Consider the following 144,179-nt stretch of genomic DNA (forward strand, 5'->3'; position numbering starts at 1 on the left):
TCCCCCCCAAAAAATGGACACTGTGGAATATTATGCAGCCACTAAGATGACATTCTTCCTCATTTATTTGCATATTTGCAACATAGGAAGATGCTCAAATATATCAAATAGCTAAAAAAGTATGAAACAATATACATGGCATGGTTTAAATTTTCTTTAAAAGCAAAACAAAATGTATATGTACGTGCGGACAGAAAAGAAGTTTGAAAGGACACACACCCACACTGTGAGTGGCTGTAGTAGCAGTGATGGGGCTGGGACTTCTAGTTTCTTCTGTGTGCTTTTCTGTGTTGTTGAAATACCCTCTGGTGAACACCGTCCATTTCTAGAAAGCAACTAGAAAGCTATTTCTATTCTGGCAAAAAATGCCAGTGGGAATTGTAACTAATATTTAAATAACTTAGAAAATTGGATTCATTTCATCACAAACCCACCAGGATCCTTTTCACCATAAAAAGAGAAACACTCGTAAATGTAGTCCACCAATATACTGTGGGCTACAAACAATTAAAACACACTTTGCATAAAAAAAAACCACACTTTGCTGTATGAGATATTTATGAAAATTACTCTGCAAACTAAACTTTTTAAGAGAAATTATATTTGAGTTTGTAAATGAAATTTTAATTCAACTCCCTTTGGGTAAAATAATGTCTATTTCCTCAGTTGTGGAAATCCAGACTTTTTGCATAAGAAGACATTTATTTTACTTGCATTCATCCCTGAGAAAGGAATCCATCATGCGCTGATTTAAGTAACTAAATGCTCTGGAACCCCAGTCACTGAAGGTCAAGGACCACGAATCGGACGGCCAAGGCTTCACCTCTGCTTGCTGCAGCCGCTACAGGTGAAATGCGCGCAAGAATTCCAAAGAGGACAACACACGTCCTTTACATACTGACCAGCAGAGCCACTGTGGGTCGGAACAGCTTTATTTTTTTCCATTTAAGCATTACTGACTGGACTGTTCAAAAAAGCACATGAGAGCAAAAAAATAGAGCATGCAATGATAAACCTGTTTGGACTTACAAGTGTAAGTGTAAGTTACTGGTCTTCTCTTGAAAAAGAACACGTTTGAGCAACTTCTAATTTAAACATTTCTCAATTACATCCATTTAGTTCCCCCCTTTGCTTTCAGGTCAGCAACCAAGAGATTCATTTCAGGTAAATGGTCATCATACCCTTTCTCACCTTTATTCACACTCCATATAAAGCCTATAAAATCAAACTGTACATTGCTCAGAATTCTGAAAACGTTCATTTACATAAAAGATGCCAATATGTGAAGCAACCACACACAACTGATATTTTGCAAAATGGATAGAAAGTAAGATAAGCTGTTTGCAAGCAAACATAATTTTAACCAAATGAGTAATATATTTATCTGATAAAAGCTTCTACTTTTTACAAAATAGAAAGTGCACTTTTAAAAATAAGAGAACAAAAGTCTCTCAACAGAACTGAAATCATTTCAATAAAGATGGTAGCAGGAGGAATCTCTATCACATTTCTGCCCCGAGACAGGAAGGTAGGCCTGAGTTTATCTGAAATCAGGAAGGGACTACAGCACTAAGATTATAAACACAGAGCTTCCGGCTTTGCAAAGCTATCAGCTGTCCTTGAAAGGGTCTCGAGTCCATCTTCAGATGGCAGTTGTTAGCCCGCGGCCAGATGCCTCAGCGAGAGTGCCCGTCAGCTGCCCACACCAGCTCACTCCCCCCCGACTGTCCCCCTTCGGCCCACTATCAACACTCAGCTAGAACTGAGAAGAACTCGAGTCTTTTCAAGAAGTGTTGCTTATTAGGATCAATACAATATCTGTTCTCAAAAAATAAACAGAAACCAACATGTGAATATAGCAACCAAACAAGCAGAAGAATCACCATGCCCAGCTCTCCCTAGAACTTCACAGGAACCGACCAAATGCCACCTGCAGGGACAGCACCACGGTCCCCAGACAGGGGTGACCAGTCCTTCTCCCCTGAAGGAACCCCAGGGAGCATTCTGCAGGAAGGAACTAGCACTGCTTAAGACGCGAGCTGTCTCTTCACTGGCCATTCGAGAGCTGTGACCTCTGAACACCACCACTCCGCACATTGTCCACTCCGATGGAAGCGGCTGCGACACTGGCCTGGAACCACCCCCCACCCCCACACCACGGGCCCCACAGCGGGACCCTGTCTCACTGTGATGATGTTCATTCAGGTGGCTCACAACACTCCTGAAATCCTAGCTCGAACTTCTTCCCAAGTTCGGGTGTCCGTACCTTACTGTTGAGAAAAAACACAGCAGTGTTTTCTATCTGTAGTGATTCTCTCTATATTAAAATTATATATGTGTGTGTGTGTGTGTGTGTGTGTATACAATTCTCTGTACGGTAGGATTTCCGATTATTTTTACTTTCTTATTTATATTTTCTTAATATTTTAATTGCCTAAAGTACCATTTTTGTAATAAAAAAGTTAAGCTATTTTCATTTTAGAGGGAAAAAGAAAAACTTTTCCACAGATTCTAAAGGCAACTCCAAATAAGAGTCAACTGAATGCTCCTGGGAGACTACTTTGAAAAAGAAAATTCCAGAAGTAGTAAAATCCACACTATCAGAGAAAACGGCTTTGCTCACAGCTCTAGCCCCAGTCGGCTAAGTAGGTGCACGTGGCAGGTCTGAACGAATGGTTTATTTGGATGCTGGACTTCTAGACACTTGACTTTTAAAATCATGGTTTTATGAGCCTTCCTTTCCTTCCAGCTGGCTGCAATTATTTTATGTTTCATTCAGTGCATTTAGAAGGGCAGTTTTAAATCGACAGGGAGATTCAAACCACTAGGCTTTATGATATGGCTTCCAAGAGATCCATCCACAGACAATAGACAAATGGGCGAAATGGGTGAACCGGCCGCGCGGCCGGCCACGGCCTGGTGGGTGGGGACCCGCTGAGGAAGCACACCCAGGGAAGGAACACTCTGTCCACACCGCCTCCAAGCAGCCCACCGGGACTTCCTCCCGGCACGGTGCCTGCCGCCCGGACAGTGGCAGACAAGGGGCATCTGCTCCAGGGGCGCAGAGCCAAACAGAAGGAGGTACAAGGACAAGAGGGGCAGCCTCTGCTTCAAATGACCAGCGCCGCACCTCCTCCACGAGGCCCACATCGAAGGGCAAGCTAGGGAGCTCCACCCCTCCCCCGGAGCAGAGGCCAGAAGGGTCCCCCCTAACTAAATGTGACTTGTAGCACAGCTCTAACTGCACGCAGTCGGATCATTAACTAATTCTTAATCACCAAAGACAAGTGTCCTGAGTTCAAGAAAAGAGGCCCAGGGGCCAGCATTTTTCTTCATAAACCTCCCTTTCTTGAATTTTTTAAAATAGGGCAAACTCTGTAATATATAGTAACTTGGGCAAACATGTACTGTATCGTCCCAGTCGGGTGCTGTGAGAGCACGGGAACACCAGCGATCGTCCTCCCGGGAGAAAACCAGGCCGGCACGGCAGGCGTGAGCAGGGCTGTCCCAGGTGAGCGGACGGCCGGTGCCAGACACCGTCTTGTCCCGGGGCAGACCCTGCTTTTCCGAGCTCTCCGCTCAACCACCCGGCACTCCGCAGCGGCCGACTTCCACGCGTGCAGTGACAGCGGTCTCGTTCTCTCGAGAAGGCATTGTCTAAGCGATGAAACAGGCTTCGCCACTTTCTTCCCCACACTTAAGGGTTTTTTTTTTAAAGCATAAACCGATGTTGTAAATGGATCTGAGGAAACAGTCTGTTTTGGCTTCTAACAGAACAGAAAAGCACAACTGTAATCTAAGTTATTTGACTTTCCAAATAGACTTTCCAGATATTAGCAGTAAGAGCAGTTCACCATTCTCTGTTCATAAAACAAACTTCCAAAGCGGTAAGCCCCAATTCCGAGGCTAGGTCATATACATTTTTAAATATATTAACCATGAGATTCTCACAAATACATTGCCACAAACAGCTTAGAAAAGCCATGTAATAGTCAAAATAAGAAAGTCCGATCGGTGGGTGGACACGGGGCTTCCCCCGAGGGACGCACGGGGGCAGGAGGCGGGGCCCCCGGGCAGCGGGCGGGGTGCGGCGGGCAGGGGGCGGGCTCAGCTCCGGAACAGCAGCATCCGCTCGGAGCACGCCTGCCCCACCAGGCTCGCGTACTGCAGCACGTCGGCCTCCTCGCCGGCGTCTCTGCGCTGCTTCCGGTAGACGCCGTAAGGCAGGACGGCTCTCCGGTAGAACACCTGCACGCGGTCGGGCTCCGTGCTGCGACCCTCGTCCACTGCAACGACAGAGAAGAGCCGATGAAAGAAGTCACGTGCACAGCACTTTTGGTTCCCTGGTTTAAAAACACTTGAAAGATGAAAACCCAGTCCTGAGATGTCCTCCTTGAGCACAGGTTCGGACGGCGTGCAGCGTTCACAGCCAGACAACCTGAACGTGCTGGAAGGTCATGAATTAATGCCCGGGAGGACACAGAACTGCGCGCAATGAAAGAAACGGGCCCTCAGCACCGCTGTTCTTTCCTCACAGCAGTCAGGTTCACGGCTCTGGCGTCTGCCCTGCGTCCCCTCCAGCCAGCACTGTCGGAGGCTTTTACCTGAGCTGCGCTCCCTGCGGCCGTGGCGGCCTGGGCTGGCCCGAGCAGGCTGGCTGGGACAGGTGGGTGGGCAGATCCTCACCGCTTCCAGGGAGGGCATGGCCCAGACTGCCAGTGGCTGCCACTAACGTGGACCCCCCCACCCCCATATAAAAGAAAGTCTCGTTTTGAGCAGGGCCTCCCGGAGAAAGCCTGCTTCCCAAGCAGCTGCTGGGTGTGGCCCTGTGACCACGCTCTGGCCCAGAGAGCCCGAGCTGGAGTTCCGGTGGCACTGCCTCCCCTCTGTGGCGTGGTGCATGGGCGTCCTGGCAGGAGACCGAGCTGCGGTCTTGGAGCTTGAGGTGAGGAGCTCCCCACCCCCAACCCCCGATGATACTAACAGCGGCTGGACATTTTCCGGACAGACCTGGTCTAGTGTGTTCTTACAATGAACTGAGCTGGAGGAAGGGAAGCGTTATCAATAAGCCAGAGGACGAGGAGGCGCACCCACAGCGCCGAGCTGCCTCCGCACTGCGGGTCTGCATCGCCCGCTCACGGGGGCACCGCCAGCGCCCACACCCACACCCACACCGGCTCACAGAGTGCAAACGCTGTGGGTTTCGTGTCACTAGCACTAGACGTCAAAGAAGAGACAACGTGAAAAATTCATATTTTCAGGCAAGACAGTTCACGTATTGCTGACAAAAAAAAGCTGCAACTCGGCTCTTCTATGGTATCCTAGCCTATACACTGATGAACAAGTCATTATAAACTTTTTATGGCACACAGTACTACAGCGATATTCTTATATGATTCTACCAGAAACTTAAAACACTGAAAACAAATTACTTGTTACGGTTTACTTATTACTAAAGTTTAAAAAGCGCACCCCAAGTCCTCACAACAGCCTTTCGTGGCCGTCCTGCATGGCCCGCTCAACAAACGTCCTCGGGGCCGAGCGGCGGAACCGGCCCGGCTGAGCCCGCGCAGCGCAGCAGGCCCTGCCCGGGCGGAGCGCTGAGACAGCAGAAAACAAGCCGTTCGGGGATCGAAGGCCACGCGCCAGCCCATCGAAGGGAAACTGCCAGCGCACTGAGACGCCTGGGAGACGTTCCCCCGTCGTCCCTCTTTCTGACGGACCCCAGGGAACTCCACGAAGTGAAACTGAAGGCAACCCTGCCAAAGCTCTTCCGAGATGCGCATTGGATATGGACAGGCTGTCGACTCTATGACGTTTTAATCTTCGAGAAAAACCCTAGCGATCAACAACTGGTTGATTTCCCCTGAACTTTTTATTCCCAGGGCATGCGCTGTACACCACAGGTGCTTTCAAAGGAAAAGAATCTAGAGATTAAAGGTTTATGTCTCCTGCTTCTGGGAATTTAACTCATTCATTATTCTTACGGAGACTTGATAACTTCTAGGCTTTCCAGAAAATGATGAAGCAGTCTCTTTCCTTAACTTCATTATTTATTGCTGCCGCATGATTACAGAGCCATGAAAACCAGTCACATGCCAGTCGCAGAGCTTCTCACGAGCACAGCTGTAGAAATGGCAGCACAGTCATGTCAATGAAGCTACATGTGCTTGGGCAAAAGTGTGATATGACGCGAGAACATGAAATGTGGAAACAAATGCGTGGTCAGAACGAGACTTAGGAATCAAGCTCAGTTCTGGGGATCCAACGTCAAACAGGATTTAGAGTATCGTACAGACGGTGCTCACCCGTGTTTCCAACACGGCCTGCTATGAGGGCAGGAGTGGAGGCGGTGGGGAGAAAGGGAGCCCAGTGCGGGGCAGCGGAAGGCTGTGCGGAGCAAAAGGGCACGCACAGGAGTTACGACAAAAATACTCCAGCTCCATCAGCGATCTTGCAAGCCCGTTCACTCTGGGAATCCACCCGGGAGAATCACACATTCCCCCACTCTATAAAGAGCACTGTTGTCAGTCATCTCACACAGAGTATTTTTTGGTAAAAGTGAAAACTAAAAAAAAAAACCCCAAATCTAAATTTAGGTTATTTGTAAAATACCATTCAACAGCAGCTTTTTTGAGCTATAATTCTCACACCATACAGCTCAGCCTTTTAAAATACACAAATCAGTGTTTTTTTTTAGCATAGTCACCGTTGTTCAGCCATCATACCCACTTTAGAGCGTCTGCAGCACCCCACAAAGAAACCCCAGACCGACTTCTGTCACCCCGCCTCTCCCCCAACCTCCCGAGTCCTCGGCGGCGCCGGCCCACTGTCGGTGTCTGTGGAAGCGCACGGGTGTGACTGGTCTTCTTCACCTGCCACACTGTTTTCAGGGCTCATCCGCGTTGCAGCACACACATCAACGCTTCATCCTTTCAGTGGCCAAGTAATACCCCACTGTGTGACTCCGTCACTTCGATTTACCATTCAGCAGCTGACAGGTACTTGGGCTACTTACACTTTTCCGCTATTGCAAACCATGTTCCAAACACCTGTGTGCAAGGCTGTGTGTGTTTTCACGTCTCCTAGGAGTGGGGGTGCTGGGTCATATGATAACCCCACGTGGAACCTTCCGAAGAACCGCCTGTCTGTTTTCCACCGCGGTGCACGCACCATTTTACATCCCTTCCAGCAGCGTGACAAAAGCTTCGATTTCTTCACAGCCTCATCAACACTAGTTATTATCTGTCTCTTTTTTTAAGATTTTATTTATTTATTTTTAGAGAGGGAAGGGAGGGATATAGATAGAGAGAGAGAGAAGCATCAATGTGCGGTTGCTGGGGGTTATGGCCTGCAACCCAAGAATGTACCCTGGCTGGGAATCGAACCTGGGACACTTTGGTTCCCAGCCCGCGCTCAATCCACTGAGCTATGCCAGCCAGGGTTTATATGTCTTTTTTAAAAAAATATTTCGTTTATTTATTTTTGGAGAGAGGGGGAAGGGGAAGAGAGAGAGGGAGAAAAACATCAATGTGTGGTTGCCTCTTGCACACACCCCCTACTGGGGGATGGGGGGGGGGGTTCCCTGGCCTGGCCAGTAAGCCGGGCACATGTCCTGACTGGGAATTGAACCAGGGACCCTTTATTCATAGGCCAGCGCTCAATCCACTGAGCCACACAGGTCTATTACCTGTCTTTTTGATTCCAGGCACCCTAGTTAAACCACAAACTCATAGCTTGTGGTTTTGATTTGCATTTCCCTGACAGCTAATAGTATGAATTTCTCTTCATGTGTTTCTTAGCCATTCATGTATCTTTTGTGAGGAAATGTCTATTCAAATCATTTGCCTTTTTTTTTTTTTTTTAAACTGGGTTGGCTTTTCGGTGGGCTGTAAGAGTTCCTTAAACGTTCTGGACACTAGATCCTCACCAGACACTGTCTGTAAATTTTCTGGGGTGTGTTTTTACTTTGTTCATGGAGTGTCTGGAAGTATAAAAGTTTTTAACTTTGAGGAAGTATAATTTATTTCTTTTTGTTGCCATATCTAAGAACCCATTGCCTAATCCAGCATTTTCAACGGGTGTACCACAAGAATTTTTTTTTAATTTTTTAATTTTAAAGGAGTGACAAGAAGGAAAGGAGAAAGAGAAAGAGACTGACTGATTTGTTGTTCCACTTATTGATGCACGCACTGGTTGATTCTTGTATGTGCCCTGACTGGGGATTGAACCCACAGCTGGGACCACATCCTAACTAACTGAGCCATCTGGCCAGGGCCCCGTAAGAATTTTTAAAACATGTGCTTCCTAACTCTTTAAGTCAGGGGTACCAACTTCTTTTCCTTAGATCATCAAATTTAAAACAATAGCTGTTTGGTGTGAATGAATCAAAATTATACCTATTTTTCTGTGTGTGAGATCAGCAAAAAATATGGTATTTTTTGGTGTGCTGCAGAATTTTAGTAATTCATTTATGTGTGCCATGACATGACAAAGGTTGAAAACTGCTGGCCTAACCCAAGGTCATAAGGATTTGCTGCTGCATTTTTTTGGGGTAAGAGTTCTTTATGATTTGAATCCCTTACATTTAGTCCCAATCCATTTTTAATTAATTTTTGTATACAGTGCGAAATGGATAAACAATTTCAATTCCTTTGCATGTGGATATCCAGTTGACCCAGGACCATTTGTTGAAAAGATTATTCTCCCCACATTGAATTATCTCTCTATCATTTTTGAAAATCTATTGAACACAAATATTAGTTTATTTTTGGACTTTCAAGTCCAGTTTGTTATATGTATCTATCTATATGCGCTTCAACCACACCATCTTAACTTTATTATTCTTTTTCAAGATTATTTTGGCTATTCTGTTTCTTTTAATTTTGATGTACATTTTAGGATCAACTGTTAAATTTCTGCAAAGAAGTCAGCTGGTATTTTAATATGTCTTCCAACCCACGAATATGTAACATATTTCCATTTATTTAGGTCTTCTATAATTCCTTCCAACATTTTGTATTTTTCAAAACATAAGTTTTATACTGCTTTCAGATTTATTCCAAAAAAACATTGTTTTTATAATAAAATTATTCACTTAACTTTTTATTATAAGTGACAGTGTTTATTACTTAATTTGATTCTCTGATGGCTCATTGTAAGTACACAGAAATAAAACACATTTTTATGTGCTGACCTTTTACCCAGTAACCTTGATGAACTTGTTCATTAGTTCTGATAATTTTTTGGTACATTCTTTACTATTTTCTACATATGAAGTCATGTCATCTTAAAATAAATAGTTTTATTTCTTCCTTTTCAAATTGGATGTCTTTAATATCATTTTCTTGCCAAACAGTCCTGGCAAAAATATCATTTTTAAGGGAAAAAAACTATTTAATTTTGTTAAACTAGTGATAATGACGATGACCAAGAAGAAAAACTTCTTGGCTCCCAGAGACCATGTGACCGAATGTGAACCATAAATCACCGAGATAACCCTCACCAGAAAGAGCCCCAGACTAGTTGCGGCAGGGCGGGCGCCAGCATCGGAGTCCTGAGACGGGCGACAGGAGGAAAGCAGACCCACGCTAGAGCCCCGGCCAACCGCATGCAAAAACCACGCCCCATGCCTCCCGCCTCCACGCGCAGCCGCACTGTTGATCTATGTAAAACGCTATAAAGTCCCTTCTGATGAGGAAGAGGGCTGAATTCTCTCAAATTTCTACTCTAGGCGCTTTGACCCTCGAATACTCTCTTACATGCTTCTTACATCACCATTAAGGTTACGTTTGAACACTGACAACAATGCAGTGAGAGAAATGTAAATTCAGCATGCAAAACGCGCCCCTACAATCTCCCAAAGGCGAAGGGAAGTGGTTTGCACAGCTGCTGTGGGCCGGGACCGGGGGTGGGGCCAGGGCCAGGGCCGGGCCCAACGAGACAGCCCGTGGGCTCAGGCATCTGTGGCCTGTGTGGTCAAGAGATGAGCTACAGACAAGGGAACTGATCACATACATAAATACACTGGGAAAGATGAGAGTCAGATTTCTCTGTCATAGGAGGGAGGTCCAAGTATAAAAAAGGAGAAGACAAGAGAGCAAATTCTGTTGTGTGAGGTTAGCACTGGAGGTGCTGGTGAAAACGCATGGTTTTATGCGCTGCATAGACATGCAGATATGGAGGCAGGCATGAACGAGTGGTGGGTGAATGGATGTGTGTGTGTGTGTGTGTGTGTGTACAGTCATGTATTTCCTAGGTCTGTCCGCTGCAGGGCTTGGACGCGAGGTAGCCTCGGGGACAGCGAGCACACGTACTGCCCAGGCCTCACTTTCCAAATACTACCCTCTGCGGAAAGAAACTCGAGCTCCTGGGAGAAGTGCCTAATTGCGCAGCTGGGTCAGGGAAGGTACAGGGTGAGCCTGGAGTCGTTTGTGCCAGAAGGTAAGCAAATGCTCAAGGAATGATGGGACATGTCAAGAGAACACAGGAGTCACCTTGAAAAGGTTCCCGCTGGCCGAATCTGAGACAATCTGAGCTTTCAAAATAAATAATGCGAGTAACGGACTACAACGCATCGAATGGAGTAAGATTCCATGAGCCCACACTGACACGCACGAGCAGGAAGAAGGACCGCTCCCTCCTCCAGCAGAATGCCCGCGCGTGAACGCAGCGGGGATGACGGGACCAGCAAGTCCTTCTCTGGCAGCCACCTCAGCAGTAATGACTCAAGCAGCATTATCGACCGATGTAAAAAAAGTAGCATATGTTTGGTAAAAAAAGAATATCTACCTTGTCTCAAAGTACACCCCTACAAAATACTTACTGATTATTTATTAACAATTTCAAAATACTCATTGATTGTACACTTAGTACATATTACTTTATTTACCAAGGGAAACAAATTCAAGCCCCCGGCAGTGAGATGAATTGACAACATGTGTCTCCCCAGACGCCTCCTCAGAAACGCAGCGTTGGCAAGAATGCCCTAGGAGGGCACTTCTGTATTTGATTCATAACCTGAATCAAATGATAGAGAAACATTTATTTGCAAAGATACGCGCACTCCTAGGCTCACTGCAGCATTGTTCCCAGTGGCCAGGATGGAAATAACCCGAGTGTCCGTCCACGGGGGACAGGACGACGACGACGTGGCGCACACACACCACGGGACACCACCACTCAGCCAGACGAGAAGATGGGACGCTGCCATTTACAACGCAGACGGAGGCTGAGAACATCACGCTAAGTGAAGTAAGTCAGACGGAAAGAGCTAAGAACCGCATGATCTCCCTCACACGCGGGACATAAAACTGGAACTCACAGACACAGTCAACAGCGTGGAGGTCACCAGAGGGAAGGGCCGGAGGGGCAGCAAAGGGGGTCAAATGCATGGTGAGGGAAGAAGGTTTAACTCCGGATGGTGGGCATGCAATGCAGTACAGACATCACAAACCACAGAAATGTATTCTTGAAACCTATGTGATCTCATTACCCAATGCTGCCCCAATAAATTTAATTAATTAACTACTGTTTAAAAGTCCTAGGATTCTAAACAAATTATAGGGAACATTTCATGAAATGGGGAAATACTCTACAAGGTAACTGGACTGTGCTCTTTAAAATGTGACGGTCATGACACTAAGAGAAAGACAATTACAGGCCAATGTCCCTGATGAACACAGACGCCAAAACCCTCAACAGAGTATCAGCAAACCGAACACAGCAAGGCATCGAAAAGATCGTGCACCATGACCCAGTGGGGTTTACTCTAAGGACACAAGGTTGGTATAATATCCGCAAATCAATAAACATGATGCACCACATCAACAAAACAAAGGATAAAAACCACAGGATCATATCAATTGATGCAGGAAAGGCACTTGACAAAGTACAGCACCCATTTACGATAAGAACTCTCAGCAAAGTGGGAATAGAGGGAACACACCTCACACAATAAAGGTCACGTGTGACGATCCCACCGCCAGCATCGTACGCCATGGGTGAAAACTACAACTGTTTCCCTTAAGATCGGGAACAAGACAGGGGTGTCTGCTTTCACCACTTTCATTCAACATAGAACTGGAAGTCCTTGCCACAGCAATCAGACAAGAAGAAGAAACAAAAGGCATCTGATTGGAAAGGAAGACGTAAAACTGCCGTTATTTGCAGATGACATGATATTTTTTTGGTGGAACCCTAAGACACTGAAGGAAGAAATTGAAAAAGACACAAATAAGTGGAAGCATATACTGTGTCCATGCATATGAAAAATTAACAGCATTAAGATGTCCATACTACCCAAGGCAATCTACAGATTCAACACAATTCCTATCAAGATACTGTAACAGGGTGTAGCCAAGAGGTGAGCCCCAAACAGGGATTTGTAATAGGGTCCAGAAGAGCTTGCAGATAATTGGCCCCACACCACAGGGCACACCTGCCCAGAATGAGGACAGCTGTGGCCAATTGTGGGAGGAGCCGGAAATGGGGCTGCAGAGGAAGACAGGCGCTGGGATTTAAACGGAGGCACAGCAGCCATTGGGCGTCTCTCTTTTTGGGACCACGTGTCTGTTTAGGACCACGCGGCTTTGGTGTCTTGGTTGGGACGATGAGGCTTGGGTGAGAGTCAGGACCACGAGGCTTTGGAAGTGCTCCCTTTTGCCACGTGGAGGGTGCTGGGAGGACTGTGTGCATCTGTGGGGAACTGTAGTTTGTGTTATTTCAAATGAATAATCAATTCCTTTCCTTTTCATGAATCTGGGGCATTGAGAGATGTCTTTCCTTTGGCTGCGGACATAACGAACCTGGGGGGTTCCTTTCGGGTAACAGTATATTGCCTCGGCTGCCCTTGGCCCCCCCTTTTGTATTGTAACAATACCAATGGTATATTTCACAGAACTAGAAAAAAATATTCCAACAATTTATATGGAATAACAAAAGATCCTGAATACCAACAGCAATCTTGAAAAAAAAAGAACAAAGTTGGAGAAATCATGCTACCTGGTAACAAATTATACTACAAAGCCATAATGATCAAAATAGCATGGTAGTGGCATAAAAAGACATTTAGGTCAGTGGAACAGAATAGAGAGGCCAGAAATAAATGCACACCTTTATAGTCAATTAATATTTGATAAAGGGGGCAGAAACGTACAATGAAGTAAAGATAGTCTATTCAGTAAATGGTGTTGGGAATGTTGAACAGATATGTGCAAAAAAATGAAACCAGACCACCTTCTTACACCACACACAAGAATAAACTCAAAAAGAGATTAAACTCTTAAATGTTAGATTTGTAACTATAAAAATCCTAAAGGAAAAGATAAACAGTAAAATCTAGTACATTTCTCATAGCAATGTTTTTTCTGATATGTCTCCTTGGGCAAGGCAAACAAAAAAAAAATAAACAAATGAGACTGCATCAAACTAAAAAGTTTTTGTACAGCAAAGGAAACCATCAACAAAATGCAAAGACAACCCACTGAATTGGAGAAGATATTCACTTATACATCTGATAAGAGGTTAATATCCCAAATATATAAAGAACTTATAAAACTCAACACCAAAAAAACAAACAATTCAATTAAAAAAAAATGAGCAAAGGACCAGAATAGACACTGCTCCAAAGAGGACACACAGATGGCCAACAGACATATGAAGAGATGCCTGACATCACTAAACATCAGAGAGATACAAATTAAAGCCACAATGAGATATCATCTCACACCTGTCAGAATGACTGTCATCAATAAATCAATAATAACAAGTGTTGGTGAGGATGCAGGAAAAAAGAGGACCCTGGTGAACTGTAGGGAATGCAGATTGGTGCAGCCAGTGTGGAAAGCAGTATGGAGTGATTTCCTTTTTTTGATTATTTTTGTCCACTTAATTATGTATTTTTTTAATTTTATTTTTTATTGTTGTTCAGTTACAGTTGTTTCCATTTTCTCCCCTATTATTCTGACTAAGAGGGAGAAAATGGTAAAGCAAATGTGGTTAACACGTTATCACATGGGTAAAGGGTATGAAGGAGGTCTTTGTATTATTCTTACAATTTTTCTGTAAACTTGGAACTACTTCAAAATAAAAAATTAACAAACGATAAACTGTATTCTTCAGACTCCCATTGCATTCCCTCATGTTTGTGTGTGGTTTTGTAGTCCAAGCATTATTCACACTCCAGACTTTGTTAAATTTTGTCCTGGCAGACTTCTCATCACTCCAGCCTGCTGAGGTATTTTCACGCTGTTTGTCTCTTCTGCTGTGTTAGAGACCCTTACCAGCTTCACAGTCTGCAGAAATTTAGTGATCAAAATAACTACGGGCCTAGGAAAAAGTAACACTATATTTAATATAACTTAATACATGGGCAGCCGATGGTTTTATTTAGAATCAAACGCACCACATCAGTTCATCGTAGGATCTGCGATGCCAGCTGATTCCACAAATTAGGTTCTTTCAATCAGTAGCTTTAAATCTCTGCATATGTGACTGCTCAGAAAACCTAGTAACACGTGGGAACAGGTGATCTCATTGGTAACCTCCCTGGAAATCGCACTCCCGACAAAAGCCGGGCACAATACTAATTTCCAAAGAGTGAATTCGGCATTGGGATGACGGATTCCTTACAAGGGAACCAGACTAGAGAAATCTCCAAGTACCTTTAAGCAGTATAGCCTCTGAGAGTTTCCTGGGAAACTACGGTGTTCACCTCAGGGGCAAATACAAACGGACTTGTCTTTGCCGAGGGTCTCTCAGTCCAGAAGTCCATTCTCCTCCCCGTCCTCGGTCTCACCGCAGTTTGCATGTAATCTCTGTAGGTGACAGTTACCTCCTGTACCCGGTTTTTCCCTTGCATGGTTCCTGTGCACTAACTTCACAAAAGCCTAAGACGGCCATCTGGCAGAACCACACACCACTCCCTGTGACCTCCCCCTTACCCTCCCATTACAGCCTACTGCACTTTCTCTCCTTGAGAGAGTGTTCACTTAATGGCCTTTATTGGCCAGTCCCTCGCCTCCCACTCACTCCAGAACTGACTGCAATGTGTGTCTTGGCTCTGTCGCCTTCCCTGTATCCACCAAGGTGGAAGGGTCTCCTCCTTTAACACAATGACACGTTTCATCACCCTCAGCAAAGTGTAAACTCGGAGGACCGCTCCCTCCTCCCTGAAGTCCACTCCACCGTGGGCTTTCCTGGCCACTCGCCCTGGTCATTCTCTCTCCGCCAGGGCTGTTCTTCCCGTGACCGGTCACCGGTGGAGCCGCACTGTGTCCTCTTCTAGGTCGTCCTCTCCTCTCGCTCCGTACTTTCTCCTGAGGAAATTTCACTCATGTCTGTGGATTTGTATCTTTTATTTTTACAGGTTTTCTTTACTTATCTTAGACAGAAGGGAAGAAAGGGAGAAAGAAGAGGGAGAGAAACATCTATCTGCAAGAGAGACATAGACTGGCTGCCTCCTGCACATCCCCAACCGGAGACCTGGCCCGCAACCCAGGCACGTGTCCTGACCGGGAATTGAACCAGTGAGCTCTTGGTTCACAGGCCAGCACTCAGTCCACTGAGACACACCAGCCAGGGCCATGTCTCCGGGTTTTTAAAGTCGGACCTATAGATTACAGTCTTTAAATCTGATCCATGAATCCTCAGGTGCAGCCTAAATCTTTGTGCTGAGCCTAGGGAGACTTGGTAATACTATGTGCTGCTGGGGGTAGTACGCTAGGGCTAATTCACATTATCTCAGAGTAATCTTACTTTTAGGAATGTGTCCTATAGGGACTGTATGCATGCAAAAGGATGTGGTATATTTAAAAGCACGTTGTAGTATTATTTGTAATAACAAAAATAAAACTTCAATGTCCATCAGTGGGGGCAGTTATTACCGATAATACATACTGCAAAATGCAACCATTAGAACAGAACAGGTACACACAAACTCAGCCATGATTCAGTAATTGCGCTTCTTTGTATTTACCCTAAGAAGCTGAAAACATATCTACACAAAAACCTGCAAACAAACGTTTATAGCAGCTTTATTTTATAACTGTCAAAGTATGGAAGCACCCGAGATGTCCTTCAATAATAGGTGAATGAATAAACAAACTGTGGTACACCCGGACAACGAACTATTATTCAGTGATGCAAAGAAATGAATTACCAAGCTATGAAAAGACACGCAGGAACCTTAAATGTACATCACCAAGTGAGAGAAGCCAGTCTGAAAAGGCTACACACTCCTTGATCCCAACTGCTCGTGCCTAAGTACGTTTTGGTCAACAAAAATCCACATGTATGTCGTTGGTCCCCTAAAATTATACTGGAACTGAAAAAGTCCTGCCACCCAGCGACCCTGCAGCCACCCCAGCGTCGCGGCACCACGCACCCCTCACGTGTCCGTGGCGATGCCAGCGCCCCCAAACCTGCTGTGCCGCCGGCCGTACAGAGAACAGCACATGTGATTAGGGACAACGTGTACCTGATCACGATGACCAGTCTCACTTATTCTAGAATGAGTGCGCCCTGCCCGCTTACAAAGGAGGCGGGCTGCAGAACAGTCCGCCGTGTTACGCTGGCAGCAGCCTCCCGTGTCTCGTGTTCACTGCACCTCTGACTGCACCATGCTACCGTGTGCTTGATTTGAGCTCGTGTCGTCCACACAGGAACACACTGTACAGGCCTGCGGCCCAGCAGCGGCGAGGCAGACCACGCAGTCCAGGCATGCGGCAGGCCGACCCATTACCGTCTGTGTAAGGGCACGACCACATCGCCCCGGGACACGCTTCTCAGAATGTGTTCCTCGTTAAGTGGCACATGACCATATACAACATTCTGAATGATGCAAAACCGGAGGCGGTGAAAAGATCAGTGGTCGCCAGGAAATTGGAAAGAAAGGAAGGGATAAACAGGTGGACCACAGGGAATTCTCAGGGCAATACAATTACTCTGTGTGGTGTTACAGTGACAGATACCTGTCACTATACGCTTGTCAAAACCCATGGAATGTACAACGTAAAGAGTGGATCCTAATGTAAACTCCTGACTTCAGTCCATAATAATATATCAATACTGACTTATCAATGGAGCAAATATGTCTCACTAATGCGAGACGTCAGTCACAGGGAAAACGGGGGCTGGGGGCCTGTGAGAATGCTCTGCCCGTGCCACTCGGCTCCTCTGGAGACCCACCACTGGGAGAAACAGTCTGTTAGTAGGAGACAGAATGAGAAGTAGAAACCCCAGGGGAGCAACTGGGTGTGGGGTATGTTAAAGTGCTCTACTACGTCATCTCTGCAATTTTTCTGTCCATCTTCAACCATTCTAAAATAGAGTTTATTTTTAAAAGAGTGAAGAAGTTTATTATGTAATGATAAAGGTTTTCAAGATATCATAATTTAATGTAAACAAGCTACAGAATGTTTATTTAGAATTTTATTTATATGTAAAATTGTTTAAATACGTGGTATGATTAAAAACTGCGTATTATCAAGTTAACTCACAGGAAACTAAAACACACGTGACACGCACAGAAAGGGCCCGACAGCCTTCCGGCCGCACCTCCTCGGCGCACGCCTCCCCAGGGCCAGGGCTGTGAGCGCGCTTGCGGGCTCTGGGACGTGCGAGCGATTTGCACTTCCCACGTCAGTGTTAGCAACAGGCACACGATCCATCACGTCTCTAGCAGGAAAGTTCTTACACAGGAAGCAGCCATCTAGGGAGTTACCGTGCCAGTGAACAAGTGTCCAAGGAGCCCCATTACGTATGGGCAGCTGCATCGCCGCCGACCGCAGCCCAGGCAGTGCTGCCGTTTCAGCGCAGTGAGGAGCTCCCCCTTCCGCCGTGAGCCCAACCCCACGGAAAGACAGCGCCGGAGTTCCTGCGGCCTTCACGGGTAGCCGCAGCGGGCCGGCGCTGGGCGGAGCAAACGGAGCAGCCCCTGTTGGGCCCTGCCTCTGCGGTGTCCTGGGCTCATCCCCTGCTTGGGGAGAGAGAGGAGGGAGCTGCTGGGCCTGCTCACCACGCCGGGCCCCCCAGGCGGTGCCAGTGGCCGGCCGGGGCCTGCACCTGCTTCTGGGGGTGAAGTCACCTCCGCAGGCCTGTCTGAGCACTGGCACCACGGGCCTGGGAGGCAGCTGCAGCGAGCTGTGCCGGGTCCTCAGAGAGGACGGTGCTGAACACGGCCGGGCTCCAGCACCGTGGGTCTCGACCTCCGTGGGTCTCGACCTGGGGGCGCACTAGTGTCGCGTGGGAAGCTGTAAGAAACTCTGGTGCACAGGCTGCACAGTGGGGCCATCCGTCCCTGGGAGGGGGGCCCACCGACGATGACGTAGAAATAGACACCCCTCATCACGCAGACAGACAGGCACACGTATGTAAGGGGCGTTAACAATTCCTTGCCATTTTGGCCATAAAACAGTGCCTCAGGACTGAGAATGATGAAAACCAACAGCAACACACAGGAAGATGTGGCACAAAAACTCCCGTACTGCCAGGCGCGCACGTGGCTACTGTTCACGCCGGCTCCCCCTGGGCTTCATGGCGGAGGGCGGCCCCGGCAGGGCCGTCACCGCGGAGCAGGTGAGAACATGCAAAACGGCCTCGCCTCGCATCTCAGCACAGCCCTCCGCGCTGACCTGTACAGAGGCGCTCAGTGCAAGCTTCTGCTCCCCATCACGGGTTTTACTTTAGAACTTAGCAGACTTCCACTTCACTTGACTTGTAATTCGATAAAGCGAACCTGTGGAGAATAAACAGCCTGGTATATTAACCGTAGATGACACAGAAAAAGAAAAGGGAGCGAGAGATTGATGGTCCCTTAAAAATCAATTTGAGAACATCAAACCCTCAGGAGGAAGGGACTGTCAGAGTGGTATCATCTATTACAACTGTGCTCTGTTACTGTCACAGCTTTACCCCTCGAAAACCTGGCTGTCTTTTCTGGAGTTTCAAACTGCAAACTGGTTGCTGGGAGCCTCTGGAACAGTGCAGACAGTAAGTAACATCAGGGTGACACGAAGAAGCCCTTCATAAAACCTGAATCAGCTTCTGTCACATTGGATTTTGACCAGGCAGTAAACTAACTTTGGAGTTTCTCAACTACCCATTTACTATAGATTAACCACCTATGACATCAATAGTTCCTTCGCAATATAGTCAGAAATGCACAGCGAAACAAGAGAGGTAGTTTACATACTCCTCACTAGTAAACAACAGTTCTTTGAGGTTTCTGTTGTTGTTTTTCCATGAAAGACAGGGCTTCCGGGAAGATGAGAAAGGCCTACTTTCCCCTACCGTCCCGCCACCCACACCGACAGCCCCGGACGCTTTGGACACTTCGGACACTTCGTGTTGCGACCTGAGACGCTGAAAGGGAGCCGAGAGGGCAGCCCCGGGCACTCTGAGCCTGGAGGCAGCACACAGTGGGGCGTTTCCTGGTTCCTCCTTCCAGCCACCCTGCGGAGCCAACACACACGCACCGAAAAAGAGAGCTGCGAAAAGCCTTCTTCTAATCAAAGCATCAGGGAAGAAGCCTCTCAAGAAAGAAAATGCTGTGGCAATAACCTTGAATAACACACACTGCCACAACTCACCCAATATGAAACAGATAATGTAAACAGCCCTACAACTACTGAAGACATTAAACTCGCAATTAATTTCCAGACAAGATATCTCCAGGCCCCAGTGGTTTCACTGGAGACTTCTACGGAACATTTAAAGAAGAGTCAACCCCAATTCTACACAATCTCTTTCGGAGAATGAAGGGGGGAACACACACCAGACAGGGAGAGTACTAAAGAAGAAAACCACAAACCAGTCTCCCTTATAAACGGGGATGCAAACACCCTTTACAAATTATTAGCGGAGTTCAGCAGCTGCATTTATTCCAGAGATACAAGAGTGATTCGGTATTTGAAAACCAATCAGTGTAGTCCACATATTAACAGTATTTATTTGAGAGAGAGAGAAATGTAAGAAACATTGACCGGTTGCCTCCTGTACCTGCCTGACCAGGGCTCAAACCCGCAACCTATGCACGTGCCCTGACCAGGAGTCGAGCCTGCAACCTGCTGGCTGGAGCACAGGACGATACTCCAACCCACTGAGCCACACCGGCCAGGGCTCAGGTGTTAACAGTTTAGGGAAGAAAACTCACATGATCACATCAATTGATGCACAAAGTACAAGTGACAAATTCAAGAACCATGTAGGATAAAAACTCTCAGAAAACGAGGAATGGAGGAAATCTACCCCAGACTTGATAAAAAAATAAATGCTCCTCTCCCTTTAATACCAGAAACAGGCAAAGATGTCTGCTCTCACCATTTTTATCCAAACGCTGGAAGTGCTGGTCAGTGCCATGTAGCAAGGAAAGAAGCTAAAAAAAAAAAAAGGTACACATACTGGAAAACAGTGAAACTGCTCCCATCACCAGGCAACATGACAGTCTCTGCAGAGGAGCTCAAGGACTGCACAAAACAAGTCCTCCCGGGTAACACATGAGTTCAGCAGAATCCCAGGATTCAAGGTCAACATACAAAATGGACCATATTACAAATCACGTATCTTATAGGGATTCATGTCCAGAATATAGGAGGAACTCCTAAACTCAACCACAAAAACACCAAACAAGTTGATTAGAAAACAGGCAAAAGACCTGAAGAAACTGTATTCTCCCAAGATATACAAACGGCCAATAAGCACATGGAAGGATGCTTAACGTCACCAACCACCAGGGAAATGAAAACTGAAACCACGATGAGATACCACCGCATACCCACTAACATGGCTACTTGCAAAAAAGCGAGTGTTGGCAAGGCTGGGGGAAACGGGAGTCCCTGCCAACACTGGCCACTTCCTGTTGTTTCGATGTCGGCCGTCCTGTGCGGGGTGACGTTCACAGCTCCCAGTGGCCTGGACACGCACCCTGATGCTGGTTAGCGATGCCGGCATCTCTCAGGTACCTGTTAGCCTGCTGCACGTTTTCTTTGGAAAACACCCGCTCACATCTTCTACTCTGTTCAAACTGGATTGTTTGGTTTTTGCTGTCAGGTTGTACGAGTTCTTTACATGCTTTGGGAATTCGCCCGTAATGGATGTATCACTGGCAAGTGTTTCCCACCCGACAGCAAACCGCCTGAGGCCGATCTTCCGCTGCTTTGTACTCGCAGGGCCCAGGCACCGCATCCTCGGACAAGACGGGCAGCGCAGCGCTGGGTAGGCGTCCGGTGAGGGGCGGTGGTTCGTGGTGCCGGCCTCACTCTCAGACTCTTGGGAGATGGGCATTAGAAGGCGTATCTTCAGAGCTTTTATCGGCTTGCTTGTTAATTAGTTCCAAATGTTTGTCACTCAGTGTCTGAATTCTCAATTCACATCATTCTTGGATTATTTTCCTCCATTTCTGAATGTGATACAAATGTTGGAATTAATCAGGTCATAAATAGCTTTAAGCTGTGCCGTGTTGATCCATCTTTAGAGCAGGGATGGCACCTAAAATCTTCACAAACTCCGGTTAACTAACCACAGTGAGACGTAAGGAAACGATACCAATGCACACAACCCACCGCAACACCCCGGGCGCATCTGGGACGGAAGGCTCTGCATGTCTCAGGCCTCACGTCCCACACCGGTCTATGTCTGCTTCTCCAGAAAGGTCGGGAATTCCAAAGTCAAAGACATGGCGTGGAGAACACCCACGCTCCGGGTCTTCCAGTAACTGGCAAAGCTCAACCACTGGTTTGTCTGAAGAGGAGAATCCGAGCCCAAACCCGACAGTGATCACAGCCAGTGTCACCTGCGTGAGCTGAATTCACAGACGGTTTTCGGAGAGCCGCGAGCCACAAACCGCCTTGCGACTGCTCCGAAGCCTGGTGGTCACCGGTCCCCACCTCCACGCACGCAATCGCCCGAGTGCTTTGATCCTGTCATCTTCAGATACTCCTTCCGCAGAGCAAACCCCCCTTCGGAGATGATGCACAGACGTGCTGAGTAAGCCCTGCCATGCTCCTCCTGCTGCATCGTCCTCTTGCTTAGAGGAAAAAATGCTTTCTTTTAACCTCTTACAGCCGTAAGAGGATCTGACATTTCCGCTTTAATCTTGATTCGATGCTCCCATCCCTTTCCTGTACCCCAGTCTGGTGGAATGTTCCATGTGGTTCCAGAGCTGCTGCTGTGCTTTCCTTAGCTCACGCTGGCTCATGATGGAACCCGCCTGTGACCTGCTGACTCAGATCGCCCCAGATGGCATCATGCTTTTGGTTTTTGTTTCCGTTTCATTACACGGCACTGAAAATGTCTACTCGGAAGCACACTGTTTCAGGAACGAGGAGGTGCAGGGGACGCTATCATGAGAACGCTGAAACCCCTTCTCATCATTAAACAGGCAGGCTAACCGGGAGCCAGGTGGGCTGAGACGGAATCTTACCACGGATACGCCGACCCTCTGGAGAGCAGCAGCAGTCGGAGCAACTGCTTTGTTCCTGGCCGTTCCCAGGACTCTCCGCTGCGGCCCCATCAGCACTGATTCCGACACAGAAATCAAGTCCTTCTCATGGTGCTCAGCCAGTGATTCCTTCTCAAGTCCCTCGATGAGACTTTCTAAATTACAGTTCTTTAAAGTTTAAAATAAATCTTTAAGAACTCTTCTTATATCCCAAGTATTTCTTCATCATCTTGTTAACACGGTAGGTCTGGCTAAATCGCTGGGAGCAGGGAAGACCCCAGTGCGAGGGACCCCAATCCTGCCAGAGAGGCCCCCCTGCACCCCCAGGGGGAAGAGACGGGAGGAGGGAAGCCCCAAGGTGGCGGGTTGTAACAGCAGCCCGGGAAAAGCCTGTTTCCCCCGGAGGAAACGGAAGGGTCGCAGAGGAGGCTGCTGCCTCGAACAACTGCGAACAACGCATCGCCTCTCAGGAGGACAAACCCAATGTCATGGGACCACAGTTCCAGTTGTATCTGTGCACACAGACGCTTGTCCCTAGAAGCGTTCCCTGTCCTCTCGCACCCCATTTACGTCTGGTGTAGGACCCCTCTAGGTGGGCTTAACTGCATCTTCTATTTCCCCCACGATGCCACTTGCCCCACCCGACTACAATTCCTTGGTAATTGTCTGTGTCCTCCGCTAAGTCCCCTGAGGGCTGGGGTGAGTAATCTGCAACCCCGTCTTAAGGCATAATACCTGGCTTTATAAATACTTGCTGGGCGAGTGATTTTACGAATTCTTCCAATTCATGCTTCTAATTCTTGGTTGCTCCTCGGACTGTATCAAATGAGCCAGCTGGGTCCACTGCGTTTTCACGTCTGGAGCCCTTCCTCTCTCTGCCCCAGTGCAAGGGACGTGGTCAGCTGACGTCAGGGACACGCTGCCTCATTCCATTCCTTTCCTACATGAGACACCTCACCCCCTTGGCTCCACTGCCGACGTGTGACACGGCCATGGTGCAGGGTCCTGCGAAGGCCAGACAAGACGAGGTGCGGCAGCTGCTGTGCCTGGAGGAGTCTGCTCCGCATTTGCACCTGCACGAATTCAAAGTGCAGAGGCCCGAACACCTGAGGAGACACCCATCAGCTAGGGGAACACAGAAACCGGTGAACACGTGCTTCTTCCTTTGTCCCCAAGGCAGCCTTTTCTGAGTCCTACGTTCCTAAGTTTCTAAACAGGCCTGAAGTCCAGCCCGCAATGTGGTGGGACGCCCCAACAGCACATCCTTATACTGTCTTCTCCTCCCTCCTTCTCCCCAGCCCCCCGCCCCCGACTCCTGTTCCCCAAGACCCTCTCCCAAGCAAACTGCCTGAATGAAGGCAAACCCATATTTTGGGATCCGCTTCTGGAAAGAAATCAGGCTAAGACAGTCTCTTAGCGTGACAACTGCTCCGATTCTTACTCTTGTTTTCTTACTTTGACAGGGGTCAGTAAAGGAGGTAACTTTAACTCTTTCCCCATTGTCAGCACGTCCTTCCTATTTTTAGACAAATTCAATGTTCTTATCAGGGAAGATGCCACAGGAGCATGGACAAGTCAGTCTCCCCTAAACCATGTCCGCTTCAAATGAACGGCAGCTAGGAAAATATGTTTCTTACCAGAACGGGAATTCTACCCCCCGTTTCCATGCTGATATTAAAAACATTTTGCTAACATCTAACATCACATAAAAGAACACTCACAACATAAACCGACCTTCTCATACCTTCATATTCTATCACATGCTTGTTTTTCTGCAGAGAGACTGAATATTAACATCCCTGGAAGACCACCTAAACAGTTCAATAATGCCTTGCAGAGAAACGCAGGGACTCCGTTCTTGCACTGAAGTTGGGTGTGGCTGGCTTAAGAGACCGCGAGACTGGTGAGTCTGTCTCTGGTTGGTTGCTCAGTGGTTGGCAGACATTGTCTTGAGTATCAGACAACATGAGTTCCAAAATATATGAGTAAGTCCGGGGATTACTCCATTTTTGAGTCCGAGCTTCCTGCACGGTAAAATGGGCGCAACACTCTCTCCAGTAATCCCCAAAGTTAAATAACACAGTAACTGGTACAGAACCACCCTGGACGTTCTGGCAATGACCAGCAGCTGTTACCGGTCTGAGATACCAAAGCGAGCAGCCTCAGCCCGGAGGCTGGGTGAGGTCTTCCTGAAGTTCCCAAAGCAGTACTCCATGCAGGGCTCCGGGGTGACCAAAAAATAAATAAATAAGACCAACAAGATGTCCCAGTGCCACAAAGCCCGGCAGGGACAGCAGCCAGAGCGAAGAACCTGCGTCCGTCACTAGAGCCCTGGCTGGGCCCACCTGCCGCCCTCCCTCCCACCCAGCGAGCCGCCAGGAGCACGGACGGCCCACGTAAAGCACGGCGTTGGCGGTCTGGCTGGAGTCTCGGTCAAGGTCCTACTCCGCAGCCTGTGCTGAGGGCCGTCTCAGGGGGCAAGGCCTCCTTCTGCAGCCACGCTCTTCCCCTCTGCAGGAGCTGAGGGGTCCCCGCAGCCAGGTCTTCAAGAGCAAGCAGACGGTCTCGGCTGCGGGTGTGAACCACAGTGACAGGAGAGATGCCACTCGTGGGCGTCACAGCACTGAACCTGTCTCACCACAGACACGTCGCGTCCCCCCAGTGAGGACGGGAAGACTGGGGGTGGGAACACACTCCTGTTGTTGGTTTTAAATGAAGGCACCGAAATCCTGTTTGGCGGGGTCTTGGGGCATTCTGGTATCAATTTTTTAATTTTTATTTTCCCCTTTAAGTACGTTTCTCAGTTGAGCTAATGATTCATGTCCTATTACTACACAGCCATTGTTGTTAAAACAACAATGTTCACCGACAATCCGCATGCTCGGCCAATCACAGACCACGTCACGGCTGACGACAAGCATGCCGACATCCGGGGGCACCGTCTTCGGCCCCTCCTCTATTTATTTAATCTCTAATCATTCCAGCCACTGGCAGAAACCACGAATTTATTGGCCAGGCAAAGATTTTATAAATTCTCTACTTTTATCGCTGCCTTCCAACATCAGAGAAAGTTTTCAAATTTTTAAAATTTGTTTAAAACCAGAATGCATAGATACCATCAATGCTTAAAGAACTTTAATGCTTTGGGGGATAGCAACAGATTTTTACTTGCATTACAACAAAATATCCTTGTAAAGTAGTTACGTGTCTCAAAAACTGTTTATACCTAGGTCAGAGTACTGAAAGAACTCTGATCACCATCAATCAATGACAATAATCTTATTTTCATACAAGCATACAAGCACCTGCAATCAATGCTTCCCAACTGATGCATAAGCACAAGCTCCATCTACGATATGTTTGGTGACGAGAATCAAGATGCCAAAAAGCTCCCTCACACAAAAACCAGTCTCGTGAGCACTCCCAGCTTTGCCAGAAGAGGTGCACAGACTGACCCACGTTTCGCCTGTGTTAGGACCCACGTTTCACACACCTTCACGTTTCTGAGACCCAGATGCACCTTACAGCCGGCACAGGCGCAGTGTAACTGGCAACGTGTTTTTCTTTCTTAGTGGCACATAAAATACAGGACTTAAAATTGACAATGTATCACGTTCAATAAACTATTAGATTTCAGCCAGCGCTTAAACAGTAGGTAGGGGCTTTATTTTGATTCCTTAACTGATAGTTTGGGCAACCCTCTCATTATATTTAAAAAAAGATCAGTTTTTTGTGAAAATAAAGCAGCACTGTAAGATGGCACACGTGAGAATGAGGCCAGACGGCATTCACAGACGTGTTCTGGGGCATCATGATACTTCTGAGTCTGCTGGAATGGGTTTTATTATGTATATTACAGGATTAATTAAATTTAAAACCGAGTGACTGTAGAAGGAATTGTTTATTCAAAAATTTTTACCTACTCCAATAAAGAGAGAAAGAGATCAGAGAAATGTCTCTTTAACTGCTAAATAAAAACCCTAAGTCTGCTTTCAAACCCCTTCGGAGGCAGTCTGGCCCGCTCCCCGCCAGGGCTCTGAAGCTTGTGGTCGCTGGCTCACTGCTCACGCCCGGCTCCCTGGGCAGAGACCGGGCAGTAAAAATTTGTGAGACAGCATTTTAAAAATGTCTCTGCAAGACTGGCTTTAAAACATTCTTCAAAAACGAGAATAGTTGTTGCTAACTATTAATGTTTGGCTTAATACTTTTTAGTTTCACATTTTTAACAGAAAATTCAAATAACAAAATGTCATAAGACTTCAGTCTTATGCACAAATATTGTCGGAAAGACTGAGCGTCCTCATTAAATACCATGCAAACCAGGGGAATCTAGTTTCTCGTTTTCAAAGCACAAGTCGTATTAGTGCTGCACTAACACACCTGAGTAAGAAAGCACGCATCTGAAAAGGAGCTAAGTGGGGAAAGACGGTAACAATACTACAAAGTGATATTTTTTAAGTAGGTAGGAAGCAAACTGAACCGAAGGTTACAGGAGACTGTAACTTTCTACATTTTCCGTATCAAAACATTCGTCATGTTCGCCGACTACACGAGCCAAATTTCCAGCAATCTTCCTGTTCTGATGCCTGCGTCCCCCATGCCACGCAGTAGGCTACAAACGGTTCTATCTCCAGCTGGCTACTGGGAGCAAAAATGTGTGTTTATTAAATATTCAACGATCAAAATCATTTCTTTTGCAGCATCAAGTGGGTAGGTCAACCTCCAACTAGATTTTACCCAAAAGTTTTACCCAAACCGCAGCGCATTTTCAGGGGCCCCAGGAAGCTCTCGTACATTTCCTTCCCCGATTCCCGGTGACTGATGTGACGTTGTGGCTGGGGTGCGCCCTTTTGAGGGAGCGTAAACACGACACACGGGAAGCAATTCCAGGCTCGGAAAAACCAGACGAGCGAACACAGGACGGGGCTCCTACGAACCGAGTTACTACGCACAACGGCGCGGGCAGCGTGGGACTCGCTGCTTCCACGGCACACGCGACAGGAACTGCAGAAGGAGGGGAAAATGCCAGGGAGCCACGACAGGAGGAAAACAGAAAAGAACGGGCCAGAGAGAGAGGAGAGAGACACACGAAACAAGGCGACACAAACCGACCCCAGGGGTTCGTTCACAGGGTCGAACTAGGGAAAAGCTGGTCACGTTAGTTTAGACTTTCAGCACCTACTGTGTCCTGGAGACTCTCCAACGTGGGCAAACGCACAGAGCACCAGGCCAGAACTAGGTGCTGTTATTTCTGTGATAAACTTAAATTCAATATCCTTACCAACAATTTTCAACTTAGGTACATTAGAGACAAATTAGGAAATTTCTTCAAACATTTCCAAGTATATATAAAACAGAGTGAAATCTAGACTAATCTGTGGTCAAATGTACATACATATTAAAGATTATTCTAATTAGCTCCTTTGTAATCAATACTAAGTACTATAGAACAACGAGTTAAAATTATCTTAAATCTCTGATTAAAAACAAATATTGGCTGCCATTTTTGCAATACATAATAGCTGAAGGATCAACGATGAAACATTCAATTGTGTTCTGAGGATAAACTGAGGTAGCACAGGGAAAATGCGAAACGGTGCTTGGGAAATAGCATATGCTCAATCAAGTTTTGTTTTTGTACATCTGGGACCAAGAGGCTTTACTAACAACAATAAGCACAGTATTTGTCCAACACTGAGAGTCACACCAAATCACAGTTCATCGTGGCTCTGACACCAGCTCTGAACGTCTGGTTTGCTCCTTTGATGACACCTGTGAAATACTGACAGCAGCCCCTGCCTGTCACGTACGTTGTGCCATTGGTTTGCTGAATTATTCGCAACCAAAGTTTTTCACCTTATTAAAAGAAAGAAGCAACACAAAGTATTAAGTACAAACAACAAAAGCACGAAGCATGACTCCTGTGTTGTTGTTGTTTTTTTTAAGATTTATTTTTTAGAAAGAGGGGAAGGGAGGGAGAAAGAGAGAAAGAAACATCAGTGTATGGTTGCCTCTCATGCGCTCCCCACCAGGGCCCACAACCCAGGCACGTGTCCTGACTGGGAATCGAACCAGTGACCCTTTGCTTCACAGTCCAGCGCTCAATCCACTGAGCCACACCAGCCAGGGCCTGTGTCATTTTTAAAAAACAATGCACAGAGTCCTGGCCAGGTGGTCCAGTTGGTTGTATTGTCACCCAGTGCACCAAAAGGCTGCAGCTCGATTCCCAGTCAGGGCACATACTCAGGTTGCAGGTTCAACCCCTCCCTGGTCAGGGTGCCTACGGGATGAAACTGATCGATGCTTCTCTCTCACAGCCACGTTTCTCTCTCTCTCTCTACCCCCTCCCTCTCTCTCTCAAATCAATAAAAATATCAAGTGAGGATTTAAAAAAAATTACACAGATCTATGTACAAGAAAAAATATCAGACAGAGCGAGCATAAAAATATTAACAGTGATCAGTTTTACACAAAGAAACTAGGGGTCATTTAAATCTTCTTAGTAGTGTTTTTTATGCATTTGGACAAATTTTCTACTAGTGTTCCCAGTAAATATCTTTAAAAATAATTTTTTAAAAAAGGTAAGATGTAACTGTGATGCAGAAACTTTAAAATATGCCCATATCCAACTATGAATTTAAAAGCAGTCTAAAAGACTTTTATTAAAAATTACTGAGAAACTTTTGAAATCCGTCCTTTAGAGTAAGCAGAGGTCTTGAATGGAAAAACAAAAGGCCTATTTATGAATAAAATGATTTCTTTAGACTTTTCCAAGCTACTTCAGTTTGCCAGCCCCTTCCTTGTAGTGCCTTAAAAGCAGTAACACAATAGGTTTTGGTCGTTACTCAGACTTCCTAGTTGAGAAATAAAAATAACCACAGAATCCAAACCTGCAAAGCGTGCGTGTGTGGAGGGGAGGGGAGGGAAGAACAGGATTCCCAGAGGCTCACAGCAACCTGGGGGCAGGGGCGGGACTGCACGTCTCCTTACAAGCGGCTGCCAGGGCACCTTACAGCCAGACGCGGTGTGGCGGAGACCCCCGGCGGTCAGCTGTGCCTTTCGCACGGTAACTCAGCTACGGAGACCGGGTGGAAAAGCACCATGCCGACTGACACCGTGGCCCACAGGAAGCTCTGTGTTTTCTTGGAGTCAGAGTCTGGTCAAGGAAAAGCAAAACCGGCCCCAGAGAAGAGGGCCATCTCTCACTTACTGCCATTTAAATCTCAAATGACCACGTTTCCCAGCATGCCCAGTACACTCCAGCACGGAACTGCATTTAATTTCCTAGAGCCACAGGATGTAAGTCTGATTTCAAACAGTGTCTGGACTGCGGTATGCGATGCCGATGAAACTGCATGGTGTGCTCTTGGACGTGCCAAAGATGCAGCACACAGAAACGGACCTTCGTTTTCTTCTGATAAAAACGAGACCACGGGCCACAAATGGAGTCACGTGTGCTAAGCCCCGTGTCAGCAAACGGAGACTGAAGCCCTAACTTAATTGGCCTCAGCTTCCCCAGAACAAAATCTTAAACCAGTCCGTCTGGAATGACCTGGTCAGCACCACCAAGGTAAACGGCCTCACGTCCCCTAAGGGCGGTGGCCTTGCCACAAGCTGCCGGCTCTGGGCCGGCGTGCCTCCCTGTTGAGCCCCCACCCCCAACCTATGAGAGTCCCCCGCTTCGGAACAGCACTCAGGGCTCCTCTCCGCCGGCTCGATGGAACGCTGCCTGATTCACTAATTGAGGAATAAAGTTGGTAAGGGCTTTAAAACTTACTATTGAATCTGTTTAATACAGCACTATTTTTAATGAAATTTACTCCTCTGATTTTTGTAAATGCATTCTAAACAATGCATAGTAAGAGCTAAAGCTAATGCCATAGCAAGGCAACACGGCGGGTCACGGGAAGGAGGGAGCTTACTGGGGACAGTACACAGCTGACAGAAACCGGTCCACATGAAACCTGTCTTTGCCAGGAAGTGCTCATCGGTGCGTACTTTGGAAAATGCATGAAAAACCTGTTGGCATGAATGAATCTTTACTTGAATGTCCATTCAGTGCATGGAAATTACTCAGACACCTTTTCAACTTTATAAACCGAGGAGCCTGTGATTGCTTGAGTCTCCAGGTACGACACTGAGAAGAGAAGCAACTGTTAAAACAGATCAAGGGGGAGAAACAAAATGTGAAATTGTGTCATAAGTTTGGGAGTCAGAACGCAATTTAACATCCTATCATTTATTTAGTTGGGAGGAACTTACAAGGACAATTTTTCATATGTAAATGTGAAAATGATACAAAAGATACTCAACAATTTTCTCCATAAGGGACTGGTTCTGACTTGACCTTGAGAAAAGCCGAGAGAAAATACATTTCTTTTTGGGAGGAGAGAACAGGTAGGTATGCGCTTTCCTCTAAAACACCTTTGCCTTTGGCTTTGAATCCCAACATACCCATTTGTTTGATCAGCTTAACATTACTTAGAACAAAGTGGTAAGGTTCTAATTAATGATTTAAGGTGCAGGAACCATAAAGCCCTGGTTGTTCTATAAAACCTCAACATCTAGGAAACCTGGGCTAGCCCCGGGTACCCGGTCTATGAGTCGGGTGGGTCCCTATGGCCACCATCCGTCAGATTCTGAGGTATCATCACGGGTAAGAAGTGCACACGCTTGATTTCATAACAGCTGAAGATAACAAAATGCAATGGTCCATGAACCAATTTTTTATAAGAAAAAAACCTAATTTGTGTGAAAAAAATGCACCTCTTAGAAGAGAAGAAATTATTATATTTTTTGCCCCCTTTGTCTTCCTCTTTGAATTTTCCATTTATGCCCTCCCCTCTCCTGGCCTTCCCGGCTCTCTCCTTCTCTCTCCCCAAACCCGGGTCACAGGTGGCTAGCAGAACAAGGTCTGCTTTCCTGAAGAGTGCGCACCAAGCACCTGGCGGGTGGGGAGGACTCAAGGGAAAGGAGGCGCACTGGGATGCCCGGGACAGACATCACTCTGGGAGGACACACCAGTCACCGTGAGGGGACCAGCACAGGAGCCCGGAGGGCGGCAGGGCGGGGCCAGGTTAACCAAGCCACGGTGCCCAGGGGTGGGGGGCAGAGGGGGGGGCAGGCCATGAGGAGGACTGCTGCACCCCAGGAGAGGAATCGGGCACACAGAAGGGACCAGGCCTGTGCACTTGTTCAGAGAGCAGGGTCGGCACCCATAAAGACAAACGCCAAGGAGAGCCTGTGGCACGGGGGGGAAGCAGCACCCGAAGGTGCCTAACCAGCGCCAACTCAACAGTAATGGGGGGCTGCTGTCGGCGTGCTCATCTTAATGTAATCCTCGCTACAGCTCAGTAGGGCAGGTCCTGCTCTGACCTCACGTTTGAAGGCCAGGAGTCTGAGGCGCGGCCCGCGGTCTGGAGCCGGGATCTGCCTGCAGGAGTCCGACCCCAGGCTGTGCTGGCAGTGTCCGGACACTCCACCAGTGCCGAGCACCCCAAGGCGGATGAGGAGAGGGGAGGCGGCTGGGACTGTTCTGGGCAGGAGGTGGAAGAAGGGACAGAAAAGGAAAGCACCAGAGATCTGAGAAGAGTCAAAATATTATCACAAAACCCAAACCCATCACAGCCTGCTGCCCAGCTCCGCCCCTGCAAAACCAGTCCACAACTTTATTTGGTCCAGCTGTTCAGTATTTGTATCTTATTGGCTAAATGATCTACAGAACGATTTTTATGCACTGGGATAGTTGTACAAGTAGCAGATAACGAAGTCAGCCCTCAAAACATGATGTAAAAACTAATGCGTGAAGCTTGGCATGCTGAGCAGCACAAGCACATGAGGTTTCTGCACTTACCTGCAAAGCTGTGATGCTGTTTGTGTGCACCTGGCCCCTCTATCTTACACACACACACAGGTGAGCACAGAAAGCTACCTAGACGCTGTGACAAAGAGCCACAGACAGAGGCACGTGAACTCTGAAAACAAAGCCAGCGACGTCCAGCCGAGCTCTGTTCCGAACGTACCTGCCCCGGGGTCCTGGTTGAAGCGGCAGTACTTGGAGCTCTCCAGCGCGGGCAGGCACTGCTCGATGGGCACCCACACGTATGTCTCAGGACACAGCAGATCAGACGGCCTGTAATGACCCTAAAGAGACGTGGGGAGAACGGGCACAGGCATTACTACCGTAGTCACTTCCGGTCACGAGGCTGCAGAGTTCCAGGAAAGGTTCCAATCACAAGTCTAGTAAGTCAGTCCACCAGAAACGGCTTGACTATAAACACCAAGTGACACTATCAGTAATTGCATTCCTATCTCAAGAATGCACAGTTTATTCAAAGGCTCTTTAAAAGTAACACATGACCGTTTGGGAATGCTCGTGCGGATTTGGAAGATCTGAGTTTCTGCTATCTTTTGGGAGAAATAATAACATATGATTCTTGCTGAGCTGATAGCTCAGAATTCCTAGTTTCAAAGTCAAGTTGTTTTTTAAATGCTGGTTAATAACAGCAAAATTTCTTTTCATATATAAGAGCATTATAATTTATACATGAAGTAAACTTACTGTCCTAAATAAAATTTCATTATCCTAAGTCACAAATTTTTGAATTTGTAGACTCAGCTGATAATATTCATTTCATTCCAATATATCAAAAAGTGCTGTCTTGTGCCCTGGCCAGGTAGCTCAGCCGGTTATAGCATCATCCCAATATGCCAACGTTGTGGGTTCGATCCCTAGTCCGGGCACATACTAGAATCAACCAATGAATGCCCAGACAGGTCGAACAGCAATCAATGTTTCTTTCTCTCCCTCCCTTCCTCTCTCTCTCTAAAATCAATAAACTTTTTTTAAAAGTACTGTCTTGTCAACTACTTCCACAAGCAATCTAAACTAATAAATGTAAATACAGAGAAGTCTAAAAAAATTACAGAAATTTCAGAGAAACGTCTGTGACAATAAACCTCTGAAGTTTCTTCAAATACTTTTTCTATTTTGGAAAAAATGATTTATATTTATAAGCCAATTATGTACCCCAAATCTAAAACAAATACCATACAACAGATGCTAAAGAAAATTATTCACCTAAGGGTAATTTGGTAGACAACATTTAGTGAAAAATTTCAGGAATAATTCATTATAGAGGTTAAAGTCTAGACAGCGTTTTTCAAATTTTTTATTATTATAACCTAGGTAAACACACATACAAGTATAAAGCCAGAAACAAACCTTCTGCTATAGAATGCTCTTTTCCTATATAGAATGCTTACCCATGTCACGTAATCCTTTCTTCCCTATTCTACTATTTCATTTTTTAAAAAACCACTGCAAAGAACACCGCTGCCTGAGGGCTCGCACTGTGACACACGATGGCTTTACGTCGGAAAGGGCTCGATGCTGGCCTGCCGCGCGCACAGACAGCCACACGGAGCACCACTCAGACACAGACAGCGAGCGCGTGTGCTCTCAGAGCCCAAAGCACTCAGAGGTCTGTAATCTAATGGAGAGACTACGTAAAATGTGCTCCCACGGATTCCTGCTTGAGAGGCTGGGAGAGAGCTCAAGGGGAGTGCGGAGTTTCACTGGGAACTCAGCGGACGGCTGGACTAGGCCTAGGGCGGGACGGAAAGGAAGGAGAGCACTCCAGATGGAGGCTGCGGCACGAACAGAGCCGCGGAGCGGGGCCTAGCACAACGCCGGGAAGCAGGACACGGCAGGGCTCTGCAGAAACGAAAAGGGAGCTCAGGACCGAGTCTGTGGAGCCTCCAGCACCACGTTTGAGGCTTCATTCTAGATGAAACGGAACGCCTGCTGGCTGAGAGCGCCAGTGTGCAAGGATGCCGGCGGGAACTCGGGTCTCTGATGGATTCCCCGAGTATCTGCCGAACTGCTGATGCCTCACCGCCCCGCACAGGGCAGCTCCAAGGGGTCCACATGCTCGCCTATCACACAGTTCGCACCAGGGGAGTATGTCCATTGGCGGTTTACTTAGGGAGTGAGATACAGCCGGATGTTCCATTGATACCATCTCCACTAAAGCAATGTCGTTCTCTCCATCAATTCAGAAACTGTTTTACTGGGGGAAGGGACAGAATTGTGTAAATCTATTCATATTATTAACAAATCTGCAAAACTACACAGCAGTCAAATCAGTGGTTGTCAATCTTTTTTTCTTCCCCTTTTTGGTTATAAACCATTCTGAAGATCTAATAGAGGTTGTTAATAAAGCTATAAAAGCTAAAGATATAAAACTTCTGGGGTGGGGTGGGGAAAGGAGTACATTTTCTTGAAGTATACAAAAATTTCTTACTACTCAAAAAAGAACCATAGAAAAAAAATGATGAGTTAGAGTTCATCAAAATTACACAGTGCCTTCAAAACATTATTAACAAGCCCTGGCTGGCATAGCTCAGTGGATTGAGCGCGGGCTGGGAACCAAAGTGTCCCAGGTTCGATTCCCAGCCAGGGTACATTCCTGGGTTGCAGGCCATAACTCCCAGCAACCGCACATTGATGTTTCTCTCTCTCTCTATCTCCCTCCCTTCCCTCTCTGAAAATAAATAAATAAAATATTAAAAAAAAAAAAACATTATTAACAAAAAATAAAGCCAAAGACTGGGAGACTATTAACAAAAAATATATCAGACAACAGATGTATATCAAAAACATGTAATTTAACCCAATAAAAAGAACAATGCAATTTTTTAAAAAAGGCAAGAGACAAACCTTTTGTCTAATATGCATATGAAAAGATGTCCAATATCAGTTACCAGAAATGCAAACAAAACCTTAAGATACCACTGAAAACTCTCTAGAATGGCCAAGATAAAAACAGACTGAAAACCCAGTTTGGGCAAGGATTTGGGCTACCCAGAACTTGGAAGCTGCTGGTTTAAAATGGTACAGCCATCTGGGAAAAAACAAATATTCTTGTATACGTCTACCATTTGTGCGTGTGCCTAGGATAAATCCCCTGAACGGGAACGGCTGGGTGCAAGGGTGTTAGGTTTCGCAGCACAAAACCACTTCCCACGGAAGCTGTGCCCCTCCGCGGCCCAGCAGCAGCGGTGCGGCACGCGCGAGTGCTCACCCCCACGCTCACCCACTCAGGACACCGCCGAGGCTTCTGACCCCCCGCCAGCGTGGGGAATGGCAGTCCGCCCTGGCCGTGACCTGTATCACCACATCTTCCCACGTGTTTGAAGAACTTCGTTCTTCCTCTTCTATGAAGCTGGCCCATTGTGTTGCTAGGTTTCTGGTCTTTGCTTACTAAGAGCTCTTCACCCACGGAGGAGGCCGGCCCCCAGTCTGTGACATGCGCTGGGTCTCCCCAGTCTCCGTGTCCTCTGACTCCGTGTGCCCTGCTCTCTGTCACGCCGCAATCTAGTTCGGGGGTAAAGTGTATCATTTTTAAAAAATGGTGTCTGCCTTTTCCAATATAATTAAAAAGGCCACTATCACTCAACTATTACAAAAACATTTTCAAGTTTTTTTCTAGTACTTTCATGGTTTCATAATTTTACACTCACGCTCCATCTGGAATCTATTTTGGTGTACGGTAGAAGAAAAGGGTCCAACCTAATTCCTCTCAGATGTTCACCAATGGCCTCAGCATCATTCTCTGAGCAATCGTCATTTCTCCCGCTGATTTAAAATACCTTTTTGATAACTTACTACACTCCCACATACATTTATATCTCCTTCTGGACTTTCTATTTATTCGGTTATACTGATCTGTCCGTCTACTTGTGTGCCTGTGCCACACAGTTTTAACTATTAAAGCTTTACATTATATTTTAGTGCTGGTAGACCCCACCCATTGCTATTTGCTGAATTTTCTGGCTCTTCTTGCTTAATTTTTCTAGGATTCTGTATTTAGTATATAAAAATATTACTGATATGAACAAGAAAATAGTAATAAAAATGGAATGATCTGTTTTCTCTATTGTGATGGCAAAACATAAGAGAACTCAAAGAATGTCTAATAAAAAGAAAATACAAGTATCATGTTAAGTTTAAAAGAATCCCAAACATAAATGACGCCACTTGCTAATCTAAGGTGGAACTGAGCGCTGACTGGCTAAGATGCACAGATCAAGTATTGAGGGGGCTGAGAGGGAGCAGGCTTCAACTTTGAGACTTTACGGTTAAAATGGACACATTTCACGTGGATATGCAGACTCACCAACAGCTAACTGCGCCCAGTGTCTGGATTCAACAATGACATTGGCAAAAACACCCAGCCGATGACCACTGTCTGAACCTTCGCCATGTCACAGGTGCTGCGAACGGATGAACCGGTGCCCGTCTCCAGGGAATCCGTCCCCCGGGAGTGACGGACCTGGATGAAGTCCACACGAGAACACCCCCCAGGTGGTCGTGCAAACTGTCCGGGGCTCCTAAAGTTGCACGATGTTCTATTTAAGGCAACACTTGCTCATAGCAATGGGTCAGATATTTTATTTTTAAAATATAGTTTATGTCACTGAAAAACCATAAATGTACTCATTTTAACTCCCGCTCATCAGCAAATATGATTTATAGATTAGGTTAAAATGTTTTTCCCCCGTAAGTGTAGGCTTATTACAGCGCCACAAGCATTCTCTCAAGCTGTCAAAGAATTCAAAGAATTTTATGTGAAATAAAGCACTTTGGAATGTCATGCTCTAAACTTGGCTGGGTGAGAGTTAAGTGACCACAGCACTTAAAGTCGCCATCGCACAAACGGAAACGCAGGCCTGAAAGCCACACGGCCTTTTCGGCTGGGGTGAGAAAATGAGAAACGCCTGTGTTAAGAACGTAATTACTTAAGGATTTGGACATACTTTCCCGTGTTCAGAGGGAAAAAATACTTAATCAACCTCTAAGTACGTTCCTTCACACTGGAACAATGAGGTAAAAGAATGAGATTAATTCTTTCCTAGGGTGCTCAACTTTTGGTAAGTAAGAAGAAATCTGAGTTACCGCAAATTTTTAAAGGACTCTAAATTTGGAAGTGGTCTGACAGGGCTAAGCACAGTTTTCAGAGCGCTCTTTCAGTGTCATCTACAGCTGTAGGTGATGGCGCGCTCTAGACGGCACCCCACCCCATCTCAGAAACACACCCACCAAGGACCGCCGGGCACAACCGCACCCCGCGGGCACTCGGCCGAGGAGGGGGGGGGGGCTGCAGCGGAGGAGGAGGGTGTGGTTCAAGGTGAGGTGCCTAGAAAAGGTAAAAGCTGTCCTCTAAGAAGCCTAGACACAGAGAAGGGAATGCATATTTTTCAGTACTAAATGACTTTCTGGTGAGGAAGAACGACTCCATGCCCAGCCCTCGAAGGGAGGTAAGTTCAGCAAACCGTGCTCTACAATAGTCGCCAACTGTCGTAACTTCCATGGCTGCTCACAGGCTGCTCTAGAACCGAAAACAAGCCCTTTTGTTTGTTTGTACAAACAAAGCGCCTCTGTACTCTGAGCTGCCACAGAAGAGGGAACGTTTTGCTCAGAATATGATCGCAGTAGTCACTGGTTTTATTTTCTTTAAAGAAAACCACTTAGACAATCTATAAAATCCAAATTATACTACACTTCTCCCCACTAGAGAAAGAAAATTAAAATATGATAATATTTCAATCAACTTTACTAGGTTGTCATGGAATGAAATTCAAGGAAATGCCAAAGTTAAATCTAAAACACCAGGGAAAAGAAATCTAGCTAACTACATTTCTTGCTCTATTTCTATTAAAAATAACTGCCTCTTCTGGAAGAGATCACACAATTTTTGCTTTTAGCCAATGGAATGAACAGGCATTCTTTTCCCTTGCATGCTTTGACCACAATTTGAAGAGCATTATCATACTGATCAAATTTTCTACCCTACAAAAGAAGGAGACTATCCTGTTTTAACAAACGTGTATTAGTCATCATTCAGACTAAAAATTATATTCACTTCGGTAGCCAGAAGTTAAAAATATCTCACCACCATCTCTTAATGTGCATAGTGAACACAGGTCTCTACAGTGCATATGAAAGGGATGGGCATCCGGAAATTCATTTCAGAATCGATGATGTTAGCAAGTTCTAATGAGAACACAACCAGTAACACTAAGAGACGTCCCCACAGCTCAGGTGTAACGAGTCAGCAACCCGGATTTTCAAAAGCAAAAGTTACATTAAGTAGATGGAGAAGGGGCAAAAAATGGTTCCAGCTAACCCTGGTAATCAATTTCTTTCCGTATTTTTTAAAGACGTAATTCACATAACATAAAATTCACTCTCTGATAGTATGAAATTCGATTGTGTTCAGTGTATGTGCAAGGCCGTGCAAATCAACACTACTACGTAATTCCGTAGCATTTTCATCGTTCTGAAAAGAAACCCTGTACCCGTCCGTTAGCGGTCACTCCCCACCCTTTGCTCCCCAAGGCCCTGGAACCACTCATCCCCGGCAGCCCATTTTTAAGCAGAATGCCTGTGGACATGGCCACACGTCCTGCCTGAGGCAGTGCAGAGGCTGAGGCCCAGACACGGCCTCCCAGGCCCTGAGCGAGGGGCCCATGCCCCCTTTCCGGCCCGTCCTGCACTCATTTCCTTCCCCCCCGCCTCCTCCCGCCCTGGCCGCATAGGCTCCCTGGCCGCTCCTGGGACACGTCGGGCCCGCTCCCACATCCAGGCTCCTGACTGCTGTCTCCCGGCCCACGGCCCCCAGACATCCCACGGCTAAGCCTGTGGTCCACTGGAGGTTTCTGCTCCGATGTCGCTGACGCGGTGAAGCTCTGCTACGTTTTTCTCTTCCTGAAGCTCACCTACAAGTTCTCTTCCACGGACTCCCTCTGTGCAACGCTCCTGTTAACTCACACCCATCGGTTGTGCCTGTCGGGCACTCCCTGCTGGAACGTGGAGGCCGGGGCGGGTTTGGTCTGCTTCGCTCGCTGACATACCCCCACCTGCTCAGTGAACAACTGCGGGGTGAATGCACGATGATTCCGGCACAGCTCCCCACCCATCTTCCACTTCCTCCTCCAAGGGCAACGGATGTCATCTCGGTGCGCTGCCTTGCACACGGACACGCTCACGCGAACCACTCACTATCTGCTGACCTGTATTCACAATGCAGCCCCACCATGTTTTTGCTGTGTAAGAATAGTTCCCAACCTTTAGGAATTCAAGGAATCATCGAATACTGAAAGTATAAAGGCATCATCATGAGAGGGTCTGTAAGAGTTACTGAAATGGAAAAGGGGTTCGCGTACTCAAGAGGGTTAGAAACTACTAATTTACGTCAATTTAGGTTTTGTTCCTCAAAACGGAAAACACTTTTTTTTTTTATTTCACTGATACGCACTTTCTCAGTTTTTCACATGGTTTCGTCTTTTAAAAAGGAGGGGGCGATGGGACTTGAGGAAGCGCCCCTTCACCTGCCCGGGGGTGAGCGGTGACAGTGACGATGACAGGGAGGAGCCCCCCCCACCGTGTTTGCTGAGAACGCCGTCCCCAGGACAACCCTGCGCACCTCCGTGAAGCCTCGTCACCTTCAGGGAGCCACGGGACCAGACACGCCCACTGCACAGACGGAGTGAGCGCACGCGATCGTGGTGAGGAACTCAGGACTAGACTCCCAATTCCCCTTCTCTTTCTAGTCCTAAATTTTAAAATATCCACAATTCTTTTTTTTTAAACTCTTTAAATTTTTAAAATATTTTATTTATTTTTAGAGAGGGAAGGGAGGGAGAAAGAGAGAGAGAGAGAGACATCAATGTGAGGTTGCTGGGGGTTATGGCCTGCAACCCAGCCTGTGCTCAATCCACTGAGCAACACCAGCCAGGGATTATAATTCTTTAAAGTATTTTCAAAGTAAGTCATCTCAAAATCTTGGAAATCATAACTCAGTTCCATCTGCACAGGGACCTCGCCCAGCATCAGGGTGGGAAGATGCGATGAGCCCGTGAGGCGGCCGTGCGCCAGCGACTCCGGGGCCCGTGCGGGTGCAGGCTCCGGGCGCGAGGGTGAAGGACACACAGAGGGGCCGCCACGGAAGACGGCCCACGGCACGGGCCACGGCCCCGAGCGGGCACGGGGACCACACGCACATGGGGGCGCAACACGGAGGGGAGACGACCAGCATGCCCACAAGAGCCCCGGCAGAGGGGCCTTTGCGGCGCGGCACCGCTGCTGGGAAACACCGGACAGGCACCCGAGCGAGCACGGACGCACGACTGCAAGGCCGTCCCCCTCCCGAGCCCCCAAGTGCACGCCCATCCGTCAGAAGGCCGCTGCGCAGGGGAAGAAATGAGAAACAACTGTTTCAACTCCGCACACCGGTATGTGGTCCCGCCTCTCCGGTTGTGGGAGCTTCGAAACTGAATGCATCTTTAACTTCACATTCAAAATGTTAGGGTTAGGTTACTCATAAAGAGCGACTCCATCTTTTCTTTGAACAAATGCCAGTTCCCATAAATTCAAATTTATTACCAGTAGGTAGCTTTCTTCTTAACACAGGATGATGTATGGGAAGCAACTTCCAAGTTCATGAATGGATCCCATTGTAACCTGGTATTATCTGGAGAAACGCTATGAAACCCGTGGTTTCAAAATTACATTCTTGTTCCTTTTACCTTGCTGCATCTTCCTAGAGTCCTATAGAAATTCTTCTTACAACTGAACGTAAAACTGACCAAAAATGAAAGAAAAGCTTATTACTATTTACACTATAATAAAAGATTTCCTATAACCCTGAAGAAAGCACCGAAATAACCCATCCTTTTAAAACCAATTCTTAGTGTTAAAAGGGCTACTCTTTAATTATAGTAAATCCAAATATATTATTTTAATTTCAAAAAGGCTTTACCATCTTTAAAAATCTTTTTTGTCCTTTATAAGACAGTTGTGAACCCCTATGTATTCAGGATTATATATTTGCAAATCTGACATGAAAGAATTCTCCTTGAATATTACAATTTCTTCGTATAAGTTTAAACAATATGCAAATGAGAAGTTATTTCTTTAATTAAAGAACGAGACTGTTATTTTTCTCAGAAAAAAAAAAGAAAATCAGAGAAAAGAAAAGAAATGCTTTCACATGATATTCGCCCAAGTGAGCATTCTTGGCTGTTAATTGGAAACAGCTGGGGATGGGCTCGACCGATCGCAATAAAACTGAGGTTACCAATTCACACCCTGCCATTTTGAGGGTATTTTGTTTTTACAGTTTTCAAATTAAAACCAAACCGACTTTCCTTTGAACTCCGGTCCTGAAGCAAAGATCTTTATGAGATTTCACTCTCAAGAACACTTTATAAATATTTTGAAAAATATGCAGGATTTCATGAGTATTTGAGAAAAGGATAAGCCAGCAGTTTGTTTTGGAAGTTGAAAGTTCAAGTTAAATTAAAATGTAAGAACGTTCAGAGACAATATCATTTAAATACAGAGAGAGAGACAGGACCAGTAGCACTGAACAAAAAGGAAGATTAAAGCCTTTTACAGTTAAAGCCGATGTAGGTGTCCCATTTTTTTTGCACTAAACCTGCTGATTTCACTAAAACCAATCACTTAAGAGAAGCTCCACCACTACATAAACAAAACCAGTTCAAAACAACCCGCCGGAGCGAGCTGCGTCTCAGAGAAAGCGGGAGAGAACAAGGGCTTACTACGACACCCAGCCCCCCCTGAAAGACAACACCCACAGAGTCCCGGCCCCGAAGCACTACAGCAGACCCCTGCCCCCGGAGTTCATTACATAAACAGAGACTGACTTATCAGTCCCCAGGGGAGTGCTGGGGAAGTAACTCGAGCTGCTCTGTCTTCAGAAACTGTGTGGACTGTGCCACGCTCAGCTGCCAGGCGAGCGAGACCGGGAAGACAAAGGGCCTAAACATCTGAACCCATCTGTGCTCCCAAGCCCTGCAAGCCCGCAGATGCGCTCCATGTGCTGCCGGGCGAGGCTTTGAAAACGCGCAGATACATATTTTCCCCACTGACACACAGAAGTGGCGGTTCTCTGTGTTTCTTTAATTAAAATCCAAGGGTTCGCAAAGGCTGCGGGACTTACTCTAAAGCTTCCTTAAGACTGGGCTATTTATTTTACTATTAGAGAATAATAAAGATTCTAATTCAGTTTTAATCACAATCTTTGCTTTTATTTTGGCAACCCTGGGTTAATCTTCTCTTCTAGAAAACACAAAGAAAGCTTGTGAAGAAAAGATTCAGGGAGTCAACTTACAGCCCAAATTTAATTTCAAACTGAAAGGGTCATAAGTTGAAAAGGATGAAGAGAAAGAGAGAAAAAAAAAAGAAAAAAGAAATAGAATGAAAGATTAAGCCAAAGAAAATAATAAAAGAAAAAAATGAAAAGCAAAATCCAAGGCTTCTTTAATTTTTGTTAAAGATTAAATATGTAAATGAGTACTTGTGCATGTGCGTGCTTGCATGTATATTACACTCGGCCTTTGCCGCACGGATAAAACAATCGGTTGAGGTGTCTGCTTTTTTAGGCGGCTGCTGGGAAGGCGGCACTGAGAATCAGTGGTCCTGCCACTGCGGTGCAGCGACGCCACCCTCACCTGCGCAGCAGCGAGAGGGGCTGGCCCCCAGCTCTCCCTCTCAAATCCACCTCCCTGCTGCCACCAGAGAGAAGGACTGTGCAGGTCCTCTATTCGCCCTTCCCGGCTCTCTAATATCTAGAATAAAGTAGGATGACTCCTTTCTAAAAAAAAAAAAATTCTAGATTCCAGAGGCCTGTGATTTTAGTTACAGCTGACGGGAAATCCCACACGACAAAAAGCCACCACGAGTTGATCAACGCTCTGAAATGAGCTTCGAGGTTGCTCAGCACGAGACACCTGTCTGTAACACCTGCACAGCAACAGCACCGTCCTCCCGCGTCTGTGAGTCTGCACCCACGGTGCGCACACGCAGCCCCGCCCTCTGCCCCTGGTTTGGAGACACCGCGTGCATGGGGCATGGGGCGCACAGCTGCGCCCGTTCCCCAGCAGCCCCCAGGGCACACCCATCTCAGCACCGGCCGTGGGGCCCTCGGGGGCTCCTCCTCACCTGCTCTCAGCGCCTGCTGCACGTTTGATACCGATTTCCTTGGACCTGGCTTCTCCTCCCCACCAGCTACCCCTTCCCCTCCCCAGGCAGAACCTCTCTGCCCCCACCAGCGCCCCCTCACTCCCGCAAGTCAGCAGGTAATTTACTGAATGCCTACCACCTGCCAGGCTCCATGCTGACGTCACGGGCACGCCGTGGTGAGCACCGCCACTGCAATCCCAGTTCTCAGGGACCTCTGTGGAAACGCATCATTACTAAGTACTAAGGCAAACGCGTGAAGAAGAGTATCATGCGACAGAGAAGCCTACTTTCGACTGGGCTGGGTGGCGGAGTGAGCGGACACCTCCGCTCGGGGAGCCGCAGCAACCTGCTTGGGAGCGCAGTGCCACCTGCTGCGCCGTCTGTGCCCAGGCCGCGCTTCTCCCACTCGGTGCCGCCGCCTCCCCGCCCCTCTCCACGGCCCCAGCCTAACGCGGCCCAGGAGCCGGAAAGGGCAGTTTCTTTGCCTTCCTCAGGCCTGGGCAGAAGTCCCTGCAGGAACTGAGTTCTCAACACACACTTACTGAGTACTCGTCAAATTAATCCAAATTGTGTCATGCTTTATCCCTTAAAAATAGAAAATCAGACAATTTTAAAACTAGAAGAGCCTCAGACCTGCCTCGGTAGTACTCAATCTCATCTTCATATTTCAACAAGGGGTGGGGAAGAGAGAAAAGTTAACCTGAGGGCCAGCTGGTTAAGTGACTTACGGGCAAAGCTATGATGAGAGGTTTGATCTCAATATTTCCTTTCTGTTAAAATTCCCGAGCTAAAGCCAGACATTAAGACTGAACATCTAAGGTGTATCAGCAACAGTCCTGTTTGTGAAGATTTGACTAATCTGAGTCATTTAGGAAACACATCAGGGCCTTTATGTTTCAACATCCATTTTTCAGTTGGTGTGCCTTGAGTCACACAAATGCCAGAAACAGTTCATGAAAAACATGCGGCTTAAAAAAAGTCGGGGGCTGTCTCTGATGGATCATGTCTCTAACTAAAGCTATTATATTTTTCCAGTAAACATTTTTCAATGCCTGAAACCCTTAATCGTAAAAGTCTGCTTAATTACACCCATGAGGGAAATAAGAAGTTAGCTGTAACCTCATATTTATCCCAGGGGTGTGATTCTTGGTAATCGTTCCTTTTTTTCTGCCTGATGGAAAATTCATCACAAATGATTTAAATGCCTCAAGTTCAAGGATAACCTTTCCCCCCTGCAACCGTGCAGCCGCAGGAGTCCTGGGAGAACTCACACCCTATGGCCCTGAATGCCATCCCCGGCGACGAAGGGCCCAGCCGAAGGCTAACGAAGCGGCTCCCAGGGGCAGCCTCACGGCGATGCCGTGAGCTCAGAAGAAGACCAGGAGACCCTCCCCTCCCGTTCTCAGTGGTCATTTGTGTTAGAAGAAACACGGCCACTTTTAACTTAAACACAGTTATTCACCGAGTGGGAAAACCAAGTCCATTCACTGAATTTCAGAACAGTTATTTAGTGAAGAATTTATCATGTTACCAACACCAAATCATCTTGGATGACACTTGAGAAAAGCTTACTTATTCATTGCACCTAAGACATCCAGCCTGAAATATCGTATTGGTCCAAACTCAATTAACCATGTCGTTAGAACAGAATTTAGAGTTAAAGACCCTCCGGATGGCAGTAATTATTATGTCTCTGTAAATGTTACACTACTCATTGTTAGCCCATTCTAAAACTATACACGCACCAAACAGAGAAAATCTTCACGATGTAACGATTTTTAATATTTTATGTGTGGCTTGCAAAGGGCTTGATTTTAAAATACATATATATCCCTGGCTGGTGTGGCTCAGTGGACTGAGTGCCAGCCAGTGAACCAAAGGGTTGCCAGTTTGATTCCCAGTTGGGGCACATGCCTGGGTTGTAGCTGAGGTCCCCAGTGGGGGAATGCATGAGAGGCAATCACACATTGATATTTCCCTCTCTTTCTCTCTCCCTTCCCCTCTGTCTAAAAATAAATAAAAAAATATTTTTGAAAATAAAACAAAATACATATATAAAGGGAAAGTTATCAACAGGTAAACCATTAAGTTTCTCCTATGATGGTGGCTATGTGACTATACAACAAAAATGCATTATCTTAAAATTTAAGGATTCAGTCATCACCTTTACATCCAGTAACAGTCTGGAGGAATCAAAGCAGCCTAATTATCATGTCAGAACTCTCTGGAAATAATATAAATAAAATCGAAGCTGAAATCTACAACTTCCAGATGTGGGCAAGTATAATTTGGCGAGTTACTATCATGCAGAGCCTGAAATCACGGCACATGTACGGTTTTGGAGCGCTGAGAACGTCTGGAACCAGCGACCCACAGCCCGTCTACGAGCTCCCAGGGACGCCGCACCTGAGCAGCCCCGCGTGGTGCAGAGCCCGAGCCCGAGTCTACAGGCAGGCAGAGAGAACCAGGAGGGACCAGGGACCCCTGAAGACCAAGTAAAGGAATCTGGATTGAACAGAACTGTGTTAGAAACCACAGATTTTCCAGCAAAACAATCCTCCCACATTGTAAACCCCCTTGCACAGTTCTGCGGTGGAGGCTGGACCCGGGATAGAGGGGGAGCCGCGAAGACGCCTGGGAAGGCCCTCCCAAGGGAGGTGGACGCCAGGCGGTCTCTGCGTCTCGGGCGTTGTCATTTCCGACCGACTGCGGCCTTTCCGCGGTAAGTCTGCCACTCAAGGCGGCTTCCCTCGGGCTAATGCCGCAAACACAGACAATGAGGTTCTGAGGTGTCAGTTATAAAACCCTACAGCTGCCTGCCTGGGTTTCACAGAGTGAAGACGTAGGCAGCAGGAGAGCAGGGACAGGCACACGAAGAGAAGGAGGCCTGAGCCTCGGTGGTGGGCCCTGGGCGAGGGACGGCTGGGAGCCGGCCTCACTCTGACCGCACCGCACCGCACGGCAGGACGGCAGGTGAGGGAGACGGCGAACGCGTGTGCACGCGTGCTTCCCTGAAACAGCTCAGTGCCCACTACGAGCCTGGGGTGGGCCACACACCTCTGTCCCCGCAAAGCTGAGAGTGAGAGTAACCCCCCACCCTAATACCTGTAAGCCAACAGCGTGCCCTCTGAACTACAAAAGACGAACTGAACCCAGCTGCTAGGGCAAGAGCAATTCAATTCACTTGGTTATTAGGAAGCTTGCACTTTCTCTTTACTTCTACAAAGCAAGGAAAACAGAATGACTTACAAATACTAAAAGCAGACTCTACCACGCACGTCAGAACTAGAAACACAAACACCGCACTGTGGAAATGTTAACCGTACTTGCTGGGGCTGCTCCTCCAAGGGGCCTCGAGATTTTCGCTGGCTAGATCTCATCGTACAAAACCCTAAATTACCTTTAAGTTGACATGAAGGCCACACATAAGTCTCCCCAAGAAAATTTAAGACAGTCCTGGGGTCATCAAAGAGCCTCTGGCTGCACAGGGTCATGAATTAGCATGAGCAGGTCCTCTCCGGTGTGTCATGCAGGGTACTGTATTTCAACACTGTTACGGGGAGCCTGACATTAATCTTTCTGACTATTCCTCTCTGACAGCAGCCGTCACGTTACCCCAGTAGCTTGGCCACTGTGGGGCCCTGCAGGCTTCAACGGCCAGCTTCCGCAAGGTTCCCCAAACCTCGGCACCGCTGACACTTGGAGTCAGAGAATTCTTTGCTGTCGATTCATTTTCTGGGCGCTGGGGACAGTGACAGGTAAGAAGACAAGGTCTGCTCAAGGAGCTGATGAGCACGGACCACGTCTGACCCTGTTCCTCCTGCCGTGGTGTCTGGCGTGCGTTTCGTGCTGAGTGGGCCCCCGCCCCCCAAGCACGGACTGGCCCTGTGCACCTACACACAACCAGAGCTCGAGGGCAGCGGCAGAGACTGCACTTAGAGATGACGAGAGTTTGCCGAAACAGAGAGCCCCCCTCCGGCTCCGGCTCCCAGGGGGTGGGGCGGGTGGGGGCCCCAGGGAGTGGAGGCAGAAAGGGGCTTCCCTGAAGACCTGGCGCAGGGCTCGGTCTGGAAGGGAGGCTGCGAGCTGCACCTGCACAGGTGAGGGAGCGAGCGTTCGGATGTGAGAGGCAGCGTGCAGAAAGGCAGGTTCAAGGGCATATACACACGTGCCCACAGCCAGAGGACACAGAGGAAAGCAGGCCAGCTTCCTCCGCAGGTCAGGACGGAGCTCGACCGCTAGTGTTTTTCAAAAGCTCCAAAGAGGTTAGGAATCGTGGACTCCGCCGAGGCCTCTGTTTCATTGCGGGAAAAGAAACGGGCAGAACGGGGAAAATAAGGAGCAGAACTACATATGCTTCTAATCCCCGGGTAATACGTCCCTTTAATTAATATGCAAACATTTTAGGATTCTCCAACATTAGAAGTTCTATATACCTCATCATAAATCTGATAAACAGAGCCAGTCATATGCATTTCAATTCTTCAAACTCCCATTCGTGTTGCTAAAAATAAAATGTGAGTTCATGGAAACTCGGGGCAAACTGACCACACTGAACTTCAATTTTCTGATCGGTGAAGAGAAGCTCAGAGCACAAGACTGAAAGGAACTGCTTTTGACTCTGATGTGGCAAAATCTGACATGTGACAATTTTAAAAACAAGAATTTGTGATGAGCACTGAAGTTTTTTTCCCTCCCACTGCCAGCAGGAGGCCTCAAAAATCCCTTACTAAAATCATTCTGTGGTCACTTTTCTCCTGACTCTGTCTAACGCTGGACATTTACCACCGGGAAAAATACCTGCTGCAGTGTTCTGCCCTGTGCTGTGGGTGACTGATGAGATCATCTGTATTTCCTGCAGACCAGCAGTAGCAAACTCACTACCACGTGGACCCGAATGCATCACCCTGGGCTGCAAGACTGCAGTAAAACGACGTTTGCTAATTTGGTCAGAAAACCGAAAAGCTTGGGAGCTTGGGGAGCACAGAAGCACGTGACTGTGCAGAGGCGGCTCTGTGAAGTCCAGTTTTTGTAGGCGCCTTATAACAGCAATGCCGAGTACCTCCTTTTAGGCAAACGCCCGCAGAATTCCAGGGCTGCTGCTAGACCACAATGAGGCCGAGGCACCGAGTTTAAGAATGATCAACCACAGATGAATTGGCCTTCTGTTTCTTTTCCAACGTCGCTGAACCCCTTCTGCAGTTTCAACTACCTGACGTCTGGCCATGTCGTGACGCCGAAGCCGGCAGCCTGAAGTCATGTTTACTCTGGCCTACGGACCCGTCTGCAGAAAGGGGTCAGTCGGAACACCTCCTCAGACCGCAGGGGGCCTTGCGGAGGCACTCTGAGGCATCGTGCAGAAGAAATCCTGAAAAAACTGTACCCAACACCATTTCTGTATATGCCAATTTTCCTCTCAAAGGAAACCGAGTATCTTTGAAATGTATGGGAAGGGGTCAAGATAGAGAATATAAATTAAGCGTTACATGCAAATATTAAACATTTTAAAAACATAAACTTAATTTTAAAAAGGCTTAGAAAACAAACTAAATATATTTACAACAAAAGCTCAATTTAAAAAGTATGTATAACCATGATGTATAAGTCCACACCAACAGCTCGGTTTAAAAGCACTGGTTGCTAGGCAGAGTGAGAGAGAACAAAAACCTGGTCAGGCGCGCACCCCCTGCAGTGCCACGCACTCCGGGAAGCGCCTCTCCCCCCGCAAACCGCAGCTGCCCTGGGACCGTTCCATCCCCTCGAGAGTGCTATCTGAGGCCCAGACAAGAGGCACAACTCTGACAAATGAAATGAGTGACGTGGGCTAGGAGGCCTCTTGGTAAGGCTTTCCCTGATCTTCCAAAGGGATGCAGACCACTTCACACACACACTGGAAGGGCCACTGTCAAAACTTCAAACAAAGCCAGAAAACACCGAGTGCTGGTGAGGATGTGGGGAAATCAGAACCCGTGTGCACCGCTGGCAGGAGTGCAAAACAGGAGGCGCTACAGAAAACAGTATGGCGGTTCCTCAAAAATGTAAACATAAAATTACCATGTGATCCAGCAGTTGCATTTTGGGGTACAGATGCAAAAGAATAGGAACTTGAACAGATATTTGTACACATTCACAACAGCCAAAGGTGGAAGCAATTCAAATGTCCATCAACAGATGAATGCATAAACGGAATGTGGCATGTCCATATAGAAGAATTATTATTCAGCCTTAAGAAAGAAAGTTCTGACATCTGCTCCAACGTGGATGGGCCTTGAGGACAGTACGCTCAGTGAAACAAGCAAACCAGTCACAGGGAGATGGACACCACACGCTTCCTCTTGTGTGAGGTCCCAGAGCAGGCAACGGCGCGGACAGACAGTGGAGTGGCGGCTGCCGGGGCGGGGAGAAGGAGGGGCGCTTATTCAATGGGTATCGAGTTCCAGTTCTGCATGGTACAGAGAGTCCCAGAAATGGATTAACTAACACCTGTGAACTGCATCATTAAAATAGTTACAATGGCAACTTTTATGTGTCATGGGCCACAAGTAAAATAACTGTATAAACAAGAGACAGAGGAGAGCACGTTATTTCCCGAGTTCAGCCACGACGGCCAGCCCACGGTGCCCGACAGCCACCTTGGAACTGCGCGAGGAGCGCACGGGAGGGCGGGCCTCCCTGAGGACGGCAGTCAGACCGCTGGACACTCCCTCCCGCTCCGGCAGGATAGCTTCTCCAAGAAAAAACTCTTCTGAGTTGAAAGTATACCTTCCGTTCATTTCAGCAATTCCTGAGTCCCACGCCGATACCAGCTGACGCTAAAACAGTAGCACCAAGTCCCACTGCAGTGGCCACTGCTGTACCAGTTAACGTGAGCAAGGACAACGGCAGAGCGAGACAACTTCCTTCCAGTAGTGACCGTCTGCTAGCTCTCATCACACTCCTTTGTAACCACGCTGTGCCTTACATCTGAGACTATGGCCGCAGGTAAAACGTGTCTACGTAACGTGTGTGTAAACCAGTCTTCAACACAACAACACAGACACGCACACAACAGGAAAACCAAAAGAAGCAGGGAACGTGGTGCTCAAGGCCATAACATAACTGCTATACACTGCAGCCACAGGCACCCTGAGGGGAGCTGAGCGCGACACTACGAGGGGGACCACGTGAGGCTTCCACCTCGAGGTGCTCGCCATCAGCAAGAGAAACAAAATGAAACTCTGTCATCATGTTAAGGAATGTCTTGCAGGCTCAAGTCAGGGTGTAAAACAAAATGCCTCACAAAGATGAACTGTCATAAGCCCAAACGGCACATCTCAAGGTACGACTGACTGACTGCACAGCGAACTTCAGTGACTTTGCAAAATTCTCTCGACGGAGTCCCTGGAAGCTTCTCTGATCAGCTCAGCTCAATTCAGGACATGAGTCTGCACAGCTCAACACAAAATGATTCCCATCTACAGGGAAATTCCACATCTAGTGATTCCTATCCGACCCCACGTGTTTTAGTCATCCACTGCTGAGTAACTAACCACCCCAAAACCTAGTGGCTTAAAACAATAATAGCTGAAAATTCCTCATGATTCTGGGAGTTGGCTACAGCTCAGCCGGGGGTTCTGCTGCTCTCTCTCGGGCCCCATCATGCAGCTGCATCCAGCCAGGGGCCTGGCTGGCGCCTAAACACCCGAGACAGCTCCAGGCCTCCCAGGTGGCCTTCCTCTCCTGCAGGGGAACTGGGCCTTTTACATGATGGCTGGCTCCCAAGACAAGAGGAGAGAGGGTCCAGCCCTCTTAAGTCACAGAGAGCTACGTCCACGGAATCCATTAGTCAGTGCGAGTCCCGAGGCCAGCCCGGCCCAGGGAGACGGAAACAATCTACCTCCGGCGGACGAAGAGCGTGCACACTCAGAGCAAGGGGAAGTGCGGAGGGCACCCCCAGACATTGTCTATCAAGCCGCAGTCCTCCCTACACACGATGACGGACTCGTCATGTCAGCGTGCCTTCGCAACAGCTCATCACTCAGCAGAGCATGGTGGGTACGATCTGCTCTCGTGTCTCTCAGACCTGCTGTTAAATACCTTAGTTTGCTCTAAGTATGTTTTACTGTGCGGATCATGCCTTAACATGTCTAAACCTACACAAGAAAATCCAGATGAAATACCTCTCGAGTTTCAGGCACAGGTGCGTGTCTCTAGGTGCCACTGCATGCACCTGTGTTACAACTACCTGCGTGCCTCCAGCTGCGGCCTCCACTCGGGCGGAGCCTACACCCTTGCTGCCTGCAATGGCATTCCCGGGGCCTCACGTGTGCTGGGCTGTTAAAGGACTGTTCCTCCTTAGTTACTGAAAATTACTGCTATTTAAAAACATGTTCCTTCTTTAACACCAGATAGAAAAACTCTTGTAGATTTTTCCATGTATATTTTACAATGACACAGAAAGCATGTCATTCATTATCAATGCCTGAATAGTTAGGCTCTAAGAAAGATAAAATTTTAACTACTATTATAGTTTTATGCTAAATTTACCCTCACTCAAACTTGAAAATGAGAGGTTTTACAATAGTGTATGATTCATTTTCTGGGAATTACCTTTCATTGGTCTCTAGTTCTAGACCTTCAACTTGTAGCGAGAAATGTTCGTGCCTGCACCAACATCTCTCTTACAGTTGTGAGCAGCACGTTGTCTGATTGAAAATCCCATTGCTCTAGGCAGTTGTGCTATTCCTTCATAACTGAGGGTTCTCATTTCCTCAAAATATAAGAAAATAACATTAACTGAAACAAAAATATACTGACTCCTCAGTTACCTAAAATGACTTATGTTCAACCATAATGCAGAAATAAATTTCTTAAACTAATAATATAAAAATTAAAGTCACTATGTTCTTAAAGACCCAAAAGTGTTCAAACAACTGTGCCAGGAAAATGCTGGCTTTATAAAATTAATTTAGTATTCACATATATTATTATCACCTCACAAATATCTACAAAGTCACCCCCAAGAAGAACCATCTCTCCCAAGAAGACATACTATAAATACAATGATTGAGTCCCCTTCCTTTCCACTCGGGGCTATAATCTAATTTTAAAGGTTGTAACAGTGTATCCAAATTCCCAACAGAGATCAATTTTGGGGACTTGAAAGTGAGAAATTATGAATCCTGAATTCTAAGTTATTCTCAAAATAGTTCTACTATTCATATTTTTACTCATTAATATGAGTATCTTAAAAATTAGTTAATAAGAAAAATCAAGTTTAGCAGCATTAAAAAAGAACTAGCCTACAGAGATTATTAAAACACTGGAAAATGCCAGCAAAATTACTAGGTACTATTTCCAATAACATAACATTTGAATTTCTTAGCCTGTCAGTAGCAACAGGAAATCACAAGTTGAAATTAACAATTTATAAACTTATTTTGCTTCTGAAACTTATTTCTTGGAACACCACTCATATACTCTGCACATACACGGATGATACTAAGTTATTTACACTGCTGTTTACATTGTTAGGAGCAGACAGGGACACACGCCCGTCACGTGGCCACAGCTGCGAAGAAGGCTGACTGACTAGCCTGTGACCCTGCACTCCTGTCCTCCTCCTAGAAGTGTCAGCGCTCCCTCGTTTTAGACTTTAGGGAGGTGGGTCCCTTCAAACCAGTAACGCTGCTATGGTGATGGCTCAGCTAATTCCTGTGGCAGAATTATGATCCTTTCCCTCAACTTCCTGAATTCTGAACTGATTTTCCTTAGGATTCATCTGAAAAATTATGTGAATTATTTTACCCAGAATAGCTAGAATTTCTACATGTTCAGTTAATTACTGCAGATTATCCTATATCAACAAGCAGTAAGTGCCTATGCGTCAGCACATTTCAAAGCAGTAAATAAGATTCTAGGAAAAGTTTAAAACATTTAAAAATAATTCATGATTTACATTAGAAACATACAAGCAAGTTAAACCATTATGATGAGAAACTACAAAAGTACTAATTTTCGTAACCTGAATCTACAGCAGACTCATGTGAAACCAATTTTACCTTATATCTCATCTTGGGACACGAGTGAATGTAGAAACCCATATAATAATAGCTGAGTTGAGGTGTTTTTTCATGAAGCTGCTTGGTGAAAGCAATTTCTCTGCCAAAAGAACAAAGATGAAGGTACAGTTAAATCTAGTTCCAACATTCAAAGTACTACGTAATCTGATGACAAATATTTGATAAAATTTTATAGTAAGCTATAAAAAAATCCAAGTATTGAAAGACAAACTATTTTAAAAACACTATAAGATTATTTTCACTAAAAAGACACCAAAAAAACTCTAAATTATTTTGAGCAATTGCATCTAAGTTTAGGTTTTATGCTTTCTTGGGCATAGTTAGTAGTTAACCTGAAATCTAAATAGCATAAAATCAAAGAGACCTATTTAATATGGCTCATTTTTATTCATTGAGCAGACAGGGAACCTCACCAAATGCTTCTCCCATGCCCTGGGTTGGGATTACACTTACACAAAGTCCAGCCTCCCTGCGGGGACCACAAGTCCTGCTCCCTCTGCCTCCCAGCGATGCCGCCTGTCCTCCACCCTCCTTGCACAGCACCGTCCATCCAACCCGCACCCTAACCCCTGAGACCTCCCCTCTCTGTACTCCCACCACCTCGGGGCGCACGGGCCGCTGCCCCTTTACCCAGACTCCTCCCCTCAGGTTTCTTGCACTGCTGGCTCCTTTTCTGCTTTCTTTGGATCCTCAAATGCCCCCTGGTCAGAGAGGTCTTTCCTAACCCCCTGTGCAGAAACAGACTCAGACCCACCACGACTGCACTTCTGCCGCAGCCCCAGAGTACCCACACCTCTGTTCTGGGTTTCCTGACTTGCTGCTCTGACAGCCCCGAAAACCATGTCTGATGTATTAACTCCACGAACGCTGTCCAGGCACAGAAGTAGGACTCGAGCCAACTGCTGCTGAACAACCTACTCACATTTCTACACTTCATCTCTCAAAAAAGCAAAGGCCATGATCAAGATCTCCAGTACGTGGTACATTTACACAATGGGATTCTATGCAGCAGAAAGAAAGAAAGAAGGAGCTCCTACCCTTTGCGACAGCTTGGATGGAGCTGGAGAGCATTATGCTAAGGGAAACAAGCCAGGCGGTGAGAGACAAATACCATATGATCTCACCTTTAACAGGATCCTAAACAACAAAACAAGGAAACAAGCAAAATATAACCAAAGACACTGAAATAGGGGGCAGACCGACAGTGACCAGAGGGGAGAGAAGAGGGAATTTCAGGGGGGAATGGGTAGGGTTTACAGGAACAAATTTGGAGGACACATGGACAAAAACTAGGGGTGGGGGGTAATGGGGGGGAAGAGGGGAGGGTTGGGTGGGTGGGCTGGAATGGGAGTAAGTGGGAGAAAACTGTACTTGAACAATGATTAAAAAAAAAAGAAAAAGTTAACATTTTAAAAAAAAAGAATGGCCATCATAAACAAAGCAACAAACAACAAGTGTTGGAGAGGTTGTGGAGAAAAGGGGACCCTAGTGCACTGCTGGTGGGACTGCAGACTGGTACAACCACTAGGGAAAACAGTATGGAACTTCCTCAGAAAACTAAAAATGAATCTGCCTTTTGACCCTGCGATTCCACTGCTGGGACTCTATCCTAAGAACCCTGAAACACCAATCCAAAAGAACCTATGCTTCCCAATGTTCATAGCAGCACAATTTATAATAGCTCAATGCTGGAAGCAACCAAGATGCCCATCAGTAAATGAATGGATCAAAAAACTATGGTACATTTACACAATGGAATTCTATGCAGCAGAAAGAAAGAAGGAGCTCCTACCCTTTGCAACAGCTTGGATGGAGCTGGAGAGCATTATGCTAAGAGAAACAAGCCAGGTGGTGAAAGACAAATACCATATGATCTCACCTTTAACAGGAACCTAAACAACAGAACAAAGAAACAAGCAAAATATAACCAAAGACACTGAAATAGAGGACAGGCTGACACTGACCACAGAGGAGAGTAGAGGGAATTTCAGGGGAGAATGGGAAGGGTTTACAGGAACAAATATAAAGGACACATGGACAAAAACTAGGGCTGAGTGGAAATGGGAGGGAGGTGGGGAGGGCTGGGTGGGTGGGCTGGAATGGAGTAAAACATAAAAAATTGTATTTGAACAATAATTAACATAAAATTAAAAAAAAAAGAAAAAATGATCTCCAATTCGAACATTTTTTTAAATCTGCAGACTAGATTACATAAAAATCTATACTGATTACAGACTAAAATACACAAATCTACATTTCTTAAGTGACCGCTCAAGAAACTGAAGAAACAGAAAAGTGCCTCACCAGGGTTCACCGAACTGCATTAAAATCAGTAATGGCATTGGCAACGTGCAACCTACTTTGCTCTGAGATGTCGATCCCCTCGCTCTTTCCCCCTCTCTAGCCTCAGCAACGCGGGGCCTGTGAGCATGGCTGGGCGGGGCCGGCTGCAGCCTCGTGACAAGCGTCCGCTGTGTTTGGTGCTCAGGCCCCGCTACTGCCCCAAAGCTCTCTAGCTCTAGAACTTTCAAGAGCGATGGCAAACAGTAAACCGAACTCTTTCCAATTTTGCTGGGAATTAATTATTTATCTCAAATGCAGTATGATTTCTACATGTCTTCATTATTGAGACATGAAATAACATTTCATAAACGGGATGGGATGTATTATGTAGAAATCAATATAACTCCTAATATTTATCTGCAAAGTCTACATAAATCCATAGCTATACACTCTAAAGTGACAGATACAAAAATGACACAAAAATGGCAGTAATTTCAAAGTATTAACTGATTTTTGGTACAAAAAAAAGTATCTTCTGAAATAAGCAGAATACACTTGTAAAGTACAAAATGTGACTGCTTCAAATTATCAGTTCCAAGTTCAGTTATATCGCCAAGAGTCATGAGTATTTTTAGTTTATATAAAATGCAATTAACTGCATGAGAAAAATAAGAGAGTATTGCAGAGATCAGTTGTAGACACTGCACAACGTAAATTTGCTCTAACTTGGCAGGAAGAGCCGGGCTGGGTTGAAAGCACCAAGATGGAGAACTTCTTTATATTGTGGGTTATTGAAACACCCCCCCCCCCCAAAATCAATCATGGACCACATTTTTTAAAAAAAATCAAATAGTGATTAAAGAAAAATGTCAAATCTTCTATTTTTATAATTCAAAAAAGCACACACACATAACTAAAATAATCTCAGAGTATATTTTACCATGATGTAAAAATGTGACCATTAGACAGAAAGACTAGGAAAAGCAAAGAGAAAAAGGTGACACAGTGACCAAGAGGGAGAAAAAGAAAGACTGGAGCCCCCAGCGGAAAACCTGTTCTTGATTCTCCTCCCCCTCCCCCACCACAAACCCGCACAAGCAGGCAAGAGTGAATGCAGAGACGAGTGTTTCCACCGGGAAGACCCCGACCTCTTCACTACTCGGACAGCGGAGGTGTGCTGCGGCGCACGCAGTGCAGCCACGGACACACACGGGAAATCGCCGTCTGGTGAAGGTCACACAGTCACGCACAGGCAGCGACTGCCCAGTCCTGCTCTACCACTTTATACAGCTACATATTTCTTCCAACGAACACACACCGCTTCAATTCATTTGCACCAGACCCGTTCAACCCTACTAAGAAATATACAACAGTGATGACGAGAAAAACGTGACACTCGGGGAACGCCAAGTGGTTCTGCAGGGAGCTCACACGAACGCACAAGCGAGACAACAGCAGCCCCACAAGGACAACGACCCCTCACACACTGGGCTGCACGGCCCTCAGAAAGCTGGGAGCTACCACGAGATGCTGGCCTCAGTTCTGAAAGTGGTATTTCCAAAGGCCACCACGTAAGAGCCCACCACAGCAATAAGCTACTACACACGATCACGGGAGGGCTTCTACTGTTACACGATGAAATGCAATCAAAACGGGGGCTTTTGACCCAGCACAGCCGTGAAAGCAACCTTACCGTAGTGCGGAGTAGACCCCCAAGGAGAGAAACGAATAATCGGGGTCGTAGTACAGATACACGGAGGACACACAGTAGGGAAGGATGTCAATCACCCCCACGGCAATGATCTTGCCGTCAAGCCAATACTGCTGGTGAAATGAGCCATAACCACAGTCTGGTCCGTTCGGGGGGTTCTCTGCCTGTGGAAGAGCAGACACGCAAACGTGAGCAGCTTGTCATAAAACACGTATCTGATAAACTACTGTGGTACTCAAAAATACAAGACTTTTACATTCAACAATAAGCAAATAACCCATTTGACAAACAGGCAAAGTACCTGAGCAGACGCCTCACAAAAGAATATGTACAGCTGGCAAATGAGCATATGAAAAGATGCTCAACATCATTTGCTGTCAGGGAACTGGAATTTAAAAAACAACGGGAAAGCACCACACAACTGTTACAAAGGCTGGAGACCTGAATGCTGACGGCCGAGGAGGGCGCGGCGCCGCTGGAGCTCCCACCCACCGGTGGTGGGGGCGTGAACCGGTGGTGGGGGTGTGGACTGGCAGCCCCACGTCGGAGGACGGCTTGGGAGAGTCTCACAAATCCAAACAGTCTTACCGTACAAAACAGCAACTGGGCTCCTAATTATTTATCCAATTAGTCTGAAAAGTTGGGTCACACAAAAACCCAAAGGCCTGCCCCGCTGGTGTGGCTCAGGGGATTGAGCACCAGCCTGCAAGCCACAATTCCCGCTCTGGCCTGGGTGGTGGGCCAGGTCCCCAGCGGGCAGGGGCAACTGACTGATGTTACTCTCACACACAGATGTTTCTCTCCCTCTCCTCCTCCTGTCCTACCCCCTTCTCTAGAAACAAATAAATATGCTCTTAAAAACAAAAACCCCCAAGGCCTACACACAAATGTTTATCACAGTTTTATTCATAATCTACAAAAACTGGAAGCAACCAAGATATTTTTCAGTAGGTGATCAGCTGTGGCACATCCATTCCCTGGAATATTATTCATCAATAACTATCGATACATACCGTATGACTCCAATTACATTCTGTGAAAGACAAAACTAGAGAGACAGTAAGAAGATGAGCGGTTGCCAAGAACCCGGGGGGATGACAGGAGGGATGGGTGGAACCCGGCGCTTGGCACAGCACTGCCCAGGGGAGTTTGCAGCTGAAACTGCTCTGTGTGCTACTGGAGAAGCAGACACACCACGCAATGCGTTTGTCCAAACTCACAGGACTTCACACCGCCAAGAATGAAACTTAATGTGTGCAAATTAAAAGAAAATCATTTAGGAGGTTACAGGATCCCAGGAAGGACTGAGGAGAGAATCTGTGTGAAGCGACCTTTGAAAGAGGTCGGAGAGGGGAAGGGTGCTCACCTATGTAACTTTTGGGGTCTGCTAGAGTGAGGGCAACAGGAAGTCCACACACAAGCATCGTCACCTCCCTGACCAAGGTTTTCCCCGGGAGCACTGCAGGTTAGCAATCCCGATGCTGAGGCACAGCCACGCTGGAACTGAACAATTAAGCAAACGGGTGGAGGATGGCAGAAGCCAGGTCACTCGCTGTTTGTGAGTGGGAGTTCACAGATCGGAAGGGGGAAGAGGCTAGGGTGATCCATGCGGTCATGACTAGAATTAGAGACGTGAGTAAGAACGCACGTTTAGCTCAATACAGACACAGACGGTTACATACAGAAATACTTGTAGGTGTGTATCTCTCATAGACATGTTCACACTAAGGTTAGTATACACACACATCTGTTTATTCGTTCTGTCAGATGATAAGGCCTAAAACACCGACACCCAGTAGCAGCAAGCACACCGAACACCCCATTTTGGTGCCCTGACTCTGCAATAAAAGAAACAAGAAAAAGGAACAATTTCTCTTTGGAGAAATGGCTGATTCCAGGACTGGGACAGGAAATACACACGATGAGCCTAGAGTATCTTGTAGCGCCCAAGAGGAAGGAAATACTCAAAAAAAAAGAAAAACAAACCCCCAGGGATGGAGGTGTATCAAAGGGACAAGGGGGTCAAGTGAAAGAGCTCCCAATGGTCTAAATCGAAATAATTCGGACAACATAATAAAGTAGTATTGGATTATAACCCTAAGTATAAAACAAAAATCAATGAGTGCACACTGATATATATGATTGAACAGATTAACAAATGAGGAAGAAAGACAAATCACCCAGGAACCCCAAAAGTTTATGCAGATACTCATTCAAGCCCTAAAGGGAGGCAGCATGGCCCCCTACTGCCTCCGTGCGGGCTGCACACAGGGACCTCCTTCCGAGCGGGGTGGTTTGGGAGGCGGAAAGTACCTGCACAGGCGGTCAAGGTCAACGACAACAAGTTAATGAGGGTGTACTGAGGTGCTACCAGTATCAGTAATTTCTGTAACTTCCACTGCTGTAGACAAAGTGTTGTTTGGGCAATAACAACATCTTTACACTTTCGAGAGCTTCCACCAACTATAATAATAAATTATGTCAAACCCAGATTTCAGCACTCACTTCCCACACAGCTTCACCCTTTTAAAAAGTCGCGATTATTTCCCCAGAAACAGACAGTTTCAAGAGAACAGGTAAACAAACAGAAGCACTAACCGAAAGGAAACAGGTAAGCGCACTAACCTGTCACACCTACAAAACCTGGCCTGACCCCCACAGCTAACAGACTGGGAGCCTAGTGACCGGGGCCAGAGGCTGGGAGGCTCCACCCACACAGTCAGAAGTAAACGAGTTCCTCCGTGCTGTGGAACTGTATAAAATCCACCCCCCAGGGGGCAGCCCGAGGTTCACAGGAACACCGCCCCTGTCTTCAGAATCAATGGAGCAGGAGGGCAGCCCCGGCTGGGACTTGCAGGCGGAGAGCAGCTGTCGGTTCACGAAATGTAAGGCGGGAGCTGTCAACTGTCAGAAACCTCCATGTCAAAAGCTAATCAAACGACTTGGAAATGAATCTAAATTCATCCATGACCTCAGTTACTGCCTCATTCTAGGTCGCTAATCTCTTTGTGGATTCATTCATTAAGAAAATGTACTTATAGAGGACATAAGAATGGACCTAATAAGCATATTCTCCATAAATAAATAACCCCTGTATTCTTTTAAGCCTAGATAGAAATCGGTTCTACCTGTTGCACCAGCTTGAAATATTCTTTAAAACTGCAATTACCTTCTCGGTTTCCAATACCCATCTACCTGTTTCGTTCCCCGGACCTCCCATTTAATGACCTGCCCCACGGACTTCACTGGTTTGAAGGGGCGGTTCTTCTCCCGTAGGCATCATTCCCTTCTCTCAGTTCCCCTGGAAGTCAGGGGTCTTCCCCATCTGCAAACACTTGATAGACACGGGCTGCCTTACGATTACTTACTCAGGAAAAAAGTAAGCCTCGTACCTACCTATTCTGACTCCCACCCCATCACAGACGAGGAGACCTAAGAGCCAGGAGTCAACGAAGCAATACAATCGTGAAACCACGGAGTTATTAACACACTGACTCAGAGTGATTTAACTTTATTTTTAAGTGTATTTCTGCATTTCTGAAAGAGAAATGATACTACTCCTCATCCTCAAGGGTGGCTGGAAGAAAATGACCACGTGCACATAAGAGCATCCTGCAGACTGTGAGCAAATTCGGGCCAGTCGCAGCTTCTGGCTTCAGGGGTCTGAATGGCGCACACCAGGAGATTGTGTCTGTGAAATTACCACAGCAGCTCACTCACTCAAAATAAGTCAAGTCACGCAACAGCAGTTGGCTTAAATGTCCTCATAAATAAGTTGGCGATGTGATTAGCAATATTTAATAGTTTATCTCTCTCATGCCTCTAGTTCATACAGTTGGGATTTGTGAAAGGACAATAAGCAAAGTTATTTCTCAGAAGTTACTCAGTTTCAAGGGTTTAGCTGACAACAGGAAAAACACAATGAAGCGCAGCACGAGCTACACAAAAGGAAACCCGCCTTCCACCCGGGGCAAGCACGGCACGGCTCCGTGATTAACGAGCTGTGCAGCGCAGCACCAGCGGCACTGTGCAGCAACGCCATCCGTATTGATAGCGCAGTTCAGGCTTCTGGTCAACCGCTCCCACCGTGAGCGTGTATTTACTCTGAAGAAGTGCGCCCGTCTCCTGACCCATCGGCCTCCACGTACCTAAGTGAGGCTTAACACAAACACTGCTGAGCCACAGAGGAACAGGCAAAGGGCAGCACCGGGGGCTTAACCAGGGGTGCAGAGACGGGACTGAGAAGGTATTCAGGGTCTTTGAGAGAGCAGGGCTTGTGTTCTTCCCCCTAAGGCATCCAGAAGTACCTCCCCCCAAAGACCACTGCTCACACACGAATCTATGATTAGCTAATCGGTGTCCTAAATAGTGTATTTATTTTTAGAGAGAGGGGAAGGGAGGGAAAGAGACATCAGTGTGCAAGAGATACATGGATCGGTTACCTCTCACTTGCCCCCAACTGGGGACCTGGCCCGCAACCCAGGCGTGGGTCCTGACTGGGAATCCAACAGGCGACCTCTTAGTTCACAGGCTGGTGGTGCTCAATCCACTGAGCCACACCAGCCAAGGCCTGAACCTTTTTTAAACAATAGTTCATGGAGGTCCCTAAAGGTAATCTATTTAAGCACCTGATTAAAAGTCTGCACTGGTTCACAATAACTTATTTCTTGTTTTGCCTTTTGTTAATAGTTTCATGAAACATTGTTATTAAACATTGGATTCATTTTTTTAAAAAACCCCAAAGGTGTGTTAAACCACTATGACATCAAAATCTACATTATCTCTTAAAAAAAAGAAACAACTAAATTTTGAAATAAATTTTTTAAAAAGATGTCTAAATTTTAAAAAAACCAAATTTGAAAGTGTCTCTAATAAGAAATAAAATTTAATTTGCAAACTGCAAATAGCAGCACTCGTGATTAACATACCACATGCTTTTGTACACGTGATTTAAAAATCAAATGCAACCAATTCCTAATTTTCTGGCAGACAATCAGTACACTAAAGAACCAAATTAAGCAAAATCATAAAATAAAGTAAGCTAATTACAGTACATTCACATGAGTAACTGTCATGTAGTAATTAAAAACTATTTTTATCAAGCCTCTTTAACAACACTGTAAAAATATAACCCTGTACAATGGGAGACACAATCCCAATCACATGAAAAACTAGTGGGTGTCGTTCAGTGCGCCTCTGGGCTGGATTTCCTGTTGACCAGGTTATTTCATCATGTGGCTGGGGCACAGGTTAACTTACAGAGCTGTGTCCAGTGGCACAAATCGCCCGGAAAACCACAGTTTCACACCCTGTGATAGAATAACCAGTTGTCCCCACCTAACAGCCACCATCTCAACCCCTTATTAAATTGCTTGTATATTTTTTTCTCAAATGCCTCTTGTACCAATTGTAATACCTTCTGACCAATCCTAAGATTAATTAATTGAGTCAAATGGAATCTGACATGTGGTCATGCTCCATTTGCATAAAGGTCATAATGTTAACTTTTTGAAAATTATGGTTGGACAGTGTGGAGGGCATCCGAGGAGAAGCCTGAGCGAGCTCGCTAGATGGAGCTGGCTAACCCAGAAGCACCCTCACGGTCTGTGCCACCGCCCCCACCGCGTTTTTTCCTGCCCGTCTGTTCCCGACTCTCACAGAAACAGACGCGCAGCTCTGACTTTGCTCTGCGTCCTTTCCGTCCTCTCCACAGGTCTGCAGTTTTGTTTTCGTTTTTGTTTCTGGTTCTCGTACAACCCATGAGTTATCCCCATTAACGGTGGGAACAGCTGGATTCCATTCATGGTCTCTGCTGACAAACGACAGAGACCTACTCTCTGTTGCATGAAAAAAGATAAAGAATCTGGTTTCTTCATTTTTTTGTCTGTTTGCATATTTAGGAGTTCAATCAATTAAGGAGAACAGCTCTTTGAGAACGAAATCAATGAATTCTGTGTCTACTACTGAGCTACAGCTAAAGTCACAGAACTGAAGCTGGGAGCTCTCTAGCATGTTTGTTCATCTGTAATTCGGGAAAGTTTTTACTTCTTGTATGTGAAACATTTTCCACCTCCAGAGGGTATTAATAAATCACACAGTTTCATCTCTTCATTAGAGGAGCTCTGTAAAATGGATCTTTAGAGATAAGTAAGCATTTACATAAATCCAATACTCTCCAAATTCACAGAAAATAAACTAAATAAACTCCTTACAGATATTGCTAATTAGAAACATTTTTGAGGTAAATCAAACTGGTTTAATCATTTTGGTTTAAGAAAGAAAAAAAGTTGGCCTTGGCCGGGTGGCCCTGTAAGTTGGAGCATCACCTCGTTCATACACCCAAAGGTTGTGGGTTCAATCCCCAGTTACAGTGCATACGGGCGGCAACTGATCCATGTTTCTCTTTCACGTGGATGTTTCTCTCTCTTCCTTCCTCTCTCTCTAAAACCAATATGCATATCCCGGGGTGAGGATTAAAATAAAAAAGAAAGAGCAGTCCCCAACCTTTCTTTGGCACCAGAAAATGTGGAAGACAATTTTTCCATGGGCTGGAGTGGGTGGGGGGACAGGAGGCAGAGCTCAGGCAGTAATGCAGTGGCGTCCACGGACTTAGATCAGGGGTCCCCAACGGCTCTGGCACCTGGGACCAGTATGGTAGAAGAAGGATGGGGCGGGAGAGGGGCGGGGACAGGAGGCGGAGCTCAGGCGGTAATGAGAGTGGAGCTGGGCTCCCACACCCGCGGCTCACCTCCTGCTGTGTGGCCCCGGTTGGAACAGACCACAGACCAGTACCCATCGGCAAACCAGGGGCTGGGGACCCTGATTTAGATGACTGTGTGACTACGCCACTGTTTCTAAACAGGTGCTCCTAATTTCTTTAAATGAAGAGATAGTGACTGAAACTGAACCCCCCATACTGTATTTCAATACAATATTCCCCAATCAAAAAAAAAAGATAGAAAAAAAGTTATGTCTTTTCTTGGATTTATTGGTATTAAATACAATTGGTGAGTGAATTTTAAAAATAATATATGACTTGTTTTCCAATGAATAGTTTAAACTGCCGAAACTACTCATTGGCTTACTAATTTAAAAAGTTAACAATATTCTTACATAATGCTTATGATTTTGAAAAATGTAAATCTGTGTTCCACTGAACTGAATTATAATTCTGACTTACAAAAAATTTAACTGTGGTAAAATCCATAATGTAAAACTAACGGTTTGAGCCATTTCTGAGGGTAGTCAGTGGCCTCAGGCAGATGGACACTGCCTAGTGGCCATCACCGCCACCTTGCAGAGCTTGTCCATCACCCCTAACAGAAGCTCCGCCCCCAGGAACAATGCCCCGCCCCTTTTCTCCCCAGCTCCCCCTAGCACTCACCACCCTACTTTTTTTTAATTAAGTTTATTGGGGTAACTTGGCCTTTTACTTTTAAACTAGCCGTGTCTTCACAGTTAAGGTGGATTTTGCGTTTTCCCTTCCATCTAGTCTTGTAATTGGAGTTTTCAGACCTGTATTGTTCACCAGGATGGCTACTGGCCATGTAGGTTAACTAAAGTTTAAGAAAATTGAAAATTCAGTTCCTAACGAGCTCAGGAGCTACGTGTGACCACGGGCTCCACACACGTTTTAGGTGCCACAGACACGGAGCATTCCCACGGAGCAGAGCTCCGGTTCAGGCCGTTTACACTTAATGTGATGATCTGTACAGTGGGGTTTAAGTGGCCCATCTTGCTGCTTGCCTTCTATTTGTCTCACTCGTTCTCTGTTCACCCTTCCTTCTCTTCCTGCCTTTAGGAGACCGAAAATGTGTCACTGTTGCTATTATCTTCACTACTGGCTTATTACTACATCTCTTTGGGGGTTTTTAGGGCTGCTCTAGGGCAGGGGTTTTCAATAGGTAATGAAGAGTGAATGAAATTTCAACAAGAAGTTTCAAGCCAATTTCCCCCCTACTTCCCCCAATTTGGCAAAGTCGGGAGCTATTCTGTTTCAGCTCAGAGGGAGGATGCTACCGGCCTCGACGGAGCAGAAGACAGAAATGTCGCCGAGCATCACACAACACCTGGAAGAGCACCCACGCCCAGAGGTAACAGGCCTGTGTCAACCGTGCCCGGGATGAGAAACCCTGCTCTGGCATTTACAAAACACATCTCAAATGTACTTTGATAATACTGTATCACTCCGTGTAGCCTAAGGATCCTTCCATTTATTCCTTCCTATCTTGTCCCTGTTGCCTCATGTGACTAGCTAGCTGCGATACTGGGCGTAACTAATCCACCTCTCTGGGCCCAGTTTTCTCCTTTAGAAAGTTGAGAATGTCACCTCACAGGCCCTCTGCGAGAATCAAAACAAGTGAGCAGAGAGCTTAGCACAGCGCCCATGCACGTCAGCTGGTAACTTCTCAATGAGCGTAGCGACTGTCAATCAAGAGACGTGAACGGGTCTGAAACGAAGGGAGGGAGGACGTTTCTGCAGAGAAATCTAAGTGACCTACAGTCAGTCACCCACGGTTCAGCGTTTCTCACAAATGCCCCCGCCCGTAGCTGTCCACCTCCAGCATGACGACGAGGCTGCACCCTGCTGGACTGGCTGGCCGTCTGACTCGGGAGAGAATTTCAAGAATCTTTTAGCCTCTGATATATAATCCCTTTTATTTACCTACGTTTAATTGAAGACATGTGGAGGTGGTGCCACACAAAATGTAACTCAGACCTAGAAATGTCAATAAAAGCGTCTGTGCGGGAGGGGCCGGTGGAGAGCCGGCGGGGAGCGCCCGTCGGCAGCCGCGGCGCTGCACACAATTAGGACCCGGATGGAAACACGCTGCCCGGCTTGACGAGGTGATAAAAGCTCCTTCCCCGTAAAGCGTAATGAGCTCTATTAGTCTTCGGCTCGCAGGAATGTAAAAGGGTCAGCCCCACAGAGGGAAGTAACTGACTCCCCACACATGGCCCCGTTCAGATGACAGCGGATCACGTTACTGATGTGACTGCTATAACTTGACAATTTCGTTAGATTCACGTGGCAGTTAACTGCTCAGGACTCACAACAAAGGGACGTGGTTCGTTCACAGCAGCTTGTGTGGACGCGGTGAAATTTAGAGTCTCCTTCCCGTTCAACTCAAGTCCCATGGACTTGATTGTCCCTCCCAGAAGTATATTTTTGTATTCAAAATTAGCAAAGGTGTTTGGGTATTCACCATATTTGTTATTTTTCTTCTCCAACTGAAACGTAAGTCTGGTGGCGACATTAAACATTTAGGGGCCCCCGCCACTCGCCTGCCTGGGCTTCGCCCCGGCTCTCGGGCCCTGCGGGGGCGAAGGCGCAGAGCCCTGAGTGCCCGCTGCCGGGGCTGGGGGGTAGCAGCCAGTAACTACGTCGTCGGGCGGCTCCCGGGAAGCTCCAGGCTAGAAGAATACCCACAGAGAGCTCTCAAGTAGTTCCCAAATACCTCAAGAGAAGCAAAGCCAAGTGGTCACCTTTAATTTTGACTTTTTCCCCTCTGCCCATGTCCATTAAGCCCCATAAGAAACAAATCAATTTGGCCACGGGAAAGTAAATACAGCTCCAAGTCCCTAAGTGGAAAGAGCGGACCGGACGGAAAATGACAGAAACTATCTCGAAGCTTCCATCCTGATGCTTTCCCTTCTGATTTCACCCAAGATGAATGCTTGTGCACATAAGGTCCCAGTATTTAACCAGAGGAGCAAGACGCGATGTAAAAACATGTATGTGCACGGTACAGCTCTGGAAGTACATGGTGGACACGCTCCGAGCTTCATCCTCAAGGTGAAGAGCACGAAGGTGTTAGGTAGCTACAATCAGCTGGGAAGACAGAGCATTAACCATACTAAATACAAACATTAGGCCTGTTGTGCTTTCAGCTGCCAAAAGACGGGTAAAAGCCTGTTACACTCAGCCTCAGGCACCCTAGCTTAGTCATTCATTCATTCATTCGACAGCTATTCACTCAGGGCCTCCTACGCACTACACTGAGAGTGGAGCAAGGGAGCAGGAAAACAGGTCTCCCTGACCTTCCATTTGAGAGAAGCCTGTTAGTGAGGTCTGCTGAACAGCATCTTCAAACCGCTCCTTGCCCTGCTGATGTGGACGTCAGCTCCAGCACCCTGACCCGCTCCCTCTGGGGTGAGTCCACTCGGCCTAACTGTCTTCCGTTCACAGCCCGCACTCTGGCTACCCCTCTAAGTTCTTGCTGCAGTGAGAGCCCAGCCTTGAACACGGCGTCTCCAGCCCAAGCTCCTGCCAGTCCCCTTCTTCCCAAGACTGGACCCGACATCGGTCGTTTCCACACCAGTCAGAGACGCCCCTGATTACCCAGCACTCACACACGGACTCCAAGAGTCCACGGCACTCACATCATCACAAACCTGCCCGGTGCCCCTCGCCCCCAGAGCGGCTCCTTCATGGAGGAGCAAAGGGTAGAACAACGTAACATTCTGCAGTGGGTGTTAGCATTCTGTGCATCTCCTTCCTAGTTTCTGTACGCTTAAGTTGTTTTTAAATTTAGATCCGTGTGTACAGATTTGCATCCCGTTTTTATCTTGATACAGCAAGTATTTTACACTGTTATTGCTTATCAGTATGCACTCATGCACGTTTATGTGCAGTCCTCACTTTATTTTTGTTAAAGATTTTATTTATTTTTAGAGAGGGGGGGAGGGAGGGAGGAGGAGAGGGAGAGACACATGGATGTGTGAGAGACAGCGACTGGCTGCCTCTCACACGCCGCGTACTGGGGACCTGGCCCGCAACCCAGCCCTCATTTTAGGGGCTCTAGTGTGTTCTGTCATGTGGCCGCCTGTACCGTGACTTATTCTACCTTTTCCTACCGCCGGACACTCACGTTGTTTATAAATGTTTGCCATTATAGATAATGCTGTGATAAACATGTAAGTTTTATCCCCATCTTTGACAATTTCTCAGGCAGTAATTGTTAGACTAGAATTGCTCAACTACAAGGTTGAATTTATACAAGGTCTTTAATGTACATGACTAAACAGAGTCCTACTGTAAAGAATGAAGTTTAAAAACACACCACATCTTCCCATTCATTAAAAAAAAAAAAAAGCTAGCTTCATAGGTAAAAAAAAAAACAAAACTACACATCACTGGTTTTTTAACCTGCATTTCATTGATTGCTTATAAGGACTTTTTTTAAAGATTTTATTTATTTATTTTTAGAGAGGGAAGGGAGGGAGAAAGAGAGAGAGAAACATCAATGTGCGGTTGCTGGGGGCCATGGCCTGCAACCTAGGCATGTGCCCCAACTGGGAATTGAACCTGCGATGCCTGGTTTGCAGCCCACACTCAATCCACTGAGCTATGCCAGCCAGGGCTTGCTTATAAGGACTTTTAAGACATTTATTACCATTTGTATTTCATCTCATCAACTAACTGATAAAATCCAACCAAATATTATGTAGAAGGAAACAGGACATTTTAAAATGAATTCTAAGAGGTCACTATAGTAAGTATAATAACATTTTTATCATACTTCCCCAAACTGCCTTTAACTGTACATGATTTTATGAACAAAATTATGAATTTTTTCATAGAATCAGAATCAAACCTAATGTTTCCATCCTTTCCTTTGATACTTCCCTTTCTTCTATGCTTAGAAAGTGCTTACTCAACTAACAAGCACATTACATATAATTTATATTGTCTCATGATGTGGTTTCTGTTTTTATTGTTTTCACACTAAACTTTACCTAAAACCGCGAGCGACAGGCCTTGTGCCCCGTGCCTGCCGCACGTCACCTCGCTCTATTTCAATAACCTGCCAGTCTGCCTCGTCTCCATTTTTACGTTTCTCAAACAATGAAATGACTTGTTCACGGGACTCCCTCTCGCTCTCACTCCAAAGCCCGGACTCTCCCCACCGTACAGACGGCAGGACGCTGCACCCCGACTCCTCCTGAGGAGGGTCTGACTTCGGCACGCTGGGAGTGGGGGAAGGGAACACGAGGTGACAAGGGCAGCAGAGGCAAAACGGAGGGCAAGCAAAAGGCAGGGAACAGAGTCGCACTGTGGGGACCGCTGCGCGGCCTAGGAGGAGGTACCAAATATCGCTAAGGTGCGAGCAGCAGTTTATAAACTGCTCCCCGTCCACTGCTTCATCTGGAGGTGGGAAGGGTTATACCCACTTTACAGGGAAGAAGACTGAGGTTCGGAGAAGTTGGGATCTGCCCGTGTGGCCCATAGGGGAAAATGTGCTCTTAAGCCCAGGCTGGCTCTGAATGCGGTCACCGCTCCACTGACTCCGCCGCCTCCCGCTCCCGCTCCCACTCCTTTCTCCGAGTCCTCGCACCTCCACAGGTCGCTCCTCATCACCTGTAGCTCACGCGGACTCCTGCCTCTCTGAACATCTCCTCACAACTCTATCACTGGATTCCCAGGTGTGAACTGCAGACCCACTACGGGCACGGAATGAGAAAGTGAGCCAAGCGCCCAGGACAGTGCCTAGGCCACAGGAATGGCTCGGGAAAAGTAAGTCCTTTTCTCATCCCTGATCCACTCGCAGACTTTCACAAACTCTTTCGAACCAGGTGGATCTTCCTGGGTGTTAGCTTCTGCCCACGGCTTCTCCAGCTCTCTCTAACCCCGGGGGCAGTTAAGAGAGAATAAGGCCGATGATAAACAGTTGTAACAGTAGGAGATACAATAGTGCTCTTCAGTCTACTTGTTAAAAAAGGAAATGTACTTAAAAAGAAGCAATGACCCATTATGAAAGTGAACAGCTCTGGAACTTAGAGAAATTCTTATTTTAAAAAATCTGTATTTATCTCATTACTATTACTGAAGAATGAATGTGCCACAATAAAGTGATCACTCCTGAATTATCAAGTAAGTGCCCAACAAAAGGTATCGATAATCACGTTCAGTTAGAGACCCTAGTATTCAGGTGAGTACACTCTTACCTCCAAAGGTGAGCTGCAAAGGAACCTTGTGAACTGCAGGATCGTGTTTGAACAGAAGCAGTTTCGTCAGGTAAGTGGGCAGCAAAAGGGAACAAAAAAGGAAAAAAATTATTACACAATGTTCCAATAAGAGCATCTAAAGTAAACTTAAAAATCAATGTAAAATCAATGCTCTCATACACTGTATATCTCATCCAAAGCCTATGGAAGTTCAATTTAGCCCACAGTAGGTATTCTAGTTACTTGAATTGAGTAAGCATTTTTCAATATCTGTATAAAAACAAATAAAACGAGTAAGTCCTAAAACATTTCATTTCTTAAAGGTTCATCTCCCAACGCCAGTACAACACAGCATCCTCTTCAAAGGGAGAAACCAGCCATTGATCTGACCGTGAATGTCACGGGCCCCATTGAGTAAGTGCCAAGAAAAAGAAATCGAAGGAGGGCCCAAGCAAAGGCACGACCCAAAGCCAGAGCGAACGAAAGGGGAGGTCCCTGCTCTACAATCTGGGGCCTGGCGACGTTCACCCCGTTCGGCCTGTTCTGTGTTTCTCGGCCCCACGTGCTCACCTTCCCTCTGTCCTTTCTCGGACGCACAAGGGGGCCTACAGCACTTCGTCGGAAACCGAGCGTGCTGTCCCGCAGCCCTGAGGACAGATACATAAACTGTGGAGGCAGGGAGCCACTGCAAATGACAAAGCACACTGCAGGCTAGCTCTGAACCAAGGACTGTCACACACGTTCATACATATTCATGATGGCAATTCACAATGTTTTCTTAGATGTTATTTACAAAATCAACATTTCAAACCCTTTGAGGTTTACTGCAATAATGAAATGCCCAAGTAGTATAAACTCTCAATCTTTTTAAATGCAAATTAACTACCGAAACTGATGGCAGGCCTATTTCAGGAAGTGTCCGTCTTCCCCTCCACAACAAAGCTGGCGAGCACTCACAGGGAATACAAATAATTTTATTTTCTTTTAGAGACACACACAGAAATATTTCGCAATGAGATTACATGACGTCTGGGATTTCCTTCCAAGTCACGGCGGGGTCAGGAGGAAGTGATGGGGGAAGGGTGCAGGCGAAACACGGCCGGCCATCACATTCGACTAGTGAGGACAGACGGTGACTACCTGAGAGTTCATGACACGATTCTCTCTGCTGCGTGAATGTTTGAAGTTTCCATAATAAAGCTTAAAAAATACATCAGACACTTCCTCCCCTAAATACTAAAGCAAAGATATTCCTGAAATATTACCAGTCACCATATTACCAGTCACATGGCCAAAGCCATGTAATTAATTAGTATCACATAAGCTCTAGATGACAGGGTATACTAAAATCAGAAAACTGTAAGAATTTTTCCTTAATGATATCAATATGCAATTTGATATTAACTGTTAAGAGAACTTTCTGAAAGTGCAAGATATTATAAAATTTTAAATTTTCATAATGTAAATTTAAAACAAATAAACAAATTGAAATTGAAATTGAAATTGAAACTGAAATTGAAAGTGCAACCTCTGTGGTCTTGGGATTCTTTTCACAGTAGCCCAATCTAACACAACCCCGCCCCTCCCTCCCCAGAGGAGAAGGTGAGAGCTGAAAGACAAGCCAGTTCTACTGGTGGAGAAAGAAGAGGCGTGGCGAAACTTTCGTTTCGCAAGGAGAAAGCTGACACTGGAGGGTCTCTATGTCTCCTCTGGCGCGTGCACGTTACCTGTATCACGGGCGCTGAACTTGGGAGTTTGGGGATGGTTCTAGTTCAGCAGGAACTGATGCACCGTCAGGAAGGAAGTCACTTAAGTAACACTGAGGGTACACAAACACTCTCCGAGAAAACGGACGTCTCCCTGAAGCTCCGGGAATGTACACACACATCTCTGTCCGGTGCGGACGTAACGGTCTTGTCACAGCTTTTTCGAAACAGACCTACAAATTCTTATCCCATTTGAAGCTGCCCAAAACATGAAATACGTCAAGGTTCTCAGTCCCCGAAATAGTAAAAACAGAAAAATCAATCATAAGACACGCATTCATTCTCCTAGTTGTGGGACACGGAAAAAGTCCAAAAATGCTACTTCTCAATTAGTGTTCCCAGGAAAACCCACTGCTATTTCCCTTTGGCTAATTGCTTAAGTCCTTTCCTAATGAAACTGCACACGTATTCAGTACCAACGGAATACTTCGAAAAACCAACAGTTATAAAAGGGCAAGTAGAATCACAAAATACGTTTTGTATACAGTGAAACTGACAGTAGAAATACACGCCTTTTAACAAATACCACCATCATGGTATGTTAACAAATGCCACCTGACCAGTATAAAAAAATGAGTCAATTTTGCTGTGAATCTAAAAGTTCTCTAAAAAGCACAGTCAGTTACAACGACAACAACAACAAAGACTACGGCTGCAGCCAGGAGCCCGCAGTAACGCCGCTCTTCTAATGGAGCCATTTTCACACGGCTGCTCAAAAGGCACTGTGCCATGCACGGGCATACTCGGTTAATAGGCTTAACAGATTTAAGAGAAAGATCCTATCCTACTTATTTAGGCAAAATGTTGAGAAAAACATGTTTTATAAAATACCTTACTGACTGTACTGACAGGAACATACACCGTCACTCCGGAAACCACGGCAGGTGAGCACAGCCGCACTTCTTACCTCCCTGGGACCCACTCTGAAGAGTCCTTCCAGGGAACTCACCTGGACTTCCTGCGGCTGAAAATCCACGGCCACCTGACATGTGGATTTCAGTCCCAAAGAGGTAAGTTGCTTGTCGATAACGGTATTAATAATGCTAATTTGATTCACTTGATAAATTTATAAAAATTTTAATTGTCAGTTATTCCGTCTACTCTTGAATGTTTTAAAACAACATAAAGATTACATCTATATTTAGAATCCAGGCATAAAGGGTATCAGCACCTTTTTTAAATCTTTCTGGTCTCTAAAGAGAGGAAAGCAACCCAGAGAGATCAGGGCTCGTGCTCCACGGCCAAGCTGCCCCTGCGTCTCCTAAAACGCTCGCGCCCCCATCCCAGTGCCACCACCCTGCAGGCCCCCATCCCAGTGCCGTCACCCTGCTGGTCCCTGGCACCTGTTTCCTAACCGTCCTCACCACTTCCGGAGAGGCCTTCCAACAAGCTTAACAACATTTTCTACCCAGTTTTCCAAGCACACACAAGTTATGATTACTAAACTCTTCCCTTTTTTCCCTAAGACTTGTTACTAACCATGCCATTCACTTGGGGTGGGGTAAAGGATAGAAAGTTAGAGAAGAACACATGGCTAGCTTTGTCAAAATATTCCAGTAAAACTGTAATCAGCCATTTATCTTTATAATACAAGATATTCAAACACATAATTATGTTCCTGAAATGCCTTTTCTATTTAATAAGAAACCATTTTAAATTCCTTCACTTTAAAGAAAAAGAAACACTGAACAGCAACTTTTTTTTTAATATTTTATTTATTTATTTTTAGAGAGGGAAGGGAGGGAGATAGAGAGAGAGAGAGAGAAACATCAATGTACGGCCACCGGGGGCCATGGCCTGCAACCCAGGAATGTACCCTAGCTGGGAATCGAACCCGAGACACTTTGGTTCCCAGCCCGTGCTCAATCCACTGAGCTCCGCCAGCCAGGGCTCTGAACAGCAACTTCTAAAAAATAAGCCACATCCTCTCCCTAAACCGAGGAACACGAGCGAGGCGCGCCCACTGGTCGAAGTGGAACCTCAGGACTGTAACCGCTCACCCAGGTCGCCCGGAGTGCCCCTGCGTTCACAGAACACCACGGGTCCCATTCCCTCGGCCTTTCGCCCCAGCACGTGGTACTTGCTGTCTTACCGAGAGGGGTCAAAACTGACTATTTTATGCTATAATTCAATAAAGTCTTTGTTTAAAATTTTGTAACTAATTGATCTAAATCATACCTTCAGCCCCGACTGGTGTGGCTCAGTGGATTGAGCACAGGCTGCAAACCAAATGGCCGCCGGTTCAATTTCCAGTCAGGGGACATGCCTGGGTTGTGGGCCAGGTCCCCAGCAGGGGGCACACAAGAGGCAACCACACATTGATATTTCTCTCCTCTTTCTTCCTCCCTTCCCCTCTCTCTAAAAATAAATAAATAAAATCTTTTAAAAAATAAATAAATCATACCTTGAAGAGTCTAAATTTTGTTTAGTTACACAGTGTTTTAGACTCCCATCCCCCTACCTCCGAGAATTTCCACTCCACATATATCCTATTTTAAATGAACTGTTTTTGAGGCAATGTGGAAACTAAGTCTTATGTTAAGGATGTGTCTCCCATAAACCTACAATTCTTAGAGGTTAATTTGATTACACAAGAAATGAAGTTCCATTATTTCCTATTTCACTAAAAAAAAAGGAAAAGAGCCCTGGCTGGCGTAGCTCAGTGGATTGAGCGCGGGCTGGGAACCATAGTGTCCCAGGTTCGATTCCCAGCCAGGGTACATGCCTGGGTTGCAGGCCATGACCCCCAGCAACTGCACGTTGATGTTTCTCTCTCTCTCTCTCTCTTCCTCCCTTCCCTCTCTAAAAATAAATAAATAAAGTCTTTAAAAAAAAAAGGAAAAGAAAACTAAGATCCTGTTTATTCTAGTTTTAGTGGGAAGTAAACGGAGTGGATTCAGGTAATCCCTTCCGTCCATTCGCACAGCTATTCTCTATTCCATTTGTTAGCGATGTGGTCGACAGCTAGCCCCGCCCCTTTCCGTTAGAACTAGATGTTAGGCTTAGACCAGACATTAAGCTTCGGTAAATTTTAAAAGGTGAAGACAAAAATCTTACTTACATGTTAACATTTAAAACCTTGTCTTCTGGGCCATAAAATCTTTTTTGCCAATGGACAGAGCAGTGATCTAAGTGTCACGCCGCAGTCTGTAATCTCACTAGCTATAGTTACCCGAGTAACAAATTATTTGGGCCTCCATTTTTCATCCGTGAAATGATGGCCACCGAACCACTTGCACCGGCTGGTGTCCTGTGGCATGCCAAGTTCCCAGGATACCCTCGGAAAAATGATTCCATGGCCAAGCAAGCCCAGATAAATTTGGGAAAGGCCGCATGCGTACCACTGGCGTCTCCCCTCCCCTTCCTCCTCCCGGGAACACATGGTGCAGTGATAAAGGAAAGGCTTCGAGAATTCCCGCAGTCAAAAACAAAAAACCCCCGAAGGTGAGTAAGTCCTAGAAATCTAAAGCACAGCATCACGATCATAGACGACTCTGCAGTCTACACCTGAAAACTATAGACTGCTGAGAGTAGATCTTACATATTCTCCCCATAAAAGGGAAACAGCAACTGTGTGAAGGAGGCGTTAGCTCACAGCACGGTGGGAGTCACACTGCAGTGCGTGTGTGTACACCCTGCAGGTACACAACGGCGTGTCGATGTTAGCTCAATAAAGTTAGAAGGACAGAAACAAAACACCCTTCACCTTCATTCAGTCTGGTGTTTTCCAGAGTTACATGACCAGAGGCAGCTTGTCTTCGGGCGTGTTTTTATTTCGTGTAACAGTTATTACCATCCCACAGCACTAATATGCCACGAGACCCGCTCTAGGAAACGCTGGTCCCTGCCAGCTCCGACTCACGTTCCCCAACCTGCACGGAACAGAAACACTCGCCGCAAGCGCTCAGGACGGCCGTTCACAGTGCAGGAAGCTCTAGCGTGAACTGTCAACAAATCATGGGCCCTGTTCTTATTTTCCCTTTAAGAGTTATGGCTCCTACCCAATAATTCATTCAAGGGGACCCTTGTACGATTTAGCACTTTAGGTTGGTGAATGGGCTAATGTTCAAGCCAACAATAGGGAAGGAACCATAACAAAATGCCTCTTGTGAGATTCTACTATCTGCCCAGAATCACGAAAGCCTGCAACACTAATACTGAGAATGAGCTGTAACTGATTTGCTCTCAGTGCTGATTCCAGTTTGCTTACACACAAATCCTTATTGCTGAGCCTTCTCAATGCATCTTTCTTTACTACTTGTAACTCTCTCTCTAATCTCCAAAAGCAATGGGGATGGGGGCTATAATTAAGTCATTCACTAGCACCTACCTCATGTGGTCACTATAGTAACTGTATGCTTTATAAATAGTGGCTTTATATCTGTTAACACAAATAGCATACATTTAAATTTTTTAAATATATTTTATTGATTACATTATTATAGTCGTCCCATTTTTTTCTCTTTATCCCCTCTGCCCAGTACCTCCATTCCCCCCTGCTCAGTTCGTGACCGTACAGTTCTTTGGCTTCTCCATTTCCCACACTATTCTTAACCTCCCCCTGTCTGTTTTGTACCTTCCATTTATGTTCCCTATTCCCTGCACTCTTCCCCCATTCTCCCCTGTCCCACTCCCCAGACAACCCTCCATGTGATCTCTATTTCTGTGAATCTGTCCTACCCTAGTTGATTGCTTAGTTCATTTTTAGTTTTGTTCTTTTCAGGTTCGGTTGTTGATAGCTATGAGTTTGTTGTCATTTTACTGTTCATATTTTTTATCTTCTTTTTCTTAGATAAGTCCCTTTAACATTTCATATGATAAGGGCTTGGTGAAGATGAACTCCTTTAACTTGACCTTATCTGGGAAGCACTTTATCTGCCCTTCCATTCTAAACAGTAACTTTGTTAGACAGAGTAATCTCGGGTGTAGGTCCTTGCCTTTCATGATTTCCGATACTTCTTTCCAGCCCCTTCCCGCCTGCAAGTTTTCTTTTGAGAAATCAGCTGATAGTCTTACGGGAACTCCTTCATAGGTAACTGTCTCCCCCCCAACTTTGGTGTTTCTATTCCTAAAATTAAAAGGTTAAGTTGACCATATGAATCTATAAATACAGATAAGAATAATTCTGTAAGTTGAAGAGCTATACTCAAAGAGAGTGGATTCTGAAAGAATTCTATTGCTCTCCAACAGCACCGGCAGCAAACAAGACCACCGCAAACGGAGGTTACATCAGAGTGCAAGGGAAGGAGCACCCACTGAAGACACTCGAGTGCCGTGTCCTTGTGTGCTGGCCCAGGGCCATCTGCTTCTCTGCTGGGAGTCATGTCGCCACAGGACCCTAATGACCTGCAGATCTGCTTGTTGACAACATTAAATCAGTTGAGGGCTTGCATAAAATAGTAATACATCTCATAAAAAGTATAAAACTAATTTTAAAAGTGTGTTTAAGAGAAAGAGTACCTTAAGATTTTTTTAAAGGTCAACATCAGAACCAAAATTTTATACAGCAAGAGAAATATTTAAATCTGTTGCTTCCTTAATCTATAAACTAAGTTCTAAGGAATGCATTAAAACTGAAAGGTTTAGGCCCTGGCTGGTGTAGCTCAGTGGATTGAGCACGGGTTGCAAACCAAAGGGTTGAAGGTTCAATTCCCAGTCAGGGCATATGCCTGGGTTGTGGGCCAGGTCCCCAGTGGGGGCCATGTGAGAGGCAACCACACATTGATGTTTCCCTCTCTTTCTTCCTCCCTTCCCCCCTCTCTAAAAAATAAATAAAATCTTAAAAAAAAACGGAAAAGTTTAAAAAATGGTATGCTTCTGAAAATAATACTTTACTATCAGGTATACCAAGAAACACCTGTATCAAGTATAGGTACTCCCAGACTGGGAGAAGATACACAGAACACACATGTATGTGCGAGGACTCATGCCCAGTGAACACAGAGAACTCTCACAATCAGTAAGGGGAAAGACGTGAGAACCCCGTTTGTTAAAGGGCGGGGGTGCGCACTCGGCTTTCTGCCCCTCCTGCTGGGCGGGCAGCCGCGTCTGCCTGCACGGCGCCAGGCAAAAGCAGCCGCAGCACTTTATCAGTATCTCAACATCTTAAACCTTAATGCAAACCTATTAAGAGAAGTTTTTAAAAGTACTTCGGGTTTTATTTGTTAGCTAAAACGTGCAAAGGACCACGACTTACTCATCTACACGTCCCCACAACCTCCTACTGGAACGTTAATTCCCAACATGACTGGAACACGTTAGGGATTACATGTTTAGACAACCGGATGAACAGAAGAATCACCCTCCACAGCCAAGGAGAAGAAACTGGGAGCCATTCTAAGCATGAAATTTTGAACTCATTCTAAAATGACCATCACAGAAAACTTTTACATACGTGTGTGTGTGTATTTGTATATATAAACATACATCATATTTAGAGAGCTACACAAATACACTCCCTATTTTAACACATTTTTAAAAGAAGAATTCTGCTCTGGGTAAATAATCATGTATGAATATACATACTTTACGTTTATACTATTAACTAGAAGAAAATCAACTGCTTTCTAGTCGTGCGAGCAGTTTCCTAGCGTTGCCTGGCACGCTAAGTGAACCGCCACAGCAAAGACTCCGGCTCCCCTCGGCCAGACCCGTCACCAACAGGCAGCGCTGCTCACCCGTCAGGCCATGACGCGGGGCCGTGAAGCCTGAGGCCCCCAGGGCTGATGGGGAAGCAGGCTGCAGACACAGCCACGGAAGACAGACGGCGCCGGGGACACGAGCGTCCCCGCCGCAGGCGCTCTGCCCCCACCGAGACGTGCTTAACTCGTTGCGGGCAAATGTCTCACCGCTCTCCGGAAACTGAAAGCATATTTGCTTATGGAAAAGCAACGGTCAGGAGCCTCTGACACCATCGGAGTTTTCCTCTCGCTCCCCGTCACGAGTTCCAAGAACACTGTTTTCCCTCTGAGCAGTCTGCCGTCTGGCAGCGCGCTCCCTCTCCGGCGGCCTCTTAGGGCCGGTGCGCCCGGCTGCACGCGCGCTCGGTGCGTGTTCGCCGGCCTCGGTCCCCGGCACGCCGCTGGGCGGTGGGTACTTTCATAAGCTGGGTAGCTGCACAAAGCACGTTACAGACCACGGGAGTCTGACACAGCTGATTTCTCAAAAGCAGCCTCTAAGAACAGGCAAGAACCTCGACCACCAGGGTGAACATTCAGAACATCCACAGTGCCTTTGTCCTCAGTCCCAGTGCAGCAGTTAAGAAACACACATATAAATCTTCCCCAAATAATACCTCCGGAGGGCTTATGCGGTATAAAAGTAATTCAAAGACTAAAATTTCATGCTGATGAACCAAACTGAATGGTTTTCAGTATTACTTTTTTCCTGTGAAAGGACTCATTCGAATTTAATATTAAAATTTAAAACATATGCAATCGTTTAATTTAAACAAATAGCTGAATTAAAATGGAAAAACAAAACAACAAAGGAAAATATAATTTCAGCTCCTGGATGGCCAGAAGTACCACGTGCCTGCCCTGGACCTCCTTACTCCAGGTGATGCCTAACGGCGTCTCATTCCCCTGCACCGGGCACCTCGGGTTCAGTCGGTGACCACCTAGCCACGCCCTGCCCGTTATTTAACACTCACAACAGGCCCACTGCACTGCCCCCCCCCCTCAGTTTACAATGAGGAGCCCCACAGGACGACAGCTGAGGAGACAGGAACCTACTCAGAGCCACACAGGTGATGAGCGGGAAGGCTGAGGTCTAAGGCAGGGGTGTCTGATTGGAGTTCGCTGTCGCCCTTGACACTGCTCAGCTTCACGGCATCGACAGTCCCACCCACAAGGGAGGAGACTATGAAGGTCAGGAGCACTGCGTGACAGTACTGGTACCATCTTCATGCCACTCTGTAATGATTTACCGCTGGGCACGTTTGTCCACACGCAGGTGGTTCGTCAAGAAGCAACATCCCTTTCCTGCCAAACATCCCATTTCTCTCTCTCGTTACTCAGCTTTTGAAACACAACGAAAGTGCGTGCGTGTTAACTGGAGCAGTTATTGTTATATTAAGTTATACCTTAATCAGAGGTCAATTATCAAGTTATTCTAGAATTCCAGACATTCGAAGCAAAGATAAACCCCAAAAGAAAGCAATAAAAGTTAATACAAAGTTAATTCAAAGCATTTCCTGGTGCTTACGCCCCCAACTCACAGAAGAATCCCTCAACCTCCTTCTGCCACTTCCTCTGGTTACTTTACTAACAACCAGCGGGGAGTCTAGTTTCTGAGACATTCACTAACCCTGCCGCCCCTCCCCTACCCCCACTCCGCTTTTCCCCAACACCATCCCCTGCTCACCACACTGCCACTGACTGTTCATTATGCTGACCATTTGATGACCGTCGCTGACCCCTCCCTCTGGCCCCAGGAAGCGAGCTCCACAAGAGCAGGGGATCTTCACCAGACTTACATGCTAATTATCAAACGCCTCTGGAACAGGGCCTGGCACATGCTATGTGCTCGATAAATATATTTTTTAAAGATTTTACCTATTTTTAGAGAGAAGGGAGGGAGAAAGAAAGAGGGGGAGAGAAACATGGACTGGCTGGCTCTCGCATGCACCCCCAACTGGGGACCTGGCGCACAACCCAGGCGTGTGCCCTGACCAGGATGCAAATCCACGACCTCTAGGTCTGCAGGACACCCAACCCACTGAGCCACACCAGTCAGGGCACTCAACAAACATTTTAACAAACACATTAAGCAACCACAAATTCAAAAGGTAAAGTGCTGAAACTGGGCGAACAGGCACAGCAAAAATGGATGGCAGAAGGAGAAAGATTGCAAGGGTCGTTTCAGAGGAAACAGCAGCAGGCGGGGGGCGTGTGGCTCAGGGACACGCGAGAGCAGGGCAGGGCCCGCCCCGCACTCTGCCTCAGAGGGCAGGGAAGAACACAACCCATTCGAGAAAGACTCACTCTCTGGGATCTGCGTACATAAAACTTTAGCAATAAAGACGTTTCCGTTATCTGGAAAATTTGCTTATGCTGACCATTTCATTCATGGATGTCAGTTATTCGACATAAATTATTTAGGCCCACCGTAACTTTTCATACGGTAAGATGTGCCACAGTGTAAAAAGCACTTAAATTTGTAGACGTTACTCCCACTGGTCACCCACGTGATCTTGGACAAACCACTTTAATTCTCCAAATAAGGGAAGTCAACCCACACAGTCACTAGGGCCCTTTGTCTGATGCATGACGCTCTGACGTTTTGATCTGAGACGGGTTTCTGGAGATTATCGACCAAGGCAGACGTTAAGGGAACAGGTCCCCAGGGCCAGCTTTAACTTGACCCCTTTGCATCGCCCCCCAAACCGGCATTACGCGCAGAAGACCGCAGCGCCTCCGCTCTGACTTACCCACGTGCCTCAAAAGCTCTGATGACCTGACTGCTGTCAGCACAGTCTCACGACGCCCTAGGACAGAGCACAACCTGAAGTGCCCTGACTTAGGCCATGCTCATAAAAAGTGGCTTTTCTGTTTGAATCACACTAATAACTGCCTACGCCCTCTATTTTATTCAAATAAGTTAGCCCTGGCCTTAAAAATACATTAAAAATAGTTCAAAATGCTCAGAGCTTGCCTTCCTTCAAATTCAGTTAATTATACGATGGAGTTAGATATTTATAAAATAGTTCATGCCTATATGTGACTGTCTGTTTGCGTAACAAAGGAAGCGTCAGTCTGATACAGTGAATACTTTCCTAAACATAACTTATTATTTTCATAGAGTAAAACTATTAAAAAGGGAAAAGGAAGCTAAAATCTTCTGTTAAGTTCCAGAAAACACTTAAGTCTTTAACAAGCCAAAATCATTTGCAATCACCATATCCAATGCCTCGATGCAAGTCACCCCTAACAAACGGCAGAAGGAAAGCAACTGCCCACACTCCACAGGCTGGGAAACTCCACGCTCACACCCCACACAGGGACGGTCCCCGCCAGGACCCAGGCGCAAGCCTCTTCTGGATCTCGGGCGCCACCTGGTGGCTGGAGTCGCAACACTCCAGAGCTTATTATCTCCTTGTGTATCTCCGGTGGGTCCCAAAGGACCCACTGGGACTTTCTCCCCCATTTAAGACCACATTTACTGTCTAACCATATATGCGTAACTATAAAATAACGTTCCCCAAAATAAGTATCCATCAGAAGCGCAGGTCTCCTTACATCTGGGTCTCTCACGGGAAGTTCTCTGAACTAATTTAGGAAACAGTTTCCACGGAAGCACAGTACCTGCACCAAGTTCGGGGACTTGTTCTCAGACCTCCGAACAGACAGGAGGTCGGCAGGGACAAGGCCAAGGGCTGGCAGCGCAGAGCTGGGCACAGGAGACACTCGCTACACTGTTTACTACCTCCGGGGAGGCTTAAAACTTTCAATCTTGCCGTCTCTTTTAAATTACAGTGCCATCAGACCGTTCAGGCTTACTTACTAACCGTAGGACTGTGTCTTTCAAATATGTGAACCGAACTTTCAAAAAAAAACCTTTTAACCTAAAACTTCTCTTTAAAAAGTTTACTAATTTTTTAAAGCCTTTCAAAGATCTCTTCTAAAAACGAATGGTCACACTGCAGACATCACGCGTCCACAAACAAGCAGAGAAGAGCTGTCCCGACGTCATCCGCCTGGCTGTGTGGACACCAGCTCCGTGAGCTGCCCCGCGGGCTCAGAGTGCTGCCTTCCACACTCCGACCTGAGCAAAGACGGGGCGCTCTGCAGCCCTGGGCGGGGGCGGGGGAGCGGGAGGGGAAGGGGGAGGAGGAGCGGCTCCAGTGCTGACAAAGACGCCTGCCCCTCGGGGCGCACCCCTCTCCCCCTCCACAACGCTGCCTTGTTTCTAACGTGCGGATGTGCAGTGGCGGACGAAGAATGAAAACAGGGAACAGGGGTGACCGTGATCCCAAGAACCTTCACCTGCCCGACTAGACTGGGAACGGCTTTCTCACGAAGGGAGTCCTTCTGCAGTGAAGATCTCGTTTAAACCACGTTTTATTGATGATGCTATTACAGTTGTCCCAATTGTTCCCCTCTGCCCCCCTCCACCCAGCACCCCCCTCCCTCAGGCAATCCCCACACCACGGTCCATATCCGTGGGTCACACATGTAAGCTGCTCCATTTCCTGCACTGTACTTTACACCCCAGGGCTATTCCGTAACTGCCTGTCTGTACTTCTTAATCCCCTCGCCTGGTCACCCGTCCCCCGATCTTTAGCAGGGACTCACTGAGAGCAGGCAGGTGTCCCCTGCAGATAACAAAGCCACGGGACAAACAGTTCCAGAAGTCTACACCGTGGAGGAAGAATGAAGTCAGGGGGTCGCAATCCAAGGGCGGTGGCTGTCCAACACCTCACCCCAGGCCCAGGGTCACAGGCGATGAAGAGGGGCACACCACAATGCCACCAGAGTCCTCCTACTTGACACTGGATACACCCCGGTACACGGCCACACAGTGACTTACAAGCAAATCACTCAAACCAGGCTTATTTCCTGTCCTCCCTCCCTACACTTCAGGTAAGAGTCAACTTCACAAAAAAAGGTACATTCCCCCTAAAATTTAAATCAACGTTCCTTCCATTCTGTTACGAGGGGACCATGATATCGTACACACACTCACACGTACAAGACACATCACATGCCCACCCTACAGAGGGCAATCGGGCGCACCGCAGCCTTCCTCCGCCGTGCAAACAAAACACACTCGTGCACCAGGCGGACGGACGCGGTCCCGTTCCTTGCTGCTGAAGTATTTTACTAAGACAATCACCTGGATTCGGTCACTCGATTTCACAGGGCAGGTTCACGTTCTCACTGAGAAAACCGTTGAGCCATCAGAGATGCCATCGGGTACCTCTCACCCCCACAACCTGCACTGTTCATCGTGTCCCCTGCTGTGAGGGGTGCGACAGCCCTGTCATCTGCGCCCCCCCTCAGACCGCTATTGCTCACTCCCTCTCACGTCACTGACGCCACCAGCATCAGCCACTCACATGCCATAAAAGTGCACGAAATAGAAACGCACAACAAAGTTCGTTCTGAACACTGGAGCCCACAGTCACAGCGGTTATCCAAAACAAGACGCTTCTTCCTAACATCTTTTCACCAACTTAAAAATTAATCGGGGATGTTTCTCACGCGCTGTCAAAAGCCAAGTGCGATGCTGCACTGCCAGAGTGCCTGGGGAAAGGCGCTTGCATAGTGCCCTGGGGTCTAAAGGGTGTGTCTCGTGTGACTAGGAAGTTAAACACAAACTGTGAGGTCACAGAACTTGTTAATTTTTTAGGAATGGTGAATACTGTGGTTACGTAGAAGAATACACTGTTTCTTAGGAGAAGCACACAGAGTATTTACAGGTGAAGTGTTATCTACAACTTACTAGTTTGGCCAAAAAGTCAGTTTAGCACTTTTTTTCCCGTAAAATAAAAGACACATTTTTCATTTTCACCAAGAACTTTATTGACTTGGATATTCTGAGTGTGTAGTCCATCTCCTGCATGGCAGAGCATTGACTGTTCTCAACTAATGTCTCGATTTGGATCGCTATCAACTCCAGCTGGTCTACCCGACCATGGAGCACCGTCCAGTGAGAAATCTCCAGCACGAAACTTACAAACCACTTTGGACACATCTGATTAGTCATGGCACCTTCTCCACACACTGCACAGATCTTTTTTTGTGTTTCAGCTGTGTTTTTACCTTCCTTGAAATAATAAAGCATAACATGCCGAAAATGTTACAAATTTTCTTGCATTTTCAATATTAAAATGGCTACACAAAAATTCATGGATTTTGATGTTTTTCTACATGCACACTGCCATGACAGATGTCCCAATACAATCTAACAAAATTATGTCAAATGAAGTTGGACAACCAAGTGCTACTACAGCCATCTTACAAAAAAAAAACTAAATGAACATTTTGGCCATCCCAATACCTCCAAGTGATTCCACTTAAAAAAGAGAGAGTGAGAGAAAGACAAAGCAAATCTGACAAAGTTAACCACTTTGTGTTTAACTTTGAAACACAACTTTGAAAGAAAGTTGTTTTCTTTCAACTTTTCTGCCCATAAATTTCTAAAGTTTCAAAGTAAAAACCTGAGGGAAAGGAGTCACTACCACTAAAAGCATTTAAAGGATACAAGTCACTGTCCTACTGCTCCGCCCACTTCCCTTCGTGTCTGAGAGCCCGCCCCAGATCTGAGAAACCACCACCACCAGCCGAGGCCTGAGAAGTGCCACGAGACCCCTGGGGCTGCGACGAGACCCCTGGGGCTGCAACTACGGCCGTTTCCAAGCGGCTTCAAAAAGCTGAGACCGATTTTTATTATTCTAAGGAGCCAATGGCACTGAACAGATATTATTAGGTGATGTTATTTACGTTCGATAACAGAACAAGTAAAATTTCATCTAAAAAATCCCCAAGCTGGTTTTATATTATACTATACAAAAAGTGGGTCACAAATTATTCCCACTTTATTTTATTGACATTGTATTATTTTTTGAAGATCTGGTATCTACCTGCATGATTGAAAACAGTCATGGAAACAAACATAATGAAGTAATTTACAAAGTCCTATACAATCTCGCTATCTTCAGTTATGCGCAACTCTTCTAATGATGTTACCAGAAAGGACTGAGATGCTATTTTGGATATCAAAGCAATCTATATTTACTTACCTTTTCATCAAATCTCTCAAGAAATAACCTACTTTACAGACTGTTATTTCACGGTTACTGACCGAGTTAGAATGGATTTCATGCACTGATATGGCCACTCCAAGTCCCAACCTAGTGTGCTGGCTGTTAGTTAAATGTTTTACAAGAGCAAAACCCATATTTTCTTGAAGGTGATTTAGTTCTGCTCCTTGTACTAACACAACCACACCACAGCGCGCCACCGGATGGAGCTCTGTGTCTGAAGCAAGCACTCCCAAGGGCGCCCCGACAACACGGCGAGTCTTGTTGATGAACAGGACAAGACACTGAACCTCAGGCCGGTGGGTGAACTGGAGAGGAGTGGGAACAGAGATAGCTCAGAAGAGCCCTCTTGTGGTAAGAACACACCTCAAAGACTGACCTTCAAACAGGCCAAAATTTAATCAGATCGGATGATCTCTACATTCTTGATTTGTGCCCGAGGGCACTGTTGGAGGCGACAGAGCCAGCAGCCAGCAACCAGAGGCGCCTCGGCGCTGGGTGTGACACCCACAGAGGCAAACTTCTTGACGAAGAGAACAGAGATCGGGGAAAGAGACAAGGAGAACAGGACCGAGGCCAAGGCATTCCAGGGAGACTCTGCAGTGTCCAGGACGGAACCCCAGGGCGTGGTGTCCTGCGTATAAATGCGGACTCTCCTCTCTCCCCTGACCCGATTCTAAAAGCGAGTGCATAAAACAGTATGTATATAACTGTATGGCTGGGACTGTAACACATACAGAAATAATATAAACATTTGACCGTGACATCATACAGGAGGTGGATGATGTGGATAAAAAGGGGTGCCCCAAGAAACCACAAACCCCTAGCTAGGCAGGTCATGGTGGGGAGTCCAGCCGCCACCCCCACCCAGCCTGTGACTTCACTGGGGAAAGGTTTTCAGGCCAGCCCTGTTCTGTTCATTGTTTCTCTGCATCCAAGTTAACATACCTTTGAAAGGCCCCCTTCCGGGCCCCCCCTTCTAGAGCGTGACCACCCCTGAGACTGCACATCATCCCACCTACCCTGGACTCCGAGCCCAGCCGGGCCTCCCCCACCTCCACTCACCCCGTCCGTAACCTCACACGCGGGAGGGACCTGCAAAGACGACTCTCCGAAGCACCTGCAGCCCTGCTCCCCGGCACCTGTCAGCAGTCTCGGCCCAAACGAACTGTCACAGAACAAACACAGTCCACCCAGTTCTCCCGGCAGCACCCCACGCCCACGGGGAACCACCCACCTGTTCCCCATACAAAGCAGCTTGATGTATATTTCTTAGATGTCACATATACGAGAGATCCTACAGTACTTTTGTTTCTCTGACTTACTTAACACCCTTCAGGTCCATCCATGTTGTTACAAACACCAAGATTTCTTCCTTTTTCATGGGTGGAATATCTACACATCTACATATATACATAAATGTATATGTACCTGTATATATATATCGCTCAATATATATACCACATCTTTTCCCACTCTTCCTTCAGTGACCTCTCAGGTTGCTCCCACATCCCTGCTACCGGAAGTAACGCTACAGTGAACGTGAGGGCGCACCCACCTTTCAGGTGCACCCACCTTTCAGGTGCACCCACCTTTCAGGCAGTGTTTTCATGTCCTTCAGATCAATGCTCAGCACTGGAACTGCCAGAGCCCATGGCAGTTCTATTTTTAATTTTTGAAGAAACCGCCACACTGCCGTGGATAAAAAGGGGGTGCTGTAATCAATCTAGGTGAAAGCAGCCTCCCAGGGTGATCTGGTCATAAATCACTAGCTGGGCAGGCCGTGGCAGGGGTCTATAGCTTCACTGGCAGCATAAAAGGTTTATCTTTGCCTTAAGCCAGCCCCGTCCTGTTGTTCTGGTTTCTAGGTTAACACACCTGTAAAGTGTCTCTTTTTCAGACCCCTCAGGACTTGCTGCACTAGCAACAGCACAGAATCTTGTTAACTATCCTGTAATCCAATCCCCACCTTCCTTTCTCCCATGCTCACGTAATCGTCCTTCTGTTCCCTGCTCAATTCCAAACGCATAAAAGAAACTCCAAACTGTCGTTCTGGGAAGAATTCTCCTCACTCTGTTGAGATCTTGCTTCTAGGTGTATCCTCTGTTTAGCTCAAACAGACTCTGATGAACTTCTTTGAAAGTTTCTCTGCAGGTCTGAGCATTCTTACATCGATAGTGCTAATGCAGTGGTACCTCGGGACTAGTCGCTAATTCGTTCTAGAACTTGGGCCAAATGATGAAGTGTTTTCTCTTGCTCGACCAAGCGTGATAAGACCCGGGCAAGTGCCGAGCGCTGCAACATTTCTGTCTCGTCAAAACGCAACAGGTACAGGGTTTGACTCATTCTGAAGCTGGCGAGTACCGAGATGTGACTATATTAGACGAAATAGGTTTTTAAACAAAAAACCTACCATGGCCGGGTAGCTCAGTTGGTTGAAGCATCATCCCAATATGCCAAGGTTGCCGGTTCCATCCCCAGTCAGGGCACATACGAGGACCAACCAATGAACGTATCAATAAGAGGGATGCCTCCCTCCCTCTCTTCCTTCTTCCCTTCCCCTCTCTCTAAAATCAACAAAAAAAATAAAACAAAAAACCCTACTAAAGATAAATATAACCCACAGAATGAAAAAATATTTGTAATCATATACGATAAGGAACTTGTATTTAGAATACATGTAAAGATCCCTACAACTCAATAATATAAAAACAAATAACCCGATTAAAAATGGACAAAGGACCTGAAGAGATACATCTCCAAAGATATACAAATGGCCAAAAACCACGTGAAAAGACGGTCAACATCATGCAAATCGAAAGCAGGAAGAGATCACACCCACTAGGATGGCTAAAACTAAAACTGGAAAATGGAAAAAAAGCAAGTGTTTGTGAGCACGTGGGGAGAGTGGAATCTCGAGTATTTCTGGTGAGAATGTAGAATGGTTCAGCGTCGCTTTGAAAACCCGTCTGGCCACTCCTTGAAAGGTCAAAACAGTGACCCAGCAACGCCACTCCGAGGGCTACACCCAAGAGAAAGGAAAACTATGTCTAACATAAAAACCTGCACACAGATGTACGCAGCACAATTTTCCATAAAAGCCCAAGAACGGAAACCCAGATGTCCAGGAACAGGTAAGTGGAGAAACAAAATGTGGTGCGTTGTCTATTCACACCATGAAACATGATTCAGCGTAAAAAGAGTGACACATTCACACACACTACACCACGGGTGAACCTTGAAGACCTCAATGCTGCGTGAAAGACGCCAGTCAACAACAGACCACACACTCTATGATTCCATTTACATGAAACGTCCAGATCAGGTAAATCCAGGGACAGGAAGCAGGGCAGTGGCTGCCCAGAGCTGGGGGCGCTGGGGAAGTGAGGAGTGACTGCTAGTGGGGACGGCGGTGAGAATACTCTGCAGTTACAACAATACAACATTTATTATTACACATTACGTAATAACCCCCCAATACAGTCGCACAACCCTGTGGACAAACGGAGAAACCACTGAACCGTTCAGCTGGAAGGGATGAACTGTACAGCATGTGAATTATATCTCAATAAAGCTGTACTAAAGAGAAAACAGCAGAGAGTCTTGACTTGCAAAGCATTGCTTCATGCTGTTTCTTTGAGACTATATTCAGTGAGATGACGAATCAGCCCACATGAAAAACAACAGGCTTCGTAAGTCTTTGAAGACTCCATGTCAATTCAGTTAGCTGTCAGGCACATAAATGCATGACTGATCCGGAAGTCACAGGGGTTATCAAAGCCAAATACACCACCTTGTACGAAATCAAAGTGGTCTACTGTCAAAATGTTTCCATCGGTACACATTTTTTGTACGCCATCTGACCATATAAAACGGATCATTATGGTAAAATTATTGGGTCACATTAATGTAATTTGGTCACAATAGAAATTATTTGGTCACATTAAATCCATTATATATTTCCATTTAAAAACAAGCTCAAATCACATACCCAAGTTCAGTACTACTGACGGGAGTAAATGTAAGTTAAAATGTACAGTAACTGCATTCAAAGGGAAATAGAAATCTGAATGGCTCACAATAAAATTTACCAGCACGGGCTTTTCATTAAATGCTATCTTCATCTTTCTTAAAAAAAAAAAACACCACTTTTAGAGTAGAGATTACTGCCCTGTAACATGCATTGTTTACATCACACATCAGAGTTGTACTGTAAGACAAGTTTGAGAAAACGTGACCCAGCAGGACACCAGGAGATAAAGCCTGTCTCCGAGCCTTGCGGGACCTCGGAGCCTCCGGTGCTGACCGCCGGGCGCTGCTGTCCGGCCACGCCGTCACACGCCCAGCTGTCCCTCAAGCTCTCACCCTCGGCCTGCCCGGCACAGAGCGCATTTCCTGTCCCCGAGTGCACACTTTCTTCTCCCTCTTGCACTTCTCACCCAGATAACGTCACCACAATCTACCTGGTCACCCAAGCCAGAAATTCGAAAAACAGACCTGGGCCCTTCGCGCTCCTCCCTTCCCAACTGCCCAGACGTCCCTCAGGTCCAATACCGAATCCTCGTCCAGTCTACCTGCCCGGTGTCTGCCGTTGCCTCTTCCGACACTGCCAGTCCCGTCAGCCCTCATCACCTGGGCTCCGCCCGAGTCCCCCCTCCCTGGACAGAAACCTCCAAGCACCCCTGCCACCAGGGCACCGCTCGGCAGCAGGCAGGGGGCCCAGGGGGCCGGAACGCCCAACAGCGTGGTGGGAAGCCCTCCCCCCGCCCGTTGAACACGTGCGGTTGAGCTCAGGACCCTCTCCACCTGGGCTCTCGGGGCGGGCACGCAATCACATGGCCACCACGAGGAGCGGGCCTTCTCACAGCTGCTGGCTACGAACGGGGACGACCCTGGGCAGAAACCCCTCTGGAGAGAAATTCACCCTGACCCAGCAATCTGGAACCCTGTAACCATCAGGCACTGAAGAAAGCACAGGAAATTCTACGCACAAGGGTCCTGCTCACTGCACCACTGCACGGGGTAAGGGCTGGAAAGACACAAACCGACAGCAATGGAAGCCGACTGGGGAACCACAGCATCTCTACAGAGAGAGCACCGTGACCCAGGGAACGGCAGGATGACAGTCTCCGCGTGCATGGTCCCGCAGCGGCCCCGAGACGTGAATGAGTCTGACACACTGCCTCTGTGTCAGGAAGAGGGGAACGTGTGCACGTGTGAGTAGGTGTGTGTGTGGGAACAACGGTGTGTACTATAAACCCTATGTCAGAGACAGAGAAACATATACGTGTACACATACATATAAAAGCAGACAATGAGAGAAACATCTGTCACACACACAGATACCACACATATACTCACTTATACAGTAGTTTCAAAATAAATCAAAAGAAACAAAACTAATTCCAAAATAGATCATGCAGTTTCTTTAAAAAGTGCTATCAAAAGCATAAAAGAAATCCGTTCTAAATTAAAAGATGTTTAAGGGAATATCAACCTTGCCCTGGCTGGTGTGGCTCAGTGGATTGAGCACCAGCCTATAAACCAAGGGGTTGCTGGTTCGATTCCCAGTCAGGGCATGTGCCTGGGCTGCGGGCCAGGTCCCCAGTTGAGGGCATGCAAGAGGCAACCACACATTGATGTTTCTCTCCCTCTTTCTCCCTCCCTTCCCCTCTCTCTAAAAACAAATAAATTAAATCTTTTTAAAAGAAAAAGAATATCAATCGAATGTGATGTACAGACCTTATGTGGATCCAGATTCAAACAAACAGATTCAATTTGATTCAAACAATTAAAAAGACATATTTAAGAAAACTAAAGAAAATTGAACATGTACTGAATATTGAATGATAGGATTATTGCTAATTTTGTTGAGTATGGTTATGGTACTGCAGTTACACATTTTTTAAAGTTTTTAACTTTTAATCTGGAGCAGACTTCCCTCTCTTTTTCTAAACAGGGTGGGGTTTTTTTTTCCACTTCTTATGTATTTAAAGAAACGAGGTACACTGCCTTATAGAATTGCCCAGATGTCACTTTAATATACTCCTTTATCCTTCATATTTTTTGTGAACTGGTCATTGTATCTGTAAGCTTGTGGCTTCCGGTTCAATTTCTCAAGAATTTCCCATAAGGGGCGCCGTGTACGTCTTACACACAGTCCTGTTGCTGAGAAGGCTCTTGTCCCGTTCTGGCCTGGCCGTCTTGTCCGAGTGGACTCAGACGACGAGTCCCTCAGAGGAGCCTCTCCGACCTCCCGCCCCGCACGCGGCGGGCTTTCCGCACGAATGCAACAGCGCACCGGAACCGCACTGGACCTGCTCCCCGCCTGCCTCCCGGTCACACCGTGAAGCTCTCTCGCCAGGAGCCCGGTCTGCAGCAATGGGGTCCCTGGGGGCCTGAGGCCTGAGGGCACCGTCCTGGAAAAGCGACCTTCACCCAGTAAACACACGGGATCACGTCGGCCCGTTCTGGCCCAACCATTACACCCCGTGAGCAAGCAGGCACACAGCCAGCATCCCCAGGGTGCTGGTAGGAGGGAGCAGTGTTCACAGAGGAGCCAGCCCCGCTGCGAATACCGGAGGGAGCTTCTCGCGCCCGGCAGAATCCTTCCTCTCTGCGAACGCTCTTGCCCTCCGCTGCGGTCCGAGTGGGGAACTCACAGAGGGCTTCCCAAATGAGAATGTGCGCACGCATCACCTGGAGACAGGGTTCAAAATGCAGATTCAGGAGGTGGGGGCGGGGGGCTGAGAATCTGCACAGCGGAGGCTGTTGGTCTGCACACCACACCTGAACTAGCAGGGCTCTGGGAGACCAGAAGTCAGCCCTCTCTTGGGATAGGCATTAACCCCTGCCTTACTAATCATCACTTTTAAGTTAACACTTTCTGTCATTAAAAAAAGAAAAAGTCAAAACTTTAATTCTTCTGCGTCTGTTGGTATCTTTCTCCTAACACATCACTGCCCCTCTGTGACAACTATGCAATCTCTCATTCTTCTGAATCTCTAGCCTAAAAAAAGAGGCCCTTATTAATTGCTTGTGAAATGGTGCACTATATACACCTGAAACTCATATAAAACATTGAATGTAAACTGTAATTAAAGAATAACACTTAAATTTAAAAATAACGATGCTCTATGTAATCTCAACACAGTTATGCTTTCTCACTTGCTCTGAGGACGTCTGTTCACCGGTCCGTCCTTCCCATTTGGTCACCACTTCCTTGAGGACAGGGACTCGTCCCTGCGGCCCGTGCACCAAGGCCGGCAGAGAACGAGCACCCGGTGACATCTGCTGACTCAGCCCGGGGACAAGACACAGATAAAGACACAGCATTCGGGCTCCTGGACAGAACACTGCGCAAGAACGCCTCCTTTTCCTGGGGACTCCGAATGCTTACCTGTACGGCTACTTTCACGACCAGCAGCGACACACACCGAGAGCAGAGAGGAATATATGCCCCCCTAACGGAGTAGAACCCTGGCGTAAGAACACTGCATTATGCTTCTTCACAGACAACCCCATCAACATAGGAGAAAACGTTTAACAAAAGGTACCTCCGTCTTCCCACATTCATCAGGCGAATCCTGGTGTATGGCCATTTGATACTTGACATACAAAGAAAGTGACTGGCTGAAGGACGACTTGAACTCTGGGTCCTCAAAGGAGACAGGGACTAACCTCACCTTCAGAGCAGGGAAAATACAAGCAAATGCTATTGAAACATCTCCACCTGGTGACATGCTTCTGAAGGTGAGGCTAGAGTAAGATCTCCACGAATCCGCTTCCAAAGCTCAGCACTGGCAGCGTTCCTGGACTGATTCAGCCCTGGAACGAGCTGATGGCACCCAGCCCGCGCCACCCACTTTATACTCCTGTCTGTGAAAACGCTAACTCACTGAGGCCAAGGCGATGTGTCTTTCTTTCGTTTTTTTCTCTACCCACCTAGCGCGGTTTTCTGCATGCCCTCTAGTAATGCTGTTGCTAAGGGTGACGGCCACTACCCCTGTCACCACAATATAGTAAGTGAATCCAGCTTTTTTACCCTTCCAGATTTCTCCTGGGTAATTTGATTTATAAAATTATAAGCAAATGAGGACTTCTGTTAAAATTTCTATCTTATTTTTCCAGTTCCACTCAGTTGAAAATGGGTAGCACATCAACAGAGTAAGTTGGCTGTTATGAACACTTTCTCCACGGGACTAAAACAGAAATAAAGCATATTAACTATGTTGTGTAAAGTGTGCCTGCTACAAAAATGTAAAGCTTTTTGCATTTTTCTCATTAATATTTGTACTTAGTGTTCTATTCCTTTTAGATAAAGGCACCTAAATATAGTGACTATAAAGATAGCTGATTTGATGTGTTACTTTTCCACTCTGAAATCACACATGACTGGCACTTAATCGTGGCACTCAGTAAAACTTGCACTTTCAGAATGTCCACTAACCCAGTCCCATCTCTTGGCAGATATGCTGCAAACTGAGTACAAACAAATGTACCGCAAGTAAACCCAGAATTCATACCCAGAATTCATATCAGTGGAAGGGAAAGTTCCGCTTGCCCAGAAAAATTACGCTTGGCCTGCTGACCTGGCTGATAGTTGGTTTATCAGGTGGTTGGTTGTGAATAACCATCTGGTAACGTTTATAGACCTGGTACGACTCCAGCATTGTGGCTTTGAACTGAGAACTCGGTGGAGATGATCTCACCAGCCTCACCTTCAGAAGGAGTTAAAACACAATGTTCATTAATTCATTTGTTTATCCCATGACTATGCATTAACGATTACTCCCATCCGAAAAGAACCAAATGTTTCAATACAAATATTAAAGCATAAACATATAATATTTTAACATTAAAAATCAACAGGTAGTAAATAAATCTAGAAAGTTATTTCTCCAATGTATAGACTCATTAAGAAGGCAGAGAGTGCTGTCTAAACTTTAAGACCAATTAGAGTCTATGACCAAATTATGTCAGCCCACCTCTGCTGTAAAACGACAGAATACTTCTAGTACTCTGATGCAAACACCAATAAATACCCTTTGATCTTAGCTGCATGCAACTCACCTTCAGTAAATCGGTCAGAAAGACTAAAAATGTGAATATACATTTTTGGACACTCTTTCACGAGTTACTGCTGACACTAAACCACCTTTTTGATAACTCTAAAAGACCAAGTGTTCCCAGGTCACAGCATAGTTAAGAGTGAAGACTCTAAAGTCACATTTCCTCTCCCCAAATCTTACTGTCACCATCTTGGTCAAGAATATGAACCGCCCTCTCTGCGCCTCAGTTTACCCACGTGTACAATGAGGATGGGACGGAAACAGTAACGGCAAACAATCACAGCTGACGTTTAACACGAATTATGTACTGGCCAGCTAAAATGTGTTGGCACAACAGGGGAGTAAAACAGAAAATCAACAGCAATCTAATAGAAGGCCCTAATTAGTGGGAAACTTTTCCCACGTGCCTTGGGAAGAAACTCTCCTGTGAGGAAAGACTGGCCCCCAGTGGACGGACGGCCAGCCTGGACCTGCCCAGGGTGTCACTGCAACAAAAACGTCAGAGCCGCCGGCTGCAGAAGTGACGTGCCGGGTGTGCGGGTGCTCTGGGCACACTACCACTTACGACCACAAGACACGGGACTCCTCCTAAAGTGTCTGAAATGGCATGTTGATTCCCTTTACGGTTTGGGGAGGAGAAAGTCAGTAACAAAGAGCAGCCAAGGAATTATCCTAGCCAAAGCTGTTAAACCTTATGTCTGATGATACCTATCGCCCTAAGGTTTAGACTGTGTCCGAGTCAGCTTTTAATATCAAATGTCTAGTGGTAAGTGATGTTCTTAGATGATATTAAGCTACAAACTCCAAGGCTGACCAGTTACTAATCATGTATGAGAAAATGGCTAATGTTTTAGGAAAAAAAAAATACAAATGAATACACTGAGAAATCTAGACTTAATCTGGAACATAAATCACTTTGGAAAAAACAATGGGGACCCTCTAAAAGCATTCACATGAAGCGGAACTGGTTCGGAGGGACCCGAGGAAGAGTTCACGAGAGCGGTGCAGTCTGGCGCTGTGTCGTGGGTGCCGGACCTGCTGGCTCGCAGCCCGGATCGATGCCGTCTGCGACTCCGACCAAGATCAGAGTGTCAGGGGAGCTAAAACAGTGACTCGCCTAGTGCCATCTGTTCTCTTTCACCATCTACACCAAAACTGCCAAAAATAAAATTTGTAGTATTTTTTGTTTATCTTTATTTCAATCAAGGGATAGGAAAAGCCAGAGTACTTCATACATTGTAACACGCTAAAACTGGAATTGCTTTTGCAACTTCAGTCAAACTGCCTATTTTTTCATCTTAAAAAGAAGTTTCTCTTAAGTAGCAGCTGACTTAGTAAATACCAACGTTACTCTGTCCCAATGAACTTTAATCTCCCACTGATCAAACAGCAACATTATCAGTGGATTAACATAACCTCAAATGAAAATACACAAGGGAATGGACAAAAAAAAGAAACAATAAGACAAACCAAAAAAAGTATATATTCTTCAAAGTACCTCTAATTTATGGGACGCATCCTCCGGTAAAGACTCAAAGATCAAATCTTCGAGCGCTTTGGGCTGGTTGGACTTGGCCTTCGGGGGGAACGAGGGCGGCGGTCCCCGTGGAGCCTGCAAGCCCGCATGCTCCCCGGCTGCGTTCTGCTGCATGAGTTTCAGCCTCTTCCTTTCCTTCCGGATCTCCTTCGCTTTCCGACACGGGGGCTTACTCAAATCTGCCCCCTTGCCTAAAGAGAATTTCAAAACATTAGATCTATCACATCTGGCGCTGGAGATCGTTTTTTCAAAAGTCTCAAAGATTCTACTGAGTCCACAGCGTTCCAACGGTCGGGTCAGCTTTGGGGTCGCTGCTGCGGGAGGGTCCAACCCACAGCCCACGTGACGCACGCGGCCCAACACAGAATTGGAAATCGACTTAAAACATGATGAGATTCTTTTGTGATTATGTGCCGCACTGTATTTAGTGTGTGGCCCAAGACAACTCTTCTTCTTCCCCGGTGGCCCAGAGAGAGACACCAAAGGCTGGACACCCCTGCGAGGATCCTGGGACAGAGCTCTAGCTGACCTTAAAATTCTCCCTTAGAAGCAGGAACTGCCCAAGAAAGTAAACAGGCACAGAACTTTTCGGGCAGCTCTGATGGTCTGAATCTCTCACTTTTAAAAAATATCTGCCTGTTCTCTGCTTCGGAAGTAGAAAGAACACAGTCGAACACCTTCGCTCAGGGCACTGCTGGCTCCGGCCCGCAGTTCCGGAAGCGCTGGTGACACCCACGCACGCTCAGCAACCGGGTGTCAGTGAGTGTGATCCCAGAACACCCTGGGGCAGCTCTGCCCACGAAAGACCACCCGTGGGTGTCTCCCTCCACCTGACTGAGGAGTCACATACTAGTCAGCTCTGATTAATCACAAGTTCTGTTTCTACCAAGCCTCTTTAAAATATAAAACTTTTAGCCAGCCAGTGTGGCTCAGTAGGTTGGAGCACCGTCCCACGCACCAAGGATTGTGGGTTCGATGCCCTGTCAGGGCACATGCTTGGGTTGCAGGTTCAGGCCCCGGGTGGGGCATGTGCAAGAGGCAACTGATCGATGTTCCTCTCTGGAATCAATATGTACTTAAAATTTAAAAAATTTTAACTATTATACACCAGTATTTTAGCAAGTACCCTTTATAATCTATTAAGTCATCCTCAAGGAAGCTATCCTGAGAAAATCCTAAGAGATACAGGGAAATAACGCAAATGAAAACCTCAGAGTAATCTAAATGCCCAGTTATAGAATTACTATACAATTTTAACAATAACTAACAGAATATCATAGTCATTAAAAATGCTTTAGAAATGTTAGGGGGGGTCTGTCATTATACAATGTTAAAAATAATTCCAATTATGTATGAATATATATATTTAAAATACGTCTCCTGAAAAAACACCCACCACCCATGAAGTAGCCTAGCCCATCCTCAAATAAATAAATTGAACCCAAACCTGATTAAGATATACGCCCTCCAAACAGCAAAAAAAGAAAAACAAAAACAACCGAATCCTGGTCAAGGGTCGAGATCAACTACCAATCTCCAGGCAGGCAGGCAGGCAGCACGTTACACCGCCCTGCAGACGGTTCTGGGCGAAGGCAGGGAACAGCAGCACCAACAACCCAAAACAAACCACTCGGCTTCTGTAATGAACAGCAGCCAATCAGAACGTGGGAGCTGATGCGCACACGTGTACAAACTGGAAACTTAAACACTGAACATTCAGTAGCAGGAGGGCATTTTATTTAGGTGTAACAGTACTGTGAATGCTTTTTGAAGTTCTTCTCTGGTGGAGACGCATTCTGGAAGGTAAGATGATAAAATGCCTGGAATTTGCTTCGCTATAAAACTGGAAGGAGACCCAGACGTGAGCACAGATGAAACAAGAGTGGCCATCGTGAGCTAACGATTATTTCCAATGGGGGGAGGGGCAGTTCATGGGAGTTCATTCTGACATTCAGTCCATGTGGGTCTGTTTGAAATTCTCCAAAATACACTTTTAGCTCTGATACATGGTAATTTTTACAATAAAATATTAAAAATAAAAGAACTAACCCTATTGCTCGAGAGTAAAGGTTGAAAGACATCTAAATCACTAAAAACATTTTATTGGATTATTCTTATTAGGATGAAATTTCAGACCAACATCAATTTAAATGCCATGAAAGTCTCACATTAAAAAAAATTCAATAAAAACACAAAGTTTTCTGTGCTTTTACACATGTAACAAATAAAAACTAAAACAGTATTAAAAGTCACTCCCTTGGATCTTTACATATAAATAAATATTAAGAGCAAATTCAGGAACTCAAGTATAGTCATTGAGATTATTTTACGATAACTTAAAAGAATCATATATACACACTCATGCACATACACAATAAACCCATTCGATGATAAGTAAAATTCTTAAAACTAATTCTTTTATCAGTGAAAATATAGAAAAAAACTTACCTTATTAAAGGTGAAGTTAAATATCAAAATCTGAATATTTTTAAAGTAAAATTTATTATGATTAAAGAAATCTAATGATAAAATGAGGAATTTTACAATGTTTGTATTTTAGACAAAACACCTAAAATTTACTTTGTCTTACTCAATACCAAAAATAAAAATGTTCAGCAGATTTTTTCACATAAATTTGGATCTCAAACCTCTAGGGCCCTAAGACAGTAAGAAAAAATGGAGCACTTTTGAAATGTCTGTATTTCGTGGTAATAAGGCCATTCTGTCAGGCTTAGCAAACATGGGAGTTTTTAAAAAGGTGTTATTTGTCCACCTAAATCCAGGTAATCAACTGTATAAAAGAGACCTTAAACGTTAGGGATTTCATGAGAAAGCCACACTTTCGGCTGGCGAGGACACCCGCGGGCGCTCTCTCCAGCACAGGGAAGAGCGTTTCGGAAGACCCTGACGGGACCGGTCCCAAACTCACTACCTGGCTTCGGAGCCACGGGCACTGCGACCGAATGGGCCGGTTCCCCCGAGCCCAGCTTTGCCCTTTTGTCTTGCGACTGAATTAATCCACTAGATTCTTCTTTCTTTGCGCTCTTTCCTTTCTTCTCTTCCCGCTCCAGGCTGTCTTTGAGGTTATCGCCGAGCTTTTTAAGGTCGCACTGTATATCCAATTTATTGATCAATGCAGCGTCACCGGCAACGGCATCCTCCATTGGGGGCTCCATAGGCTCATCTGCGAATCAGAAGAAACCGAAGCCCATCAGCCAGATACAGTCAAGGTACATAAAGGAAAAAAATGTCCCTTATCCAATGTGACAGAAACTACTGCGTGTCCACCAAATCTCTCCTCGGGTCTTCCAAAGTCGCGGAGCTGCAGTCGGGACTGTGGCACCTGAGCGACAGGAGGAGTTGCCAGTCCCTTTGCAAGTGGTGGCCAAGCTCCCACCAATAAAACATAACCAACTGATAGGTGCCTCGCTTGCTCTAAAAGAAATTTGTGACCCTGACCTTCCAACCTTTCCCCTCCCCACTGGCCAGCTGAGTAAAAATCAGGGCGACCCTGGAAATCCCACGAAGAGAGTCCCAGAATGGCCGACCTGGAACACGCACCCCAGGCAGCTGTGAGAAGGACGGACGCCTGCCATCTGTTTAGTCACTGCGCTTGCTGTCCCTCTGTTACCGTTACCCGGGCCTTTATCCTAATGAGTGTGTCACTCCTATTAAGTAAACTGTAGACACAGATGATTCAGAAGACCATGTAAGTCAAATAAAGAACCAAACATAAAAGCTACATGAAAAGGCAGGCAACCATCAATTACACACGGACAGCATCCTCAAAGCTTATCTGAATATTAATTTTTGAAACTCAGAACATGATTCCCAGCCAATGAAAAGTTTATATTGACTACTGAACAAAAGCTGTTTAACCCTGACGATCACGTACTGACAATGCTAATCCAAGCTGCACCGAAATTCTGATGCTGCCCACGCGCCACCCGCCCCTGAACCTCCATGGCCCTGAGCCTTCTGGCCTCTTTGTCACCCCAGCTCTGCCAAGTCTGCTCCAGGTTGTTCCGAACCCAACCACCTGTCTTGCAGGCCGCTGCCTCTCCAGGGCTAAAACTGGGACTGGCATCCTCGGCCCTCAGAGCACACTGGGGAACGGCTTACCAAGCGCAGGCTGGGCCGGGAGGCTCCCAGGACCAGGCATTTCCTAGGGCAGAGGTGAGCAAGAGCTCAAAGAATGGGCAGCATCCCCAATTCTTATGTATGTACTTAGGCACTACTTATATATAAGTATTTGGGGTTTTTTAGCAACAAAACTGAAGATGCAAAATATCTGTACCCACAGTTAATTAAATGTTACTAATTGTCTTTTAGGGAATTCACTCACAATTCAAAATTTACCAGACAAGTAAGAAACAGAGTTCCAGGCAATGTAATTTCCTTAAGCAAGTCTTACTTACACAAAAAACCTGGGCTTTACTCAATAGTGAAAGTGCCCCCAGGCTGGCGTAGCTCAGTGGATTGAGCTTGGGCTGGGAACCAGTGTCCCAGGTTCGATTCCCAGCCAGGGTACATTCCTGGGTTGCAGGCCAGAACCCCCAGCAACCGCACATTGATATTTCTCTCCCCCCCTCTCTCTCTATCTCCCTCCCTTCCCTCTCTAAAAATAAATAAATAAAATCTTTAAAAAAAAAAAAAATAGTGAAAGTGACAGTGCAATCTTACGTGAGCTGCATATAAGCACCTGTGTCTCCAGAGACGGTACCACTTTCTATCTACCTCATAAGGTACCACTGCGACCAAGTAAGCTAAGAGCTGTCAAAGGCATTATGAAAACTAAAATCTCAATGAGTCCAGGATATCACATCTTAAAAATAATCCTAAATCTTTTTCCCAAGCTAGACTCGCCCTAGCATACATTCCCCATCTCCCTGATTTGGGGCCAGTGGTCACAGTAACAGCAGTCCTAATCATCATCATCATCGTAGTAACCGTGGTACCTGATTAGAGTAAGGACCCCCCTTTCCCCTACCTAACTTAAGAAGGACTGAAAGTGAGAAACTTGAAAAGATACACATTTGAAAGCCCTGGTTGGGTAGTTCAGTTGGTTAGAACATTGTCCTGATACTCCAAGGTTGTGGGTTCAATCCCGGTCAGGGCACATACGAGAACAATCCGTGGATGCATAAACGAGTGGAAGGAATCAACGATGTTTCGTTTTTTCTGTGTGTGTGTGTGTCTCTCTCTCCATGAAATCAATCATTAATTAAAATTTTAGAATAAATAGTTTTTAGGACCCCATCTCATCTTACCCTCACAATTTCCTCTGGAAATCTCCCCTTTAGCCAGAAATTTCAACATTTTTTTCAAAACTTTCTTGTGAGATTTTGATGGCTGGAACTGTAAGGGTCGGCACCTAGGAAGGCAAAATAAATTAGAAGAGTGAACCCACACTTTAAAGCAATAAAACCAGCTATGAATAGTATCCACGACAATGCAGCACAACTCATGCTGGAAATGTATGCCTGGATAAACACAGGGCTTAATGGAGCCTCTAACTCACCCCAAATCACCGTAAAACTGGTCAAGGAATAGGAAAAGAGGACGTAAACCACCAGGAAAGAGAGAATGGGAGAGAAGCTGGAAGGCGGACGAACAAAGGCTAGCCGACTTAGCAGACCACACAGAGGAGAACCCTAAACCAACAGTGAGGGAAGCCACAAAGATACTGGATTTTGTCTGCATTACCCCTTAAAGTCTGAGGGACTGGCAGTACCCTAAATACCCCACAAGATATGCAAGAAGGTGGGTCTAAAACTAGGAAGACCCCCTGAAAGTCTCTTTTGAAAGCAGTTAGATGTCAGGTGCCCTCCCCCACTCTGCACAGCTGATTTCCTATACAACCCAGCAAAAAACTGCAAAGTTTTAGGAGAGAGTAAAAAACAGAGCCTCTCGCATGAGGGACACAGCACAGGTGAAGGCTATGGAGCCGTACTGGAAACAGGAAGCTTAAATGAAAGTCTGTCTACTGGATGCTGAGACCTGAAACCCGCTTCCCCAGCCCAGCCCCAGAGTACCAGCCGGGCACCTCCGAGAATCAACCGATGAATGCGTGGCTGGGGAGAAGAGCAAATTGATGTTTCTCTCTTTTTTTTTTTCTCTCTTCTCAGATACACACATATCAATTTAAAAATATTAAAAACAATTTATCAGAAACCACATTCTGCATGTGACAAGCACCTAGTCAATTACAGATGCTTTGTATTTTTCTTTAACCCACTGAACTGGCCTTTTCTGGTTACAATTCCCAGGGTTCAGGCCAATCAACTTCAGACTTACTTGAACAGAATTGTAGCCGTAAACCAGTAATCAAAATTGCTATCTGAAGGAACGTGACTTCTGCCTTTGAAGATGTCACTGCTCCATAACCACGCAAGTTGAAAGGGCCCAGCACTGCTACTCTGTGATGTTACTCTTTGTGTAATAAATGAGATGCTGTCAGCAAACCAGACAGACATCCACCCTCCTCTTTACCGTCCCAGGTCTGTGATCAGTTAGAGGAGAGAACAGATTCTTAACCAGCAAGCAGTGGAAATTTGGGGGAATCTGTGATCATTCTAAATGTGTCCCCTCCCCTGTTCGATTTGCTTGCAGGGAGGGCCTGTAGCTTTCATCAAATTCTCAAAACAGTGCACCAAACAGTAGGCACAGGTAAGAGCGATGGCCATGAGGACCAGTCAGAAAGTGGATACAACCGTTTGCTTTTTTATTTAAAGTATACCCCGTACACACACGCTAATACGGCAGACAAATGCTTCGCACTGTTAACGTCCTCTCCCCATTCTGTACGAGGAGGAAGAGAAGGGGAGAGGGAGACAATGAGGGAGAAGAGGATGGGGGCCTTTATAATCGAAGGAGAAGGGAAAATCTTTCCAAGTTAGGGTGGGATGAAGAGGGCAAAGGGTAGACCCAAAAGATTATGAGCAATTAATTGAATGCTTTATAGGAAAGTAAGGGTTTTTAGTTTAAGTTTTCCGATGAAGACAAGCGGACTCCAGATGCACGTGGTGGGTCGCACTTCAGCCTGCTCCAGATCCCTACAGCACCGCGCGGGTGCGAGCACCGAGTCGGGAAATACAGTAGAGCAGGGGAAGCCCTGAGCTGACACCTATGAAAGTTTGACATCTAAAAATAATTTCAGTATTTACCAATATTTTCCAACTATTTCATGGGATCACCGACTGGACTGGCAAATAAACAGGTATCTTTTTCATATATTTATATATGAACCAATTAAACACTAATAAAAGCTACAGATCAGCATGTGAATATAGCATCAGTATGTACAAAAGCCTTAACTCACTTGCTTTTGCATATAAAGAATGTCTACCTAGAATAAAAATTAACACTTAAAACAAGTAAGATTCTACTAAAAAATTATACACAATCTTCTTATTATAGAGCCCCCTACTAGCAATCAAAATTCTTAGCACATGCCCTGACTGGTGTGGCTCAGTTGGTTGGGCATCGACCCACAAAGCCAAAGGTAGGCAGTTCGATTCCCAGTCAGGGCACATGCCTGGGTTGTGGGTTTGGTCCCGGGTCAGGGCGCGTATGAGAGGCAACCAATCGATGTTTCTCCCTCACATCAATGTTTCTTCTCTCCCTTTCTGTCCCCTCGCTTCCCCTCTCTGTAAAAATATATAAAATCTAGAAAAATCTCTTACCTGATCGTGTACTGAGGACAACATGTTTCATTCATGACAGGCTTGTACACGTACTTCCCACTTCTAAAATTATAAAATAGTTTGTTAACTTCTTACACCTTTCTCATATATGCCAAAATAGGTTAGCACAGAAGCACAAACTGAACTAGGGTAACAATCTAATCAACAGTGCAAAAGCACCTTTAGGTTTACTCACTCTTCCTAAGCGCAGGAATCCCGCCCCATGGGCAGTCCGAGGGCCAGCGGCCAGCCCTTTCCCCGCTGGACCCTCACCTGCGCCCTGCACTCCAAGTCTAACCACCCCAGTCACCTTCCCGCCAGCGTCTGCGGCCCTTTCCGGCTGGCCCACCACCCCAATCCCAAATGCCACGGGCAGAGAGGGCTGCCCAGCACGCTGTAGGGCCGCGGCACACGGCTGCCTATGGCCCCCACACTTGGGGTTCCATGCGCCACAGTACAGCGTACCCCCAGCCCGACCTGCTCCTTTCGAACTTTTTAGATCTCAGTTAATGGCAGAACCATCACGGGCTGAATTTTGCCCCCCAAATTCATGCTGAAGCCCTAACGCCCAGCACCTCAGAACGTGACTGCGTGTGAAGAAGGTAGGTCCTTCAAAGAGGTGACTGGGTTAAAACGAAGCTGTTAAGATGAGCCCTAATCGGATCTGAGATGTGTCCTTGAGACAAGGGAACCGGAAACACAGAGAGAGACCCAGGCACCGGGGATGTGCATGCCCCGGGAAAGGACCGCGTGAGGACACAGCGGGAGGCAGCCACGTGTGGGCCAAGGAGAGAGGCCTCAGGAGAAACCAAAGCTCTGGACAGCCTGACTGCAGACTTCCAGCCTCCGGGACGGTGAAAGGACAAACTGTGGTTGTCTGAGCTGCCCCACCTGTGGAACTGCCGAGGCAGCCCGACAAACACGAGTTCAGTTCCCGAGCCAGGAACCTAGGGACCATCTCAGACTCCTTCCCACCTCTAGAGCAGCTCTGTGCCCTATCGGTGAGCCTCCCACCTCCAAAATGAACCTTAAATCCGTCCCCCGCTACCCATCGCCACTGTTGGTCTTCGCTATCTTACATCCCAGCGCCACGACCACGGTGGCAGCCGTCTTCTGCCTCCAGGAGCACCCCCTCAAATCCCCCTCCGCTGGGCAAACGGTGACTTCCAAAGCACACATTCCATCACGCTTCTTGGTGACACAAAAGCCTTCCATGGTTCCCCTCTGCCATTAAAACCGTTCCTCATCGTGGCATGCACAGGCCTTCGGCGCGGACCTACCGCTGCTGTTGGAACTCACTGTTGAGTTTAAGGCAAGTCGGGAAGCTCCACCTGCTGCGCTTAGCCCGACGTCTCTCGGGGACCGCTGGCCCAGGGCACTTAGCACTGCTTATACTGTGTATATAATAAGGAACTTCACCTAATATCCAACAGTTGCTTTAAAACCATCTACATAACAACTACCAGAAAAATCTTAGCCATCAAAGGCAATGTGTAGACCTTAATGGAATCCTGACTCAAATAAACCAACTGTTTTAAAAAAAAGACAAATACTGTATGATTTCACTCATACGTGGAATCTAATGAACAAACTGAACTAACAAGCAAAACAGAGACAGACTCACAGACAGCAGGCTGACAGCTCTGGGCGGGGGAGGGATCAAGCAAAATGAGAAAGAACTGATGGACACAGACAACGGTGTGGTGAACGGGGTGGCAGGGGGAATGGGGGGAGGTGTAAGGGGGTATAAGGGGGATAAATGGTCATGGAAAAAATACAACAAAAAATAAACTATTAAAATCATTTAAAAAAGACATTGTGAGATGAGCATAAAATCTAATCAAAATTAGGTAAGAGATGGCATCAAAGAATTATTAATTTTGTGTAGTATGATAAATGGTATTGTGGATATGTTATAAAAGAAAAAAAACTCTTTCTTAGAAACGCATATCTACTGATAGGTATATTGATATGACACCTGAATTTGCTCTAAACTATTTTGTGGGGGGGGCGGTGGACGAGTCTCTCAGTCCCCTTGGGCTGCCATGCCATCTCAGAGGGCCACAGGCGAAGCGGCTTCTAAACAACAGAAGTTTACTCCTCACCGTCCCGGAGGCTGGGATGCCCAAGGTCAAGGCACCAGCAGGTCCGGTGTCTCCTGGAGACAAACTTCCTGGTTCCTCTTTTCCTTGTGTCCTCACAGGGAGGGAGGGGCAAGGGCACTAATCCCACTCTTGACGGCTCCACCTTTACGACTCCATCACCTCCCAAAGCCCCCTCCAAACACCACCATAAATGGGAGTTTGGATTTAACCCAGACACTTTGGTGGGACACAAACACTCAGCCCAGCGCAGGGAGCAAGAGCAACGGATGAAAGGAGGTTGGCAAAACATAACTGTTGAAGCCTGGTGACAGGTGCATGATATTCATTATAATGTGCTCCCCGTGTTTGTGCATATTTAAAATTCTCCTAATAAAGATCCTTAAGAGAGAGAAACAAAATAATTAAAAATGTCTTAAACCTCTTTCCAACAACAGGAGAACATTTAAAAGGCAAACAGTATTTTTTTTCCAATTGTAAGAACCTGAGCAGTAAGAGCAGCATCTTTGCGCTGAGGAGCCTCACCTCCGCCATCCGCGGTCTATGAGATCCTGGTAGTCCTGCACGGTCATGGAGTGCGCCCACATGCCTGGAAAAGTAAGGAGCGTGTCAAGGACAGCAGGCTGAACTTACTTTTTTAAATTCAAAGCAGTAATTTTTTAAAGTGAACACACAAGGAAAAAAAATCTAGCACACACTGGAGGAAAGTATAAAGTTTGCATACTTTCTACCTGTTGGTTTCACATAACATAGCAAATGAAAAATATCACGTATCACCTTAATTTAAAAAAAAACAAACTAACACACATCAAAGTGATTACTTTCAATTCAAGATTAGTCAAGAGTCTCCATGACATCATAAATGTAGGTCCTCACTGCAACCAGATTATATTATACCTTAAACAATAATAATACCCCCAATAAATGATTAAACTAGTCTCTTCAGAAAAGTTAGAAAATGTTTTCTTGTGCATATAAATTCCTAGATTTATATATATATATATATATTTATAGTATAGTCTTGTGAACATCAAAAATAGGACAAAAGTATAGTCATAATCCTTTTAAGTATAAACTAAAAATAACCCAAATGCCTAGGAAAAGGTGATTACAGGTTCTATGTTTCATCGATACAATGAAATAATTCTGCAACCATAAAAAATGAAGACCATAAGAAAGACATTAAAAGGTATACTTGAATTTATGTTAAATTAAGAATTTTGGCCCTGGCTGGCGTAGCTCAGTGGACTGAGTGTGGGCTGCGAACCAAAGTGTCGCAGGTTCGATTCCCAGTCAGGGTACATGCCTGGGTTGCAGGCCATGACCCCCAGCGACTGCACATTGATGTTTCTCTCTCTCTCTCCCTCCCTCCTTTCCCTCTCTAAAAATAAATAAATAAATAATCTTAAAAAAAAAAAGAATTTTTCTCTTGTAAACAGCATCAGAGGCATACAGAGACAGAGGCAGGCCTGAGGGAGCTGGATGCAGTGAGAAAAGCTCGGGCACAAGAGGGTTGACACTGACAAGTTCACTCTGGGAGCCTGATTTCATCACCTGTAACACAGGAGTAAGAAAACCTCCCTACCCTATGGGGTGGGGTGTTCTATCGTAAAAATTATTATTAGAATTAAAGTCAGGATAAAAATTTACCTCTTTAGGTAACTAAAGGGTCAAAAGCAGGTTTCTTCCACAACACTTTAAACACTGAACATCTACATTAACCCATTTTCTCTTAGCAAAGTTACTAGAATAATTCAAAATCTATTAAAATGTTACTTTTAGACATTTAACATAACTTATTTATCACACACATATTACAGGTTCAATACTAAAATTCTGAAACAGGGAGGAATCCACTGAATACCCTAAGGCCTAACAGCAGTCACCACTCGGTGTCTTTCTGGGTGTTGGGCCTCCCAGAGACATAATCAGGTTCCGTCATTTGCATCCCGTTTATTTTCTCCGTTTAAACTACACTCGAAACATCTCCCCAATTAGCTCACCGTCTTCATAGTCCTCACTCATAAAGATGGCATTATGTCACATTCCACTCCCTCGCAAGCAGCGCCTAATAAACACTTCTAATTAATTAGTAAATGGACACACTATAATCACCCCAATCATTCCCCTACCGTAGGGCATTTATACTGTTTTCAACATGGGAACTACCTAAACTTACATCTTCGCGGACAGCCCACTTTCCACAATGCTGGATTGTTCTTTAAAACAGGAGATTCTGCATTTGCCCATGCATGCCATCGCGGGATGCATATTTAGTTCACAAACAACACATTTTTCAAAAGAAACTTAAATCATGATAGGAAAGGAAAAAAAAAATCCTGCAGGCTGGCTTGGCGTCGTCATCCAGGTGGGTGGAGAAATGACAGGGCACAGAAGCGCCTGGTAAATATTTCCAACACATCGGTACAAACCGGTCCCTCGCCCGCAGCGCCTACGGTCACCAGATTCTTGTACATTCTTGCGGAGACCATTTTATTCATGGATGCCCAAGCACACGTGTGCACGTACACCGTTTTTTTTTTGCAGAAACAGCACCACCGGGCACTCCCTGTCCGGCACCTACTACTGGGGATCCGTCCCACATCAGCGTCAGAGTTACAGGACAGCCCCGGCCGTAACTGACGACACTATAGGGCTCCCTCGCACGTAGGTCCTCGTCTATTTACCCGTCACTGGTGATGGGCATCTGTTTCCACACTTGGCTGCTGCGAGACAAGTCACTCTCTCGCACGTCCGAGCACCCGAGTGAAGAATATGTACCTGGAAGCTTACCTGCTGCATCAGGTGAAGTCTGTTTTTATGTAGTGCTGACAGCCACGGGGTAGCTGCGTTCCGCACTCCCTCCACCAGAGAGGGACTGGGCTGGGGCTCCAGCCGCCGCGGGTCCCTCGAGCCGGTCGGCCCCAGCCGGGGAGCGGCGACCCCCGAGGACGCCCTTCGGCCGCGGAGCCCCCGCGGCCTCGGCGCCCTCCCCTCGCCCACCCGCCGGCCCGCTCACCATTGGAGCGACTTCCCGACTCGTTCTTGCAATAACCACAGCGGTAAAAGCCATCGCCCTGAAAATACTCCACGATGCTGGACGAAAGAGCCGTACAGGAAGCCATGGCCCCGGCTCTCCAAACGCCGCGCACCCCAGCCCAACGTCGCCGCCGCCACCCCACAATGCACCGCGCCGCCCCGAGCCCGGGAGGCGCCCTCGAAGCCGCGCGGCTGCCCGCCAGCCGGGCCCCGCCGCGGTCCCACGGCGTTGACGCCGCCCGCGCCATTTTGGTCCCGGGCAGCCTTTGCCTATTTCAGTTCCTTCTGGGAGAGGAACGGCCATCTTCGGTGCGGGTGAGGCTGATGGACGGAGTGTGAAAGGAAACGGTCTGGGAAGAAACGAGTGGGAAAGGGAAGCGGGAGTGGGAGAGCCGGACCCGTGGGCCCCGCCGCGAGGGCCCGGGCGCGGGGCACCAAGGGCTGGGCGGGTGTTGGACGCGAGGCGGCCGCGCCCGTTCGGCGGACGGAGACACTCACCGCGGGACGCCTTGCCCTCCGAGTCGCAGTAGCCGCAGTGGTAGCCGGCCTTGAGGCCCTTGTACTCCACCACCGAGGCCATGGCCGCCGCCGCCGGGGTCTGCACGGGCGGGCCACGCCTCTCGGCGCCCCGGGGCCGGCCTCGGCGGAGCGCGGGGGCCCGCGCCGGGGAGGAGACGAGAGGAGAGGAGAACGAAGTCCGGCGGCGCTTCCCTGAGCTCTCCAGCCCGGCTCCCCGAGCGCCTCCTCCGGTCCAGTCCCTTTTGGGGTCGGGACACCCCGCGGCGCTAAAGTGATGGAGGTCCTGTGCCCCGGGCCCTTTACATACTCCGTCCCCAGTCCTTCCCCCAGCTGCCCCTCCTCAGTCCCATTTTACAGATAAGAAACCGAGGCACGCAGGCCGTGATCGCTCCGAGTTAGTTACTGTAGGTCTCAGTTTGAAAGTGACCGTCTCCGACCGTCCCTGGCCGCCGCGTGGCCAACTCGAGCTCCTTCCAAACCTGCAGGTACTCACACTCGCAGGCCTTTCTGAACGGCCGGGGTGGATGAGTCGAAGGACGACACCTCGCTTTGAAAGGAAGCTGTCAGAGCTAGTTGCTGCCTTGTGCCACTATTTCCCCGGTGCCACCGTAACTTACGACTTGCAAAGGGAAGCTGGACATCTGGATTTTTTACATACAATGTTGGAGGTGTTACTTTAAAAGAATTTCTTTAACTGTACGGCCAAAGTTGTATACAGGCTGGATTCAGCCCGTGGGCCTCAACAGTCTTACAAACCACTTACTTTAAAGAGGGTTTATTAGCGAGTACGAGTCTGTGGCAAAGTATAAAAATGAGTACCTCCAGCAAGGCAATATTCCTTAATCCTTACTTTGTGTGCACTGACCATTTAATTCCTTATATTTTTCCCAGTCTGTAATACAGCTAATTGTCTTTCTGCAGTATTTTTAAAAGTGAAGTTATGAAACTGGGAGAGAGAGAGGTAAACTTGAGGTCAGTTTCAACATTCTTGACTCCGAGGTCCGCGCTGCTGGGTTTGTGCCCAGTTAAACTGGAGCTTGCCTGCTGGCAGAGTAGCCTGCTCCACTGCCGAGCATCCCCCGTACCCCCGACAATGGGAAGGAAACAAGGGGCAGCCATGTAGCATGCAGCAGGTTTTCAGGGCCCCTCTAGGCTTCTCCAGCTTCAGCCCCTTACTTGAGGGCTTCTTGCCAGATACCGTATTCTTAGGACCAGCTTCCTCCATTTTGTTCATTATAACATTTGATTACTCTCAGTTTTTTTCCCTGGACAGGCTCTCATGTTGAATGAAAGGGTCTGTTGAATGAAACACGCTCAGTACAGAGCGTAGGAAGCCAGGGGGCTTTTCAGTCTTACAGTCTTGTCCCAGTTCACTTGTCCTTTTGAAGTCCCAACCTTACCCCATGCCCTAAACCAACCTCAGCCCAGGGCACCCCAGGACATGCCAGCCTTGAACTAGGAGAACGTCCAAAGTCCTAAGCACGTGTTTCAACTCATTTAATCCTTACAACAACTTCACAACTTAGAAACCAGAGACCAAAGAGGTTAAATAACTTACCCAAGGCCATACAACTATTAAAAAAACAGAAGAGACAGTGGATTGAGCGCAGGCTGCGAACCAGTGTCGCAGGTTCGATGCTCAGTCAGGGCACATGCCTGGGTTGCAGGCCACAGCCCCCAGCAACCGCACATTCATGTTTCTCTCTCTATCTCCCTCCCTTCCCTCTCTAAAAATAAATAAAATATTAAAAAAAAAACAGAAGAGAGAAAAGGTGATTAAAATAAATTGAAAAGGAAAAAAGACCAACAAATACTAGGTCTGGACTTCTGTAGATGAGAAAACACAAACCATTTAGTTTCCCCCTTTGGGGCTGCGGGCAGGGGGGTTGCGGGTGGAAGCACTATTAGAATGTCCTTTTATTTATGAAATTGCCAACAATAGATAGTTATCTTTGTTTTTAATTATTTAAATTATATCAATAATCATTTTAAATGTCAGTGGTCTAAATATATTAATGAAATGACAGACTGGATAAAAAACAAGGCCCAACTGTATGTTATCTACCCAAAACACCCACTTTAAATATAAAAAACAGATGAATTAAAGAGAGACAGAGAGAGCTATGTTGTTACTGATCAAAAGATGGCTGGAATCTTGGTTTGTGTGGCCTGGTTGGAGAGTCATCGGCCCATGAACCAAAAGATCAGGGTTCAATTCCCAGTCGGGGCATGTACTGGAGTTACAGGTTCAATCCCCAGTTGGGGTGTGTAGAACAAGGCAACCAATCAATGTTTCTCACATGGATGGATGTTTCTCTCTCTCTCAAAGCAATGAAAAACTGTTCTCAGGTGAGAAACATTAAAAATAAAAAGATGGCTGGGGAGTAGCTACATTAATTTCAGACAATGTAAACATCAGGAAAATTTGGGATCAAAACGTATGTTACACAGTAACAAGGGGTCGGTTCTCCAAGAGCACATAGCAGTCCTTGATCTGTGTGCCCCCAGCACACAGTGGCAAACTATGTGAGGCGAAAACTGATGGCGTGGCAAGAACAAGTCGAGTTCGCTCCTACAGAAGCTTCAGCATTCCTCTGTCAGTAACTGACTGACCCAGCAGGCACGAAGTCAAACAAGACAATTGCGCTCACCACCACCACGAACCAGCACGGTCTGACAGCCACAGAACTCTTCATCCAGCAGCAAGCAGCAGGGTCCACCTCCCCCTTGAGCTCTCAGGGTCTATTTTTGACCAAAACAGACCACATCTTGGGTCATCAACAAACACCTCAACAAATTTAAAAGAATAGAAATCCTACAAAGTGTGCTCTCACGCCGTGGTGGAATAAAACTAGAAATCAGTAACAGAAATGCAGCTGGAGAATACCAAAATGCTTGGAAATTAAACAGCACACTTCTAAATAACACTTGAGTCCAAGAAATTTCAGGAGAAATTTAGAAATATTTTGCACTAAAGGGACATAAAAATAACCCAAACGTGGGATGCTGCAAAAGTGGGGCTTAGAGAGAGATTTATAGCATTGAATGCATGCATTAGAAACTATCTCAAATTAGCAATCTAAGCCTCTACCTCAGGAAACTGGAAAAAGAAGAGCAAGTTAAATCCAAAATAAGCAGGAAAAAGTAACAAAAATTAAAGCAAAAGTAAATGAATTTTAATATAGGAAATCAATAGAAAAAATCAACAAAACCATGAGCTGATTCTTTGAAAAGACCAACCAAATTGATAAAACTGGTGAGGCTAGTTAAGAAAAACCTAGAAGCCTGGCTGGTATAGTTCAGTGGTTGAGCACGGGGCTGTGAACCAAAGGGTCACCAGTTCAATTCCAAGTCAGGACACATGCCTGGGTTGCAGGCCAGGTCCCCAGTGGGGTGCATGCGAGAGGCAACCACACATTGATGTTTCCCTTCCCCTCTTTCTAAAAATAAATAAAGTCTTTAAAAAGAAAACTAGAAAACACAAATTACCAATATCCTAAATGAAGAATCCCATGGACATTAAAAGGACAATAACTACCTACAGATAATGATAACCTAGAAGATATGGTCAATTCTTTGAAAGACACAACCTACCAAAACTTACAAAAGAAGAAATAGAACACTTGAAAAGGCCTATATCTAAAGAAATAGAATCAATAATTCATGACCTATGAAAACAGCACCAGGCCCAGATGGTTTCACTGGTAAATTCTACCAAACATTTAAGGAAGAAATTATACCAACTTTCTACAGTCTCTTCTAGAAAATAGCAGCAAAATGAATTTTCTAACTCATTCTATGAGGCCAGCATTACCCTAATACAAAAGCCGGACAAAGACATCGCAAGAAAGGAAAACTCCAGACCAATATCTCTAGCAAACACAGATGCAAAACTCCTCAATAAAATACTGGTAAATGGAATCCAACAATGTATAAAGTAATCATACACCACCACCTAGTAGAACTTACTCCAGGTAAGCAACGGTAGTTCAACATTCAAAAGTAATTAATGTAATCCATCACATCCATAGGCTAAAGAAGAAAAATATCAATAGATGGGGAAAAAGCACTTGACAAAATCCAACACCCATTCATGACAGAAACTCAGCAAACCAGGAATAGAGAGGAACTTCCTCAACTTGATAAACATCTACGAAAAACCTGCAGCTAGCATCACATTTAATGGTGAGAACCTAGATGCCTTCTTGGTAAGACGAGGAGCAGTGAAAGGGTGTCCCTTCTCACCACTCCTGTTCAACTGCACACTGCAAGTCTGAGCTAATGCAATAAATAAGAAAAGGAATAGAAGGTGTACATATTGGACAGGAAAAACTATATAACTTCACAAATGACATGTTTGGCCAAATGGAAACTCACACAGACTCAACAACAGCAAAATTCTCTTGGAACTAATCACCAGTCACAGCAAGGTTGCAGAATACAACGTTAATTGGAATTTGAAACAAAAGACAATGCCATTTACATTGGCACCAGAAAAAAAGTGAACTACTTTTGTATAAATCTAACAAAATATATATGTCTGTATAAGGAAAAGAACAAACTGAAGATGAGAGAAACCAAAGGCCTAAATAAAAGGAGAGATGGTCCATGCTCATTGATAGGACGGTGAACATTGATAAGATGTTATTTCTTCCCAACTTGACCTTTAGAGTCCAAGTAACCCCCGTCAAAATATCAGCACGCTGTTTGAGGATATCAACTGGCAGATCCTAAAGTTTCTACGGAGAGGCAAAAGACTCCATCTGACCAAAACACTGAAAAGCACTGTTGAAGAAGAGCAATGAGATCAGAGGACTGACACTACCAGACCTGAAAACTCACTGTGAAACCAGAGTGGTCCCAGCAGTGGAGAAAGGACAGACACACAGACCGAGGGAACAGAGTAGAGAGCCCAGAAGTGGATCCGCGCAGATGCAGTCAACTGACCTTTGACAAAGGGGCAAAGGCCGTTCGATGCAGAAAGGAGAGTCTTTTCAACAAACGCTGCTGGAGCAACAGGGCATCCATGTGCAGAACAAATAAATAAACAAACGTAGGCACAGACATCACACCCTTCACAAAAATTAGCTACAAATGGATCATGAGCAAAGAAAATAACTCAAAATTCTCGGCAATAACAACCCAATTAAAAATGGGCAAAAAATCTGCATAATGATGGACTCCTGGTATTATAAATTTGTCAAAACTGATGGAATGTACAACACAAAGAGTGAATCTGAATGTGAACTATGGCCTTTGGTTAACAATAATGTATTGATATTAATGCTTCATTTATAACAAATGCACCACACTAATGCAAGATATAAATATTAGGGGAACTTAGAGGAAGAGTACTTTTCATCCACATTTCTGTAAACCTATAGCCGCTCTAAAAAATTAAGTCTATTAATAAAAAAAGAACAGTGGTTTAAAACTTTTAAATTGATTACTTGTGAACTGATAATATTTTGTATATCCTGGGTGTATTTTAATCTCATCTGGGTTTTTTTTTTTTTTTACTTTTGTAAATGTAGCTCCTAGAAAAATTTAATTATATCTGTGACTCACATTCTGTTTTTGTTGAACGATGCTCATCCAGAACCGAGTTCTGGCGGCTCTACTCGGCCAACCCAGTTCTCCTCTGGTCTCTGCTGGTGGCCCTACTGTGGGAGGATCGGATCTTTTCTCTAGCGCCACTTCTTTGTAATCACTCTCCTGCTAACATCTCACAGTTCTCTGTTTGTTTTAGGAAGTCATCAAAATCCCCCCGGGACATACTCTGGCCCCAGTGTGCCTCCCCACACGGCACTCTGCATTCCAGCCTCCAGCATCCCTCCCTCCGTACAGACGCTGCCCATGCAACCTCCTCTAGTCAACAGTCACTCTGATTGAGTCACCTCTTGCTTCGAGGGTCTCAGGAGTGTTGCCGCTCTGCTCAGAGCGTGCACCCCAAGAAGACCTTGTCCAGCCCCACGTCACACTCCCGACTCCCTCCATAGTAAGTGTCCTCTCTGCACCACGGTATCACAGGTGTGGCGTGCATGCACTTCCCGGCTCCCTTACCGGGTTGCAAGCTCTACGAAGGTAAGGACGGTTTCCACTCCTCCAGTATACCGAGGTTCATTAGATGAGAGGGCGTGTGCTGAAGGTCACAGACTTTGCTTTTAGTTCTCCGTGTTCAAGTTTCAGCCTCTCACTAGGCAGATGGGTGTGGCTTTGAGCATGCCGCTTGACTCTCTTAGCCGGCATTTCCTCACACGAAAAATGGGGAGAAGAACGTGACCACCTAGGCGGGTGGGAGTGTCACGTGTTTTATGTCTAGATTCTACGGAGCCACGTCTCTGTCTTTATCCTGTTTTTACAATTCTGCAAAATGGAGACAGCAGGCAAGGTGCGGTTTCCAGTGCCAGAAGTTAATCTGAGATTATACTGTGACATTCATTTGAAGTTCAGTGACATAAACGGTTAATAATCATTTCAGTCCAGGAAACATCATTTGCCCAGGCGGAACTTAGACATAGTTCATGTTTGTTGAGAAAGGCTTAAAATGTAGGTATATAATAAAAATTCTGTTAGCAAAGAGTCCTTTGTTTTTTATATTTTTCATAGAAAAACATAGTTTCAACCTGATTTGCTTATCTAAAGTGTTCGTTGTTTATCTCCCCGGCTTAGAAACATTCTTTATCCTCCCAGTTCCTCTTATCAGGAAAGAGAAACAACTGACAGCACAGTACTTAAATTAAAGTACTTTTGTGTCCATGTTATGCTCTGCACATACGCTTTATTTTAATACAGCTGATTCCTTAAAGAGAGGCTCATGTTACCTGCATTTTTTTGATCCAATGAGAGTCTTCCACTCCTGTTTTCACAGGAAGATAAACAAGGCATTGCCTTTCAGCACTCCACACCGTGCCTGGCTCAGAGTGAACACGGTCGTGCCTCAGGGACATGGTGGGTCAGGTTCCAGACCGCCACAGTAAAGCCAGCTGTACTGGATTTGCTAGTGGAAGGTCTTGCTTTCAATTTGTAAAAAAAAAAAAAGACACATCTGTGAAGTGCAATAAAATGAGGTGTGCCTGTGTTAGGAACTTGTTACTGTAGTATGATGCTGTCATGTCTCAGGTATTGTAACAATTTTGGCTGAATTAATATCGCATGAGTTTGACATTCGAGTTGGCGTGACTTTATCAGTGTTACAGTGGTATCTCGCTTGGTTCAAGAAACGGGATTAAAATGTAAATTGAAATTTAGTTCATCAGTGCTTTGGTTTGAAATAGACAGAAACCACTGTCACGACTGGATGTTTGAAATTCTCTCATTTAAGCATAAAATATCCATGGTTACTTTTAGAAACATTTTTTTTTATTCATTTCCGAATCCGAGCTTGGGGCTTCAGTTTCAAGAAGTCTCTCCAAACAGTCCACTTTGGAAGGCAAAGATTTTAGTCCTAATAAATGAGAAGCCAATTTGTGATCAATTACCATACTTCCTCCTTGTTGCATTTTTTAAAGAACTAGAGACAACTTAGTGGGCTACACGAAGACTTCGTTTGGACGGATGCAGCTTCCATATACGGTGAACAGTATCTTGATGTGGATATGCAGAATCATTTTCATTAGTGTGCCCTTCGATATCAGTGTATTTTCTGCTTCTTTGTTTCTAAGGAACGACCGGTTATGAATATAACTCAATAACGTGACTGCAAGTATATTGAATAGGATCGGAGCCCAAAACCTCCCACGCAGCAGGGGTATTTAGCTGAGTGGCAATCCACACCCTCGCCCAACCTCCATCAACTACTGATTGTGTGTGTAGGATCCATCAGAGGTTTCCCACTGATTCCATCCCCGTGGAAGACAGGCAATGTATGTTCAAAAAAGAAAAAGATGCTTCCGTTGCCTCGAAAGGTGCTGCCCTGACTGCCCTGGGACGGAACGCCCATGCCTGGGACACAGCCCAGCTCACACTGACGTTCCTTCCCTAGCGACGAGATGCTGTCTTCACCCACAACCTCACAGTTGTCTCTGTGTAGATAGTGATGCCGCAAAGAAAGCTTGTGACTGCTTTCAGCTGCCCTAGAAATCAACCTAAGGCATCCTGGAGGACCAGCAATAGATGGCTGGGAGTCTGATAGCAGGCCAGAAACGTCAATGGCTGAAAAATGGTATTTTGCAGAAAAGAGAATGAGCGATTAGGGTGGGGAGAGCAATTTAGGAGCGCAGATGCTGAGAGGAAGACCACGAAGAGCAAAGTTGTCCCTAAAGCTGGGGATCCACGGGGCAAAGGCTGAAACAAAAGACACCAAAGGGAAAAGCAGGAGGCTGCAAGGGTGGTGAGAGTGGCTGACAGGATGCAGGGTGGTGGGGGGGTCTAAGGAAGGACTCACCAGCAGGGCTGACTCCACCGCTGACCCCACCTCACATTTTCCTTAGGTGACAGACTCAGAATGGTTGCATCTGAGTGCAGAAGGATAGGGGGTATCTGCCTTCCATTTCAAGTAAACATGAGAGAATGTTCGTTATCTGGGAAGGAGTGTAGCACAGGAATGAAAAGTATGTGCTTTGGAGCCACTCAGGCACAAATTCTGCTTCTGAAACTAACCCTGGGAGCTTGACAAGTCTGTCTTGGCCTCAGCCCGAGCCGCCATGAGGGGGGGATAATGAGCACCTACCCCATATGCTTGTTTGGAAGACTGAGTGAAAGAATCCATTTAAGTTCTTAGCACAATGCCTAGTGTATAGTAAACTCTATAAACGTTGCTTTGGAAGTAATACAAGAATCTCTTAGGAAAGAAAAACATGAAAGCAGAAATATGAGTCTTTTAAGTAATTCGCTTTATTTAAAAGGCAAATACAGTTTTGGTTTCTTCCAGTTCTGTGTTCTAAAATCCTTCCCTTTGCTGCTAGAGAAGTCAGAGAAACAAAACTTACAACCCAGACTGGTAAACACAAAGCCTATTTGTTTACGAAGCAGGGGAAGAAATCACAGGTCTGGAGGATGCGCGAATACGGCTGCAGGGTTTTCTGCATGGCTGTCAAACTGTTGATCTAGAATGTACACCATTGACGAGAATCATGAAACATGTTACAGTGGCACAGCTGGTGGTGGGAACTAATGGTAGCTTACAAATGACACTTATTGTTAATAACTCCCTCCACACAACTTGAAATGGAATTACCCTACTCTGAACAGTATTTTCCCATCAAAGGTAATTAAGGTCATTGTTCCACCAACAATTAAACACAGGCAGTGGCTTGTGGAATTTGAAATAGCAGCTCAGCCTCCCCTGTGCAGGGCTAAAATAGAAGTACTTCTGACGGTTTCAACCTCAAACACGACATGACTTTTTCTACTTTTATTAGAGAGGATTTCTTCCTTGCTTCAAGGAAAAATAGAAGACATTAAACAAATCGTTAAGTCCTGCCTGTTGGCACAGAGGAGTGCCTTTTGCTACATATGAAAAGTCAACACGTCCCAAATCACTCCCTAATGTAATTCACCCTACAGCGTGTTTCCTGAGACCCTTCTGCACGCCCTCGTCTAATTTCTCTTTTTGATCTTCCAGATCGGCCCCGGGCCAAAACACTCAGACCCTGGAATTGCAGTAGGTTTCCAGTCCCCACTAGAAAAGAAGATTCAGGTGAGGAGATACATTTACCGTGAACTTTGGAGCCAGTAACAGAACCGTGAAAAGTTTATCACTGAGGTCACGAGGGCCCGAGCACCTGTTCTGCTTAGTTCAGCACGTGGGTCAGCCCCGAGCACGTAACCACAGCGCGTGTCCTCCGAGGGCTGGCGAGTGGGGGTTGGCCACGCTGAGTGTGCGCCTGCCAAGTGTGCCCCGCGAGAGGGCGGGGTTTTGTTTGGATGAGTTCGTGAGGGTCTGAGGAAGTGGCGTTAGGCTGACACCTACAATTTGCATGTGTAAGTGCCATAGTCAGAGCTGCCACAGTGTGTGTTTGGGACGTTACGGCGGAAGATGTGACAGTACTCCAACGGGGAAGAGAACGTGGCTTTGGAGGACGGGAAGTCCACGCGGCCTCGGCAGAGCGAGCCAGCGGTGGGGACGAGAGGCTGCGGGGAGAGGCGGCCAGGAGCCACCGCGGGTGGCGTGCTGGGGCTCGGGGTTCTCTCCTAGAAGCCAGGGACCCTCCCCAGGCTTCCATGCAGGAAAGGGGCGGGCTCCGATCTGTGGAACGTGAAGGCCACTCTGGCCGCCATGTGACAGGTCTGCGGGGACTCGGGACAGAGGGACAGAAGGCGGGTTCAGGGAGGCCAGGGAGGCTACTGCCCTGGGGCAGAGGGGTTTTGAAGTCTGAAGTGAGGGGACCGAGAAGCGGACACTGAAGCGGTCAAGCAGACACCGTCCGGGTCTGAGGTGAGGGCCAGCGCAGGCAGCCCGGTGCGCCCCGACTCTGCCTTACCTGTTCCTTCCCCCGCTCCCCAGAGCAGAGCCAGACACGTGTAGGTCACCTGGCCGGATGAGCGAGACTGTCTGTGTCCACAGAGGACAAATGTGACTGTGCTCTAAAGTGACAATTTCTCCACTATACTACCTGCATTACGTTTAAAAGCCAGAACCAGCAAAGCAAGTGAGGCAGTGGCCGGGACGTGGGAGGGGAGCCAGGGGCCAGTCGGTCACCTGGGGACACGCAGCTGATGGCTGGACTAGTCTAGGGGTCCGAGAGAGCCTCAGCCACGTGCCCTAGTCCCTAGGAAGGACACGTGTTTCAAAGAGGCGATGCTGCTGAGAGGCCAAGCGTGGCAGGGACAGAGGTGGGCACACTGAATTCATCCGTGTCATGATCACGTGCGACCCAGCGGAGAGCTGTCTCAGAGACGGCGTGGGGGTGGAAGCGCAGTCGAGGAGGGTTAAGGGGAGAACACGAGGGGAGAAACGGAAGAGGGGCTGCAGGTAAGTGCTTCAGGTCACACGGGGAAGGGGAGGAACAGGGGCAGTAGCCGCTGGGGAGGAATGTGGGTAAAGGAGGTCTGTCTGGTCCCGTTTGAAGCCGGTGTGCACCGGAGCAGAATTTTTACGATGAGGGAGCGATCCAGTAGCGGGGAAGCTCCGACGAAGCAGGAAAGGGGATTGGGTCATTGCAAACGAGAGCTCTGGAAGCCCCGTGAGCACAGAGGGCAGAACCCGCTGCTGATACAGGGGCAGGGTTCCCGTCCTGATACAGGCAGGGAGGCGGAGTCTGGGATCCGAGTTATACTCTGTCTCCTTCTGTCTCCTTGAGGAGGCGTAAGGCCGAGTCTTCACCTAGGAGGGAGCGCGGCAGAGGGCAGTGCAGGGGAGCGGAGACGAGGGCACGGAACCCGGGCAGGAGCCCCGAGCAGGGGCGTGGGGCAGCGGTGCCAGGCGGGGCTGCCGGCCGCTGCGTGAGACCTGTGCCGTGGGCTGCAGCCCGGGACGGCAGATTACGAAGTCCCCACGCACCCCCCTCTGCCGAGCGCCGAGGCGGTGTCCATTCTAGAGAAGTGAGGAACCTGTCAGCCCGAGTTTCGACAGGTGGATAATACCCTTCGTAAACTCAGGCCCTGTCTTTTGACTTCTGGTTTGCCAAAGCACAGGGCTACTACCGGCAGCAACATCCAGAAACGATGGAAGAGGTGTGGAAATACGAAATGTTTCCAAAATGGGAAATTGGCTTAGAGGAAAAGGAAGAGGAGGAGAGGCTGCCGAGTGAAAAACCAGAAGATGCTAAATCATGGGACTATCTGGTGCCCCAGAGGGAGCTGAAGCACATAAAGAAACACGTCCAACGGACACAAAGAGCTAGAGACCTCAGAACGGACCTGTATCAAACACCCCCCGGAAAGGTCCCCAGAGAGGCGCCCTCCCCCAGGACGTGCCCCTGGCAGAAGAAGGAGCACCCTGACAACGTGCAGCGAGCCCCCAAAGTGAAAACCCCGAAGCAGCGGGTGGCCTGGGCGCAGGAGCAGATGAAGAGGCACCACGACCGCATGGCCCGGGGGCGGGAGCTGGCAGAGCGGAGCAAGGACCAGAGCGCGCAGAGCCTGGCCGCCCCGCCTCCCCCTGTCCCGAAACCGAAACCCCGGGTGCGGGCAGAGGAAGTGAGAGAATTCGAGTGGGTCACAGCCTACCCCCTGGCCCAGCCTCACGAGGACGCGCCCATCGAAGTGACTATTCTGAGGGAAAAGCCGAAAGAAGAGGGCAAAACGAAAAGTCCACTTCCAAGAGGGCTGTTGAACATACCACCGTTTCTGAAAAGTCAACTAGAAAACAATAAAGTTATTTCCTAGGCTAATGTTATTCCTCTTTTAGGCTAAGCTTACTCTCATAGTTGTTAGTGCGGTAACACCCCATACCCGAATTCTGTTTCTAAGGGCCCTACACTGGGGAAAGGAAACATTGAACGATAAACAAAACTACTGACTTAGAACCACCATGTTGTTGCATCTCACAGTTCCTCACCAGGAATCAGGAGAGCTCAGCTGGGCACGTTTCTGCCCCTTGTGCCACCGCCAGAGCCACTTGGGGACACCCAGGGGACGGCTGGGCTAATCTGCAGGGTCCCAGACTGCTTCCCCTGTATGCGCTAGGCAAGGCCAGCTCAGAAGGCTGGGCTTAGCTGGGCTGACCCCCCTCCCGATCTCCCCTCCCCCGGCAGTTTCAGGGCCACGCGGTATGTCTTCCATAGTGACCCCGGGCTCTGAGAGGCCTGTCAGGCCCCTTTCCGACCCAGCTCAGGAACCCCAGCACACCACTGCGGCCACATTCTGTCGCTCCGAGTCACCGAGCCCAGCCCAAATTCAGGGGGACAGGAAACAGACCCTTCCTCTCAAAAAAGTTGGCAGTCATTCTTTAATCTACCACTCCACAACTCTGCAAGGCCTGTCACGCAATAGGAGGAACGGGGCAGAACACGTCCCATTCTGGAGCATGGAAAGCTCTATTGTGCGGACATGGACCAGAGGGTGAGCGGGGTAGCAATTCGGGGGCATGCGGAGCCGCAGAGTGCCCCTCGGATGGTAACTCCCCAGGGAGGCGGGCGGTGCCTCTGCGCTCAGGACTACTGCCTGCCTCCAGCCAGCGGCCAGGAGCCCAGAATAAGGCCCCCCCCCCGGCCGGGGGGGGGGGGGGGGGGGGGGACTCCAGAGGAAGAGGTGTGCAAATGAGCAAGGTGGGGAGCACAAACAAGACAACCGAGGTAAAAACAAGGTGCTACTCCAACACCCGGTTCTGGAGGAGAAGAAAGGCTTTGGGGACAGGATATGAGTTTGGTTTTTATAAGAGAACATCCATTAGTTTTGCTTTTTTTTTTTTCCCCCAAGTTGGAAGTCTAGATAACTTCTGTTGATAATTTTCAAAGCAATGAAAACGTACATGGTTAGAAAACTCAGTAGTGGCCGAAAGGTATGCAAAGCAGCTTTTCCCCCTTGGTCCGAAAACAGTAACCACTCAAGTTCCTTCCGTGAAGAAGGTTTGAAACAAGCAGAAAGGGAGTGAGTGAAGGGAAGGAGGAAGGCAACATCGAACACACATGCTTGGGAAATTACACTAAGTCCACGCGTGTGAGTCCATGTCTGTGAAATGCCCAGAACAGGCAATTCCGGGAGGTAGAAATAGGCATGTTTACAGACGGCAGCAGGTTAGCGAGTGGCTGGTTAGGGCTCGGGGTCAGGAGGGTCAGGGAGGGAGGCTGGGCGGCTGCCCAAGGGAGGGGCCAGGTGAACCGGAATGTTCTAACACTGACAGTGGGGATTCGCAACGCTGTGAGCAGACTAACAGATAACAAAACACACTTTAAATTCTAGGGTGAATTGTAGGGTGTGTGAGATATATCTCAACAAGGCTGCCGAACAAAAACGAGAGAGATGGCGAGAGCTCGCAGGACGAGGGGAGCCCAGAGACGCAGGCGAAGGGCCGGGTCAGGCGAGGCTTGGCGCCCGCCGAAGGGCCCAGGTGTCTTCCATCTGGAAGGCAGGGGGAGGGGTTCACTGACACACCGACATGTGGCTTTAAGGAAGCGGAGGAAATCTGAAGGCCAGACAAGAAGTGGGGGACACCAGACAGGAGCCTGTGGCAGAAAGCTGGGCAAGATGGAGACATTCAAGAGACCAGATGAGAATCATGACCGATGAAGGTCAGGACTGTGGGGGCAAAAAGGGAAAGAATTCACCGCTTGCTTTCTGAGGAAATAAAGTGGTCACAGTAGCGGCACAGGGGTGGCGGGGAGAAAAGATGCGGGGCTGTTCTATATATGTACCAAACAGCCCACGTGCTGTCTAAGAAGCCATTGGTTTCGGCTGGCATGTGTAGCTTTTTAGGGAAGGTCAATCCAAGTTCCGGGAATGATCGGGACACACAGATGGAGCCCAGATCCTGCGAGAAAGACGGTGGAAGGGAAACCAGGGAAGCAGCAGACACAGGATGCAGTGTTTGAGAAGTGCATTTTCAGGAAGTCAAACGAACAGCACTTACCCACTGGATTTTACACTTTGGAAAGGAATCACCAATGAATGAATCTGGCATGAAACAGCTTCAGTAGAAAGGTGGGAATGGACTACTTTAGCAAGTGGCTCTTAGTTAAAGAGGAGATAGGGCGGTAACTTAGGGGTCACGATAATTTTTTAGGAGGAGAGATGAGCAGGACTGAAGGGAAAGCACTTGTGACAGGCACAGCGGACCCCCGAGGACGCAGGAAGAGCTAGAATTCGGAGCCATCCACAGAACAGACACCTCCACCACCTCTGACACCGGGGGGAAGGAGGGAGCCAGGGTAGATGCGGAAAGCTGGGGAGTGGACGAGGAACCACCAGGGACTCAGAGAACGCCAAGGACGGCCCTGAAGGCCCAGCAGAGATTAGATGCGCGGGAGGAGCATCAGGCCCCGCCCTGCTCTGTGGTACCATCCCGCCCTCCGCGTGGCCAGCAGCCCCTGGGCACAGGGAGGACTGACAGCCGGTGAGACAGACCCCGGGCTGGCCCTGCTGGGAGAGCAGTCCAGCGGCCTGGCCGAGGACCGGAGAGCTGGCTGTGTATAATCCCAGGACACTGCGGATGCTCGGCCGTGTTTTAGCCGTAAAAACTATTTTATACGGTACAACTTAATGTGCGGTGACTAGATCACTTGATGGCTAAAGAGATGTAACAAGAACCGTAAAGATCTAAGGGCCATTAACAACCCATCGAAAACTCCCAGTGGGTCAGGGCTGGACATAGGAGACACTCTCCCGATGACAGAAAATAAGGAGTAACTACGACTATTTGTGAACATGGCAGTGAATTTCCTTTAATCAAAGACAACCATGACAAACGCATCAACTATCAAAAGCTACATTTTACTAAAAACAATCTGTCTTTAAAAATGTTCAATCATACAATATGTACAACGCATGCTGCTCTCCTTTTTGGATTTCGCTATCCTCTTGAGTCCTAAAAAGAGGAGGGAAAATAGCCAGTTAACAGTTTATCAGTCAAAAGTTGATTTAATCTGCATAAATGAAATCTAACCCATCAGACGGGGCGGGGCAAACGTACGTTTACAGTCGTGCGTACTTGAAACAGGGTCTGTTCTCGTATTACTACTTATTCACCACTGCGCTGTTTCCCATACAACCAACTGCAGGCCTACTTTTGCCTGACCCCGCGTTATCTGCTGTCAACCCGCCCCTCCCGCACTTGTTCCAGAACAAAAGCAGCTGCGTTATTTGAGGCACTAATGAAGAGTTTACAGTAAGGACTAAAAAGCTCATTTTGACTCTCAAAATCATAAAAAATCTGAGCTAGGAAAAAAAAACCTTAGCAATGATCTAATTCAAAATCCTCCCCATTCTATCGATAGATTCGTAGACCAGAAGAGGAAGCTGCGTGAGGGTAAGGGGCCTGCCCAAGGTTGTCAAGGGGCGGAGCCAGCAGGGCCCAGGTCTCCCGATTCCCGCCCACAGCCACTGGCAGCACAGAATGCCAGGTCACGGCTCTGATTTCCTTCTCGCGAGGCTCTCCTTCACGCAAATGAGCATCTTTTCACGGAATAACTCAAATTTAAGAAATGGCCATTCACTGACCGTGTTTCAAGATAATCCTCCGTTTCTGCTTGGTTTCTACAAAAAGAGCAGAGCTAAGGGGATGCTGAACAACACCGATGGAAGGGTTCAATATTCCCCTCATCTTCCTCATCGGTCTGCTGTGTCAGGGGCTCCGAAAGCCAAACAGGGGCGAACTCGTGCTCTGCCCCTGTCAACCACCCATCTGAAGAGCACCAGCGTGATTAACCCAAAGCAGAGAGCCTGCGACCACTTGGTCCTACTGTTACAGGGTGCAGCCAAGAGGGGGGCCCCAAATAGGCATTTGAAATGGGGTCCAGAACTTAAGGTGTCCAGGAGATTTTAAGATGTCTCCATCCCCCACCCCAGGGTGTGGGTTGGGGGAAGGGACAAATGAAGCAGGGCCATTGAGAGCTGTTTTGCATAGCAACAGCCTTGCAGCTAACCTCTGGGTTGGTCATTTAACATATCTATAGCCTTTGGCTGGTTGCATAGATAGGTTAAGTAGCTGTGATCAGCTCTAAGACAGGGGAACTGAAGTAACTTCCCCACCCAGAAGTAACTTCCCCACCTAGATGTAAGTGGGGGGCAGGTCCCCTGCATTACAGGGTCTGCCTGGGAGCTCAGAGAGGATTGGCTCCAGGATATGGGGCCACACCTGCCCAGACTCATGATGGCAGCCCAGTAAAGCTGGAAGGATACGAATTCTGGCATGTGAAGCTGAGTGTGGGAAGAGTCGGAAATGAGGCTGCAGAGGAAGATTGGCCGCGGGGATTTAAAAACCCAGATTTGGCGGCCATAGAGGAGAACCTTGTGCAGCTCTGAGAGAAGAGCCATGCGCAGCCCTGAGAAAGAGAACCATGCTGCTTTAGGAAGAAGAGCCTTGTGCAGCCATTGAGAGGAGAACCATGTGCAGCCCTGAGGGAGACAACCACGCACAGCCCTGAGAGAAGGGAGAAGCGCGCGGACTTGACGGAGTGTAGACTCCTGCAGCCCTGAGAAGAGAACCATGCGGCCTGGCAGAGTGGGGACCCCCACAGCTTTAGAAGGGGGAACCACCACCTGGTTTTAGCAGAGATCCCGGTGACTCAGCCGAGGGTGCCGGGAACCCAGGGAGGTCTCCCAGTCGAGAGGGAGTACTAACTGAGAAGAGCCAGAGGACTGCCTGAGCCATGGACTTCTATTTCCTCTCCTGAGATACGGTACTCTGGACTGGGCAAAGGGGGAAGGAAGGAAGGACTGTGTCTGTTTGTGGGTGTTGTAAGGGACTTTAGGATTTTTGATAAAGACATTAGGTCACTATTTTAAGTTTGTATAGCATTAAATAAACATTTCCTTTCCTTTTCACGAATCTCTGGCATTGAGAGACATCTTTCCTCTGGCGGCAGACATAACGGACCCGGGGCCTTCTTTCAATAATAGTATATCATCCCAGGCCCCTCTTGTTGTGTTCTGTAACACTACTCCGCCCTCGTCACCAGCACACAGTCCTAAGCATGGGGCACCAAAGGGAGCAAAATCCAAATTCCACCAGCACATGACCACACAGGATGGTCTGGAAGGCCACGTAAAGTTGAATGAAAACTTGCACTGGTCCCACAGGAGACGTTACCTTCAGTGGCCGTCAAGTGCTCGGCCTCTGCTGGCTCTGGCTTGGGATGATCACAGGCTCCGAGATCTCAAAGGTCTTCACAATCTCCTGGCAGAGAACAAGGGACACGCGGGCATGGGTTCACAGCACATGATGCGGGGACGGAGCATACCAGGGGACAAGGGGCAGAGCCTTACCTTCCAGTCGTGGTAGCTCAAAGCTATGATTCCTTGATTCCTGATCTGAGTGTTTTGATCAACGCCCTCATTTTCTTCACTAATATTAACAGGTTCTGTTTGAAAGATAAACGTTTTCAAAGGTTATCAAATCAGAAGCTGGCTAAACAGCAAAGATGCATCATAGGAACAAAACCTGTATCGCGATGGTAATTATAGTAGCACATACTTAGGACTTCACGCATGAGTTGTATTATTATTACAGTAGCAAGTGATCCGTTTGCTTCCATTAGAAAATGTAGTAGAGAAACACATTCCCCCCACTTGCGAACCTCTACACACCTGCATCCCAACCACAGACTAAGCCCTGGTGCGTCCAACATGAAATTGCATAACATGCCAATGTAATAAAATTGCTTTGTTCTCTACAAGAGACCTCACCAGGAGAAGCATAACGGAGAGTGTGCAATTATTCAACTAAGAATTAAAGATTCTCTCTTTAGGGAATCTAGGGAAAGTAGAAGCTGGCATCGAGGAAAAAAATAGAAAGAAGGAAGCTACAAAAATAACTGCAATTACAAACTTTCTAAATTCAAATTTGTGGGAAATGGTATCGTTTCTTGTTAATCTTGACGGCAGCAGATGTTGAATCAATAATACAGATAAGTCCATCTGTTTTAAACGGTGACCACATTTTCAGTTAGTTGAGCCAGATACGGCACTATCAAAGTTACCTAAAAGCAAAACCTTTACATTTAGTAAAATGCATTTCATAAACTCCAGTACCAAATATATTTTCTCTAAAACTAATTTTTCTGGACATAGGGTCATTTACCTATTATTGGCAGTCGGTCTTGGTCAAGTTTTATTCTTGCAAAACCATCCTAAAACACACACAAAAAAATGATCTTAGAGAGGACTAAAATTTAGATCCCAAACCTACGCCACTGGATAAAAACATGACTCGGTTAGAAAGTGCTGCATCTGACGGCAAAAACTTAACAGCGGGGGGTGGTCTAGCGGACAAGCCTCTAACATCGGGTTTGCGGGCTTGTCCCTCAGGTCCTCGTGGGCTCCGTCCTCCAGACCCCGCCTCCGCCCCGCGGGTCTCTTCGACAAAACCCCGTCCTGCCTCTTTAGCTGATACACACATAGTTGTGAGTACCGACATTTTCTTATGCATAATCCTGTCTTTTACCACTGACAAAATAGGCCTCTGCTATCATTTCTGGGAAAACGCTTGGGTCAATATGAGATTTTTATCTTGGGTTAAATGCATATTCGTCTCACATGTGCAAGAAAGCAACCTGGTAAGACTAGAGACAGGCCAAAGCAAATTTCCATACTACGGTTTCTGGGCCTATTTTGAAATAAGTCCAAACTTGAAGACCACCTATCTATCCTTCACTCAACGTCCCCAATTGTTCTGCCACATTTTTCATTCTCTCTGTATATACAAGGGTGGGCAAAAGTAGGTTTACAGTTGTTCATATAAAAAAAATACAATAAATCCAAGAATAAATTGTTTTGCGTACCCATGACTGCAAACCTACTTTTGCCCCCCCCCACATAGTTATTAATTTTTAAGAGGGTAAGTAATGGACAGCCTGACCTTCCCCTTAGTACTTCGGTGCATACTTCTTGAGAACAAGGATGTTCTCTTACATAACATGTCAACGATCAAACTCGGGAAATTTAACATTTATACCAGAGTGTTATCGAACCTCTATGGTTCCATATTCCAATTTTGCCAATTCTCTCACTAAATAATTTCAAAATGGGAAAGCAAGCGCAACAAATTTTAACTTGTTTTTTGTTTCAGCTGGTTTCTTCTGCCTCCCCGTCAGTTTGTGTTTAGCTACAGCGGGTCCAAATGCATACCGGTTAGTAAATACCTTTGCCCGCTCCCCTCAATAGCTTTTATTATTTACCTTTTAAAAAGCACATAAAAGCAATCACAGAAATAAATCTTACCCTTACAATGAAGGAGACATGAAAGATGTTTTCCACCGTGCGGGGGAAAGAGTGTGGATCAATCACAAAGTCAAAGAAGGACATAGGAGTATTAGCTACAGACAAAAAAAAAAAAAAAGAAAAAATTCTTCAAGACAGGAAAAGAACTACTTTTTATCCATAAGACCAAGGCTGTGTGGTGTTACCCAGAGGAAGGACATGGGCCTTCATCCTGTTGTGAGGTGTAAATCGACACAACCCTTCTGGAGGGCAACTTGGCATATCTATTAAAAACCCACGTGGCCCTGACCAGTGCAGCTCAGTGGGTGAGGAGTCATCCTGAAAAGCGAAAGGCCACTGGTTCAATTCCCGGTCAGGGCACATGCCTGGGTTGCTAGCCAGGTTGCAGGTTGGGGGAGTGTGAGAGGCAACTGATTAATGTTTCTCTCGAACACCATTGTTTCCCTCCCTCCCTCTCTCTAAAAATAAATAAATAAATAACACCTTTTAAAAAACAGGTATGGCCCGGACCTACCCATCCCCTCTACAAAGCCACCCTATAGAAATATCAGCCCGTGTGCACAGTCATGCCAGGACTCTCCACTTTCGCAGTTTGGACACGAGGAGAATCCTGGGAAGAACTCACTTGTCCACTAATAGAGAAACTGATACATGCATTAGATTCATGATACAGCCGTATAATAGGGATCGTGGAAAAGAACCGCATGGAAAACATGGAAAAGTCAGGCTGCCAAAGAATGTGTGTACGATGCTGGGCTTTGAAAAAAAGCAGAATCACATTCTAACTACTTATGTGCATATTTCCATGACGGACACAAACGTAAGACAGTCTGAAAGCACACCTACCCTGTTTTACAGGGGGCCACCTCTGGGGAGTGAGGAGAGGCAGGATAGGTGTTCTCTACTTTTCTCACTTCTGTCATGTTTTTATTTTTTACCAGAAAAAAAACACCCCATTGTTTAAAAATAAAAGTGACTTCACCAACATTCTCACATGGAATGTCTAAAGAGGAGAAGCTTTATTAAATACATATGCCAAAAGAATCAGAATGATGCAAGTATTCCGTATAACTGAAAATGCCTTTTAAACAAAAATATGAATAGCGTCTCAGTGAAGCGAATCCACACCAAACTAATACAAATTGCCCGGTGTTGAACTTGGTATCATACTTACGATCTTCTCGGAAATACGTCTGCAACAACCCTAAGATCCTTTCTACTTCTTTTTCTGTTGCTTCTTGATGAGACTCTTCCATCCTCTTTAACTGCAAATACAAAGCCACCGTCAAGCTGACCGACCCCTTGCCTGCCTGCTCTCCCTCCCACCCAGACTCCCCTGAGTGTCTTCCACTGGGGACTGCTAGGGCGCTTACCTTCATCTCAAAACTGAAGGGTTAAGAGAAAATGTTCTGTAGCATTTGTACATTAATTTTTTTTAACAGAGGAGTGACATGACCAAACCAACCATGCTGAGGTTGAACATGAACTACAAGAACACAACAGGGCACTTCGCTGTAGAACAGCAGTTCTCCGCTCGGAGGGATTTTGCCCCCAGGGACGTGAGCCGACGTTTGGTTGCCACAACCGGGGTGGGGGTGCTGCTGGCATCTATCTAGTGGGGAAGGGCCACGGACGCTGAACTCCCTGCGGGACGTCAGACAGACCGTCCAAACGGGGGTCCGCCCCTGGAAGTTGGCAGTGCTGCGGCTGAGGAACCCTGGTTCCGAACTGACCCCAAGTACAGAAATGAGTTAAAACTGAGACAAGTGGCCAATCCCCCCCAAAAAAAGTCGAATGACTTTTTATTGGACTTATGTACTTAATGTACAGAATGTGCATTATGTACATAATGACTTAGGTAAGTCTTTAGACTTACATAAAGTGATTATTTAAGTGGCTCTAGAACCTTAAGGTTAGAAAGGACGGCCAAATTTGCATGGGCATCATAGTCACGGCTATTTTCATTTGGGGCATTTTTAAAATGCAAGTTAAAAAAAAAAAAACCCAAACCAACCTGCTCAGGCATTTCCTTCTCCTTTTCTGCCGTGCACACTCTCCTCGGACGCTCCGCCCGTGGCTTCGGCACGGGGCACTCCCCTTGTATCGAACCCAACCTAGTGAGAAACACGCTTTCATGTCTTTTCTCGCACGTTTTCTAAACAGGCTACTTTCACGAGCCGAAGGCGGTTCCACGGGACAGAGAAATCCAGGCCGGGAGTCCTCAGCGATTTATACGAGCTGACACCGGACCCTCCTCTCGGGACCGGGACACCCTTTCTGCTCCTGGCGTGTTTCTAAAAAGAGCTCCCGGGTGCTTCACTCGGCCTTGGACACCTCCTCAAACACCTGCCTCATTCTGCCCCGAGCACTAATCCCAGGAACAGGCCTCTGGGAGCCCGGCTGGCCTGCCGTCTATTTTGCAAAGCCAAGTTCAGAGACCAGGGGAAGGAGGAACACGTGGGGAAGGGGAACACGTGTCCCTCCTTCCGGAGTTCAAAGCCTCTGGACGAGGTGAGCCAGGGTGCAGACTCCCAGCCCGGGACGGCAGGACACACTCGTCTCAGGGTAACAGGTCAAGCGGAGGCCCTGGGGTTCTTCCTTTCCCATTAGGACTCCCGCTACCTCCCCCCAAAAGCCCTAAGGTGGACTGAAGCTACAGCAATAGCAGCATCGTGGGGAGGCCAAGGCCCCAAGAATTTAGACCCACGTGGTCCCTACACTTGAAAAGCTCCAAGTATCAAAGTAGCCAAAGACACAGTCAGGCACGCAGAGTTCAGCAGAATGCGACAGGCCCCACAGCGCTGTGCTGGAGCGCTACTCGGGTGCTCCGACCGCTGTGGGCAGGGCCAGCTGCCCGGGTGACTCGGGAGCAACCTGGCTGGGAAATGAGGTCCTACACTGACAGCTCTGGAGGCTACTGGAGGCTTCCACGCTGGGGCCTGCGGGATACATGAGCCATACCAGTTGGAAAGAAGGGAGAAAGGACACTGCAGGCCAAGGGAACAGCCAAGTGCCAGGTGCAAAGCTGTGAGCGATTCATGGCAGCGGGGAGGTGAGCTGGATGGTGAATCAAGTTTAAGTCACGCCACGAAAGGCTAGCCCTGCATCGTGGGGTTGATGGCAGAGCCCAGAGCTCAGCAGCACAAACCAAGGCTGGGGTGTCATCCAGCAAAGAGGTCTGATCTGCATGCTGTAACATACAACGTGACCCTGGGCACCCGAGTTACCCGAAGGCGTGTTAGAGACAAGTGCCTGTCCCCATAGCATATAGACTTGTGACATAGGCACCTCCAAAGCCTTCTAAAGGAGGCACCACCCCGCCCCGACAGGCCCTGAAGGGTGAATCAGAACAGACAGATGCCCAGGAGCTACGCCACTCAAGAAAGAACTGACGTGGGCGGTGACCCTGGAGAAGGCATCTGCTGGGGAACGGGATCCACACATTGGAACGCCTGCCTCCCAGAACCGTGCGCGCTGTGCTTAGCTTCTCCTTAGGACTGAGCCAGGAAATGCAGACAGAGATGCATTTCATTTGGGCATAAAGGAAAACTTCCCAAAATTAGAACTGCATCTCAAAATGAACTGGGAAGTTTACATAGTGACTCGAGTAGTCTTCAAACGAGGGCCCGTCATCATCCAACAGGGAAACATGTAACAAATGGCACTTCGCACACATTATCGGAAGCTTCAGATACCCTTACAGGAGGGGTTGGTTACCCTCCTCCACCGTAAGGGTTGGAATGATGATAAAGCAAAGCCAGGGTCAGCCGCAGACCGGAAGCCTCCCCCAGCCTGGGAAGGGGGTTCTGGCCCGCGGCCCTCCCTGCTGAGGTTAAACAGAATGCGGTTCCCTCCACATCAAGATGGCACGGGCATCTAAATCCGAGTTTACAAAGCCTCTAAACAATGGCAGCATGACGGTCGCCTCTACAACGTCCAATCACTCTGGTCTCTACAATAACAAACAGTTTAAGGGTTACACAGCACGGGTCTGTCGGATCTTTAAAGTAATCTTACAGAAAGTGGAATGTATGGGTTTTATTAAAGGTGTTCTCTGCTGTTTTGCCTGATATTTTCCAGGAGTCATAGACTATGAATTCAAAATCAGAACTATCTTCGTCACGGACGAGATCTTCAGCTTCTAGCGGATTTACACCCATATGTGTCAGCTACAAAAACGAAGGAGAACAGAAAACCCCAGTTAAGCCACAGGCAGTCACTCCCCACGTCCAATAACCTGCATCTCTACACGTTAAGGGGCCAGAGGCCGCGTCTGTTTCAGTGCCCAAACAAGCTGGCGCAAGCTCTCACTATAAAGATAATTAAACTGATAAATTCCTATTTTCAGAGGAACCTTCTATTGGCAAAAGCTAGTCCTCGACACACTTAGAACCCCTGGTGAGGAAGCGAGGTGGTGCAGACCATCGGCTCTCTACCAGGGCAACCTGTCCCCTCAGGGTCCCTCGGCATTGCCGGGAGACATTTGTGGTGGTCACGGCTGGGTGTGGGGGTGCTCCCGGCTTCTAGTGGGTGGAGGCCAGGATGCTGCTCAGCATCCTCCAGTGCATGGTGCAGGCCCCCGCACCAAAGACGGGCTCAGCCCCGAGTGTCCCCAGTGAGTGCCCAGGCTGGGGAGCCCTGCTCCAGCCCGCCGCAGGGTGTAGGGTGCAGGGACATCAAAAGCACTGAGCCTGCTGGGAACCTCTGGGTCACCAGGAGTTCATTTGTAAAATATTAGTAAAGCCGTGCTAGCATGAACATATAAAATCACATCCCCAAATAAAAGCTCCACGATGGAATGGGGACGCTGAGCTGGGGTTCTGATTTTCACTCTCGGCCCGACCCTGACCCCGAGCCCCGTTCGCCGCGTCTCTCGGCGCATCCAGAGAACTGGGGCCCAACGCCAGGGCGGGCGCCGCTGGCCGGGGAGCTGCCTCCCGGGGGAGCACAGGCAGGCATCTAACCACCCTCCCATCTCAAGCTACCTCACGGACAATGCACGCGATTAAATGTGCATGCAGGAAAGTACACGTTTATTCCATTATACAATTCTGAAATGGCTAGCGGGTATCAAATTAAAGTGGTAGTATCTCACAGACACGATCATCAAAAAGCCCCGAGGGAGATTAACCCTATTAAGGGGAATCCAGCTCTGAAGGCAAATAGCAGGCTGGCAGAACCAGGTCCGAGAGCTGTGGTCGGCCGCCCCCCCCCCCCCCCCCCCCGGCATCTCCTGCCTGCTCGCCTGCCTGCCCACTCAGAGGAGGAGGAGGAGGGAGTTTCAGTTCTCATCTGGCCCAATCTACCCATCTTTGCCTCATCGCCTTTTTAGTGTTATACTCGGAAAGGTCTTCCTGACAGGGACACTGGGCAGCTACTGATTTAGGGTTTTACGTGGAATGCTTTAGACTTCCAGACTTTATTTTGATAGGTTAGTTATTTAAAGTACACAGCTAATCCTCATAAATAACGGTAATTAAAAAAAAAAAGACAGCCTGATACTGGGTCACTTTATTGAGCTGTACATTAGTGTGCATTTAAAAAAAATGCATTATATTTCAAAACAAAAAAGTTCTTTTAAAAAAGAAAAACTTAAGGTTTGAAGTTGAAGTAAGTTAAAGTTAAACTTAAAAAAACTTAAGGCTCACAAAACAACAAATAACCTCATTCCTTTACAAAATAATTGATTTATCTGGTCAGATCACATGGTACTAAATCATCTCAGTAACTATTTAACACATCCAGTCAATGTCCCGGCAGGAACACAGGCCTCGGGGTAGAATAAAAAAAAAAAAAAAAAAAAAAAAAAAAAAAAAAAAAAAAAAAAGGAGCCCTGGCTGGTGTAGCTCAGTGGATTGAGCACGGGCTACGAACCAAAGTGTTGCAGGTTTGATTCCCAGCTGGGGTACATGCCTGGGTTGCAGGCCATGACCCCCAGCAACCGCACATTGATGTTTCTCTCTCTCTCTCTATCTCCCTCCCTTCCCTCTCTGAAAATAAATAAAGTCTTTAAAAAAAAAAAAAGACAACAGAGTAAGATAAAAGGTCAGTCTCACTGTGCTTTTGGGGTAAATCTACCATGGAAAAGTTTCAAAATTTCAGGTAACAAGCACACAAACTTATTAAAAGGCAAAGAATGGTAACTAAAACAAGAGCAAAAAAAACCCAAAAATAAAACCCCCCACAAAAGCAGGGCTCCCCTCGTATGCATGTGGTTCCGGAATCTTCTCAAAGACGGACTAAAACAGGCTCCTGCTCCAGACCTGACCCCTTCCAGGGAACCTGCCGCCTGCAGGGGGGGCTTTGGCTGACCCCTGGTCAAAGGTCCCAAGTCACTAAGGATAAACTAGAACACTTAGTGACCTGAGCAGTGGCTGAGGGGAAAAAAAAACCCCAGCCATTCCTACATAAAAGTAGTTCCCGGAGCCGTAGAATGCTGGCAGTTTTCACACTGCTCTGGGCCCCCGGCCTGGGGCGGCCGTACAGTTCCTCTCTCATCTACTTGGTTTGCTCAGATCTCTGCAAAGGGACCTGAGCCCACGCCGGCAGAGAGTGAAAATGAAGTGAAAGCTATTTGCATATGGATATAAGCAACGTAGATAGTTATACAGACGAGCACATTTTTTGTTAAGATTCTACGGCTTTGAACTTACTAGAGTTTCAACGTATCTCAACATATCGAACGAGCTCAGGTCAGAACGCAGCTGCTTGGCCTTCTCCTTGCCCAAGTCGGAGGCCAAAACAAGAAAGTGGGCGTCGAGGACCGCTTCTCTCGCCCGGGACACTATTCGAAAGAGAAGAAAAACACACACATTACAAAACTCGCATTAACCACAGGCATTTCCCTTCCGTCTCCAGCTAGAAACTCAGCATGTCCCACCGGACCAAGAAAAGTCCCAACGTATCCGCCTCACTGGCTCCCCTGCCCAAGTCACCAAAATCTGGAATCGAAGCTGACCAGTCTTCCTAACAGCCAGCTCTGTCTCCACTTTTCCTGCTCCTTAGAACTGAACCTCTTGATAACCACGGTCAAAACAAAACAAAACAAAACAAAAAAACCCGCTCTCTTCTCTATCACATGGCTTTTCCCTCGACGCCAATACCCCAGCTCAGTCACTGTCACCGCACGGGCCGGTGTAAGTCAAGGTGAACACGCACTACGCTTTCGTAGACCAGCAATCGGTAAGTTGTCAAGGAGCCTCGGCTGGGGTAATGTCACGGGCCGGGCAGCCAGCAGGAGATTCACGCCTCCACGTGGCTCCCAGGCGCCACCCTAGAGGTGGCAGGGCAGTGACCTCTGAGGATGGGTGATCCAAAAGGATGGGACAGAGGACATAGGACTGAAGACGAGCTACAGGGAGAAGAGATTGAAGTCTCAATACAAGGACACAAGAAGGGAACAGGCAGGGGAACCGGGGATGAAGTCTGGGGAGAGGAGCACAGGGTCCACTGGAGGGACCAGCAGGGCTCAGGCGCTGGGCTCACCGGGCCCCACGGGGAACGGGGTGTGCAAACAGTTGCTCTGGGAACCACCCAAAGGCGCCCGAAGAGGCAGCACGACAGAAACACGGCGAAGTCCAAACGCAGAAACACCTACGCCTGGCTTGTTCCCTGAGGCCATTGCAGGCGAATCGTCGATTTCCTGGACATTCCTCAAGCTGGTGAACTTGCTGCCTCCAGTTTTTTGTTTTTTTCTAAGTCATGTTCCCCCTCCGCTGGATTTCAGGAGTTGCTGCCAAAGTGACAATGAGCGAGAGAAGCTGGAGAGGCTCGTTCCTGGGAGGTGCCTGGCCTCCCTTGCCAGTTGGCCACAGCACAGGCTGCCATGGGCAGCATTAAGGCTTCTACGGCGTTAAATCCCATCCACAATTCCGTGTTTCCTGACCGGCTCTCTGGTCTCAGCAGAGTGGATTATTTTGTCTCAAAGAGGTGACCCAGCTAGCACAGTGGACATGTCAGCTGAGACAGGAAATGACCCCTGGGTCAAGAACTAACAAGATGCACGATAAAACACTGAGGGAAATCAAAGTAATCTCAAGCTGACAGCCTGGGGGTGCAGGCTGGGGAGGGAGCAGGAAAAGCTAGAGGGTGGAGGAGGGATTTGACCGGGTGGACAGGGAAAGGCTGGCTCTGGAAGGTTTTGACCACACTGAGCAAACCGGTAGACTAAGATGGGGAGGAGGTGCTGTCAGGGCAGGAAAGCTAACACTCCGAGAGCAGCAGGCAGAAAACTGCTAATAAAAGGGGACAACGCCAACCCAGCAGCCACGCTAGGCAATGACCGGAAACAAAGGTTCTGGCTCTGCAAGAACAGGAGGCGTTGTGGTTCCCGGCCAGCGCAAGGTCTGCTGGCTCTCCCCGACCGCTGCAAGTGTCGGCGGGCTCCCTCTGTTTCCACAGAGCTGCCACTGACCGGCCTGGAGGGACAGGCGGTCTGGGGACTGGCCCTGGGGCTCTGTGACCGAGGGCCCACATCGGGAAGTACCCTGACCTGTCCTCTGTCTCTGACCACGCTGCTGCTGCTACTGTTACACTGCGGCTGCTTTCTGTTCAAGCTCTGATGATATTTGAAGGCTCCTCAGCCCACGGTCTAGAGCTCAGTGCGGAGATCTCTCTGCCTCTCTCTCTCCCCGCCTCTCTGTGTCACTCACACACACCCCACTGACCGAAGACTAACAGGTCCACTGGTAGACACGGCCACCCCCGCCGGGTTACACAGATGGACCAACAGCACAGAGATGAGGGAGGGCAGACAGGACAGGAAAAGAAACAGGACTTCAGAGGCCGGCTGTGCTCTCTCGTTCATCCATTCAACCAGTGTTTGCATATCTCCTGGGGACACAGCGGTAAATACAACCGAAAGACCAAAGATGATGCATGTAAAGCTCTCAAACAGAACTACCTCAAAACAGGCTGCTGGCCCCACAGCTAGAATTTCATGTACAATCCTTAGTTATACACATGCTTAAGGAATGGAATGTGTAAAGTAAATGTGGTATTACTGCAATATTAGTGCAACAGAGAAGGTCTCCAAACTAGAAAAGCACTATAAGAAATGTGGGAATTGTTTGATGTCAATAATTTGGCTGTAAAACTAATTAAAATGATCCTAAGACATATGATTCTAAAGATCATTCATATATGAAAGAGTGAGTTACCTCCATTAAACAGAGTGTTGGCCTCTTCAAGGACCTCTGTTAATTTGTCGCTGGCATTCAGTATATCCTCCCGGTTTTCTATGTTAAAAAAATACAAGCTTTGGGAAATGTGATCATTCACCAACAAGTTGTTGACAAAGCGATCACCAGCAGTAAAGCCAAGCCCCGCCCCCTGCTCTCTGGCTAATTAGTTCAAACATCTTCATCTTTTTAACCAAAATGGCGCGTCCAGACTGAACCCTTTGAGAACGGGAACTTTTAAGAGGAGACCGGCTCCCTCTATCCTTCCCCCAAAGGGCTCAACTTCTGCCGCAGCCTTGGAGGAGCTCTCCTACAGTGTTTCTCAAACTTTGCAAGTCACCCAAGACCCTTGAGATCACACAACAGAAGGGAGGGCCACCCTCCTGCGCACCCCTCCCAGAATTTGGTTGTATCTGCAGTTGTGACAGTTCTCCCCGTGCCGCTGCTGCGCGGGCGACCACGGCGGGGAACCGGGGAACCGCCGACTGCAAGAAACCGGGCAGCTCCGCAAGGCGTGACGCGCGGACCCCCGGGAGGTCCGTGCGTCTCGCCTCTCCCCCTTCTGGCCGTCTGGGCTCGGGCGAGCCACCGACCGCGCCCGGCCTCCAGCTGTGTCGTTCTGCCCAGCGGGGACCTGTGCGGCCCCGCCAAGGTCGTGCGGCTCGGCGGACAAGACCGATGTGGGAGCACTTAGGGAGCCAATCCGGGCGCGGCTGAGCCCCAGCGCCGCTGAGCAGCCGGGCAGCGCAGGGCCTGCGCCTGGCACCTGCCCCGCCCGGCCCCGCGCCCCGCCTTACGTTGGACCGAGTTGATGAGCGCCCGGTACTGATGGCGGATCTGGCGGCACAGGCCGTGGTCGGTCTCCACCTCCAGGGTCGCGGGGTCCACCATCTCGTCCCCGGAATCCGACGGCTCTCCCTCCTCCAAGCTCGGGCGCTCCGGGGCCTCCCTGCGCTCGGGCGCGGCGCCGCGGCGGGAGGACAGCGGAGACCGCGAGCGGGAGCGGGAGCGGGGGCGATCCCGGTGCGGGTCGCGGCCCCGGCCCCGGCCCTCGGACCGGCGGCCGCTGCTGTCCCCGGACATCGCGCCAATTCGCCGTGCAACTTCGGAACGGCGGAAGTTCGCGCCAGAAACTGAAACCCCTGCTCGGCGCGAGCGCCTGCTCCCTGCGGAACGCGGCTCGGGGCCCGCCCCGCAGCACAGCGACGCCTGTGGGCGGGAGGCCGGCGGCGGGCCAGGCGCGCGCAGGCGCTAGGGCGCCTCCCGGCGGCGCCAGCGGTACTGCAGGGCGCCCCCGCTCACGACCGCGGCTGTGGCTCATCCCCGGCACGCAGCACCTGTTACCCTCGGATAGCCAGCCCTTCTAGATATTATTACCCGTCTGCACCGTGACAAGCTTATGTTCACAATTGGCTCTCAAGCTACAAAAATTCTAAAGTACCTTCGAAAGTGTCCAAGACAGATGGGATTATATTCAGTATAATTTTAAAGATAAACGTATGAATTTTGTTCCAAATGTTGTTTTCTCAAAGTTCTTTTTGGTGCTGACAACACATTTTGTCACTGGAACAACATTATACGTCGAGTTACTACACAAGCCTACAAAAAGGTCATTTTCTGCCTCGTGTAGGCCATTCCTCGATGCTGAATAGTGATACCTCACTCTACTCCTGCTTACCTGGATTTCAGGACAGTTATGCTCTGGCGCCTGCTCCGTTGGATGAAGTGTGGTTGGCCTAAGTGACTCCCTAAGTGAGTCCCCAGTGCCTGGGCTCCGGGTACGCACGCGACCCAGTTTCCGTCAGTGCGGTGTGAGGGCGCTTCCTACCTGGATGAAACACAAGCCTCCAGAAAGAAAGTGTCTCCACGCCTCCTCCTTTGACATGCTGTCATAAGGACACGGTGCGTGGCGTGATGGTGCCTACTACTGATGAGGTGACAAGCCCGAGGAAAGACCGGAATGCTGGGGAGTGCACACGGCTGAATTGCTGAATGAACTGCCTACCTCCAGGCTCCACCCCCTTAAGCCACCAATAGCCTGAGCTTTAAGGCACTGTGAATCGCTTTGTCATTACTGCTTGCAGTTCCTTGCATTGGAACTGAAACAAATACTTAGCATTCTCCTAGGTGGAAATTATTCCAAGCTCCAGGAAAAAAAAAAGGACCTGGAACATTTCATTCAATTCAACAAAGTTTCGATGTGTACTAATGCGCCAGACACGCTGCAAAGGGCAGCAGGCCCCAGAGATGGTTGGGAGACCTGCCTTTGCCTCCAGACAAACATGAAACTGACTCCAAAGTGTATATGGAAATGCGAGGCACCCAGAACAGCCAAAGCAACTTGAAAAAGGACAAAGTTGGCAAGACCCATCCTTTTCTGTCTGAAAACTTACTACGGAGCTATAGTAATTAAGACTGGGATACTACCTCCTTCTTAGCATAGGGAAAGACATATAGATCATAGAATTATAAGTTCAGAAATGAACCCACACACCTATGGTCAATTGATTTGCTACAAAGGTGCCGAGACAAGGCAATGAGGAAAAGAATAGTCTTTGCAACAAATCGTGCTGTGACCAGTGGATTTTCACATGGAAAAGAATGGAGTTGGACCCTGCCCTCATACTAGATACAAAAATTAATTCAAAATGGATCAGACCTCAATGTAAGAGCTAATACTAGAAAATGCTTAGAAGAAAATGCAGGTGTAAATCTTTATGACCTTGGACTAGGTGATGGTTTCTTAGATATGACAGCACAAGCAACCAAAGGAGAAATAAATTGGAGACCAAGTAATTTTTTATATGTCTGGGAGGGGCCCTCTGATTGTCCATTTCTAATTCCCAGGGAACACCATGCTGCTGACTATGGACACACTTTGAACTCCAGGAGTAGCGAGATGAAGAACCATTCAGCTGTATTTATCCCCCTTTGAAAGCCAGAGTGAAATAGTTTTTAAATTGTTATTATTGAGTTATAATTCACGTACCATGAAATTCACACTTTTAAAGTGTACCAGTCAATAGTTTTATTTTATTCACTGTTATGCAGCCATTACCATAATCAATTTTAGAACATTTTCATCACCCAGGAAAAAAAGACCCATACCTACTACCAGTGACTCCCTCTTCCCCACAACCTTCCCTCCAGCCCCTGACACTAGCTGAGCCCAATTTCCCCTTAGAACTGTGATATGTTTGAGTGACTGTGCCAGGGACATCCTGGACCCTTTCAGTCTGCAGATTCACACCCTTCACCTTTGGGGAGCATCCTTCCACTACTTCTTTGATCGTTTCTTCCTTCCTTTCTTTGTTATATGCCTGTGTCTCCTGTTGATGTGGGACCTCGAGGATTAACTCTCTAAGCCTCTAACATTTTAAATCCTTCTTTAATTCTATTTTTTGAAGTATTTCATTGTTTGCCTTCACCCTTCTATTGAGTTTTTACTTTCAGAATACATGGGAGGTGTGGCATTTGTATGTGCCTTTGCTCTTGTCTGGCTGGTGGGCATCGGGGCGGGTGGGTCAGGGTGAAGGGGCAGGCTCTGCTTACGCCTGTTTTTAATTGTCAGCCCCAGCTCGGCTGCCTCCACGGCTCTTGGTGTTTCGGACCCTCTCCTGCGACTGCGGGGCAGACCGGGTCTTGTTTGGGCTGAAGCCCTGGGCCGCCGCCTCTCCCCGCAGCTGAAGCCTGAGCCTCTTGAGCCCGGGTTCCTCCGGGCTCTGCCCGTCCACCCACAGCCCTGGAGCCATCTTCTGTCCACTGACGCACCTCCCTAGTTTGCTTTGTTATTGTCCCAACCAACGTAAACCGTTTTTTTCTTCGCTGTCATTTAAACAAAGTCTCCAGAAGGAGCCCTGGCTGGCATAGCTCAGTGGATTGAGTGCGGGCTGGGAACCAAAGTGTCCCAGGTTCGATTCCTAGTCAGGGCACATGCCTGGGTTGCAGGCCAGAACCCCCAGCAACCCCACATTGAATCTTTCTCTCTCTCTCTCTCTCTCCCCCTCCCTCCCTTCCCTCTCTAAAAATAAATAAATAAAATCTTAAAGAAAAAGTCTCCAGAAGGAAAGGAGTTAAATTTGTGTGTTTTCTGTTAGTTTCATTGATGGGAGTTTCTTTTTCTCTGGGTGTGGAGAGAGGGACCTTGAATGTTATCTTTTGATTTCTAGAAATCTACCTGTCTACTGTCACCCTAGACATTACTTTGTATTTCTTGTCTTCTCAGAGCTTGTAAATAATGACCACTTCCAAGCATCGCCTGGGAAATGTTTTGTTTTCTTTGTGTTCTCTGCCATATGCTAGTAATTTTCAGCAAGGTTGCATTTATGTGAACTCGTATTGGGAAAAATATGAATAAAAAAACACCAATAAAACCTCACATGAGCAAATTCTGAAACACTTCAAATCTCCCCAGTTAAAAAAAACATCTGCTTTTGTTAATTAATTCGTGTTTTGGTCAAGAATCATTTCATGGCTGGCTGGACGAATGAATGATAAAAACTGCACTTACACTACGGCCGCATGGTGGCGCCACTTTCAGCTGGTAAGCAGACGTCTGCGGTTTCTTGTTAGGACTGCGGGAACCGCAGTGTTCGTAAGTGTTGAAACCCTGACCTGCGATTTCAGTGTAAAAAGGTGTTTATATCTCAAGGCAATTCCACCCGAGGCTTATGCGTTGGTACTCATGTGAGGACTGAAACTACGCTTCTGGATGAATCAACTGGGAACGGACGTTAGATGGGACAGAAAACCATGAAAGGGGCCAGGGGGCCCACCGCGATGTGCCTGCCCCAGAGTTATTTAGGGGAAGGCACTAGGCACCCTATGAGCGGTAACGTCGGGAAACTGAAAACCAGCGCACGGGCAAACGCACGGCACTACGGCTGCCGGGACCGGCCCTCGGAAAGTATTCCCTTCACTTGTGTGCTTGCTCCTAAGGGGAAATTTGACGAACCTTATTTGAGTGTTGAATCACACAAGGACTTCAGAAAAAAAAAAACATTATAAAATGTGATCACCTGGCACAATTCTACTCTTCAAGAAGGAGCTTCTACTTTTTAAAGTTGTTTTTATATATATACGATGCCTTCTTTAGGTCACACTGGGCCTAAAAGGTGGGGTGTGGGACCACGTTACACCCGATGAAACCGAGGTGCAAAGAAAGCCTCTGGGCCGTGACGAAGTCACGCCCAGAACGGAGATGAATTGGGACAGAAAGTCTAGATTCCCACATTCAAAACGCACCGGTAGGTCCTGTGCTTATCAGAA

The 144,179-nt window shown here is 47.1% G+C and overlaps 2 protein-coding genes across 7 annotated transcripts; both read right to left on the reverse strand.

Moving 5' to 3' along the window:
• Positions 1-3,704: 3,704 nt before the first annotated feature.
• Positions 3,705-110,278, reverse strand: ATE1 (arginyltransferase 1). 5 transcript variants are annotated; one of them, XM_036027413.1, is made up of 13 exons: positions 109,954-110,278; positions 106,942-107,005; positions 104,315-104,377; positions 101,900-102,003; positions 99,562-99,813; positions 96,591-96,820; positions 94,613-94,741; positions 93,578-93,706; positions 70,491-70,523; positions 57,525-57,706; positions 53,528-53,627; positions 32,461-32,581; positions 3,705-4,286 (listed from the first exon to the last, which is right to left on the reverse strand). In XM_036027413.1, the coding sequence occupies exons 1-13, from the start codon at positions 110,033-110,035 to the stop codon at positions 4,108-4,110; spliced, it is 1,668 nt and encodes a 555-aa protein (XP_035883306.1). In that variant the 5' UTR covers positions 110,036-110,278; the 3' UTR covers positions 3,705-4,107. The 5 variants fall into 5 exon arrangements, with proteins under 5 accessions (XP_035883306.1, XP_035883304.1, XP_028368223.1 ...); XM_036027411.1 differs by lacking the exon at positions 109,954-110,278 and adding an exon at positions 109,436-109,618; XM_028512422.2 differs by lacking the exon at positions 94,613-94,741 and having other exon boundaries at positions 109,954-110,276.
• Positions 110,279-125,209: 14,931 nt separating this feature from the next.
• Positions 125,210-140,061, reverse strand: NSMCE4A (NSE4 homolog A, SMC5-SMC6 complex component). 2 transcript variants are annotated; one of them, XM_028512276.2, is made up of 11 exons: positions 139,709-140,058; positions 138,891-138,968; positions 136,386-136,516; positions 133,750-133,901; positions 131,747-131,846; positions 130,907-130,997; positions 129,733-129,827; positions 128,594-128,642; positions 127,780-127,874; positions 127,604-127,690; positions 125,210-125,380 (listed from the first exon to the last, which is right to left on the reverse strand). In XM_028512276.2, exons 1-10 carry the CDS (start codon positions 139,992-139,994, stop codon positions 127,616-127,618), a joined length of 1,152 nt encoding a protein of 383 aa, XP_028368077.1. In that variant the 5' UTR covers positions 139,995-140,058; the 3' UTR covers positions 125,210-125,380; positions 127,604-127,615. The 2 variants fall into 2 exon arrangements, with proteins under 2 accessions (XP_028368077.1, XP_035883307.1); XM_036027414.1 differs by lacking the exon at positions 138,891-138,968 and having other exon boundaries at positions 139,709-140,061.
• Positions 140,062-144,179: the final 4,118 nt, after the last annotated feature.

The sequence above is a fragment of the Phyllostomus discolor genome, chromosome 5, assembly GCF_004126475.2.
Source record: "Phyllostomus discolor isolate MPI-MPIP mPhyDis1 chromosome 5, mPhyDis1.pri.v3, whole genome shotgun sequence".
Taxonomy (NCBI): Eukaryota; Metazoa; Chordata; class Mammalia; order Chiroptera; family Phyllostomidae; genus Phyllostomus; species Phyllostomus discolor.

What these genes read in the sequence shown, in the direction of transcription:
- ATE1 (XM_036027411.1), bottom strand. Translation starts at nt 109,541, where the DNA reads ATGGCTTCCTGTACGGCTCTTTCGTCCAGCATCGTGGAGTATTTTCAG. An exon ending in TGTCCTCAGTACACGATCAG is followed by an intron (nt 102,004 to 104,314) that starts GTAAGAGATTTT and finishes TTGCCTTCCTAG; the next exon opens with GTGCCGACCCTTACAGTTCC. An exon ending in GTCCCAAGATGAGATATAAG is followed by an intron (nt 32,582 to 53,527) that starts GTAAAATTGGTT and finishes ACGTCTCTTTAG; the next exon opens with GGTCATTACAGGCCGTCTGA.
- NSMCE4A (XM_028512276.2), bottom strand. Translation starts at nt 139,994, where the DNA reads ATGTCCGGGGACAGCAGCGGCCGCCGGTCCGAGGGCCGGGGCCGGGGC. An exon ending in CAACACTCTGTTTAATGGAG is followed by an intron (nt 136,517 to 138,890) that starts GTAACTCACTCT and finishes TCTTTCGAATAG; the next exon opens with TGTCCCGGGCGAGAGAAGCG. An exon ending in ATGTCTCCTTCATTGTAAGG is followed by an intron (nt 128,643 to 129,732) that starts GTAAGATTTATT and finishes TGTGTGTTTTAG; the next exon opens with GATGGTTTTGCAAGAATAAA.